At 43.9% G+C, this 106045-nt stretch overlaps 4 protein-coding genes and 1 long non-coding RNA gene across 13 annotated transcripts; 4 read left to right on the top strand and 1 right to left on the bottom strand.

Annotated features, from left to right (window-relative positions):
• Positions 1–2880: 2880 nt before the first annotated feature.
• LOC128765262 (kinase non-catalytic C-lobe domain-containing protein 1) lies at positions 2881–30281 on the top strand. 8 transcript variants are annotated; one of them, XR_008415847.1, is made up of 34 exons: positions 2881–3056; positions 3549–3744; positions 5280–5478; positions 6443–6501; positions 7748–7894; positions 8346–8463; positions 8557–8690; positions 9194–9775; positions 9995–10109; positions 10238–10309; positions 10571–10632; positions 10718–10876; positions 11422–11499; positions 11593–11680; positions 11836–12025; positions 12447–13108; positions 14011–14149; positions 15231–15475; positions 16484–16839; positions 17469–17562; positions 17786–17883; positions 17949–18109; positions 18569–18679; positions 19130–19277; positions 19498–19653; positions 20717–20917; positions 21005–21087; positions 22080–22224; positions 22529–22651; positions 22993–23052; positions 23355–23512; positions 26034–26518; positions 26612–26687; positions 26752–30281. XR_008415847.1 is itself a non-coding variant. In XM_053875858.1 (33 exons), exons 2-33 carry the CDS (start codon positions 3427–3429, stop codon positions 26260–26262), a joined length of 5424 nt encoding a protein of 1807 aa, XP_053731833.1. In that variant the 5' UTR covers positions 2881–3056; positions 3139–3426; the 3' UTR covers positions 26263–30281. The 8 variants fall into 8 exon arrangements, 3 of the variants coding, with proteins under 3 accessions (XP_053731833.1, XP_053731831.1, XP_053731832.1); XR_008415848.1 differs by lacking the exon at positions 26612–26687; XR_008415845.1 differs by having other exon boundaries at positions 26612–30281.
• A 2162-nt stretch (positions 30282–32443) lies between these two features.
• vox (ventral homeobox) lies at positions 32444–33288 on the top strand. The gene is made up of 3 exons (XM_053874529.1): positions 32444–32645; positions 32728–32948; positions 33031–33288. The coding sequence occupies exons 1-3, from the start codon at positions 32444–32446 to the stop codon at positions 33238–33240; spliced, it is 633 nt and encodes a 210-aa protein (XP_053730504.1). The 3' UTR covers positions 33241–33288.
• Positions 33289–34992: 1704 nt separating this feature from the next.
• On the top strand, positions 34993–36181 carry vent (ventral expressed homeobox). Its single transcript, XM_053874528.1, has 3 exons — positions 34993–35128; positions 35213–35412; positions 35927–36181. Exons 1-3 carry the CDS (start codon positions 34993–34995, stop codon positions 36179–36181), a joined length of 591 nt encoding a protein of 196 aa, XP_053730503.1.
• A 1144-nt stretch (positions 36182–37325) lies between these two features.
• Positions 37326–56946, top strand: LOC128765163 (uncharacterized). 2 transcript variants are annotated; one of them, XR_008415830.1, is made up of 5 exons: positions 37326–37633; positions 40567–40665; positions 44541–44584; positions 53232–53305; positions 56691–56946. It is a non-coding gene; the product is annotated as an uncharacterized LOC128765163 (long non-coding RNA). The 2 variants fall into 2 exon arrangements; XR_008415829.1 differs by lacking the exon at positions 56691–56946 and having other exon boundaries at positions 53232–54519.
• Positions 56947–63984: 7038 nt separating this feature from the next.
• hs3st1l1 (heparan sulfate (glucosamine) 3-O-sulfotransferase 1-like1) lies at positions 63985–100916 on the bottom strand. Its single transcript, XM_053875229.1, has 2 exons — positions 100690–100916; positions 63985–65327 (listed from the first exon to the last, which is right to left on the bottom strand). Exon 2 carries the CDS (start codon positions 65141–65143, stop codon positions 64217–64219), a length of 927 nt encoding a protein of 308 aa, XP_053731204.1. The 5' UTR covers positions 65144–65327; positions 100690–100916; the 3' UTR covers positions 63985–64216.
• Between the last annotated feature and the right edge of the window lie 5129 nt (positions 100917–106045).

Raw genomic sequence — 106045 nt, 5'->3', positions numbered from 1 at the left:
ATGTGTAACCTAGCAACGCCTCCCAGCAAAGAATGTTGCATGATTCCAGGTCTTCCTATCTGTGTTTTATACAATGCAATTGCTTTGCATTATTGTGATGATAATAACATTCACCTAGTGGTTGAGGTGGTTTTGTTCGCAGAGCTTTTGCTTGTTGAGGCAGAAAACTCTGCAGCTGCCTCAGTCGCAGGGACGGATGGTGCCAGATGAATTTACTGGTCAGACTGCAGTGACACGAACATCAGCGCAGGTAGGTAAAGACTGTCTGATCGGGTGTCGACATGATCGCCATTCACCATTTTGAGGCATAAGCCATTCAGGACAAGCCGTTTCTTTCAGATTGTGCATTTATTTGGTGCCAGATATGAACACAGCAACTGACCTTTGTTAACATTACAAAAATACTACACAACACAGTTCAGCTATAAAACACCCTGACTAACCTCACCAGACCATAGCAAGTTCATCTTGATGGCTGGGTGAGGTTTCACAACAGAGTATTGAAGGACTGACAAGGTTTCATGAGACAGTGTCCTGATGTTCGAAGGTCACCAGATGGCACTGTCTGCAGTGTAACATTTGGACTTGAACAACAAATTCTATGAAACCAAGAGCGCCATCTTGTGGCCTCTGAAAATTAGGACACTGTTTCACCAACCCCATAGTAGTGTTTCATAGTGATAGGTCGATGAGGTTTCATGACACAGTATTGACAGGTAGATGAGGTTTCATGAAACAGTGACCTGGTTTCAGAGGCCACCAGATGGCACTGTCTGCTGTATGATGTTAGGACTTGAACAACAAATTCAATGAAACCTCACATCATTTCTAAAAAACAGCGCCATCGAGTGGCCTCTGAAAATTAGGACACTGTTACATCAACCCTCCAATACTGTTACCCATCACTATGAAACAGTGCTACAGCTGTCTTAATTTTCAGTGGACACTAGATGGCGCTCTTGGTTCATAAATATTGTGAGGGTTCATTGAATTGGTCCAAACATTTTACAGCAGACAGTGCCACCAGGTGTTCTCTGAAAATCAGGACACTGTTTCATGAAACACCATCAAATCTTCAATACTGTGTCATGAGACCTCATCTACCCATCACTACTGTTTCATGACACCTCATCTACACACCCATTGCCACCTCGGGTCTTCACCTGGCTAACATTTTTCTGCCTTCTCACACCACTCATGACAATTGCTTTGACTGTGTTTGATTATTATTATTATTATTATTATTATTGTTGTTGTTGTTGTTGTTGTTGTTGTTATTATTACTATTTTTATTATTATTGTTATTATTATTATCATCACTATTATTATTTAATAGGTTTATTTGCATTGAAAAACAGATGAAAATCACCAGTAAGAGTTTCCAATTATCATGTAATCCACCTTTTGACCTTGTTTCTCGCACCTTGCAGTTTAATCATCAAACATTTGCATATTTTAATTGCAGACTCTGTTTCTTTCTTTTTCACACACACAAGCTCCGCTCTAATGTAGCACTCAGTGTGCCTGAAACAAGGCGGTTACAATTGCAGCAGTAATTGATGAGAAAAGATGTGAAAAGGTTCGTAGGTGTGTAACCAAAGCGATGCTTTCCAATCCAAACTGATAATTTTAGGTGACAAATCCAAGCTCTTTCCCATGAGAAGCTAATGTTCCACATGATGAAGTAGCTCTTGATGGCATCACTTAGTTGGCTTCTGTACAATGTCAACATGGATCACTTAGAGCCTCTATTGTCTTCTCTAATAAGTCTTCCCAATAACTGGCCACAGAATGTATGATCACATTATCTGCCTGGCTGCTGGAGAAAAAAAAGTGTTTTCCTATTATCTCGACATGCCAGAGGGATGAGCAGTCAACAAATCTAATAGTGACTCTCCTCCCCGCCATGGCCAGACGCTTCTCTATCACTGCTCAGCAGCCCCCGAGCACACACAGAATAAAAGCAATCTCACTCCTCGACACGCTGGGCTCAGCTGGCAGCCAGACAGGTGGCTCATCGACACCAGGAAGCAACAAGAGATCATATTCAAATGGGGTAAAAATGAACAAGTGGTATTGATCCAGAGGAATTCTGCTGCAGTAGACTATCTCTCTCTCTCTCTCTCTCTCTCTCTCTCTCTCTATATATATATATATATATATATATATATATATATATATATATATATATACATATATACATATATATGTGTATATATGTATATATGTATATTACGCCATAATTTAACACGTTACAAAAAATTATGAGTATCAACGGTTCTTCATTTGCTTCATTTAGAGGCGTATTATACTTCTATTATTCATTCCTGAATTGCTATGTTGAGCTTAAGTGCATATTTGAGACAGCCTTATTTTATTTCTGAATGTTATTTATTTAACTGAATCGCTGTATTTGTATTACATTTTTGACAACAGCCTAATTTTATTTATTTAACTGTGTCGCTGTATTTGTTTGACATTTCTGAATAATGCACCTGGCCTCACTGGTTTGCGGATGTGCTTGACCTTTACTTTTGGATTTCATTTATGAAGCACGGTTCACCAAGAAAAAATTGGATTTCAAATCTTCTCTTCTTACTGTATTCAAATGATTAGTCTCGCGTTACAATTTTTTAATATCCTAGAACTCAAATTCTTCATCAGGAGACCTTTAGCAGATATGACATAAAAATAGCGATTAATTCGATTAATTTTTTTTAATCGACTGACAGCATATAATAATCGACATATATATATATATATATATATATATATATATATATATATATATATATATATATATAGTTAACCCTCCTGATCAATAGGGGGCGATGTGCTAAGTCCAACATATATCGTCTACCTTTTTGTGTTCTGTAATTTTCGAAGTCATAGACAAGAAGGTCAATTTAAATGGCGCATTGTGTTTCAAGTCATTCATTTCGACTCCGTTTTGTTGCGGAGTGGCAGCTTTGTCCGCTCGCTAATGTGTTAGCATTTCCTATCAGGTCGGCTAAAACCGGACGAAGTCGAGGACGAGGCGCCGCTTGGATATTTATGTGTGTACTTTTAGTCCAAGTAACTGCTGAAGCGTTACAAACTGGCGTTCGCTACGTTTATATTGCTGTTGTTTTCAAATAGAACCGGCATGAATGTGTGGGCGCTTCAGCGAAACAACCGGCTTCTTGTCCTCCGTTTGTGCTGAACGGCGTCTGAGCGTAAGATGAAGCGTCTCCACGGGGATGTAAAGGAACTCAGCAGTTAGTGGCGGAGGAGCTCGGTAAACTGCAGATGATGAGGGACGCCGGGCGGTAACAAGGAGGACTCGGTAGTGAATGTGTCTGGAGCGTGCGGAGGCGTGCGGCCAACTGTGGCTCCTCTCCCGAGCTGCGGCTCTCTGTCGCCTCCATCTGCGGGGGTGGAGTAGCCATGGCAGCCTCCGACACCGGTGGCCGACAACACCGCCCCTCTTCACGCCGAGGATGGTGGAGTCATGCGCACTGATCCGGTTGATCCTCTGCTCTTTTTTTTATACCTACCGTGTCCCGCAGTGGCCATCGACTGAGCAGGACTGCGGCGATCAGCCATAGGCGAGTGGAATGTCCTTCAGTGGCTGCGAAACAGCCGTCGACTGAAGTTGGTGAAATGGAGAGTCACGTCAGCGATGCCGTTCCCTTCATGGCCAGGACCGAGGAGAGAGACGGGTGTTTGGATCTGGAACACCTGCCTCCACTGCTGGAGGATGAGGTGAGTGTGTCACCTGACTGACCATCACACGATCGCATGCCATTCGTTCGACCCATGTCAACTTGTGGCATCACTTTGGAACTAGATTCAAACTAACCATTCGTTTTATCACTAACTTATCCTCAAATGTAAACGTCTGTGTGAGTAGCATTTGCTGATGTTTGGCTTCTTCATTTTGATTTAAGTCAAGGTAGAGGCAAGTAGGTGTCTCTTACCGCATGAACCTGAATGTATGTGTTGTTAGGATGAGATCAGGGACAGAGTTAAAGAATTGAAGAACTGAAAAATGGCTTTCATATTTCCAAAATATAGTCAGAGAGAAGGCAGCATATTCTGTGGGAAAGTCAGTGACTGTGGATTATCCAATTGCGTGAAGTTTTCAAGGTCTTTCAAAGTGTCAAATGGAACTGTGAGAGATATTCTTGTTCAGTTAGCAGTCAGTTTCCCATGCCTCTGTGATTCACCATTCTGAGATTCACCATCTCCTAACAGAGCCAGTCAGTCCAGCAGCTGGCATCCACAAACCAGTTTCCCCCTGCTGTGGTTTGTATATATGACAGGGGAAGTTTGTTATTCCCTAGTGTTCTGTGGGATATAGTTGTGTAGAACCAATAACCCACCATAAGAGACACATACTGCACCAGCTGTAATATTCATATATTCCACTATTACATTTTTTCTTAATTTATGACTGCGTTTCAACAACTCTCCAACTGAAACAGTATTATCTTTATCAACTAATAAAACTATATTTTTGACTCTTTTTGTGTATATTATAAACAACTTCCTTATCCTTATTATCAATCACATGAACTCCACAACTGTCACAGTGCAGCACCACCCTGTTCCCTCCTGGGAGGCTCATACTTAAATAGGACGGTATATGTAACTTAAGAAGGTGAGGGAGAAGTTTTGTTCCCCCCTGCACCATTTTTGAGGGAAAACTACCTATTTATGGTGCTGCAGCTCCTTTAAGTGGCTCTACTCTGCTCTGTAATTGTGCTCCACCACAGGCAGTATAGTTTGTTTGCAATTTGCTGCAACCTTGGAACTCTAAGAGCAGAACAGTGCAGCATATGTCTCAAAAGGGAACATTCTGGGTACTACCCGCTGTCCGTCTCAGCAGCTGTGGTGAAATTATAGGCGTGAAGCAGGAAGATTTGAGAAGTGAATGTCAGTTTTGACAAAGGTTGGTGTGTCCAGAGTCCACAAGGAGACCTCTGTCTTGGCTAAATACAGCTTTTGAGGGAACAGAAGATCCTCTAAAGATGTGTCGGAAGCAGTATGACAGATGTTGCATGGAGTCTTCATAGACACATCTTCTGTTGTTAAGGAGGATGGAAAGAATCTAAGCTAAATATAGTTGAAGTGACCTGTCTTCAGTGATATCATAAAATTTGAATACATTTTGATAAAAAATATTTTCTACTAAATACCTCTTTGTACATGTTACCATAGTGATGCTGCTGTCATTCAGATGTATATGTCACTATCTCACACATCCTCACACCTTTTTAATTCCCTTGTGATCCCAGGAAAACGTGTCCTTAGCAGACCTCCTGTCGTTGCGGGATCGCTGCCTCTCAGAGGAGGAAGTGTGGGCAGTGTGTGCTGAGTGTGTTCTGGCCCTGCAAAGCATCCGTCCATCCCATCTCTTCCACACCCTGTGTATCACGCCGGACACTCTGGCCTTCAATGCTCATGGGAATGTTTGCTTCATGGAGCAGCTGAGTGGTGAGCCCACCTAGGTCCTGTATGCATGATAGAATAATCGTAGGGGTTTATTACCAGGTAATTATCATGTTAATGTCAGTATTGTCATACGTGTCCTATCTGGAGCTGCATATATAATTATATTTGGCATTCTTAAATGAAATATTCACATAGGCTATGTGAAAACTACATCAAACTAATTCATAATAAAATGAATATTACAATAATATTAAGAATAAGAATAAAAGTAATAATGTTTTCCTCTAGAGAAAATTTGATTTAAGTCAATCTCAAAATGAAAGACCTCCATACGCCGACTACGTCTTTCTCAAATGGAGCTGCATGAGCAAATTTTCTTCCCCCCTCAATCTGGTTCAGTGCTGACAAAACATGGCCATCTGGGATCTGTGAAAATATGATGAGGCCATTTGGAAGGTGTGTTGAATCAGAATCAGATTGCTTGGCTCCCCCTCCTATTGATCTAAAACGCTGTTACACACATGAGTCATCCGATGTGTCATGCGCGCTGGATGCCTGGCTTCGTCCTTTACACTGCCCTTTTGTTTTCCTTATAATATTACATATTTTGATACGGGTCTTTTAGACCGAGCCAAAAAAAAAAAGACTACTGATGGATGCATTGAATGAAATGGTGTTAATGGAGCTGAAAGTGGAAGTCTGCAGCAGCATATTTTCTGCAGCAGCAGGGGACGCAGCACCAATCCTCCATGACTGATCCTCAGATAGTTCCAATCTTGTTTGAAGGGATTATCTCCGACATGCAAATTATGCAAATAAAAGGAAGCAGCTGTACTAACTCGCTAAACTGTTGTGCTTTAGCATGCGGGATTCATATTCCTCTGATTTGCATCTCATTACCGCAGTCGCAATCTCAAAAGTTCCTGCTTAGATTTATGTATGACCCATGACAGAATGCGGCATTTGGCTCCTAGATGAGATCAGTTCTGTCTTCCTGTCCTTGCAGACGATCCTGAGGGCTCCTTTGTGCCTCCCGAGTTTGACAGCACAGGCAGCACTTTTGAGGTGAGGAATTCATTATTATAGAGACTCGCAGAAACAGCAACATCTCTCATTTGGCACATTGTTTTTTGTGTGATGAAGAGGTCTTTGTATAACAAAGGTTGTTTGGAAGGTTGCCGGTTCAATCCCAGCTCAAATTGTGTTTTTGGCGATGTGTCCATGAGCAAGACAGTCAACCCATGGTTGTTCCTTTATGTTTATTGCGAAGCCCTCTGATGCTGAGAGACAATATATAAGAAAGACTCCATACCATATGGTCCTTTCACCTGAACCGGTTTTGTTAAACGTTTTTGCTCAGTATATGATGAAAGCTAGTTTAATAGCCACATTGCTGGGATGAACGTCATTTTCTCATTGAGGTGAAAGGTACATACCTGTACAGATGATCAAGGACCACACAGAGCAGTTCATGTGTTTTTCCTAGTGTCCATTCGATGGAGCTTTGTCGTCTTCATGGCCACTATAGGAAGAGTAATTCAAAGTCTCGTCAACCTCTTGTTGCATTTTCATCTTCCACACTTCCTCTGCCTCCACATCCCTACTCCATTTCCACTATTATGTGTCAATTTGGCAGTTCCAGACCAAGAAAACATTTGGACGTATTCCTGGATGGGATGATTACTCACCTCCATGACTGTTTTTTGACTTGTTTTTCAAATTAGCAACAGCTAAAGAAGATGTACTTTGAAGTTTGCCTCGGATTTGGATGACGTATTTATGAATAAATGGTAGGATGTACTTTCTTTCACTGATAAAAACTGAGTTGGCTTTGAAGCCTTCCCTCTCTGCTGCACAAGCAAAAGTGTTTTTTTTAACATTAAACATTTAATATTTCTGACTCCCATGCGCCGCATGATGTGTAACTTTAAATTGGATTGTGAGGGTATGCGTTTCGAGCCTCTGACTGAACGTTTACTCAGCTATTTTGGGTCCCCACGCTGAGGAGCCTCGCATATTTTGTTTACCACATAAGTATGGGTCTGCTCCACCTCACTCGCAGCCGTTTGTTTTAGAATTTGGGATCTAATCTTAAAAACTCATGCCTTGGCTCTGCTGTTTTTTCATGAATGCAATGTCTAAGTGGTGAACAAAAAAAGTGCAAAAGCAATTAAGATGGCGGGATGTTTTTTTTTTTCCTTTTGTTTCTCGACTTCAGTCCACTGTGGTACTTTTTTGCTGCGGGTACAAAGCACCAGCTGCTCCTTGCTGATGAAGTTGTTTTCCTTGCTCTCTGTTCTCTGGGCTGCAGGGCCATGTTTACTCTCTGGGCTCGACACTTTCTGCGGCACTCAACTTTGTCATTGAGCCAGAGCTGGAAGCTGAGCTGGGAGAAGAAATGCAGAAGCTACTGGAGCAGATGCAGGAGGAAAAACCTGAGGATAGGCCTCTCCTGCAGGTCTGAGCTTCACTCTGTTGATGATGGCTGGTGTGTTGTAAACTGTTGTTAAGAATTATGAAGAACACATAACTGGATGAAAATGAAAAGCAGAATACAAATAATACAACATGGTGGCACTGTATTGACATGAGAAACTAGTTTCAATAGATGAGTTTTGAGCATTCATTTGGCAGTAGTGACTGAAGTAGTCATATATTCCCATAAAAAAACTATAAATGGAAAACGGAAATGATTTTATGTGTGCGGTCTTGGTTTCGGAATTACATGATTTCAGTGAATTAGTTGTTCAAACATCATACAACAGAATCTGTACACTGAATCCTCACCTACCCATCAGTAAAGTTGAGGAGTGAGTGGGTTAGGAAGTTGCTTTGATGGAAGTGTGAGTCATCAGATGAAGGATTGCTGTCAAATATGATGTGTTAAATGTGTTTTTTCCTCTCCTCAGGATGTCCTCTCCCTGGCTCTCACAAGACTGTCTGACACCTCATCTACAGCCGTGTGTCGCAAACTGTCCTCAGTGGGCCGGCGCGTTCTGTCAATCGAATCTGTGTCGACCTTTCAAGGTGCTTTCATCACTATTGTTTACACCTGTCGCCGTTTTTGGGTCACCGCTGTGGTTTGCGCCCTCCACTAATTGCTGGTTTGCATTCCCGCAGATGGACAACAAGGCACCTGGGAGGCGAGATGGCAACACTCCAAGCCCAGATGTCTGCTGAAAAGATTGAGTTCCGATGATGCCACAGATGACTCGGATGAGTTTGTGAGGTCACATTGTCTTTCCAGGCAGCAGGTGTGTGTCAACTTTGAAGTTGGAAATCACAGGGCAGCGGGAACGGTGCTGACTCAAACTCATTTCTGCATAAAAAGCAAATTGGTCATGTAGTTATGTATTTATTTTTCTGTCCATCTAACCTTGTTGGCAACTTGCATTATGTTGCATGTTGTTTCTTTCCTGTTTCGTAGAATACAGCCATTAGTCTCTCAAAATAATGTCAATGCCATTGTCTGTTTTATAGTCCACTGACTTCAATTTTAAATTTGCTGATGCTACTACTGATGGCCTGAGGCTTCATGAAACAGTGCCCTCATTTTCAGAGCTCTGAAGGTGGCACTGTCTTTAAATTTATGTGAGGTGACATTGAAGTGGTTGTTCAAATCCAAAGATTTTAGAGTCACCTGTGGGCTCTGAAAATGAGGACAGTGTTTCGTGAAGCCTCACAAGCCCATCACTAGTAATGGTCAACTTGGTTCAAGGCTTATGGATAGCTGGAGTGATTTTGTGTGTGTTTCAAGGTGTGCGCCGGCTGGGATTCCACTCTGTGGGCTGAGGATTTGGACAGTACCAGTGGTCGCAGCGGAATCATGAATGACAGCTTGGACTGCAGGTCCTTTAACAACTCCCCGGTGAGAAGACGAGTCCAGCAGAAACCCAAAGGAGCCCTCAACCGCTCCTGCTCCGTGCCAGACTCCAACAACCCCCCCTGTCCTTCCCCTCCAACGCCAGGAGACATCAGCATCCCTGTGTGTGACCTCACTGAAATAGGAACAGATGAACACTCGAGTTGTGCCTCAATGTGGAGCAGCAGACTCCAGAGACTCGAGCGAGGATTGTCCTGCGACCCTGACTACCTCAGCAACTCTACTAGTGACACGCAGACATCACAGGAGAACCTGGATGCTACAGAATCTGCATGTCAGGAGGACACAAGCTTTCAAGCAGATTTGAAGATCTCAAATCAGGATTTAACATATTCCTCTTCTTCCTGTCTGGATTGTGATTCGCCTGTGGACCAGAGGTCATTGAACAACCTCTACGATTCAAATAACTTCATGACAAAGAGCATGCTGTGCCTTAATGAAGAATCTCAGGATGAGGTGAGTCACAAACGTCAATAATTTCCTCTTGTTTTGTTCACTGAGTGCTTTTTTATGCTTTCGTGGACTTAAAGATTTTCTCAGGTTTAGCATGTGACCAGTTCAAATGGGCTACAAAACAATCAGAAGCAGGCTACATCAGGGGAACTGGGCTATGGAAAAAGACCTTCAATGGTCTGATGATTTGTTAATAAATGTTAATTCATAATTTCATTCCAGTGGATCTCGCTGCGTGAGCTTCTGACTCGCAGTGGCTTGAGGCTGACGGTTAATGAGCTCTGGGCTCTGTGTTACACCTGCTTGTCCTCTCTGCAGACCTACATCGACTTTCCAGGTGATTGTGATTCTCCAAACGTGAAGCTTCAGTTGCATAAAGTTCAAGACTGTTATTTATATTTTTTCCACATATAAGGTTTGATGTGACCTGTTTTAGCAGCTGATTTTTTTTTACTTGTCTTGCAGCATATTTATGTTTGGACACGGTTTTTGTGGGCTGTGAGGGAGAGATGCTCTTCTTGAGGCCGAAAAATTTGGGTAAGAATATTGTTTTTATGTCGGTGACATCTGGTGCTTCCTGCTTAAATCGCAGGAGGAAAACATGTAAACGGGTGTTCAAAGAGTTAATGCAGTTTGAAGCTTTGTCATTTGGTCCTGTAGCATTCAAATAAATTTCAAATGGGTTTTTGACTTTGACATATTTGTTCTTGTTCATGACTGTACCAGATGCAAGACTCTTATTGCGTTTTTGAAGGTGATCAAATTTACCCCATTGCTCATGCATTTCCGTGTCTGCAGGATCCAGGGATGATTTTTTTCTCGCTCCTGAATATCAAGAGCATGGCATTGTGACTGAGAAGGTTTGTTGGCCTGCGTGTCTGTCATGCATTTCAGAAACTGTCACTGCTCACAAAAGTTGTTTCCCCTCTCGCTGTCCTGGCGCAGGCGTGTGTTTACGGAGTCGCTGCTATTCTGTGGGCCGCAGCCAAGTTCAGTCTCTCACCCTGTCAGAAGCTGGCAATACCTCACAAGCTCAAGAGGCTGCTGCTGGAGATGGCAAAGAGGACTCCCATGGAGAGACCCTCCATCATCACAGCTAAGAAGGTTCAAAACATCTTCATCATTCTTAGCAAGCACTATTAATGTGTCGTCCTTGCTGAAGACTAAGAACCTCGTCCTAGTGGACAATCACTACTTAACCCTTTAACTACTGTACTTGTAACATTTGAATTATATTAAATGTATACATATTTTTTATATTATTGTTTTGTAGTTAAAATTTTCTACTCATTTTTCTTGATATTTAAAAAAATACTTTCGACAACAAACAAGTTAAGCTCTGACCTCCTCGATATGTGACCATTTCATTGAGCTGGTACTGAAGAATTCTTGTGAAAAGATTTGTGGAGGGTTCTATATAACCCAGTTCTAAAGTGAAAATGTTTCTGCTTCTGTACATGCATGTTTAACAAGAACAAACGCAATGAATGTTTGTCCTAGTGACAGCTTTGCTATAATGGGGGCGTTTTAAATAGCTCATGCTTACGATTATCAATCGTTTTTCTCCTCAAGTTTCATTGTAATTCATGGCAGTGATGGATGTATTATGATGGTAAGTGTCCTTAGTGGTCAGCGTTCATATTTTCCAGTGCTGTCGTGACTACTTGACAAACCAGGGAACAAGTGCTGAGGCAGTGTGGAGCGAGCTCATCTGTCGAGTTCACCCGGTAAAGCAGTTATTTTCACCCACGACCGCCGTTGTCGTTTTGAGTTTAGGTGTTCCTTCTGTCTTTAAATGTGGTTGTTTCTTTTTCTTACAGCCCACCTCCAGGGCCATGGATGGGGAGGTACTGACTGCAGTTGGCATTCCTCAGAGCTCAAGTGAGGAGTCTGTGCAGAGCATCAGTGGTATGCCTGATTCAGTTTCATGTGGAGGAGCCTTGTGAAGATTATGAGCTATAGTTCTAAGGTGTCCACGTTACAGTAATGGCTGGTGTATAATCTAAGTGATTCTTGAGACGATAGAGGTGATTTTGTAGTTACGTTACTGTGACTGTGTGTAGGCTTTGTTCCCATGGCCACTGAGAGCCGACTGGCTCCTGTTCCTGGCCCTGTTCCCTACAGCTGTCCAGCCCACGAGGAACTCCGTCTCCCAGAAGCCTTCACTTCCTCAGCCACACACTTCGCCCCCATTATCCTGACCTGCCACGACCAGTCGGGAGAGGACCGAAGCCTTGGAGAAGCCATTGAAGAGTGAGGGCGCGAGTGTGTTCATACAGTGCTGGGCATGAATGGATATGTGCTTCTCTGTCATTTCTGCTGGGGTTAAAATGGTAAAGGAGCATGATAGCATGTGATGCCTTCATCTGTGGTTTATATTTGGTAGGCTGTAACAGAGGCCATATGGATCCAAGCCAATCCTGAAATAATTCCTGTCAAACTGTGTAGTCTCATTTTTTTTCTCCGTTAATCTGTCATTATATTATGAAATCGTCATCATATAATTGATGTATGTAACTTATAGCATGCTGCTCATTGTTGCAGAAACATATTTATATAAAAAAATTGAATACACTTACTTACACCTCTCTGATATTGTTGCTGTCTTTCACACTTGGCTTGTTGTACGTCAATATTTATTTCCTTCAGGTTAACAGTAAACTGACTTTTTCAGGGTTGTGGATGGATTCACTCACAGCTTCAAGCATATGGAAGACGCAAGCCATCATTTTGCCGTGAACACTGAAGCTGATGTACTCACAGAAGTACCTGTTCATCCGCCACTCGTAAATTCAACTTTTATGCCTTCGGATGACAAGGCCTCGTTCATCTCTGCTTCTGCACCTGATATTTCTCGTCTCAGTGTCTCACCGTTATCCTCGAACCTCATCAGCCACAGCGTTTTCAACAACTATCTCTTCTGTCAGCATCCCACCACAGGACGTCTTTCTTTAGTGCCCATCCAGGTCCAGGCTCCTAAATCCTTCCCTGGGTTGGAGATAAATCTCTCCCTGTCTGAGCAGGCTTTGCAGGGACTGATCACAAATCCTGAGGGCACTGATGGGGCTTTCATCGCCTGTCAGAGTGTACTCATGAAGGACGAGCCCCGGATATACGCTCAGCCATCACCTTGTTTTAAAGACTCCTCCAGTATTTTCGACGGCAATACTCCCACAGCCTACGATGAACACACAATTCCAAGATCACAGGATGAGATTACACCTGAGTCAGGATCCTCTGGAGTTCTACCCGCCCTGCAGGAGGTGATCGATCTGCTCAAGGGGGAGTTTTCACTTAATAGCCGGCTGGATAATGAACACCAGGAATCCCCCATGGGTGAGTGAAGTACATCAACATTGACAGACAACTATTCTCGTTTTATATACACCTCTACCAAAAAGACTAAAAGCAGAAGATATACTGAATGTCTATTAGCCTGTTGTATTTATTGCTTGGTTCGTCATAATTCAGATAATTATTAATGTGTTTTTTGGTCATAATTAAAGTGTATTTTTTGTTTGTTTACATAAGATGACAGCAACTAAGCTGACTGTCACAACATTTTGGATTCACTGTTTACTTAGGAAGCCATTGACTTCAAAGGGAATTGTTTTATGGAAATGAACACGTGCATCCTCGACAACGGTAATTATTTAAATATGACAAGCTTTCAAGTGGCACTGAAGGAGGTTTGTTTCTCACATCCTGGATTAGCTATCTCATCATTTTCAAACCAGGATCAGAATTAAAGAGGCACTGACAGCCTGGCTCAGACAGTGATTGGTTTGTTCGAAGCCTAAAGCAGAGTTCTTTAATTACCTTGTGGCGGAAGGTGACTCCCTCCCACCGTCAGTGATGTGAATGAAACATGCAGCTGAGTCTGACCTAATTTATCAAACCCACAATGTCATTGGAGCGGGATCTTTTCATGGAGATCCCCTGATCCGCTTGCACAGATAGAGGTAGACGTATAGAGCTGCTGGTTTACAGGATCCGCAAGCGCACATGATGGCACTGTGGGATAAGTCACGGGTTCACCTTGAAACTCTCAGCCACTTAATCATAATAGGCAGATTCACTGTGGACAAGGAAGACAATCCCATTGAGATAACTGTGGGGTATGCAGCTGTGACTCTTGAGGAAGGAAAAGTTTGAATTTGTTTCCCTCACTGGGACTGAGGACTGTGCTGGTCGGGAGTAAAGCAAAAACACTGATTTTTGTTGTGTTTGTGTCAAAGGGGAGTACATCTTTTCTCTGAAGGACCTCCCGTATCAAGTCTTTGCCAGTGTTGTTAAAGAAAGATTCTGCCATTTGTATTGGGAAGAAGATTTACTGGGAGTGCTGCACTGTCTGGTGAACCACAGCCAAGCCAAACTGTGAGTTGATTTTGTTTTTGTGTACTTTTTATACATGCTGTAGGTGAAATGCGTGTGGAGGTAAGACTTTTCCTCCAGTTCTGTTTGTCCTCATTGCTTGTCAGTCATTTGAGGCTGCAGTCGCCACAATGATGAGTTCAACTCACAGGTGTATGCACCTGTCTAGGAGAGAATCAGAGCTTAAGTGGCTTTTCATCATTCCCATAAGCTTCTGGCTTTGACGTTCAGTATGTTACAGCCGACTGCGTCACACGGTCCAGAGAGATTCCTATCCAGTTTTCAAGTCTCCTCAGGGTCTTTCCTAGCTACCTTTACAACGTCGAACACAGGTCCAAGAAAGTGTATGACGATCGCTACTCTCCACTTTTGAGTTGTATTCCTCTGATAATTAATGGCTCGTGTCGTGATAATCTTATGCTGTATCAGTGTCTAGGTTCAACATTGTTGACCCTTCCAGTACACTTGGGCACATGGTATCCATTCACTGCATTCAAATTCAGATCTTACGTCATGCATTCATGGTGCAGTGCCTTTGAAAGGATAGCTTATTAAAAGCGACAGAAAAAGCCTGGCACAACTCGCTTCATTTGCATGCAAGCTCCAAACTGACGGTCGGTCCAGCCGGACATCTCTCTGTCCAGCCGTTGCCATGCTCCCATTCTCTGAGCACCATGTGGAGAGGTCCTTTAATCACATCTTTGAAGGAGACATCACATCCTTGCTGAACAGGAGACGGGAGGTCTTTATCTCTAGAAGTGAGCTGGTTCGCTGGGCTCAGCTGCAGAGCTCCTCTCTAATAATTTAGTTCTGGAGTGAAGTGAGTGCGGAGACCACCGTTGAGCGCCTTCTTGGATTTCATTTTGTGGTGTTTTTTTTTGTTTTTATCGGCGGCTGAAAACAGAAACTCCTTTATTGGGTCTCAAATCAGTACAACAATGAGCTGATTAACATTTTTATTTGGCTTTCTTAATTGGGATTGCCTTCAGTTCCCGAAATCACAGGCTAATTCGAGTGATGAATGTTATTAGTTCCAATGGTGAGGAGCTTTGAACACAGTATGTCTCCTCTGGGTCTCACGCAGAGACTCTAACAAGCCGCTTCCATCAGAGGCGGAGGAAAGTGCTGAAACCACTCGACCCTCCAGCGCCGCCGTCTGTGAAGGCAACGAAGACGGCTGTTTACATGGTTGTCTGGACCTGAATGGAAACATTCAAACTGTTGGACCTTCAGCTGTTGACACTCGGGAAAGAAGATATGAGCCGACGTCTCATCCGGAGGAGGAGGGTGTGCTTCAGCCGGAGTTGAGATCGCAGCCTTACTATCAAGGTAGGAAACTTTTATCATGTCAGAACTTTGCAGATGAGAAAACAAATGTATTTATTTATTGTAATATTACATTTGTTATCTTCTGATTTCAAATAAAATACAACACAGTTGTGATGTGTAATTGTGATGGACTGTTATATTCTTGTAATAACAATTCTCTCTGACGGTTACAACATATTTTTCCCTTTAGATTTTCAACGTTTAACATCCTCAATAACATCCTTTTCTCCTATGTATTTCATTTCATTGTATTTTGTTTGTTTTAGTTTGTTGTGTTTAATTGTGGAATCACAATAACTACAGTCATGTCAAAATATTGACTGGCCATTTTGATATCAATAGTCTTCCGTTTATAATTTATATTTTACCAAATTAAAATGAAATAAAATGAAATATGAACAGGAACAAAAAGGAGGCAAAAATAGTCTGAATATCTTATATCTCATCTAAATATCCTGTCTGTACTTAATATTTTATTCAGTACTCAGTATTTATTTGCATTAGTATGTAGCGCTACTTATGAATTGATCACTTTTCCTCTAACAAACTTAATGTTAAACTTGACCTGAATCACAGTCCTTCACTTTTTTGTTCTTGAATGTTTTTGCCATTGAATCATTTTGCCCCTGACTCGTCCCATGTGAGCCGTCGTGTTTGGCTGCTCCAGATGACGTCCCATGAGGCTTAAAACTTTTTTGTCTTTGGAAACTCTTTGTCTGGATTAATGGACTACGAACACATTTGCATTGAGATGTGCTGAACATGAGCTTTTGATTGCAAACAGGCTCTTGCATGACACTTGTACTCGCAAGAGGATTTCTGTTTGCCTCCAAGCTCATCAGTTAAACAGTGGATTCATTGAAAGGCAGTGACACAAACGCCCCTTGCTGGTTTTTTTTCTTGGCAAATTTGGCTCACTTTTTTTTTTTCTCCATGTGATACGGTGCGATTCCTCCCCTCGTCCTCTTCTCTGCCCACTCACACCACTGTACTTGTTTTCTGATCAAGGCACCGAGAGGGTCGGTTCAAACGCTGGGGTCATGGAGGCTGGAGAGCACTCTACGGGAGGCAGCGATGAAAGCCCCTCTGAAGCCGAGTATCTGTCAGGCGGAGAGGCAGAGCTGTGCGGATCACAGGACTTGCAGACGAGCCCCGCTTGTTCTGAGGAGATGGAGGACAGCGACTCTCTGGTGTCAGAGAGACTCTTGTCTCCCGGATTCAGAGCCGAAGGACCTGGCCTGAGCTTCAGTCCCGCCTGGGCTTTAGCTCTCTATGGAGAGGACTACTTCGACCAGGATGTGGTCAAGTATGCCGTTAATCTGGGGCAACACACTGGAACACCAGGTCTGGATGTGAAAACACAGGTGAGTTCGTCTCAGAGCTCAAAGCAGCGTGTTCTGAAGTATTTATATTTATGTGCACCAGCACAATGCAATGTTTTAAATGGGGAAAAAATGGTGTGTATATGTTTTGCTTTACGCTTAACTGACCATGAACAGGTCTAAATTCCATATTTCTTTTCTTTCTTAGCTGAAATCGTTCATGGCCTACTTGTTTTTGTGATGGTAGCAAAGCAAACTTACCTTACACTTTACTTTACACTTGAACTATGTATGGTCGCCTAAGCTTGTGACATGACTGAGTTCTGAAGCCGTCACCTCTCCTTCCTCCCTGAATGCTGAGATTACCTGACAAAGACAGAACATGGATGGCAGCTAAACAAGATGAAGGTCCAGGGCTGATGGAGCAGACACTTGATCAAACCACTGTCTTTTCTTTCCCACCGAACTTCCATATCATACACAGGAGCTGATTGTTATCTGTCAATGAACGAAGTGAGGCGTTCATGCAACATGTCTCATTTAAGAGCGCTGTAGCATGGAAGTTGCCATGGCGATCAAGTAAAAATAAGTAAACCAAGGAAAATGTCCAAAGGCGTGTTTCAAACACACATGCTGTTATTTGATGATTGTGTGTGAATTCCTCTGGGCAGGAGCTGCAGCAGCAGCTGATAATCGAAACAAGGAACCTTAAGAGAACAAGAAATTTCTACCAGAAGCTGATCCAACAAGAGCGGAAAAATAAAGGTGCGGCTGACATTTTATAATCCGGTGTTGTACTGAATGTGCTGACGTGGTTTAGATTTTCCTGTGAGATTTCATTAATACATCTGAGATTAATATCAAATATATGTGCTTTCTTTAGTGGAAAAACTGTCAAAAATGTCAAACCAAGAAACTATCTGCTTTTGTGACCACACAGTATTCAAGCCCTTGACAGGATTAACGTTTCAATTTGTCTCTTCTCAAGGTTGTGAGAGCAAAGTCATGCTGTCTAAACTGAAGTCACAGCTTGAAGAACTCCGGTCTAAAGTGGTCTTTCTAGATTCCGTCAAGCGATATCTTGAGGTGATGCCAAATCGCAGCACCCTCTCCGGCAACAAGACGCTGATCTTCGTGTGGTGTTTCTGCAGATCCAACGAATAGACCAGTGTGGACTGGATGTCTCTCTGTTGCCCTCCCTTGTCACCACTCTATCAGAGGAGTCTTTGGCCTTGAGCTTTGGAACCCGAGAAGGAAAAAGTGCCCTGCAAGCAGGAACTCCACTCGGCCTGATGACGTATCTCTACGCCAGGTGCGGTCGCGATAACTCCACTCTGATTTCGGTCTTTTCATCCTCATATTTGCTGAAATAGTGTGCTCATTATACTGAGGTTGTGATGGGCAGATGAGGTATCATGAAACAGTTTTGCACGGTTGATGAAGCGGTGTCCAAATTTCCTTAGGCCACTAGATGCCGCTCTTGGTTTAGAAATGATTACATATACAGCAGACATTGCCACCTTGTGGTTACCAATGGTATTATTTCTTCACCACTGCTGTTATAGGCTCAACATTATGAATGGATATTTTTAGTACTACAATGTCAGTGTTATTTAAGACAATGGAGGAGTAGAAATGAGTTTACTTCTGCGCTGTAGTGATGGGGAAAAAGTCTTTGTTTCAGGTTTTCACTCATGATCAGATGAATGATCCACATGATTTGAAGAGTTTTTGCTTATTCCCTGTGTCTGTCTTCTTTTCTCTTCTACAGAAACGCTGCAGTAGAGGGCTACATCCAGCAGTTCCTTTACAGTTTTCGTTTTTTCTGCACCCCTGATCAGCTGCTGCAGTTCATCGTGGAAACCTATAGCAGTGCTGCAAGGTAACTCACATGAAACACGCAGTTTAACAGGACATTTCATACAGATTTTCAAGTAGCTTCGCCTGGTGAGGACATGGTTGTCACTGGTTGAGCCCACCTTTTCTATGCACAATGTGAGTTTAAATCTGTTCTGTTGGCTGCTGTTCACCTACCAGCCAACACTGACCTCACTGAGAAAGAGACATGTAGTAAGATGGGGAGCCCTCTTGACCACTAGATGGCACTCGTGGATTAAAATTGATATAAGGTTTCATTCAAGTGGTTGCTCAAATCTTTTTTATAGAGTGTTGTCGAGTGGGCTCTGAAAAGGACACTGTTTCATGAAGCCTCATCAGCCCATCACCAGTGTCCATTAGGGACGACTCCACTCCGTATTTGCATTGTTTTCTGTGTGGTTTCATGGTGCCTGTATCCAGAAACTGTATATAGGATATTTGTTTTTAATTCCAGAGATGGACCAGATGTGTCAGACGACAGCTCCAAGATCCTCCACAGAAGCCTGGACCTGCTCCACTTGTGGATAACTGACTGTAAACAAGTGGACTTCCCGGTCAACTCCGCTCTTCGAAACGAATTGGAGGATTTCCTGAACACCGAGGTATCTGCCTTCGATTACATGGTCTCAAAGCTCCTCAAAGGTACAATTTGTCCGTCACAAACCAAGTCAGCCCAGTGGTGTTTCTTATTCAGTTGTTTCAGCAAGTGTGCTGACAGCACTCTGTTTTAGTTGTCAGTGAAACCACAGGCTGCAAGCCAAACCTGCCTGCTATGAATCCATAAAGCCACTGACTTCATCTGCACTTTTTTCCCCACCACAGGTAATTCCCATTGACAGCAGAGGTGAGGTCATTCTCACGGCTCTTCACAGCTCTCCAAGTGACAACTGGAGCAAAGAACAAGATGGTCTCGTCAGATATGAGGAAGATGATGATTCTTTAAAGCTCTACTCATCACCTGAAGAGCTCGGAAGAAGGGTCAGTACATCCCACATGTTGAATTTTGACTTACTTTTGCATATTTCCACTGGTATATCATGTATTTGGTTGAAGATTTTTAACATCTTCCCAAGTTAAATTACTGGTTGGACTAATATATTCAATGCAGTTATCGAAATGATTCTATTTCTGTATTTATTTAGTGGTCAGGGGAAGGCAAAACCAGCAGATTTATGGGGGTGAAGCTTTTGTGTTGATATTTTCAGGTGTTGTGTCGTCAGGCCCAGAAAGGTCTTCTTTTCTGGTATAAACGTAAGAAAAAATATAATTTATTTCAATATGAATTGATTTTTTTATGTTATTAATACATTATTATTTTTCATACTCTGTTATTGTTTCCACCTGTTACGCTGCTGACAGTGATCATGTGACTAACAGGTCTGTAGTCCCCTCGGGGATGATGTATGATGTAACTGAGGGTGTCGCAGAATCACATGCTCAGCCCGTCACTGAATATTTCTAATAAGACTGTTGTTGTACTAAGTGAAGACTCTTATGAGAATAGACTCCATCTTCATATATACGGTTTCCTGGTATTGTTTACATCACAAATGTGGAGACAAGATCTAGACGTCTAGAGGCATTTGCCCGTCCTTATTAGACCCTCTTAAACAAACAATGTGGAGTTCTGTGAACAAGAGCGCCACGTTTGCTGCCATGATCGTCCTAGAAAGGCCATCATCCGATGATCAGTGAACAAAGTTCCTCCTGACCACAAGACATTTTAATTAACTCTTTGTTTTGGTCGTCTACAGAGAAGAATATCTGCAGTGTTCAGTCATTTTCAGTCACATTGAGACTTGTGATTGTTCAGAGACGAAGTTGTGTTTGCCGCCTGCTTGAAGCCCTACAGCAAAATAAAAATTATAAAATGGAACAAGTAACATTTGAACTGAGGGTGAAGCCCCTCTGTTTTCATTTCTGAAAAGATTTAAACTTTTGCTTTAACGTATGATGTGACTTTATTAGCTCTGCCATGTAAATTCAAGCTGCTCTTCATTATTTCCTGTGTTTCTCAATGGCGTCATACTGTCTCCTTCAGTGGAGGTTCTCCAAGGTGGTGGAGCCGTCGACACCTAAAGACAACGCCTTCTCCATCGCTGCAGCATTGCCAGTTCCCTGCTACAGCTCCTTGCTGGACGATCTCTCCAACGTCTGTCTCCCTAGCGATGAGCGAGTCCCCTTCAGTCAGAAGGACTGCAGTGTCCAGCATGTAGCTCAGCAGCTCACCCTCCTGCAGCAGGTATTCTGAACTTGCAGTGTTGGACACAAGAGGGAGACATTTCTCGTATTATCACTGACCTGAGCCTCTTTTGCTTTTGGACTGCAGGAACTTTTCCAAAAATGCCACCCAGTTCATTTCCTCAACTCTCGAACACAAGGAGTGGGAAACAAAGCAGTCAATCCTACCAAGTGAGTCAAAGTTAGCACTACTCTTCTGCATTTTCTCTCCTCCCGTGTGAGGGTGATGGAAATCTGTCTGGTTTGGATCGTGACAGAGAACACTACTAAGTTATCAACATCTAAAAATATTATTGATCACAGACATTACTTCCTCAGTGGAGAGGTGAACCAGAAAGAAACACTGACAATAAATCATGGCACTCATGTTGAGTGAGCTTTTCATGAGTCCCTTAGAAGCTCAGATATTCTTCAGTCAGTCAGTGTAGTAAAATAGCACAAGGTATTTCACAAGAACTTTGAGTAACATGAAAGTTAATATTTTTACTTACTCAATTCAGAAAGTTGTCATGTGGTGTGTCGGCCACTTGAGCAGTGTGATAAAAGCACTGCTTGATTTATCAGTGTTTTTGTGTCTGGTGTCTTCCTCCGCCTTGGTTCAGGTCAGGCCACTCAGCTTTGGCAGAAGCCAGTTCTACTGGAAATGAAATTGAACTTGCCAGCAGAAGACTGCTGCTCAGTCCTCTTTTCAAATGGAAGTCAGTTTTCAGATTTTGTGGTCACTGTGTCCATGATTGAAAATACATCTTGAGAAAGTGCTTGGCCACTTTAACTGACATCTTTGTGTTTCAACCTCTAGACATTTACTTTTGAGTTTCAAGCTTTTCAGATTCGTTCATCGTTGAAGGACACCCTGATGTGTCGACCATTTTATTTTTTGTGTCGTAAACCAGGAGTCCAACTCTTGGGTGTAATGCCTAAAACCATGGTTGTTGCTGGACGCTTCAATGTCCACCTTGTGAAGCGCCGTTTTAATTTGTCTTTTTTTTCATGCGGCAAATTGCTTTGTAGGCAACTTGTCTAGAAACAGGTTTGTGGTCTGCGTTTCAATCAGAAGTTCAGGTGCCACACTGGGTTTCAAAAGATATGTTTTAAGATAACTATTTTATGATAAATGTGTTGGAATTGAGGAACAATCCTGACGTCTGTTCGCTCTCCTCCAGGAATGCGTCTCACCACCTTTCACCAGTAGAGGGAGGCAGTGCACCTCCGTCTGAATCAGACTGTTTCCTCCCGCAGCTGCTCTCCTATGCAGACAAGGTGGCCAACTGGATCTCTGGTGAACTCGTCATCTGTGACTCTGTCAAGGTCAGAGCAGACCCACCAACCACTTTCCTCATTTCAAGTTCTTTTTCCACGTCAACTCTCACCCTAAAATGTGCTCGCCTGCTGTTGTTTTGAGTTCCTCTTAGTATTTTTAGCATCCAGCTTAAACACCCACAAACATATGTACATGGAATTCAATTCTCTGTTCTTCTAGTGCTGGAATGCAAATGTCCAAGAAGGAAAAACACTTGCGTCAGAATACCATTCATTATGCAGTCTGCTCAAGCCCAAAAATTCTGCTTCATTTAGCATCCAGCTTTCATCATCCCCCTGTGCTCCCTCGCAGACACAAGTCGCCCTGCTGTCCAAGTATCTGTGCGTCGGCAAGCACTGCTACGAGTCCAGGAACTTCGCCACTGCCATGCAGGTCCTGCGAGGACTGGAGAACGTGATCGTCAAGCAATTACCAGTAAGACTGTATCTCTCAAATGACTCGGTCGTAAATGAGACGTCCTCCAGCCAGAAACAAGATGTTAGTTCCTTCCTTTTTTTTCCCCCCTCTTTTGCCCAGAAGTTGGATGGTGTAAAATTAGTTTCACAAATGAGAAATTTGCATTAATGCATTCCAATGTTCAAAGCTGGAGCACAGTGAGGAGGAATAATTAAAACTTCACAGTTAAAAGACACGAGTGGTGCGAGAATGCGGCTGCTTTGCATATTCTGATCCATTTTTACCCGCTGTAGTGTTACATTGAGGCCGGAATATAATTACGACTAAACAAGACTTTGCTCTGCCTCTCTCGCCGACAGGCTTGGAAACATCTGTCTGCTAAGGTGCTGGAGATCCTGGAGGAGCTGCAAGCTGTGCAGGTGTGTGTGTGTGTGCGCAAGATAGCAGAAACATTTTGTTAGTAACTGAAGCTTGACTGGTCACATATTGTGAATCTAGGCTGCAGGGCAAACAAATCAATGGGAAAACAGCTTCAAGCGATTTGGCCTGCTCGCTAAGAGTCTCTACAGATGGCTCTGCCTGGGAAAGTTAGCCCCCCGAACGGAGCAGCCGCATCAAATAACGTGTTGCTCGCTTCTCAGCCTACCCATAAGGAGTGGCTCTGTTTTTCCTGGGATATACAGAGCTTCTGTTCACTGGGTGTTTTGATCTCTTTCTGTAGGTGTTTCTGAAAAGTGACGACTTGTGCCTGATGGGGGGAGAGCACAGGAGGAGGAGGCCCACCCTGCCGGCAGCTCACATCCTGGCCATGCACGTCCAGCAGCTGGAGATCGGCGCCTTCGCCCTCACCAGTGGAGCATACAAGTGGACCAAACTCAAGTAAATATCATTATTATAAGTCAGATCACATCCAGGCTGCCGGATGATTCTGTTTTCGTGGCCCCTGAAATGTTATTCATTTGCCTCTTATGGATGATCCTGTTGGTGTTGACCCGATGTAACGTGCAGATTGTAAACTGCCATTGCTCCTCAAAGGGTTTGTCCCAAAATTCATACACCATTGGAACGAAGAGAGCCGGGGCATGTCTGTAGTCCCCAGCACTTCTGCTGTAGGACTCCGCCAAACACAGCGCAGACGTCATTATAGCCTCATGGTTCAAGAGTCATGCAGGCTTCTCGGCTCAGTAAGAGCAAACACACACAACTATTCCACAAAACCTCCTCAACAGTCAAAGTGCACACATAGAACCGCTGTAGGAACTTTTTCGTTCTAGTGTTAGTTTTAGTTTTCGTTGTAGTTTAGTGGAAAGGTGTGAGACAAACACAGGGTGGTGTTTCAGCAAGTTTATTATGTTAAAAAACTGGTCAGAAACCTTTTTTATTTTAGTTAGAGAAGGTGTGTAGGGATTGTTGTGCTGTCATGAGTCTCACTTTAAACCTTGGTGCCACGAACAGTGAGACCACCAGGCTGCTCAGTCCTGCTCAGACCAGCTAAAACAGCATGGGCCTCATGTACAAAGACTTGCGTAGGTTTCATACTGAAACACGTCGTGCGCTCCAGAAAATGGTGCACTGTTGTGCATCCCAATCAATGTTGAATTGAGCGCAGATGTTTGAGGTGCCGCCACCTGCCTTACCATGCCTTTATTTAAACACAAGTCACATGTATGTTAGCCATGCTCTGAAATTCTTTGCTCTTTCGCTGCCAGAAACTACAAATTGACTGGAGAAAACAAATGTAATAGAACACTAAATTACTCACGTCTGACCTTATAAAGGCCTTTATATACTTTATGTATTTATTATTAGATTGTACTTGTTTATTTTAAACCTGTTGTCCGTTCTAACCACATTGGTTCTTGGCATGTTTGGAAGGTGGGTTTGTGCATCACACTTGAGCCGCGTATTGCTCTAAAGAAGATGTTGCCCGTCATTACTTGCATGTTGTGACTTTGGTAGCAGACCTGTCATTGTGTTACAATTTTGTTTGGAATGTGCCGCTGTGAAGCCTCTAAGTGTTGTCAGTGCCCAACACCTGCAGCAAATTTGGGTTCGACAGCTGTGAAGTCAGCATGGAGCTCTGCCCATTTCACGTAATGCTCTTTGTACGTACGGACCTCACCACTGTTTTGTGCGTACACCCTTTGTACATGAGGCAGCCGGACATTGCAGTTATCAAAATGGCAGAGACACAAATAAAAATCCAGCTGTGAACATACGTCGAGGTTTAGATTGATTATATCCACTTGTCTTTTTTCCAGTTTAACTGTTATATTACAGTCCAAAACTCTTTCTATAGCCGAATTACTGACACCAGTTTTATTGCACCACAATTCCAAGTTCACTGCTTAAAAAGCTTCAAGTGGACAATAAAACGAGGCAGTTCAAAGAGCAGTGAAATGGAAGAGTTGTGTTAGTTCTCTCTCCAACCTGCACAACACCATGCGCTTAAGAAGCCATGAAGATTTGCCATTTGAAACTTCATCCTATTTTCTATTTCTGTCCTTGTTTTGAACGTAGTTGTATAGATGTCTCCCAACCAACCTCAATGAGCTGCCCTCTACCTCAGATATAGTGTTAAACAAGTTCACTGTGGTGATAGAAACAAGCTGCTTGGCGGAGGTCTTCACTCTCTGAGTGTTTTTCTAGTTTTAGCGTTGATCTGCTTGTTTCTATGGTTGCCCATCAGTTCAGGTTGGACCTGGGTTAGGTCCTCATGCATTTATGTATTAATATGTTGAGTGGAGCAAAGTTTGGATTGTTGGAGCACAGTCTCTTGTGTCTAGTCAGCGCAGGATCAACTGTAAGTCTGCCTGAAAAACACACAGAAAGGAAGCTATTTTTAGCCCAGAATGGAATCCAAGTCCAGTCTGTTAGAGCTACAGAACATAAATCTCGAGTGGAGAAAACCGCTCTTGTGGAATCTGCACTCTGATGCCATTAGAGGAGTTAATACAGTGGAACGTTACTGTTCATTAGTAAAAGGAGGAATAAGCCCAGCTGCAGTGTCCGTCTGCAGAAAAAAAGTTTGTCAACTTGCTTTCCCCGTGTCCTTCTTCCTCCCTGCAATATGTCCGAGCAGATGCTGAGGTCATGACGAGTGGCGCTTGCATAGTAACAGCACAGCTGTTGAATTTGGGTTGTTGGTCGACGTGTCGCTGTTGCAGCAGATGGCGCCGGTGGGAAGTGGTTTGATTGGAAAAGAGGTTGTGGTCCAGATGCTGAGGACCCTCGGGATGTAGCCAGATGTTGGGGTCAGGACATCTCGCTCAGGAAAGAAGAGGTGCGGCCGGACTTTCTGGTTCGGCTGTTTCGCACAAGTCTTTGTTCTCAAAGTAGGTGAGTGGTTTGTGGAGCATTGACCTCAAGTTCCTCTCTGCTTCCTGTCAATCTCCACTAGGGGCATAGCCAAAGTGGTGAGTCAGGTTCACGCCTTTCAGGAGACGGCGTTCCCCTACAAATCGGACTGGAAGCTGCAGGCGTACCTCCGGCACCGCATCGCACAGCTGGGCAATTCGGATATTCACCTGCTGGCAGCTGGTAACAACGCGAACTTTCAGCAGAGCACGGAGCGACAGACCAAGAAGATCCAGGACACGCTGAGGCGAGTGAAGGCCACCTTCCAATGAGACTCTGACTGGGAGCTGCTCACCAGCTGCAGGTCTACACGTCACTGACATGAGACCTATTTAGATGCCACTTTACATTTCACCTGACTTCCTCCGCTTCTGTTATGAACCAGGGCTTCTCAGGTTTAGTCAGTTAAGATTTAAAGGTCTTAATGATCTTTTGTTTTTAACTTTTTCCACCTTTCATTTAGCTGAGGGTTCAGTCCGAGGTGGGAGACCCCGACTGCCCCGGAACGACCCGGGAGGAGCACTAGGTGTAAGAATTTTAAGTCAGTTTAACAGTGTTTCCGCATCTGCACCTGCTATACTTGGAGCTTTTCTCTCTCCACCGTCTGTGTCTGAGGAACAGCATGACCTTGAGATGTTTGAACTCCTCCCAACCCAGCTTGGACAGGAGAAAAGCAGAGCTCCTGACACGGTTGGAGGTCAGGTGGAGCACGTACTGTATGAGCGACATGATGAGAAGTGTAACCCATTGTTAACCCTCAGAGATCCTACAGTGTGAGGAGCTGGTCCTCTGAACACTTGACACAACACATTAATCTGGAGGAAAATTTGAAGTTCCCCTGGACCAGACTAAACACTCCAGACACGGTATGATGTGTTGGCCCCTACAGCCCTCCATCGATGCCCCTGGTCCACCCTGTCGCCCCAGAACTGATCTGCTCACCATTTTGGGAAGAATGGTAAGGACCACTGTGACAAGTGATGTGAAGCTCCCTCTCATGACATCCAGAATTCACCATCTGCCATTCATAAAGGGTCATAAAAGCTCCTCACCAAACAGGTTATGTAGCACTTCCAGTAAACCAGCTGGCTCGAGTAGTTTTTAATACTCTCAATTATGTACAGCACAGAAAGAAATCGTGTTTATTTATGTACATAGATGAAGGGTACAGCCTGTCGGTCCTTATTGAAATGTCGGTAATAAAACATATTGACCTTCGTGGTCGTGAAAGGTTTTCTTGTTTTAATTATTTGCGTTTTTGTACTTATTATCGATGGAATTTGTTGATGCCGCTTTCTCATTAATGCTATTCAAATGCCTATTTTCTAACAGACTCCCGGATCATCCTCAAATCTGCCGCTAGGAACATTCAGATGTCGACTGGCAAAGTCAGTGTGTCATTTTGTTTTAGTGTTAACGTGTCCGACATCATCATATATTTCCGTAAACAGAAGTCAACATTTGCAGTTGTTGACGTGAAGGTGAAAAAAAAAATGCTCTGCCATATGAACATGTGCCATAACTCATCCCGACACATTGCGGCATACCGTCGTGCCAAACGCTAGTTAAAGATTGAAATGATGCCAGTGTGTTTTTTTTCCTTCCCCCATGCTACACGGCACGCGGATGGAAAGTGACTCGCTGTGAAGATTTGCTTAATTTAGCCAAATAAATGAGATTATGTAACTTCTCCTCTTGCCAAAGCGAATTATTCTCATGCAACATCTGCGCTTAAATGGCAGGTTCCACTCCCGTTCCATCTGTCGGGGAGAGCGGAGGCGCGTGTTTCGGCTCCTGTGGGGATTTATAGTGTAAATGTACACTAACGGTCGCGTTATTATGATTTCTGCTTAGCATATTAGAGGTGTTAAATAGCTGCATGAGTTTGTTATCAGACAGCCTTTCTGTCTCCTTGTTGGATCCCAGCTCACACGCGCATCATTCTTCCTAACAGAATTGATATGGAAATCTTGCTCTAACTTGTTTTCCTGTCCTGTATTCTGTAGTCATTGGGGGACAATTTTCATTTGAGGCACCTCAGCAGAACATTATGCAGATTTGTGAGGAGTGGTGGGAGTGCCACAATTCAGGAATAGATTAGTAGAAATAAATGAGAATAAGTGGGAATATTGAATTCTCTTCACCCATAAAATTCCATCAACTAGAGCAGGCCTGTCCAACCTGCGGCTCTTTCCCCAGTTTCATGCGGCTCTTCACCAAATGAGCCGCCGAACTGGCTGTGACTTTTGGTCAAGTTGCTATTGAGATGATGGTTTATACAGGAAATAAGATGGAAAAGTAAGAGCTATTCCTGCGAAATGTCAAACTATTGTTCAAAGACTTTGACTTGCGTTTAACTTACATAAACAATAAACCTCGCCAGCATTGAATTGACTTGGGGCACATTCAATGCCGATGTGACTCGGGGTCCTGAGACTTGGATCAGACTTGGTCATCAGATCCAAGATCCACACGACTGACATGACTTAGTTCCACAAGATCTGCCATGTGTTTCACCTGTTATTCATTGTTGATGGTGGTGAAGTCTGTTTAATTCAGTGGAGTGAAGATGAGACGCTCCAGTCTGCAGCGTCGCTCACACACACAGTCCGGGGCCACGTTACTGGTGGCATCAGCCACGTAGAAAATATAGAAGTAAAATAAATGGCGCACACATTTCCATCTACGCCGCTTGATATTTTGAGGAGGATCATGGTAAAATGTATGAATTTTAAAAATGCATGCACGTAGACATACGCAAACCAGCAACTTTGTCTTTGTCTCACGTGCACATCTCTGCATAGAGATGTGCTTTAACCGCTATACTGCCGCTAAGTCACATGACCAGCTGTTCAGGTGAAGCCTTACAGCCTGACATGTTTGTAGCATGTGGCTCTTGTCAGCAACACAGTAAAACAATGTGGCTGTGAGCCTCTGACTGGTTGGGCACCACTCGACCAGAGCCATCTATATTGTGTTGAGCGATCATGGAAGTAGACCACAAATCCAGAGAGAGGGTGGAAATAAACTACAGTCTGTTTGACCAAATCACTTTGTTCAAAGTCTGGCTCCGGGGCCATTGATGACCCCCTGATGACGCCCACTACCTCTGACATCATCACCCCCCCACTCCCCCCTCCACAGAACTCAGATGAAACCAATCAGATCTGCAGCCACCCAAACCATCAACTGTCCTTTCATAGAAGTATTTAGGAAACAGGGCGGATTATCATCTGTAATCCCTCTTCAGAGTGGACACGCCTTTCACTTTTAAGTGGCTCAGCGTTTGTCTTTGATTGTCGTCCGTCATGTGACAAGCCGGAGACGACACTGGCTGTGTGCTGATCAATCAGTGCTGGACTTGTACCTTTGACTGTTTAATTGAATTAGTCTTGTGTTTAAAAGGTTCTATAGTCAATGTTTAGGGATTCTTTTTTTATACTAAATCATATTGCTTTGGTTGAAATGGATGGAAAAAATACAAGTCTTAAAAACTGATACATTTTTTTAACATGTCGAAAATATATTTAGGAAAGTTTTTCATGTGTTTTTTGACAACACAATGAGAAAATGACTGGAAAAATGACAGATAAAACAGTAAAATAATGTTAATGCCCAAATAAAAATACTCTCACAATAGTGACCCATGGTTTTGATCGAGACAACACACGTTTGTGAAGCTGTGAAATGTACACAAAAATACATTCATATTGATACAGAAAGTATTTCAGTACGTGATCATAGGTGGTGATGTCAAGCTGAGTGGAGAACTCTGATGTAATTACCGGTGCATTCCAACGATGATGAAGTGCATTGATGCATTCTGGGATTAGCTGAGAAGCCAGGTTTCAATTTCAGGCCAATTTGTATCATTGAAATACAGATGGAAAAAAGTGAACGGGAATCAAATACTCATGTAGAGTGAGTGTAACTTGTGTCAGTGTGAAAGTTACTTTTGTCAATATTTCTGCTGTCGCTCATCAATACATTGGCTGGATGAGAGTCTGTGAACTTGCTTTATGAAGCAACCCTCTACTTTCTGACACAACCGTTTGGACGTGTTGCTCATGAATGAAGCGCAGAAGTCGCTGCAAGAGTCTTTCCTGTTCAGCCAGTTGTTTCATGAGGACGGTTGTTGTTTTGATGGGCTGCTTTGTGCCTGGCGTGTGGTCGTGTGTGCGTTATCAATGTTGTTATGTGAACATATCTGCGAAAACTATATTTGTATTAAAATGGCACAAGCAATTTTATATGTGTCAAAAGTTTTAAGCTCCTGCTAAACAAATTTATTTGACCCCAAATTGTATTTTAATAAAATAAAAGTCCACTGAAAGTCATTTTTACCCCTAGAATTTTATTTCAAAGTGATAACTATTGATCTTGTTTGAGGCTGGGGGCCGTCACAAAAACTATTCATGGTTTTCTTAACCTCACAGCTCAGATATGAATTCATGCGCAATTGTCATGTTCCATCATGTTACGCATCATTTTCCTCGTCTTATTTTCCTATCGTTTCATCCTCCTAACCAAAAATGCTTTTCATCCATTTCACTGTCTGGATCAAACTTTATTAATACCGAAACGCGCCGCCCAAATGATAGACTTATTTAGTGTTATATGAGCTTGGCGACGCTTCTCGTGGTGCGCGTCAGGCTGGACGCAGGAAATCGTCCCAGCGTGTCGGCGACGTCCCGGCAGCTCCTCTTTGTTATCGCGCAGGATCAGGAATCTTCAAAGCTTCTCGAGAATAAATGTTCGCCCCCTAAAACAACCGCGGGGCTCCTGCGATAAAGAAGAGAAGCGTCTTATCTCCACTGTCGCAACAAAACGGTCGTTTAGCCCCATTGTAGCTGCGCCAGCTCCAGCGGAGGAACTTTTACGCACCGCCGTTGCGCGCCACACAGTCTCTGACCCCTCTGGATTTCAATCCAACTGATATAAACATATCATTTTATCAATCATCCTGTCGCTCGGATCGTCTCTGGTGTCGCTGTTTTGACGATGACGCGCTCTTTGTTTGCGCTTCCAGCTTCCTCACAGCTTGTTTTACCGTATTACCATATGAAAGGCGCAACAATCAGCAGTAATTGTGTTGCTACTGTAATTCCTTTGATCGGCGATGTTTGAAGCGCCTGCGCCAAATGTTGCTTGTTGGGTCGGTGGCGCCGGAGCCCACCAGGCCATCAAACACATGGCAACAGCCAACTTTTGAGCAAACGCCTGTCTGCTCCATTTGTGGCCACCTCACGCACACGCGCGCAGAGGCGATGGGAGTGTGGGAAACCAGTGTTCACTCATTTTTATTCCTCATTTTGGGTGGTATTTGTATAAAATACATGAAATAAGTCATGTTAACAAGATGTTGACGTGTTATTTTTATTCGGTTAACAAGTGGGAAGTAACTCATATCTGTTCCATTACGAATTTTTCAAAATCAATTAATGTAATTTAAAGGTTTCTACTAGTAAAATGATGTGTCTATCAACTTTTATTTTTACATTTCACTTTATTTATTTTGGGAAAAATCTAAGGTATATATTCTGCTTTTATTCATTTGAGTGTTCATTTTGTTTCTTGTGGTTTCTACACTGTGCAGAATTCAATCTGCTCATATTTATGTTTCATGTGTTCGTCCCTGATTTGTCCTTATACAAAAACTTTCACACTCAAAAACTCAGATTTCTCTTTTGAAATGTAGAGAAATATTAGATTAGACTTCAAAATCTAACTTTAGACTCTCTGGAGAACACTTTGGCATTTTATTTTCCTATTTGTATAAATAAAAGCAAATAAATAAAATTCAGATATTATTAATTTCATACTCTTAAGTGGATCAGTTTTCTTTATAAAATGAACACCCATAAGAAAATGTACTGAATTCTGAGTCTTAATAATTTAGAAATCTTAATGTGATTCAGAACTATATGTTTGGCGTAAGGCGTTATTTACCTGTTTGTAGCAACTTTCTTTTTTCAATTATTTAAAATTGAATTCCGGCAAAATGTATTACAGGCATGTTTAGGCCTGTTTCTTGTATTTCAAATGAAGCTCTGCTGCTCTTTGGTATTCAGAGTCGCTCCTCCGTGATACCGAGATGTGACGACCCTGATAACTTCGGGGACTCCGCCACTTTCCCTCCGGTGCTCACTGTATGCGTCATGAAAGGAATGCGTCGGACCCCCGGTTTCAGCCTCCCAGGACAAATGTATGAGCTCAGGCGCTTTCTCACAGACTCGGTGGCGCCAGCTCTTCACACACTCACAGGATATGTAAAGACTTCAATAACGAGTCGTTTAGCCCAAATCATCGGGATCGATCAGGCGTTAACAAGAGCCTCTACATGTGCTAATGAAGCGGGGAGGGCGCCCAGGTGCTATAAAAGCCGGGCTGAGGGCAGGGGCTCAGACGCACTCTGACCTTTGCTGGATTTACGCACACACTCATCCGCGCATCATGAAGTTCTTCTCCGTGGAATGGATGGCCCAGAGCCACCACGACGAGGTGGCGGCCCCCACCAAGCCCCACATCCCCTGCTTGGTCCAGCCTCGACAGCCCACCTACGGTAAAGGATACCTGCAGCCAAAACCCAAACCGTCCAAAGCTTCTCTGGAACCGGCGAGCCACGACCTTGACGCACCAAAATGCGCATCACCCAGTAAGTTTCCAGCCGCCGCGCCAAGTGCATGAGTGTGTGTGAGGGGACGTGAGTCTAACCGATGTTTATTTTTTTGGTGCAGTTTCAGACGTGAGCGGCTACTCATCCGGGTATGAGAGCGAGGCGACCTCCTCCGACTGTCCCTCCGTGGATGAGAAGGAGGAGAGCCCGCAGCGGCGGGTGCGCACCAAGTTCACCCCGGAGCAGATCAGAAAGTTGGAGAAGATCTTCAACAAGCACAAATATCTGGACGCCGCGGAGAGAGAGAAGACGGCGATGAAGCTGGAGCTCTCAGAAACTCAGGTAAGAGAGAAGCCAACGCCAAATGTCACTATTGCGCCTCTCGCTGTGCCAAACTTGGGACGCTAACCGCCTCTCTCTTTAGGTCAGAACCTGGTTCCAAAACAGAAGAATGAAGCTCAAGCGTGAAGTTCAGGACATGAACGCGCAAATTCCCTCCGTCCTCTTCCACCATCAGCTGACGCCGGCGCAGTTCCACGACGTCAGAGCCCACTACTCCCCCGGATACTTCCCGCTCCCCCAGATGGCCCTGCAGCAGCAGCACGCTCCGCTCATGATCCCTCACTTCTACTGAAGACTCCCACAGACTCCCACTTGTGTCACTTAACAGAAAGACGTGCAATCGAACGAGAGAATTATTGTATATATTTAAATATTAATATTTATGTTTAAATAAAGTTTTATATTCAAGCTATAAGTATGACGTCATTGTGCTTCTGTGGATCCTCTCCATACTGGCTCAGAGATTTCCTTTCAAAAACCCGAATTCATCACACTTTAAGTAATGTGAGATGCCTTCAAATGTTATATTTACCTTCAAATATAGTTTTGTTTTTAGGCTATTCACTGAGGAGCAGTTTATCTTAAAGGATTAAAGCCAACACATTTTAAAGAAGTACACTTTATTGAGTGTTTTAGGAGATTTGCTTTAAAACAGACTACAGACCAACAAATCTACAGTTGTTCTGTTAAGTCTCAAGAGTTTTTAAGGGATTAAAACAAACACAGTTTCTATAAAGACAAATAAAATACCAAACCAAACATTAGAGGGTCTTACTTGCTGTTTTTTTCATGTAAGATAAATAAATGATTTACATATGAGTTCCATGGTTCAAGAGACGTTTTAGTTTGAAGCTTCAACTCTATATTTTTGTTTTCTCTGTAGGAACTCATTTTCAATATGTATAATTTTGTGTTGTATTACTGACTGATTTTAAGATCTGGTTCTTAACCAGATTTATTTTTGCTTTACTTCTGCTTTTCTGAGGTAAAAAAAAAAGTTTATTGTATAGTGTATTTCATATTTTCAAATATCTGTAACTTTGTTCCAAAGAAAAGCCGTGAATATGAATTCACTTTTCACAGTGCAGGACAGTTCTGTTTACACTTTTTCACAAAGAAACGCTTCGGATCCGCCACCAAATAAACCGCTGTTTAAACGCCGCGGATCGTCCACTTATCTCCCCCGCAGGGCGCATGATATGATCATATATTGGCGTGGATTAGTCCGACATGAATATATTATCCCCCTCTTTATCTGCAGATGAGAGAAATACGAGGGAGCCGATCCAAATGCGGATCTTATCTGCGCCTCTTTTGTGTGGATCTGATGTGATCCTCCTCGAACAGAGTCGGCCGATAAGGCAGCAAACACGCCGGAGTGAATGTAATAGAGAGGAGATCACTCAGATGTTAAAGTCAATGAGCGGAGCGGGGCGCAGATATTGACCGTGTCAACAAAGAGCGGGGGGCTTTCAAATGCGCCACTTTCTTGCACTTCAAACGGCCAGGTAACGGGGAGATCATGGCCAACAATTAGTCGTAATTACGCGGCTCATTGATGAGTTTACACGGACCCCAGGGGCCCCTCCGTCCTGGCTCCTGAGAGTCTGGGCTTTTGTGTACCAGCCAGTTTAATCGGAGGGGTTTGAAGTGCGAGGCCACAAACCCGATCCACCAAAACTCCACACGCCGAAGAAACGCGTCTCTCCATCTGAGGCGGTTTTTTCAGCGCAGATCAAACGCTGCGTCCTCCTCCGTCGTCGCGGATGCAGACGTGGATCACTTCATGCAGAGAGATGTCAGGTACCTGACACTCAGACTTGCTGGCGCCGGATGGTCCCCCCGAGCCGGGGACGTGAGAAAAGCCACAGCGCCACCCTCTATTAACCTCAATTACAACCACCATCAGGTTTCTATCGTTCCGCTGAGAACCTCTTTGCATATGCAAATAGAGGCGCGCGTCACTCCTATATAGGAGGTCAGGAGTCACCCGAGGGCCACTGTCAGCGACCCTCTGGATCAGCGCAGCGCACTTGGACTAAGCATGGCCAACTTTTCCGTGGAGTGGCTCTCTCAAAGTTACTACAAGGAGCAGACGCCGGAGAAGACGCCTCACTCGGAGCTCCAGGATTATGAGGGGAGTCAGTCAGCACGCGATTGTCGCGCGTCTTCGCCCAACAGTGAGTTATCTGACTCTTCTCCTTTTCATTCAAGAGTTTGATTGTGCTCAAGTCGGTTAAGTGTCTCCGTCTGTCCTCCGTCAGACAGTTGCGGCTACACCTCGGGGTCCGAGAGCGAGGTGGGTGACGACAGCGAAGGGGAAAGCGGCCAGCAAAGGCGAGTCCGGACCAAGTTCACCTCGGAACAAGTGAGGAAACTGGAGAACACGTTCAACAAGCACAAGTATCTGGGAGCCACGCAGAGGAGGAGGATTGCGGAGAAGCTGAGCCTCTCGGAAACTCAGGTGTGTCTCGAATCAACTTCTGGAACCCTCTGTTCTGTTCTGTTCTGTTCTCTTCTGTTCTGTTCTCTTCTGTTCTCTTCACTTCTCCCTTTTCTCTTCTCTTCTCTTCTCTTCTCTTCTCTTCTCTTCTCCCCTCTTCCCTCCTTTCCTCTTCCCTCCTCTCCTCTGCTCTCCTCTCCTCTCCTCTTCTCTCCTCTTCCCTCCTCTCCTCTCCTCTCATCTCCTCTGCTCTCCTCTGCTCTCCTCTCCTCTCCTCTCCTCTCCTCTTCCCTCCTCTCCTCTCCTCTTCCCTCCTCTCCTCTCCTCTGCTCTCCTCTCCTCTCCTCTCCTCTTCCCTCCTCTCCTCTTCCCTCCTCTCCTCTCCTCTCCTCTGCTCTCCTCTGCTCTCCTCTCCTCTGCTCTCCTCTCCTCTCCTCTCCTCTCCTCTCCTCTCCTCTCCTCTCCTCTGCTCTCCTCTCCTCTCCTCTCCTCTCCTCTTCAACTTCAAGTTTCTAATGATTTCTCGCGCTCGCAGGTGAAGACGTGGTTCCAGAACAGGAGGATGAAGCTGAAGCGGGAGGTGCAGGAGGTGCGGCCGGAGTTTTTGTCGGTGCCTGCTGCTTTGCTGCCGCCGGTTCTGTTTCAGCACCACGTCCTGGGAGGACAGCTCCACGATCCAAGCGCCTACTACGCGCATGCGCAGCAGCCACTCCACCGGCCGGTCCTTCCCGCCCCTCTGCACCATCACCACCGCGCGCTCCCTGTCATCCTCCCTCCAGCCTACTACTGACCAGCTGGGGCCAGTTATTCTTGTCTAGAATCTAGATGTGTTGCTCTCTCTCTCTCGTTTTTGGAGAGTGTCTCTAATATGAAAGCACTGAAGCTACTGTAACTTATAATATCACTCGTTTTAATGTTATTTCTACGCAAAATAATGTGTTTAATGATTAAATAAACAATGTAAAACACGTTCAATGTATTGTTTCATTCATGAGCCTGATCTCGAAACTTCAAAGACATGTATTTAATATTCTTCAGTTAAAACTGACACGCAAACAAATGCAAACTACTCAAAATACCAGCAAAGACGGTCTTATTAACCTTGAATATATTTCTTAGAATCAAGTGAATAAAACTAAATACAGACAAAACACGTGTCAAAGGTTTCGGAAGTGAATTTTACACGACAATGCACAACTTTTTTTTGATTCGTTGAATTCGTCGCTCATGATCATGTAAAGACATTCTTCATTCAAAAAGTGACATTTCTTCATTCTTCTTCTAGAACTGCTCTTCTCAGAATCAAAGTGCAATGGTCAGTGGGGATCCCACCAAGTAGGAAAGTGTTTTGGAGTAAAGTGCTGACAGGAAATATAAAATAAAAACTGTGCTAAAGTACGCCACCTTTTCATTCACCCTGGTTTTAATATGTTTGTATTTGAAGCTACAACTTAAGCATCTTGTCCTTGTCCTGTTATAAATGTTTCCTGAAATTGTCATTTAAATAAGTTCACAGCTTGGAATGATTCTAGCAAGCAAAGACACTGACGGTCACATGACCCCCTTGACATGGCAGTAATATTAGGTGTCATTCCTGAGTGGAGTGGAGGGAAGAGGAAACGTCTGTTTATGGATTATATAACTACCAGTTGCTTTCAAATGTAAAATAAAATAAAATAAAATAAAATAGAGGTTTATCTTCGTTGTCATTCGTTGTCAGTCATACTACAATATTGATATATATATCCATAAATAAAACCCATATTCATCCTCCGTTTACGCGACAGGCAGCGCTGGTTTTGAAGTCGTCACGTGATTTGAAAATCCGTCGAGGAAGAGCTTGACCAACCAGGTGACAGGAGACTTGCGCGTCATATTACGTCACGTGCTAGCGCCTTCTCCGGTGTCTTTTAGCGGTAAAATTAAAGTGTAAAACCGCTGGAACGCGGAAGCGGCCATTTTATTTCCAGCTCGTTTGTACCCAGAAAGTTTACGTGGACAAAAATATGTATAAATTTGGCTTGAAGGAAGCGTCCTCCGTCTGCTGCAGGCAAATGTTTTCCTTCGGCGTCCGGTGGCCTCGTGGCTCCCAGCTGTGTTGCAGATGTCCCGCTTCAAAAGGGACTTCAAAGCAGAGGTGAACTGCCAGATCATCGGGATCCATCAGCTCTTTTGTCTCCGACGGAACGATTCGCACCTACTTGAAAGACCGGTCGGGCCGGCGCCCTCCAGTCTGCCGAAGGTGTGTATTGCTTCACCTTAGCGTCATTAGGTGGCACCAGCTAAGTAGGAGGCTGATTGAGTCAGAGCGTCATAAAACAGACTCGTCATTCACATTTACAAAGGGAAATACGTGCTGGCGCGGTGGAGACGCTCCCTCTCACCGTTACCTTCATTGAAGTCCGGGCATTTTTTCACCTTTTTTATTTGAGTTTCTTCTACATATAATAATAAAAGAGCATTATACAGATGGAAATATCCAGAAACTTTAAATTCAAATGGGAAAAAAACTTGTTTTTCTCCCCTAAAAAAAAAAAAAACATTAACAAAATGAACAAGTACAATGATAATAGAAAAAGAAGAATACAATGTACGGAGTATGACTTGTTCACATGAAAAAAATAAACAATCCAAAAAAAATCCTCAAACAAACAAAAAGAGACACAAAACTAAATCAATGACAACCAAAAATACATCAATTTGTATTAATAATAATAATAATAAGTTATCAGCAACTAGAATTTTAAACTTATTTAGTTAAGGAGAGTCTTTCCAACAGGTCAAAAAACAGCCCTGAACCTTCTCCAATTTATTCAATGCATTTCCGTTATATAGTCAAATCTTCTCCAATTTTAGGAAAAACAAAACATCTCTCACGCAGTGAATAAAGGTAGGGAGGGTGGCGCTCTTCCATTTCAGTAGAATTATTCTCCTGGCAAGTTGGGTCACAAAGGCTGTGACGTCTTTCACAGACGAAGGCAGGGAAGGTGAATTTGACATTCCGAACAATGCAGATATGGGTGGCACATTGTCACCAGCAACCTGAGATATAGTGGTAAAGATCTCCTCTCAAAAGGTTCCGAGGGCACTTTTGCCACAAGTCGATATTTGAATAAAAAAACACAAGCAGTACATGAGAGCAAACAAACCTTTCTGTCTAACTATAATGCATTTTTTTTTCATCGACAGTGTTGTCTTCTGCACTGTGATAAATGCCTTTCTTCATTTTTCTTTGAAAAAAACAATTCCACATTTCCCCCATTCCAATGAAATTATTATATGTGTCGATACTACATAAATATGAATTGTACTCTTCAATATTGAAACACGGTTTAGTTATACTCAAATCACAAGTTTGTGTTCTTGTGTGAAACTATTTTTGTAATGATTAATCCATTTTATTATAAACATTATTTGCCTGCAATTGATTCCCAGAATATCTTAGTGTAGTGTAATATGTGTGCTACTCTAAACAACTTTACTTCAGGTAAAAATTGTGCTGTCTTTATTTATTATATTTATTATTTTATTATATTTGTTGAGGCATTACTGCCTTACTGTTCCACTCATTTTTACTCTGTACCTCTCAGTTGCACTGCGTCTGACTTGAGATGGGGCGACCGTTTCTGGTGCTTTTGTTTGTTTGTTGTCTTTTGTGGCCAGTTGAACACCCTCGATTCAAGGCTGTGTGGAGTTCTTTGGAACTGATAACAGGTCTACACCGTCAGTTGCGGATCAGATGGAAGACAGCACAAAGAAGCCCACCTTATGAGACGATAAGGCAGGGGGTACGTGCTGCTGGCAGGTTTACCCTGGCTCCTTTGTGTGGTCCTCATTCTGCAAGTACATTTCAAAGGAAACACAGAAGGTTTTATTAAAGCGCCTGGCCGCAAATATGAATCATTGAAAGAGTTATTGCATCCTGAGTTCATTTCCCACACCTCCATTCAGGCCGTCAGGCCCTCATTCTGGAGCATTAGCCCAGATCGTTCCCTGCCGTAATGGCTACATGAGCATCAATAAATGATCCATTGTCAGACGGTAAACAACTGCTGACTGGAATGACAATGACGCCGTCACTGATCCCTTTGAATCCGGCGAGGTGGAGATGAGGAGGTGTTAATGGTGGCAGCAGACGGGCTGGAGCCTCGGATCTTAGGGATTTCTGAAGTGGTTTGATTTCTGCGTGAGTCGCGGGTCGCTGGTCACTTGCAACAAAGGGTCATGCTGCTGCCAAAGCAACACGTGTTGACGGCTACAGCTCCATAAACTCGGAGGTTATTTTCATTTCTATTGAATATGGAACAGGAGTAAGACGTGCTGGGAGTTGCGTGACTCATCATCTGTCACGTGGATGTGAGGGGTCAAATACTGAATAGGTATGTTCAGAGGGAGACGCCCGGTGGGGGGTCGTCTATACCAGTGATTCTGAATGGTTGGGCCGCGAGCGCCTCCTAGAGGGCCCCTAGAACTTTTTATGTGTTACACCTCAGGGCCGCGAGACGCTCGGTTCTAATACATAAGCCACGTATGGTGGCAGTAGTGAGTCACTGAACTGACTTGACAGCTGCAAATCTGTGATAGTTACCAACTATGGAGAAGTTCTTGAAAAGAAAAAATGATAAAGAAAGTGATGCTGCGCCCCCAAAAGTAAAAACTGTTCACGAAAGCACCAGATGAAGCAGTTTTGAAAATGAATGAAAGCATTTTATGGTGATACTTTCATTTCTATCGTCTTTGGAGTTTAAATAAAATACATTATTTTTATTTTATGATATTTAGACATGTTTTTATTATATTTTATACAGAATCTTATTCAGTTTTCCAATTTTCTCAACAGTTTGCATCAAGTGTATTTTTCCCCCTTTTTTCTTTAGTAAATTTGCTGAATATGGCTTTCACTGGTTCTGGTTCTGCTGCTGGTTGGGCTTTTCCATGACAAATATCTTTGCGATGATCACATGGTTTCATGTCATTTCACAAGGTTTTGGTTTGTTTACGTGTAAGTAGACTAAATATGGTTGTTGATCACAAATGATATAAGAGGAACGAATCAGTTCTATCACTTGAATGGGCCCTGGGCCCGTTTGTTCTGGGGAAGTTGGGCCCTGACATCAAAAAGGTTCAGAGCCTCTGGTCTATACTGCTGTTATACAGAACTTCTTCTCCCATCAGGGGCTGCCACAGCAAGTCAGCTTCCTCCAGCTTGACCTGTATTCATCCGTCTCCTGCTGACGCCTGCTCAAAAGTGGGATCCTCCACTGTCCATTTCAGGTACATCTATTCACTCCAGTCAGTTAAGCAACTGTAGCTTGTATTGTCAGCGTGTTCACATGACCAACGCTGGGCTGCAGCGCAGAATGTTCCACAGTGGGTCCAAACATTTAGGCTCTACTCCTGAGTGGGTGTCTGTCTTTGTGTCCTGCGGTGTTTACAGTTGTGCAACTGAAGATTTTAAGATCTTTACTATACACCTATGTTTGTTGATGATGCAATACTTCTTTGTGAACACTAGGAGGAGGTGAGAACGTCTTCATAAATGTCTGGGAAATATCGACCTGTAACATTTTAGTCCTCACCTCGGTCACGTTTGATTATTTTTTTAAAATTCCATTTTAAGTCACCATATTCTTTTGTTACACATTTGATAACAAGTCAAACAAAGCTCCATATTGGCACCTAAAACAACAGAACTATGGTCCTGTGAGAAACAGTTGCAGTTCAATGACATGTGTGAAGTGAATTTGTTGCCCTCAAGATGGCAGTCAAGATGAACTATAGTTTGAGGTCATGACCTCAAGGTATGCATGAGCTCATTTTCCTTCCTTCATCCTGCTTTTTCTAACATTTAGGCATTTTATTTATTTTATTTTAATAGTCAGCTTTGTGTAAGTTTGCTTGATTCTGGTGAATACAAAGTTAAAATAATATGTATTGATTTATTTAAAAGTAAATCTGCATTTGTGATGAATTTTTGTATCAATTGCTCATATATTTGATTGTTTTTATGTAGTTTCCTTCGAGATTTTATTTTTTTTATTTGAGTAAAAATGGCATTTACGTTTATAGAATATTTTACTGAATATAGCAGTAGTACTAAGACTAAAATGGCACAAGTAATAATTCATAGTTTGCAGGTTAAAGATATATTTCTATTTGTTGCGTTTCTTTTTATGCTTTACCACTTTCTTGGTATCAACTAAATTTATGATCAACATATTTCTTTGAAATATCAGTGTTTTAAACCCAACAATGTATTGTAAAAACAGAGTAAAATGTGACATTAAATCATGACCATCGAAGCACACAAATATGAAAGACACCCCATAGTGATCAGAATCACTTTATTGTGGTTAAAGCAGAAATACAGAGGCAATTCTTTGGGCACTGTTGCTCTTCAGAGATGCACAAAAAACTGCCTAGTGTACCACCACCTTAAATGACCTGCTAACACTCAGTAAATACAGCATCACAGTTTTTCTTGAGGGGTCAAGGACTGGATTTTCCCCCCCACCCACTCTCACTATGACCGATAATGAGTCAGGTTTCCTCACATGGAAGTGAAGTCAGTGGAAAAGCAGCTTCCGTCTGAAGAGAAATCACCTGCAGCAAGTGTGAGTGAGGGAGCACAGGGTCATCGCTGCAGCAGGGCTCCGACGCCGTGTGAGCTCTGATGTCAGCCGGCCAACACCGAGGCGGAAAACCTCTGCAGCCCCATTTTCCCATGCCCTATGCCTCTTTAAAGTTACTTTCCAAAGAGGTATATGCATAGGAAAAAGAAACCGCGAGTGAAAAGAGTCTTGCTGACGCCTCCACTTGATTCCTGGTGGGGAAGGAGAGCATCAGATCATTGGTGACAGAAGTCAAGTCTGAAGAGCACTTACCACGAGAAGCTCCGGACCCGTCTCCCCGGAGCAACGCCTGCTGCTGCTCATTTATCCCTCCACTGGGACCTTGAAGATGTTTGAAGACAAAGTATCTGTTCTCTGTGCTCCGTCAGCACTTATCCAACCCTCCTCGCTTTCCAGTCATTGCTCCACGCACCTGTGGAGACCGCAGACGCATGACAAACACACACACTCACACGCATTATCTCTGCGCATAGTTCTTTGTGTGTTATGTCCAAGTCATCCTGGTGGAAGAGTTTCTTATCTGCTCAGGGTTCCTGTCTCCCAGAAGAGCTCCCCCACCTCCCTCCCTCAAAATGTTTAACACTCAAGGTTTCAGGACAAGGACTCTCATGGTTCACTGAAGTGAGGCACGCGCACAAGCTCGCACTCTCTGTAGCGAGAGGTGGACGGTGGGAGTGTTTCGGTATGTCAAGGCCAAAGCAGCCAGCCGGAGTAAACTGCTTTTCTCCCTTCAATTCCTACTTTCCAACCATGTTACTCACACATTGTCTGCTGCTGTTTGGGGGTGCAAGATCATAACTGCACCGTGTCAAGTGAAAGAAATACTTGGAAGCTGGTGGTGAAGTCTTTACTATGTGTTCCGTTTTTGGTCTAAACATGTGCATGGTCTCACCTGCAAAAATAAAAGTACCGTACTGAAAACATGGTCCCATATCAAAGCTCTTCAAATGTGTTACCTGACCAACATTCATCTGCGGTTCATCTGAACCTGAACTGAAGAAACAACAGTCTTTCTGTTTGACTAAAACATTGACTCTCTTTTCCTCTCCTGAAGATTCCCATATTTGCATTCTCCAACCACTCAAAATGCCTCTATTTTAGTGCGCACCTCAGCTCAAACTGAATTTATTGCATCCCCCCTAGAAATGTGTTTTGATGCTTTACTCCCACACAGGAAGTGAGATGCGAGTGTTTGCTTTTTATTTTTAGTCTAGTGAGTTTTTTTGTCCCTCCAGACTCCTCCATTCATAGTTGTAGTGCTGTTGTAATCCATCAATGATGGAAATGTACTTCACTTTCTCCTTGCCTTTCAAAAAACTAAGAGTAATCAGAGTTCTGTGAGCCACACATACAACACACACATTTGTGTCTTTCTCTTTGTGGGCACCACTTATTGCCATGACCCTTTCCCCAGCCTCTCACCCTAAACCTAACTATCCAAAACACATGACTAACCTTAACCAGGACTCTGAACTCAAACTGAAATTCTATCATAAGTTATTTTGACAGTTTAATCCTCAAATAACAAGAGTAACCTCATGGGGACCAGCAGAAGGTCTCCACAAGTTGGTGTTTTTCCCAAGTTTTAGTCGCTGTCTTTTGCCCAGCCTCTCACCCTAAACCTAACCATCCAAAACAAATGGCTAACTGTAACCAGGACTCTAAACTTAAACTTAAAATTATAATGACCTTGTTATTTTGATGTTTTCATCCTCAAATTAAGGACTTGCGGGACCATAAAAAATGTCCCCACAAAGCAAAATGTCCTGACAAGGATAGCTATACAAGTACACCCACACAGGAGGTGAAGTTCTCTGATGTTGTGATCCATAATATAAAGCCGTACACTCTCTCTCACTATGAGCTATTGAGTCTGAACACGACATACAGTCGTTCATTTCCTCCCGGCGATGACGTGTCTCCAGTGGTTGAGATTAGGTGTGGATTATTGCGGATTATTTCATGGCCCTGGGTGACGAGTATCTGAAACTCATTCATGGAGAGTGGGGGAGCGAAAGTGTGAGTCAACCCTGCGTCAGTCGAGCATGGCAGAGGACAGATGTCGAGTAGAGCGTGCGCGCACATCACTGACAGGTCCAGCCTGTAGGAAGTGTCATGGCTGCCCGAAAACTGTCCCGATGTGTGTTGTTGCTGGGTACCAACGTTGGCATGGACGTTGGCATCCTTCCTTCCTCACTGTAACTACACTTCGGGAAGTTTTGTTTAAACATAGTAAATGTTGATCGACCTGGGAAGCCGTTGCTAAAACACTTCAGTACCTCACTGTCATTACTCTGAATGATGTTTTTGTGTTGTTAATCCCTTTTAGGGCGGGGATTTTAAACCTCACATCCTGATTTATCCTCAAATTTTCAGTCATGTATCAGAAGGACCATTTCAAAGTTTGAAAATGTGCTTTTTTTGTCAATTATTTCTTGATAATTTCCACTTTCAACTGGTAAACTTTGATATGATTTTCATTATTTCCTGATATTTTTCCATCTGCTGGTTTTGTAGGTATTGGACATCCACATATCAGCAATGGATCACCCCCTGCTGTGGTGAGTTTTCTGTAAAATTGTGTTTTTTTTCTGGTAAAGGTGAATGAGAACAAGTGTTCACTGTAGTCGTAGTATCCATAAATGATCAGGAAACACAAAACACACCCAAAAAATGAATTTGCGTTTGACTTAGCTCAGCAGTCGAGAGGTTGTCTGTGGCGCAAGACAGATCCTGAATGGAATTTGAATTGAAATCTCAATGGATTTAAGTGAAAGGTTGCTACATGGTTTCAGTGTTTGGCTCGCATCTTTTCATTTTGACCACTGCCATGGAGACTGTGTTGTTGTTGTGTACAGGAATATAACACCTGTGGGAGTCTTTTAAGACGCCAACATTCTCAACAGCCCCTTGAACAATCGTACACGATGTCCACTGCTCGCGATGCCCAGAATAAAACACAGCCTCCCCATGATTCCGGTTTAATGATGGCTTTTCAAACAATGAGAAGTCTGCAGACTCAGCAGACGTGTTTGACTTCACCAGCCACAGTGCAGGAGGGCGAGTGTACTGTATGTTGCAGCACAGACCATTTCAAAGCACAGTAATGGTGCAAAACCTTTCAGACATAATATGATAGTACCTGATGTGCAACTCAATATTCAACTGGGGAGGTTGGCCTGGATGCAAACAGGATGTATCGTGCAATTTTGTGTAAAAAAAAAAAAAAAAGATCAATTGCGACCGACTAGACGGAACAACTGTGAAATAAGTCACAGTACTTCCACATGGCGGCTTCCTGCCCAATGTAAGAGCCAGACGCTCCAAACTTTACAGGGCTCGAGGGATTGCAGTAGATTTAAAGGTCAGTTCAACACACATTTAAAATGCATATCTCACCGGCGTTTATATGAATTTGAAGTCTCTGTATTAGCATCAACCTCAACACCATTTATATGAATTTGTGTTCAGCATTCTGGTCCAGAGTAAAGCGTGGTTTATCAGTTTAGAATCACTGACTATTTCGTATAACAGCCCTGTTAATATCTCAAATCTGGCCGCTGTGATTCATTGAATAATGGATAAAAATGCTCCCATTATCTGATCATTCTCTGCAGTTGATGACTTATTTGCTGTGGGAAATAGATTGTTTCCTGCCGCAGCACAATTAAGCGGCTTAATAAAGAAGGATTCCTGCTCTGTCTCCGCCAGCGCCACCTGGGGTTCAAGGTTGTTTCCATACACAGCCGAGCGTGCTGCGGTCTTGATAACATTGTCTGCAAATGTTGCCGTGGATTCCAGTGTCACCGTGGTTGGTGGGTCCTCACTTCCCCTCCCTTCAATTCTGCTGCTGTGTGGAGTCTGGCACAGAGTCCCGAAGACGCAGTGAAACAGATGGAGGCCGGGAGGAGCGGGAGGGGGGGGGACTCCGTGGACCCCTTGTGTAAAGGCCAATCTGCATTCAGAGAAGGGGCTGACAGAATAAGGCCATCGGGTGGTGGGAGCAGAACCTTATACAGGTCCTCTGGAGAGAGACGGGCCACTGTGACTCCTCTCGGCTTCTCCTCAGAGGAGAGCTGGGTTCAAACATTCATAAGCTAAAAGTTCATCACTGTTAAATGTACTTTCATCTGGTATATGGGAGGGGTCTTCCCAGGGGGGTCAGTATCTGAAACTGGGCCTGTTGTGGAGGGAGAGTCTTAAATTAATACCACAAGAAGTGGCATTAAACATTCCTTGAGATGCATCATTTAGAGTAACAAAGTCTTAAGAATGACATATTTTACAGTGATGGCAAAGGTAATGTGTAGTAAAGCATCAAAGCGTGTCAGTGTTTTGAGAGAAAACGTCATTTTCTGAAGAAAATAATTCATCTTTAATATAAAAAATGTGATATTAAATGTTCTGGAATAATTTGAGAATAATTATATAATAGTTGAAGTAAATTTTATGCTGTCATTTTTAATATAATTTATAATTAATATAATGTAATATAATTTATTTTGAGATAAATCAAAGAAAACTTGAAATAAATCAAATTTACTCAAAATTATGCTTAACGCTTAAATGCATGAACTTTTATAGCACCAGAAATCTTATAAAATGTGTTTGTTAAAAGGCAAAATACATTTTAATAAAAGCCAATTTCAAAAAAATATTTCCATCTGTTATTTGAAGATGACCCGTCCGATATCACTGACAGTAATTCACAAGAACTCATTTATAATGATTTTTAAAAACGTAGAGGATGGATGAAAGTAAACAAGTTATACTTCATGTGTTAAATGACAAACAAAGTCAATGAAGTGAGGTATAAAATTGCTAAGTTTCATCAACTTAGCAAGTGGCCCAAATGATGCACACCCGAGAAACCTTGTCCAGAGAGTCCTTGGTCTGCCCCGGGGCCTCCTCCCAGTTAGTTGTGGCCACAACCTTCTGCCAAGGTGGTGACCAAGAGTCGTCCCTGCAAGATGCCAGAGCCGCCTCAACCTCTTCTTTCAATGTGGAACAGCACATGTTGTATTTCGCATGGATCACCTCTTCATCCGGAACTGTCCCTTTTGGCTCAGCTCTTTTTTTTCCCGTACCTGATCGAGTCCTCTCAACAGCTCAACTCCATCCTTCCCTCAGTCGTGAACATGGCTTTGAAATACCGTCACTCATCTCCTCCATAATGGCTAAATGAATTCTGTTTTCAAAACTATTTTGTCCTGCGTGTTGTCTCAAAATGTACAGAAAACTAGCTTCAGGAATCATCAGCTTCCGGCCATATAATCAAATCTGGCTCATGCATGACAAGAGCGCCCCCTTATTTGACCTCCACATGAAACCCAGAGTCACTATTTTGCAGTTTGATGCTTTTAAAATCACATCCCTGCTTTGTGTCGAAGAAGCTGACCCATCATTAGTTGTCTGCAGTGGAGCCGGGCCAGTGTTTGACCTCCAGCTTTTTCTCTTTCTCACGCTGCTGTCGAGCACACGCCTTTAACTTCGCTTCTGCTGCCGGAGCCTTGGGCTCTCAGCCAAAAGATAAACTCTCCACCCATATCTGATAGAAATGTTCTTCACCGGTTTGCTAAATACTTTGCTCAATAACCTTCAATAGTTTTGAAGCTCAGAACTTATTGTGAACTTTTGAACGTTGGCGCATCCATCTGCTCCTGGACCAGAACCCTGGACAAGTCTTAGTGCTTGGAGTAAAACATTCAGCCCTCACTTGGCGTAATACTTTATGGATGTGAGTAGCTGGTGCTTTTCTTCCTCGTGTGTTTGACATTAAAATATTCTTCCTTATGCGAGCACATTCAAATGTGCTGTTTGCTCTCTGGAGCTGATGAAATCTCCCCTCAGTGGCACCTGTCACCAAACAATACAACTTTTAAAAGCCAGACGTGAGTGAAACTTCCATTTTCACCCTGGCTCCTGTCACCCCCCCTCAGCCCCCCAGCCCTCCGCTGGTATTCCTGCGGGTGACTCAATCAGACCACAACACTGTCTGTCTGATGTTGTCAGAAGACATCTCAATTGAGAGACCCTCCGTAGAGTCTGAGAAAATTACCACTTCAAAAGAGGGCGAGTCCCCAGGTCGCTCCCTCAGGGGTGGGCACGGGGACGCTCGCTCTGGTTGTCCCCTCCTGCTCATCATGCTGAGGAGCCAATGTCTTCATAATGAACAAAGCTCTGCTGCAGAGCGACCTCTCTTCTCAATGGCGCTTCGATTCGGGAAGGTCGGACAAAGTGAGGAGAAAGAGGTGAACGAATGAGGAAGGCTCTGCTGTCTCATGATCTAGTGTCCTGTGTGATCATTACGTCATCTTATCACGATTGACGTATCATGTTCTCCTACCAGGGTTAGTGCTCCTCCCACTGAAGCATTAAGACGGATAGAAGGAATTTTCGACTTCGCTTTTCATCTGTCCATATCTTGGCATTGAGATCAATAAAGTGTCTTACTGGTGTATAGTTGCTCTCACAGGCCATAGAGATTTGCTTTTACCGTATGAGCCACCTCAGCGACTCACTTTTGAATCGTTCACAGCACCGATTCTGGTTCATAACTGCAGACCTGGGCCAGATAAGCTTTTCTTAATACAGTAGTACCTTGGTTCTCGACCACAATCCGTTCCAGACGGCCGTTCAAGAAGCGATTTGTTCGAAATCTGAATCGATTTTTCCCATTACAATGAATGGAAAAAGAAATGATGCGTTCCAAGCCTTAAAATAGTCTTTTGTAGGAGTGAATGTAGAGCGTCTGCTGCAGGTGGCTGTTCCTCTATGTGTGTGGCCGCTGCATGTGGGAGGGGTTGCCGAGTGAGTGACGTCTCTCCAGAAGTGAAGAGGTGCCCGGTGCGTGTCCAGCTCTGAATGTGCGCTTCTGTGCAGTTTGGCTGTGACAAAGTCATAAACCAAGTCACGCTCTGTCCCAGACTGGCCTCATCCCTGTCCCAGCTCCAGCCCACAACAGGACATCAAACCCTGGAGTGAGCGCTCCAGCAAAAAATCTCGAAATTTTTGTTCGAATTCCAGGACGTTCGAAAACCGAGGTGCCACTGTATATTATGAAATGATATTTAGTTGTCTGTTATGCAACATATAAGGCCTCTAAAACTCTATCGTCGCCACCACACTTACCACGCAAATCTCCTTCTTTAATCTTAGGAACTAATGTATAGGTTGAACTGATTTTTATATTTTGTTTTCCGGAAAGTTGAAGAAAATGGGTCAGAATCAATGGATTCTGTTTATTACATCTGACAGAACAGCTGCAAATGTTTGTCTAACAAGAAGAAAGTTACCACTTTGTTTCATATTTCAGTAACAACAAATGGCATTAAGTCCATAAAACTTGTTTTTGTCTTTTGTTCATGTCTTCTAATTGTGAGTGTTTTTGTTTTGGTCTCCAAATGTGTGGCTTTGTCAGAACCACGGTCGCCACAAGGGCTTCTCACTGAAGTGACTGTTCTTAAAAAGAAACAATATTATTAGAAGTTATAATGAGAAATATCAAATTGCCAATTGAGTTAAAGAGAAAATAAATAAAGCTTTCACAGTAATACTGATTATTGTCAACTTTAATCTGAGTCCTCACCACGATATCTTTTATAAATAATAGTCTTCGTTCCTGAAGGGAACTCAGTTCAAACAAAACGTGTGAGCAGCTGAAGACGAGCACCATGTGATCACTCAACACATTTAATGAGGAATTCACCATTTCTCATTACGGTCAGCAACATTGTATGAGCGCTTAAATCAACCCGCCGTCTTCCACCAGAAAACAGAAAACCATGGCTGATTTTTCTCTCCACTTGTGGCGTCTTATTTTGCAGATGAAAAGGATGTTTTTGCTTGTGGATCTGCAGCGAAAATTCTGTCCATTGTGAGGGAAGTCACAGTTGCTATGGTGATATTTATAGATGAGGACACATGATGTGTGAGGATGTAGGTTTTGAAGTGTCTCAGAAAGAGTCGTATCTCCGCCTGAATGATCTTGATGTCTACTTTTCTGCCTTGTGAAAAAGCGGCTTTTCTCACTGAAGTTTTCATCCAGACTATGCTATCATCACAGAAAGGCTGGCAGAGGGCAGTGACAAGCTGGGATTGTCAGTGTAGGTTCTGCTACCACTATGGATCAGTAGGACACGTGCAGAGGAGAGGCGATGTTTGGAGATCACAGGAGAAGGGAGAGGAGAAAGACAGCCACGGTTGTGGAGAATGAAGGCATGAAGAGGAGAAGTGTGTCCCGGGAGAATGATCAAGACACTGTACGCTAAGGAGGAGGACTTGCAGATGGGAAGTGCTCTTTAGCATGAACGGCTCTCCTGACCCATCATTGGAACCGCAGTGACTCCCGTCCACTGCTATTCCCATGCAAAAGGTGGAGTCAAACAGTTGTGTGTCCTAGGGTCAGTTTTAGCACGTGGCTTTCAGTCTTACTCTGTGAATTATTGACAGATTTATGCGGGCGTAATGTTTTGGCCTCCGTAGCTAGCGTCACCGAAGCCGTCTAAAAGGCACGACATGCAAATTCTTCCTGCTCCCTCCGGTTAAACTTTCATGAAGCGCCCCTTCAGTCAAATTATCTTCAGCATCAGTTCAGACTGCCGTCTCTCCAAAGTCTCCTTCACCTCTCCCTCCTGCTGACTCATCCGTCAAACGCTTTAAAACATCCGCCGTTGTCAGGTCGGAGCTTTCCTCCTTCCTGCCAAATCCGAACCGTTTTCATCCGCCCTGATTCGCCGCGCTCGCTGCGCCGAGGTCACGTGAGTGGAGATCTGAAGGTCATCAAGCTGTTTTTGTGTTTTTGACATTCCTGCTGTTTTGTCTCTCAGACTGGGAATCTTTCGCGCTTGATCAAGGTGAGATTCCTGTCTGGTCCGATCAAACGTGGGCATGAGAAAGTCAGGCCGTTGTGGCAAGGGAGTGAAAAGCCTTCCTTTGCTACAATATTGTCGAGAACTGTGAGATAAGGGTTGCAGTGAGGGGGCTGCTGGGCCTCCTCCAAAGAACAGCGAGTCCTCAGGCGCCTGATACTGATGCTCAGAAGGGCATGAATCCGTGCCTCGGCCCGATTATCAGATCCTGGGGAAACTTCCCAACCAACTGTATCCCTGAAGTTTGTATGAACACACAAAGAGAAATGTGTGAGAAAAGTCTGAGTCCGAGTGCTGTGGCCTTGACTCGCTGCTTCACCGGTTTTGTTTTGCTAAAAGGCTGACGCCACACAAGTCATGAGAGTGTCTCGCCTGAATGTTGTCCACTCAACCTGAGCAAGTCCGACTCTTATATTTGGTCACTGGTGATGTTAATCTGAAAGGAGTTTTGACAAAGCAGTTGAATAAATCATTGATCCAGATGGAAATCTCTCAATCTGGCGAGTGAAGGTGAAGCTGAAAAGGTAGGGCCTTGTTCACAACGGAGGTCAAAATGGAGAGTGAGATTTAAAGATGGATCAGTGCGGAGTCCTGGGTCTTGAGGTGAAGGAAGAGCTGATCCAGAAGGCAAGGCTACATTCATGTCAACAAGCTTTAGGTGGGATACAACCAGGCAGATGGATGTCTCTCCTGAAGGTGGCAGGACAGATTCCAAGTGCTTTTCCACGACAGAAGAAGCCTCTTGAGGTGCCATCTTTTTCAGGGTGTGTCCCTGGTGGGATACGCCAGGCATGTCCAACTTGGAGGAGGCCCTGGGTCGACCCAGCACACAATGAAGCGACTGTATCTCTTGGCTGACCTTGGATCACTGGCCTCACCAACACCAACCCGCTGGAGTGACCTACATTTCCTCCCTTCACACTTAATATTTCCTCCCTTCCGATTCTCAGGAAGATAAGTTGAGGAAAGTATCTCCTTCAGTTTTCAGATTCGCCAGTGTCTGTCGCAAAAAAGGGTGAAGAAAGCGAGATACAAAACGGAAACCATGGTATTAACTCATTTTATTCATTATATTCTTTATTGTTTCATGACATTTACTTTTATTTTATGATCTTTTATCAATCTTCTTCTTCTGAACACCTCTTTTGCGTAATGCTGCCCCCCACAGTCTGGGCACATTTAAGTCACACACAGACCTTAACACTTGGTTTTGAGGGCTGAGGTTAAGGGTTGAGGATGAAGGGAGGAATTGGAACTCGCCCCTGGAATCGGTTCATGGGGAGAGGGAAGTCTTGGCCTTTTATGCAGCTGCCTTAGCAAAGCAACCTCAGATAAGCAGTGGATGAAAATGGATGGATGAACTTCCTAAACCTTTAGATTTCCACTCTTTTAAAACGAAGTATCTCTATTGGTGTCTGTGCTTCACTTTGCGGGCGTATTAATTCAAAATTAACTGCAGTCTCTCGGCATTAACGTCACTTCTTCAAGGTTGCCGTCCGCTCTAAGAGGGCGGTAATAACATGTCAATCAACTGACCAGTCTTTGAGACCCAGCTCCGGGGGGACGGAGTCATTACGGTGAAACCTGAGCACCGTCGACAGCTGACGCCGGCAGAAAAAGAAACAAACTGGCACATTTGCATGGCTGTGTTCTTTTTTAGCGCTGCCATCACCTCCTCAGTTTGACAGAAAATGTGATTATCACTCCCCCTCAAGTGCGTTAGAGTGGGAGGAGGATGACAGGAAGTGTGAATGCGTGTGTGTCTGGGAGGTACCTGGACAATGCTGGCCTCTGTGCTCCCGTCTCAGGATGCACCTTGTGTCCCTGACACCTTCTCTCATTATTAGCTACACACGGACTTCCTGCTGGGCAGAGCAGGTGCTGCTGCTGCTGCTGTCAGACACAACCAAGACACACACACACACACACACACCCGAACTCACCCCCAATGAAAGAACCAAAGTTGCTCCGCCGTGCAGAGATACACCCCACCATGTGTGGCAGCCCACGACTTTACTCTGACTCCAAGAAGATTCTGTTAATAGCTTTGATCCTCTCGGTGTGAAGATGTTAAACCAGCACTGGAGATTTCATTATGACATCCACCTTCCAAAACTGGATCCATTTACAGCGTAGGATTACTTCAAACCGCCCAGTTGGCCCGGTGGGACAGCAACATAGTTGCAGTTACTGTTCCTACTCCAGAGACTCACATGTGTTTCAATGGAAATGCTCAACTCCAACTCCTTCTCTTCCTTGTTCTATTTCTGTCTAGTATTTTCATGGTGAAATGTTGATGCGTTGTGGTATTGACATTAGTCTTTTGTCACTCCTGCAGCGCTGTGTCTCGGCTGTGGGCTCTGAACCGTGACACCAGCCGCCAGACTGACTTATCAGGGAGAACGCTGAGAGGTATGGTGACGGCCTGCCATCAGAATCTTGGAAGTTTAACACTTAGTTTCACCAAGTTTTAACTGGCCTGACCAGTTTGAAGGTTAGTACCATGTAACATAAGGATTTCAGCTATTTTTACCAGCAGGAAAGGGCACTGGGAAAGGTTCCCACACCAGTGGACCGGCAATAAACATTTAAGTAGCTTTTAACATGCCATTCCACATTTTGTAGTTGTGGTCCATGTCATTGTACTATAATTTAAACCTGCGTACCTCCAAACGGAATTCAGACACAGAGTTTTCCTCCCTGTTTTAGCTGTGATGTCACCCCAAGTCAATTGCTAAAACTTATCCAATATGAATAGTGAGCTTCAAACCTGTTGTTCTGAATTTCAAAGACATGAAACTGCATTGTACGGCAAAGGAGAGTGTGAGGAAGAGGTGAAGAAGCGGGTGCAGGCAGGGTGGAATCATTGGAGAAAAGTGTCAGGTGTGATGTGTGACAAAAGGGTGTCGGCAAGGATGAAAGGGGAGGTGTCCAAAAGGGTGGTGAGGCCAGCAATGTTGTATGGTTTGGAAACAGTGGCACTGAGGGAAAGACAGGAGGCAGAGCTGTAGGTAGCAGAGATGAAGATGCTGAGCTTCTCTCTGGGAGTGAGAGCAGGATGGATAGGATCAGAGGGACAGCACATGTGCTCAGGTGTTTAGGAGACCAAGTCAGAGAGGCTAGATGGAGATGGTTTGGACATGTACAGAGGAGAGAGAGACAGTCCATTGGTAGATGAAGATGTTGAGGTTGGAACTGCCAGTCAGAAGGTGGAGAGGAAGGCCAAAGAGGAGATGGATGGAGGTGGTGAAGGAGGACATGAGGTTTGTAGCTTTGAGAGAAGAGGAAGCAGAGGACAGGGTGAGATGGAGGAAGATGATCTGCTGTGGCCACCCCTGAAGGGAGAAGCCGAAAGAAGAAGAAGAAAAAGAAGAAGAAGAAAAAGAAGAAGAAGCAGAAGGACATTGGAACTGTCAGGCAGAAGGTGGAGAGGAAGGCCAAAGAGGAGATTGATGGAGGTGGTGAAGGAGAACATGAGGTTTGTAGCTTTGAGAGAAGAGGAAGCAGAGGACAGGGTTAGATGGAGGAGGATGATCCGCTGTGTCCACCCCTGAAAGGAGAAGCCGGAAGAGAAAGGAGAGCTACTTTGTTCTGATGGGACCTTCTTTTGATGTTATCACATGGCCAGTAGATGGTCAGTCTCCTTTATAAATTTGACAGTATTTCAGCCTGCCATTGTCTGCGACTTGCTGATGTCAAAATTAGGTCAAGTCCGAGAGCGCCCCCTCCTTTTCATCAAACATCAAAGTGGAAAAACTGGGAGGCTTTCGTGTGAGGACGGGGCAAACGGAGAGATCAGCGACAAACAAACGTGGCCTGCCGGTGCCCTCCTCGCTCACAAAAAACGTGGCGCAGCAGCCGCTGAGAGCTCACCCACGGGCAGGCAATTAGAGCTGCTGATATCTGCACGTTTTTGCTGAGGTGCTGGAGATCAGAGGGGAGGCGAGGGGCAGAGCAACCAAGGAAGAGCTTGGAAGCTTTTACTTTCCTTGCTGTCATAAGGGGAATGTAACTTTGAAGTTCAAGTATCGCTTTTCTTTACTGTAAAACTCACCAGTAGATTTCAGGCAACAAGTCTGATGAGTCTGCAGACAGCCTTTTTGTTACAGTGCTATAGCATGAAGGAGGTGGAAGGAAGCTGAGTCCTGACCCTGGGGTGATTCATCTCAGACTCCATCAGCCACAGTTCTTCTTAAAAGGAGTGTGAGATGTTGGGCATGAATCTCTCCGAGCTGCCTCTAGTTCTCCTCTGCTCAATGTAAGAGCAACACTATTGAGGTTTAAAAAATAAATACACACATAAAATTCATATTTTAAGATGATAAAACACGTTAACTATAGTAAGTATTAACGCCACTAATATTTTTGACGTGCTATCAATGCAGGCACATTTTGAATGACCCTCTGTACCTGGCGTAGTAGATCTGGAAGCAGAGCAGTGGTGATGTTAGCTGAAAGGTGGACCTTCTTTTGAATGATGAATGTCGTTGTAGCCCTGGTGAACACACGGGGTCAAATTTGTCTGCTGGTAATGGTTGCTACCCAGAGTGGCTCTTGGGTTCTCCAGAGTTAAAGTCATGCCAGAAGGCTCTTTGGGTGAGAGTCAGCTATTTGCAGTCACTGTCAATGTGAACGGGTTCGTGACAATAGCACCATCGCATCGCTGGACGCCATTTAAAAAAGCTGTCGCATTGAAACAGCCCCAATGCTCCTGGTTCTGCCAAACCGGGTGCCGGCATTGTGCCAAAAAGTGATGCTGGTTATCACAGGAAATACAGAGGTCTGGTGCAGGTGAGAAACTTCACTAAACAGGCAGATATAAGAGGCAACAAAACAATGCACAAGTTCTGCATTCTTTATGTGAAAGCAGTGCATGAAATCACGAGCAACACAGAACGATAGTACGTCTCTGACCTGTCATTTCGTTTCATTACTACTGACAAATGTAACTGCGACATTGTTTTTGGTATTTATTGGTAAAGAAATGAAGCTGTCACTTTTTGGCACAACAACTTTTGTCCGGTCCAGAATCGTCTCTGCGCAGATCACGCTTGTCAGCTCCATTCATCCAAGCTGCTCAGCATTCATGCTCAAACGTTAAGCAATAAAACTGTGCTGAAGTACTGTAACAGCGATAAACTGGATCCTTCCCATCACCACCTCAGCTATTAAGGACTCTTTTTCATTCACCCTGGTTTTAATACATTCATATTCGATGCGAAAACATAAGAACCATGTCCTTGTCCTGTTATAAATGTTTGCTGAAATTGTCATTTAAGTAAGTTCACAGCTTGGAATGATTCTAGCAAGCAAAGACACTGACGGTCACATGACCCCCTTGACATGGCAGTAACATTAGGTGTCATTCCTGACGGAGTGGAGGGAAGAGGAAACATCTGTTTATGGAATATATAGCTAACAGCTGCTATAAAATGTATCACAGTTAAGTGGCAAAAAAACTGAACCACCCACCCATAAGATGTTGCTCGACAAAGTAAAAGAGATCCATCAGGTGGAACAAATCACTGAGTCAGTAAAGCTTCAAAAATAAATTTTCACTAAGAGATGGAGGCTCTTTATTGAGAAACCGAGGAATTTCATTCCCTGACAACGCACCACAGCTTCTATCTAACATAGAATGATTCTTACGCCTTTTCCGCTTGTTGTTTTCTTTTACTGGACACTACAACAATATGTGACTACTCTTTGATGTGTATATTAATGCATATGTAAACGTCCCTCACCTGTAGGCAGAAGAAAATCGTAGAATTGTAAAATTGTATATTGTGAATTGCAGATGAAAAAACACAAGAAACAGCCATGGAGTTTTTCCCGCCCATCTGTCTGTGTGCGTCGCACACCTCTGCTGTCTTGTCCAGCACCAACTCTGTTCTGGAACGCTACTGCCAGCTGCTGTCCTACTGAGCTCATTTGAATTCCACTGAACGATATTTCCAACTCAAAAAATAAACGTAGGAAAAGCATTTCAAATCAAAATATAGGTCGGAATAAGCAGATTTTATAGCTTAGTTTTATCATTAGTTTTGCAACTTTCTGTGACGTCTATTGTGGGTTGCTTGTTAAATAAACAACATCAATAGTATGATTCTCATCTCCATGTATTTTTCCCTGAAATGCTTCGGCATGTCAATCAAAAGGCAACACAGGAAAGTCATACAGCTCCATCCAGGACTAAACCCTCCCCTGTGGCGTGATAGAGATAAACCTGTTTTGGTTTTTAATGGCTTATGTCTGGACCATGTCTGCACTGCTGTACGTGGACGCTGTCGATACTGCCCACAGTCACATGCTTCAATTTGCCACTCTGTAGTTTCAGAGTCCTCGCCGACTTAAAGTGTGAAATTTAAGAATTTTAGCGACCGATTTGATGTTGCGTTCGACATGAAAAAGACAGTCACTCTTTCCCCAAACATAATCCACGTTCTCTTCCTCGCAGTCTCCGTGCAGAACGGCTTTAAGGAGAAACAATTCTTTCCCCTTTCATTCTTTGTTTGCCTTTAATTGAGTTTTTAACAAGCCAGCGTTCGAGTTGACCAGCTACACCCTATTATTCCCAACCACACACACACTTGTCTGCTGAGGAAGGAAACTCATTAAAATAGTCTGTGTATGTGTGTGTGAGAACGTAACCCATTTAAAAATCAATGAGCTCTTTGTAGACGCGCATAAATGCACAACATGTATATGATAATGGCGACCTCCTGGTTTCAGAGGGGGTCAAACTGAAGTTTTCTCAGTGCCAGGAAAACACACCTGAAGGACCAAGAGACAGAGGCATGGCGTGTTTCTCTTGAGTCTAAACAAAACCTAACCTTGGGATTGACTTCCAGTTGAGTCACAGGCTGCAGTTCGACACTAGAGTCACCTGCATCTTCTCTGCTGGTGAGTCCAGAAACGGTTGCTCTCTACTTCACAATGTGGGGATTCGTAACAGAGAAGCAATTCATGACTCATGGGTTAATGGTGAAGATGTGTTATACAGATCAAAGGAATAAGGTCCGAGTCGCCTGGATTCACCTGAGGATTCCATCACTCCCAACCTCAGGATTATTTCTTGAAGCTCCATGACTCTCTTTCTCTTCCAGTCGAGCTTTGGTTCATCGCTGCGTGACAACTGAGGAGTCTTTAATATCCAAGACTCCATTTCACAAGCATTCTAGCTATACAGTGCACCAGTTAGCTGAGCTTAAAGACAAAGCTCACCATTTCTCGGCTTAGCTACGCTCCTACTCTCACCTGTGCTCATGATCTTTGGGTATTCGATTCCTGAAGATCATGCACTAGAAGCTCATTGCAAGAATTTAAATTCGAATCAAGTGGCACCCTAAGACTTCATGCAAATCTCGGGTGACATCAGGACCTGTGTTCATGACTTTCCAAACACCACTTGACAGTCTGAAACCACTAACATAATGAAGTAAAAAGGTCCCGTCCCGAGGAGAAGTCTTATTAAAATGGCTGGACTTCAAATGGAGCTATTAGATGAGATCATTACGTAGGCACACATTCAGCATCGCAACACACATTTCCTTCCCGGAGCTTTACTAACTATACGCTGTGTTATCGTCCTAAACTTTGTTCTTGCTGAACTGAACCAATGCAGCCAAAGTGATCACTATCTTTTCCAAGCTCCAAATTTTAAATTAAAGCTGCAAGAAGTGGAGATTCCCAAAGGTGATACTCCAAGGCAGCGGGGAGATGCTGAAAAGTAGTGAAGCATGAGAGAGGAAAATAAGCCAGTGGGCTGGCGAGAGCTGCGCATGTTCCGCCTGCAGTCATTTTGTCTGCACAAGACACAGAGAAAACACGACCCAAGTTTCAGTTTCAATACAATTTAATAATATATATAATTCACATATGAAATCTATCTGACTTACCTTTTGCTTTTATGGCCTGGTATGGAGGTTTTGTTGATGTTGTCATTCGTGCCAGCAGGGGTCCTCATGTGGCTCTGTGATACTGTCTGTGTGTGTGTGTGCGCACGTGTGTGTGCGTGCATGTATATGTGACTGTGATAGGACTTTGGTTGCTCCATGGAAAGCGCTTCATAAGGACGAGCCATGGATGTATTTATACATTCTGCTCTGTATCTTGAACTCCAGAGACCATGAACCCTGCAGCTTTCGCCTGCTCACATGAAGTAAGAGGAAATGATCATAATAAACTGGATGAGATGCAGAAATAGCATTTTCATAAGCGATGAAGGAGATGCGTGGTGAAGCACTGACCTCTCCACCCTGACGCCGTAACCCTCATCACATACTGATCTTCTCCATTTGTTTGTTTTTTTTCCCTGCATGTCCAAAGTGGTTTTGATTGAAAACTAGTTCTCGTACTCCTCCAGAAGCTGCATGGAGCTATTTACTTCCAAGCATAAACTAATAAAAGTGAAGGCTGAGAAGTGAATTGTCAAGCTGTCACCTTCCACCTTGAAGCAAAGACGAAAGCAGGCATTAAAGAGCGTTCAGCTCCAGCTGAGATGATAAGCAGGAGCGAATAACAAAGCAGGCGAAGAGACTGACACAGTCTCTGTGGCTGGCTCCCTCTTGCCCCGTTCATTTAGAGCTGGAAATAGCAACAGAGTGACACTTGGTTCCTGTGGGCCGGAGCTGCTACGAAAACCAGCGGCGCGCTCCGTCTCTGGATGTTGTTGTTGTTTGGCTGCGGAGGAATCGGTCGGGGGACTCGACAGTAAAGCCAGCCGAGAGCGGATTTCAATTTCCAAAGTGAAATGCCTTCTGGCACACTTCCGCCAGCCCTTGATTTGAATAGACAGGAGCTGCTGGCGAGGATTGAGGGATGAAAGCGGCTGAGGGAGACGAGCGAGTTGAACCTTCAAGAACAGACACAGTCTCCATGCTAAATCAGCACTTACACATATGGAGCGAGTGATTCGGGTTCGGAGGAGGTGACACACTCTAAACGTCTGTGGCCCTGCCAGCGGCGCTGGTTTGGAGCTGCAGCCGCTTCCTGCGTGCTTACGTGATGGGTGGTGCTCACATGAAGCAAGGTCACAGCCGGGTTCAGGGCGAGGCTCCGGGGATGAGTTAAGTCGTCCTGACGTCTTGTTTATAATCCCAATGAGCCGACGCTTCTCTGGAGAATGTTTTTTATCTTCTCTCTACGTGCTCCAGCACCGTCTTCTGAGGCCTCTCCAGCGGAGTCAGTCAACTTCCCCAGCGACACTGTGATGTGGCCATTTATTCAGATCAAGGACAGGCGCTAATAGACGGGTCCAAATACACCGTCTGTCTGCTCGCAGCGGCAGAGCGGCCCGTGCTTTGATTCGCTCTTAAGTGCTTCATCAATCACAACCAGAGGCTGATCATTAGAGGCGTCTGGGATGACGGGAGCAGCCAAAACATCTCTGGACCCCCCTTCAAACCCGAGTCAGGCGCTTGTCAGAGACACGCGGTGACAAGCGAGTCCCTCGATCACGGGCATTAGCGGGCTTGTGGTCGACTAACATGGCAACATGGGTTCAGGCAGGACGTTGGATGGGTTTGACATCCGACCTCTGGCTACTGAACTCAAGTCATGTTGCAGCGTGAGCACCAGATTTGACTGCTAAAACACCGGCCAGTCCATTCAAGGTCTACAGAATTTAACTGCCATCGAATAGTTGCATATCGTCTCATGAAGCGTGAAGCTTGCAGAGACCTACCTTCATCATCTCACCTGCAGCCATAAGCTTTGGATCCTGACACAATGAACAAGCTGGTAGATGAAGGCTAAAGAATTTCAGTTCTCTGCAGGGAGTCTCCTCTCGTCAACAGGTGAGGAGTTTAGTCATCAGGGAGAGACTCAAAGTAGAACCTCCGCTCCTCCTTGAGATGCAGAAAATCCATCTCAAGGTGGTGAGGTACTTTGGGCATGTCTAAATTGGAGGTGGCCCCGAGGTGGCCCCAGGATATGTTGTTGAGAGAGTAGTCTGGTGGAGGATGGATGGATGATGCATCAAAAAAGAGCTTTTAGTAGATGGTGTTGTTTTGTTGGATGGCCTTAGCTGAAGCAGAATGCATCATGGGGTCTTGTTCATGAGTCAGTTAAGGCTGCAGATTCACATACGTGACGTGGAGGAAGTGCTGAAGTACGGCAGAAATGAGTTTTCTTGTCTGAACTTCCCCTTAAAGGTGAGCAGCTCGGTTTTCCAGGAAAGGCTCCCAGCAGAAGTGTAGCTTCTCCACAAAGGAGAGGCGCTGGTTAAGGTGGCTCAGGCATCTTGTCATGATGTGTCCCAGGTGCTTCCCTGCTGTCTAACAGGGAGGAGACCTCGGGACAGACCCAGGAAATCAGAAAACAGAAGAATATGAATAAAATAATCTTGGAGGAAATAATGGTCTTCCCACCAGTCGGAGCTTTGCAGAACGTTTAAGTCTTGTTCTCTCTATTGTGGACTCACACAATTCCAGTGGTTGTGATCAAGACATCTAGACGTTTGTTTTGTTTTTTTCCATGGTCGGTTTTGGAACAGTTGACTGGGACTTTTGGGAGTTTCCTAAAACTAATTCTGTCCTGGTTAAAATGTTAATATTAATATTCCTCTTTCATATTCAACAAAGGCAGTTTAATAACAGGGGCGAGTGTCACATTTTAAAGTTGTAGTAGTTCAAATAAGACTTTTATTATGTGTGTGACCAGTGTGATTTTGATAGGAAGTGCTATAGAAAATGAAAGGCTTGGTGAGTTTGCTCCTCCAGCAAAGGAAGGCTTGACCTGTGATCTTCCCAACAATGGAGCCCCCTGGTGGACGCCTGAGTCATCACGGTTCTCAAATAGCGATGCGGTGACTCATGAGTTAAGGTACCTACTCATGGTTTCTAGGAGAATCTCTTCTAGCTGGTCAAGACTCACTTCCTGTTGAGTCAGTTGCCATCACAGATTCACCAGGATATGACTCATTTTCTGGTTCAGCCCAATACACCAAGGAGTTGTTGGGTGATCACTTGTGGCACAGCGCCCTCTGCTGGTCCCCGTTGCCATCACAAATACAAACCTGCGCAAACAATGATTCATTCAACGAATCTGAACTTGAATATTTCGTGCAAAGATCATTGATACATTTCTTTGTTTTCCTAAATCCTTCTCCAAAAAAATGCATAACCCCTCACCAATATATTTTCTGGAGCATGTTGAGCAACTGAATGATGTTTTTCAGTCTCAAAAGAAGTGAGTCAGTAGAAGAAGCAGCTCATGGATGGATGGATGGATCCTTCCGTTTGGATCTTGAGCAGAGAATCTCTCATCACTCAGACTGGCGTCCTAGCAACCGTGTGAAATGCAGATTTCTGGACAAACTTTGTATTTTCGTATGATGACGCTTTTACAGAACAATAATTGTTGAGCCAGAGACACAGAAAATTGTGAAATCTCTCCCGAAGAGCACTTGTTTCGTTCGAGGAAAAGAATATTGTTCTTTTTTGGAATTACGTTTGCACAATAAGCTGTTCATAATGGTCTTCAGAAATCTTTGTTCTTCCGCCCACCGCTCGCTTAATGGACGCGTGTACTTCTGTGTAGCCTGCAGTGTGTCATATCTCACAATGCTTGTGAGACACCGCTCTGTTTACTCTGCTGTTTCTGTTGACGTTCTCCCCGCGAAGCCGAGGCTTCAATTCCCACTGCGTTGTGGGGGCGGATGTCTTTATCTCCGTCTCCAAAAAGTATTTGTCTTGCGTTTTGAAACTTTTTCATCATACGTGCCGTGTCACTTCTTTTTTCATCCGAAAACATATTCACAGATCTGAAGTAGCATGAACAGCACCAATACATTGATGTTTCAAAATGAGAGAAAACACCGTTTTTTTGAGATCATTGATGTGACTGTTCATGCTGCGTGAATGCGAGTGCCGTCGCTACACAAGTGATGAAGGCTTCTGCGTTTTTTATTGTTTCTCAAAAAGAAAATATCTCTAAAAAAGCTTGTTAGCTTTAGATTGTTCGCCTTACCGTCTATTGTGGTGACAAAGAGCTGAGCCAAAAGGCAACACTCGGCTAACTCATCGCAGAGGTTTATTTCTTTGAATGATTTCCACGTGTTGTTTTCATTTCACAAGGGCTTCTCTAAAAAGCACCTGAATTGTGGTCTCATTCCCAAACGTTGTGTGTGACCAGGTGCGACATACCTGAAGTCCTGTTTGACTCATGAATTGATCATTGAAGAACGTCACCTGCCTGCACAGACAGACATCCCTAGAAAGAATGTGTCTAGATAAATATCCTTCTTCACTCTGAGCTATTTTAGGGTTCAGGTCCCCTACGGCAAGTGCGGGGGAGGACGACTCGTGCGCTGAATAATCTCACAAGGCACCGACTCTTGCCATCAAGGAATATAAATGCTTCCCTTTAACACCCAATGACCAGACACACACGTGTTGAAGACGCTTCCTCCAGCTCCCCCTGTCATGTATGTAACGCTTCGTCTTTGGTGACTGATAGAGATTGTTTCCCACAGACAGAGCAGTGGGATCACATGAACCTCACGTCCCAGTGGGGCTGTAGCTTTGCCTCCTTTTTAAAGCCCGATCAATGAAGGAAAGGCGAAGCCGGTGTTTCTGCAGAGTACAGGACAACAGGATGTTTCTGGGAAGCTGCACACTCCAGGGAGGAATTCAAGGCAAGAAAACCACACATTATTTTAAATATTTTACAGCGTGGCTCGATGTAACACCTGAGCAAAACGGTTGAAAGTGCAGATCTCGAGTAAAAAGTGAGCTCTGTAGACTTGCGGCTGCTGACGGTGGAGATTCGACTGATTTAGCTGTGGGCTGCCTTCAATGTCCAAAGCCATTAGTTATTCCTTTAGTGCTAAAGCTGTGCTCCAGGGTACCCATTTGCTTTCATTAATGTCTACCTTCCAACATAGCGATTCAAAGGTTTACTCTAATGCCTTGCTGGGTAGGTTTCTAAAGTGAAATGAGTCAGAGAGCTGAGGTCATTTAAAGGAAAAAAAAAAAAAAACACGCCGGGAAAAGATCATTTTCTCTAGTAAAACATTTCAAAGTCAAACAATTTATTGTTAAGAAGAACAATATCAAAGAAGAAAGAGAGAAAAACAGCTTCATGAACGTGTTTCCACTGCAACTCGATCACTTTAAGAACAGAGAGAATGACTTATTAAGCTCGAGGAGTCTTGTTTGTAATCTAGCAACGGTTGTCATTCGTGTAAATAAGGATCTGGTCTGTTGGTGACCCCAAGTTCCCAACAGTCTTTTGAAAGAGTTCAGTAAAGTGCTTCGTGACCCCCTCTTTTTAAAAAAAAAAAAAGTGAGTAGGGCCGTGGCTCTTTTCAGTCCAGTCGTTTTATTGCCAGTCAAACGTGCGCTTCACCAGCCTGAAGAAGGTTCGGTTGTGCTCCTGCAGGAAGGAGCGGAGCTGCTGGAGAACGGTGCTGTTGACGGCGGGGTGGGGTCGTCCCTTTGACTCGTGCAGACAGCGCTCTCGACCGTCACTGCGGATACAGTAGAAGCCTTTTGTCTGGTTGAAGTAGAAGTTGGAGGATACTATCCTGGGAGGCAGGTTGAGAAATCGCTCCACCTTCTGAAGCTCTGGCAGTGGGTCACGAATGAGGGCGTCCCCGTCCACGATATGTATTTGCTCCAGCGGGAAGTGCCGCAGCCAGTTGCGCATGTGGACGTCGTAAAGGCTCCTCTGGATGGCCTTGTAGCGGGTGTTCAGGGCTCCGTTGCGCACTAGAAGGTTCTCGATGGCTTGAACCGGCTTGTGGTTCTCCAGGCGGTTGAAGTAGACCTGGGTGTAGTCAGAAATGACCCGCTCTGCCGGGTCACGCAATATGAGCAACAGTTTTATGGATGAGTTCATGGCACAGATGCGTTCCGGGGCAAGAGCGGATGTGAAGTAGCCGGGCGTTTTCTCAATCGTGATCTGGTGAGGGTACGAGTAGGGCATCAAGTCCCGGTACCACTCGAAGCCCTTGGCGTAATTCTCATCCCAGTCAAAGAAGTGGACCTCAGTGGCAGCAGCGGCGACCTCGGGGTGAATGTCCAACATTTCCAACAACGCTCTAGTGCCACCTTTACGGACCCCAATAATGATACTGTGCGGCTCTCTCTTACTCGTCCCAGGAGGTGGAGATGAAGCGTTGATGGGTATTTCAGAATCAAGGTCCAAAGGCTCGAGTGTCAAGTCAAAGTCAGCCTGGATAAGCTCTGATGAGACAGCCAGCGTCTGGAGCACTAACAGAAAGGCAGACACCAGGTAGCAGGTCATGGTGATAAAAAAGCAGGCAGCAGATTTATAAGATAAAAAGGAAGCGAGACCAGGAGATTGAGATTCAGCCCTGGACGGGTTCAGCCTTTCTCAGCTCAGCGATAACAGGGATGCTGGAGAGTGCAGCTTTTGTCTGCCATTGAACCGGAGGTGGAGAAGGAACCAGCGGCAGTCCACAGCACATCTGCAGGCACGAACAAAGACCAAAAAAAAAACAGAAGAAGAAAGACAGTCAGGCATATGAAGCAGGATGAATGTCTGAATAAAACTAAAACGGTACTTTCCTCATTTCCATGAAAAAGCTATTCAGCCCTAAACACAATCCTTGTCTGTTAAAAGTGTATCATTTCAAAAAGAGAATCTCGATTCATCTTTCTTTGAGTCTCTTTTCAAGTGGCCATCTGCTTTCTCCTCTCACTCTATGAAAATCACTTTCATTCCGTTGTGTCATTTCTTCGGTGAGACAGCTTGTTGGAAATTTCGCCGGCGATATGAGAGCGGGCAGCCAGCCAGGAAACAAGGCCAGAGAGATTTGTCTTTACCTACTTTGCTAGTAACAATAAACGCAACACCCACCGCTCGGCACCAAAATCAAAGCATAAAGACATATTAATTTTTTAGGAAATCTGATGAGTTCCCACTCGATAAACACCTAGAAAGTCGATATAACAGCTACCAAAACAAAGCAGAGTTTAACTGGACACGTACAGTTTAAGAAGACTTAAACAATAGGGCAATTTTGTCAAGCATTTTCCTTTTCCATTATTGAATTCTTTAATACATTTATTCCCTTTTGAAAGCAAAAACAGCTTTGCTTTTATGCATCCTGACGATGAATGGCTCTCGGGCAAGCACCTATGTTTCCATGAGGAAACGCAGCTGCACGACTGTTTGACTCTAACTGTGGAAGACGAAAGAGCAGATTCTGGCAATGCAAGCCTCCATTCTTAAAGGTCAGGGTGAGGAGTTGTACACAAATGAAGAAAAAGGTTACTGCGTCATGAAAAAAATGTTATTGTTGTTTGGCTTTGGACAAGCAAGTTAACTGAAAAAAATACCTTATATTACTTCAAACTTCTTCTTAAAACAGGAAATTACAGTCTCATCCCTAATGTGACACCATTTGACAACAACACATCCTCACTTCTAACATGTCAAATATCGACTGGGAAGTGGTCTTTTGCATCCAATGTTGATGTGGAACTTGCGTGGTGCATGTTGACTCATCAGGCGTTTTATTCCTGTGGCATTTCTTGGCTTTCCAAAAGAGTGTTTTGCGCTAGGATGCGGATGCATTGGGGGTGACGATCATAAACTTTATTCCATCTTGTGCAATGTTTCTTGGTATATATAGTACCTTTTGCAACCATGAGCTTGCATCCGCTGCGGCACCGCGGCGCACATTCAATGCACACACTTCCACTGGAAAATGGCTGTCACTTCTGTCCTGCTCTATCTGATCATAAAACAGGAGTGACCCCCGCAAGGTTTCTGCCTCATCCTATGAACTGGAGCTGGGAACAAGTAGCCTGATGTAAAATAGCAGGACACGCAATGATGATGAACTGAAACACCTCAACATGATGCCGTTCTCTCACCCTGATAAAGGCTGCAACAGGCTGATCTGTTAGTTTGAACTGGGCCTGAGAGTCCGACGCCGCAGAGGTATCCTGCCCTACAGGCTACGGTGCACCGAGGACCTTATGTGATGTGACAGCCGCTCCTGCCTGTCAGCGATTCCCTCTCAGAGAGCTGCCAGATCCGATCCGAGCAGCCAGGCAGCTCGACGAGATTTCTGTCTCATCCAATTCCCACCCCTGGTTTCACAGCAAACCGCCACCTGGAAAGAGTCATTGTTTCGCTTTCAAGTGCGCCGTATTGCTTCATTCGGCACCTGATGCATATCTTTACAGCCCTCACACTCTTGGCAGTTACACCATGGGGCAGATAGCTCAATCTTGACTGCGGCCCGGCTGATCATTTGCAGTCACTCTTTCATGTAATTACAACCTTGTTCATATTTCACAGTCATATCTGTCACGCGACATGACGCTTTCACCTTCTATTGTCATATGCTGCAGGCATGTGTCATGGCTGGCGGATCGAGATGATGGAGACCATTTTATAAATGGCTCTCTTGGCCATGTGGATGTGGAGTTGAGGTTATTCCGAAACAAAAATGAGATAATGGTTTCTGCAGCGATTCTATTGAATGAGTGGGCAATGGTACATTGAAAATTCAGATGGTTCTAAACAGAACTAGACAAGCACCCAGGGAGTTCAGACCTCTGCCAAGCTGCTCATCCACCACTCTCAACATTATTGTCCGAGCTGTATATATATATATATATATATATATATATATATATATATAATTCATCCGCACAACGCACAGAATTGCGCTAAAAATGTTGCCGCTTTTACCACTGATGGTAACAAGTCCTTCAAAAGACTCCTTATGTGAAATCCGTTCATCTGCCTTCTTTCTCAGTCATTCTGCCGACAGTCATCCTTGAAAACAGTTCAGTAGCAATAATTTTAATTAAAACCGTATATCGTCTCCAGCGGCCACAGAATTCAGCTTCAGGGTTCCTGAGGAGAAAGAGGGACCACACTCATGTTTAAGAGTTTGCTGTGGCTTCCCGTGTGTTTTAGAGTTTTCAGGCTCTTTGACTGGTTTGAGAAACTCCGAATGGCTTAAAATATGAGCGACTCTTCTGTCGTCAGGTCGTCGTCATGTAATTACCAGTTAATTACTAGAGTCAGAGGGAAGCTTTTTGAAGCTTCTCTGTTTCCCTGTGAAACCAACTCACGCAGCTCCATGAAGCTGTACTCAGGTGCCGGTTACACGCAGATGGTAACACTAGAATCTTATCAGAGGCGGTGTTTCTTTAGACCAGGGGTGGGTGAACCGGTCCTCACAAGGCATATCCTTCCAACCTATCAAGCACACGCAGTTCGGCCAGTGAGGTGTCAGTGAAACACACCAGAGAGGGTTGGAACCTGTACCACCCTGGTGCTTTGAGAAGCGGTTTGCAAAGCCCTGTCCCAGATGGCCCAGAGTGGATGCACTCAGCAAGGACTCACTGGGAGAACTTCATATTTTGGTGGTTGAGTTACCCCAGTTTCATTCACCCACCATGCCATGCCTTATCCTAAGCAAAGATGAACTGACCCTCTGAAAAAGCATGGGACTCACGCACCAGCGTGGCAAACTGTACAGCCCGTTTCATTCCATTGTCCTTTCCTTCACCTCCAGCAGAGTCGCAAAAAAAAGTACAATATATTTCACACCCACACAAGTCCAACTGTAGCTCTGCAACTGTTCTCCCACATGCCGCACCGGGCTCTCCATTATGACTCACAGCAGGACTCCCGGACCATTCATTTATTTCTTTTTTAACTTAAAGCCTCCGCCAGAAGCTCATCCGAAGACACTTTTGTTCATTAAACAAGCTACCATTCGTCCTCAAATGTAACCCAACGCCGCCTTGACTGCTCAAGAGGAGAAACGGTTCTATAGCTGGTGTGAAGAATATTTGCTATCTAAATAAGGTGCGAGCAGGGAAGTAGAGTTTTGAGCGACAGGTTGCTCAACACACTGCACAGCTAATTCACATTGACTGACAGGCAACTGTTGCTCTATTTCTGAGCTTTTTAGAGATTCTACCTTGGAGCATTCGCAGCCTTATGTCTTGTGGTGCTGAGGCCAAAGCAATAGCATGAACGGAGGGCAGGTCTGAGTCCAAAGCCATTGATATCGATGGAGATACTCACTGCTCAGCACACAGCGGCACTGAAGGTACTTTCTGCAGCGTTTCCTTGGTGAGCTACGGTCGGGTTTTGGACTGTTCGAATCGTTCCGATCGTGAAAAACATTTGGAATTTTATCGACTTCCAAAAGTTATGACAAATCATCAAGGAGAACAATGCCAGAAGTTGTCGGAAGAAAGGAGGCGTGGTTCGCGTAGCTGAAGCAGGAACTTCGTGGCAAAACTGTGGGTAACATCCGAATATTGCGCTCATTAAAAAAAGAGAACGTACAGCCTGAATGACTGTTAATTTACATTGTATTCCCGTGGAAGACAATACACCAAACTTTTATCAGAACATGTTTTTTGATGCCAACTCACACAGTTTTCAGAACGTTTCCTTAAAAAGCGATATCGCTCTGTCTCTCACTCACATCTCAACTCACTCAAAATTAAACATCAAAATATTGAAATCACATTCTCATATAAGCTGCAAATGTTGGCGATGACTCGGTATAACAGTTCTCTGACCCATCCTCACACCATCTGGTGAGACGCCTCCGATCTCCGTGGACATTTCAGGTCCTCGGCGGTGGATGGAATAGGCGTAAAAACAGGTAATTGACAATATCATGATGGGTCACTGAGGGCAGAGTGTTTCGTACGGCTCTGCACCACCAATAAAGCTCAACTCTTCCAAGTGTCGCGCATCATTACGTCCCTCTCTGTATGTCCTGTCACTCCCAACGTTTTTCCACCGCACTCCATTCACAGCCAATGGGGGTGTTTACAAAGAGCATCTCCAACATGGCGGCTTCCGGGTCGGATGACACGGTGATGACGCGCCGTGAAAACCCTCTATATCGATTCCAGATTAGCTGCTGCTGTTCATAATTTCACTTCAAGACAGCCTGTTGAAGGGCAGAGCTTTTATCATCGTGCATGCCCTGCATGTGCTCTAGTTTTTGGCGCAGTTTAATTTAGCATTGAATCCGTTTCCAAGCAAACTAAGTTTACATCCAGCTCTCGAGGTCGAATAAAAGGTCACCACGGCCTCCCGGACTTCAGTTTTCCTCACATCTTTAAGCAAACAAGATTGCTTCTGTTCTGCATCCACATACAACACCCGGCAGCTCCCTCACTATCATTTTATTTATATTTATTTTTATTCTTTTTTACTACTACTATTACAATGTTTTTGACTGCGTGTTTTCCAAAGCACTTTCCTAGTTGGTGGGATCCCAACTGACCATGGCAATAAATCTGATTCTGAACCTGAACTTAACAGCGCACAATAACCAGTTGTGAATGGATCCACTCTGTTTCTCTTTATTTAAACAAGAGCACATGAATGAAACCGAGCTTGAACTGTGTCTACTACCATCCTAACACTCGTGCAGCATATTGTTAGTTTGTGCCGTGTCTGAGACGTTGCAGCTCCATCTGAGGGTATGAAATCCAGGCCACACCTTTGAACCAATAAACTTCTCTGCTAGGGCCCCCTTGTGGACAAGAGCTCTCTTGTATTATCCTTTAATGTAGCCATCCATCCAACCTGCGCGTGCCATCTTTGGAGGACTGCAAGGTCTATAGCACCGAGAATGGGCTGCACAAATCACTGGAATCCAATTTCCTGTTGATGTTTCAAGCTCTGAAGACCAAAACGTGAAATTCCAGCTTCTTCATCAGCATTTCCTTCCTCTGCTCCACGTCTCCTTCCTCTCCATGTCCTTGCTTGGATGACTGATAAGAAGGAATGTCAAGTATTTGTCATTCTTCTCGCGGTAAATAATCAGAGTAAGACAAACGCGTTTCGAAACGTCTCTCTTTTTCCTGCAAATTGAACGTGTTGGAATTAATATTTGTCACCAAACAGATGCTTCCTGCTTATGTGGGTGATTTTTTTATGACTCTGCGTGCGTCACTTTATCTCCCCCTGTGATGGCAGCGATTCATTTCACCTGTTTGCTGTCAGCCCTTCATTCTCTCCCCTGCTGTGGATCACTCGTCATTCTGCGTCCGTTCCACCGCGCTCTCCGAGGCACCGTCTTGGATCCTTCATCTGTGTTAAATCAATTTGCTGGGGCTCATTTCAGGTTTAAGTTATTTGGCTGCCAGTTTCCGCAGAACAAACATGGATCGGTATTGACGCCACGTACGGAGTAGGCAAGTGTCGGAACCTTCCAGTGAAACGTGGCGAGCCGCGGGCGGCATGATGTGTCACCTGTCTTGCTTTAACTTGAATAACATGCTCCAGCTGTGATTTCACGTCGATCCATTCATACAAACTGCATCATCTGCATAGTTGTCTCAACTACAGCATTAATAATGGGAGGGGAAAATTGCTGAGTAAGCCCTCAAGGTTGGAATATATCAGTTACGGTCTTATTTGTTGTGAAGATTTACTCTACATTATTCATTTATGCACTAACTGTACATGAAGAGCAGGTCACAAGTCATGTGTAATTGACGTCCCAGTGGAGGACAGAGACGTTTCTACACGTACATGTCATGTGGAACGTTCTTCCTGAAACTAGAGGAAGTTTGGTTCCAGAGCTGGAGGAGGATAAATAAATATATAGACATATTTGGACTGTTCTTTTTTGAGACAGATATGTTCTTGAGGCTTGAAACAACTTGGACTACATTTAGCTAGATAGTAGTGATGCGTAAATGAGGCAAAATAAAGTGTTTCGACACAATGACACATTGTGTTGATACTGTGTCACTGTATACCGACAACTGCTGGACATTAAAAATCCCTGCAGGCAACCGAACTGACACTGATTTGATGACCTACTATATATAATAAAATTATTTAAGTCTTTGCATTCACATTGTATTATTCCATATCTTTAAATAATGTGAGCATGTATCATAATGTGAAAATCGAAGTGACAATGATGTGAATGTGAGTGCTTTTGGACTTCACAATTTTTTTTTATAAAAAAAAAAAAATGGAAAAAAAAAGGAAAAAAAAATTCTCAATAAAGTCTGTCGTGTTTCTTGCAAAATAATAGTGAAGTAAGAGTTACCTTTGAATTAGAATGGAACAACACAAGAAAACTTGGTAGAACAAGGAGATTTAAATGAATACATTATTCTCCGGTAAGAGATCAAAATGGTCCCACACGGCAGATAACTTGCGTTTCCAGTGGAGCTGCTGCTGACAGATGTTGGCAGATTCACTAGAAACACAGTTCGGCGTGCCGGTGCGGGGATTACCCTGTGAGCTCGGCATGTGCGCCAGCGCATCGCTGTTGCGGGACCCATCACTACGAGATAGCACTGCAGAGTTAATGGCTACATTTTGTCTGCTTCCACTAAAAGGTTTTTCACTATTTTCTCAAGTCTTCGGATTTTTCTGTCCATGTTTTTCAGTGTTGCATCGGAATTATGAAGCAGCAATGTCTTTTTTTATGCTCGATGGCCACATGACTTTCTTATAATCATGTGTCAGATGAAGATACTGAGGTTGGTTTGGAGTGTAACAAGAGAGATAATATCAGAGGATATCAAATTTACATGCTCAATGTCTGGCCTGTGGTCTGTGTACGGCCCGCCATCAGCTTGGATAAGGAATTACGACATGTTGAACATTTGAAACCAACCTGCTACTTGTTCGATATCATTATTCAATAAAAGAAATTGTATACAAAACCAGTGTTAAATGATAAGAGACACCATCATTTATCATGGCTGCTGTTCTCTCAAGTGCAAACAAGCACGATCTCAAGTTGCCTTCCATTCAGGACAGCTTCCTTTGACTAAACAAACAAACAACCACATCGAGCACTTTTGTTGTTGACGTGCTCATGATGCCCTCAGGTACGTCACACTTCCAACATGCCACATTCAAATAAGGAATGCAGTTCAAATCCAGGTTCAAAGTTGCTAGGTTCAATGTGAACTGCTACAGGAAGTTTTCCAATGTTAACTGGATATGATGACTCTTAGGGTTAAGCTCCTATGCAAATATTTAAACTGTAATAAGCGCTTAATAACTAAAGGTTCATTCTCAGTTTTATGAAAGTTCCTTTTTCCTTCAAATACAAAAAGCGGATTGACACACCCCTGTCAGAAGAGTTCAAGCAGCCTGGTTGTCAGTCAAAGCCATGAGATTCTCTCTTTGAATCTCACATGAAGAGGAACATGTGGAGAAGTTTGGAGGCAAAGTTCGGGGGGAGATGAGGAAGAAGAACCGATGAGGTTCATGGATGAATGAAGACATAAAGAGAATGGAAGTGAGTTGAGGATGAGCAAGATGGGTGGCGGTGGCACAATAATAATAATAATAACAGTAATTATTATGCCACCAGTTTAGGTTATAATAATGATAATAGTCACCTAAACTGGAAGTATGTATCGTGTTAATTCTGCTGACTTCATCTCCATTTGTCCGTTCAGCAGCTCAACTTTGGGAACATCAGACATGTCAGAGAAGCCCAGACTCATTCTGCCTCATCTCGCTTCCTCTCGGACGATAAGTGGTGCGTTTACAGCAGTTAATTAACTGAGCTCTTTCTTTTCACTTCGCTCAGCCGATTTAGATGTGCGTCCGCTTAAGCACAGGCGCGGTACACATGCGGCCCCCTCAGCTCATTGTTCTGACTTCTTTAAAAGCTCAGCATATTTTACTTTAAAGGGCAGGTGCTTTGGGAAAAAGAAAACTGCTGTAAAAGGGAGGCAGGATTGGACTGAGGAGAGATGGAGGAGAAAGCCAAAATCGAGATGGTCTGGGTGATGTGAAAATATGAGGACGAACACTTGCAGACACCCCTTCTTTTCCCCAAATGACTCTTGATATGTATTGAATATCAACATCTACTTGTCATGTAATTCTCTACTCTCCCCCTCATGGGGTTAAAGAGTTTAAGCTTCAGGTGTAGCCTCCTCAATGTAGCTTTCCAGCCACATCGGGGAGGGGACACCCTGGACAGGACTCCAGTCCTTCACATTTTAGACAGACTGCGACAACTAACAACTACATTTCTGCATATTTTTGGACTGTGGGAGGAAACCAGAGTGTCTCAATGTGTGAATGGACGAGATACCTTCACCTTCACCGTCACCTTTACCTTCTTCTGCCGCTTATCCGGGGTCAGGTCGCAGAGGCATCATTCGGAGCAAGGAAGCCCAAACTTCCCGATCCGCACAAACCTCCTCCAGCTCCTCCCGGGGATCCCCAGGCGTTCCCAGGCCAGACCGGAGACATAATCTCTCCAGCGAGTCCTGGGTCTTCCTCGGGGTCTCCTCCAGGTAGGACATGCCCGGAACACCTCCCCAGGGAGGCGTCCAGGGGGCATCCGGATCAGATGCCCGAGCCACCTCAGCTGGTTCCTCTTGATGTGGAGGAGCAGCAAAAGTACTTCGGAATATTATGAGTATATATTATCAGAATACACAAAATATTCGGTCATACTGCCATATATTCAGTGTTTTTTCTCTCCATGTAGCTCTGAGTGTAAGCAATGCTTTCGGCATCGGGGTCAATGATCTGATCCGCACCACACGTCAGCAGGAAGCTTCATTACTGACTTGAAAAGAGGGGTGTCAGCGCACAGAACCCCCCATGCTTAATTACAGTGCTCAGCACAGGGACCTTCTGTATGTGGCGTCGAGCCTTCACTACATGGCACATGATGCTTTCTCCTGCCATTACTAATCGTTCTGCCCACGACCATCTGTGCACAAGCGCAACACCAACTCCACCAAGGCCCCTGGCTCACAAACAAATATGCTTATGATACGATGACGGAGACTTCGTACTTGAGCGAGAGCTGTAAACAGAACCTCCAAATCTCACCTCCTGGAAGAGCGACGAACAAATATTGTTTATTTTCTCCTGCATTATTTATTTTGTATTTATTGATTTAAATAAGAAAAAAAAAAATTCCATGTAACTGCAAAGCTTTCGTGACCGGTGTCCAAAAGAATACAGCTAAAGAATTTACAACTGAAACATGAGTCAAAGTTTGGGGTAAAAATAGATATTTATTGACCAAGAAATGTCATGGAGAAAAATAATAAATATATATATATATATATAAAATGTCATTGTAATATTGCTATTTGTAAAGCCAATGTTGTTGCCTAATTTATTTTATTATTTGTAAAAATATCTTTCAGAAAATAGAGAGCTGCAAAAATTATTCCATTTTGCTGGCAGAATTTTACATGCTCAATGTCTGGCCTGTGGTCTGTGTACGGCCCGCCATCAGCTTGGATAAGGCCCGCAGTCTAACTCATAAACTATATTGCTGCTGGATCTTGGGATTCAAATGGACTGTTTAAAAAGAAGCTACTAGAATTACGACATGTTGAACATTTGAAACCAACCTGCTATTTGTTCGATATCATCTTTAGATAAAATAAAGTATATATAAAACCAGTGTTAAATAAGCTGTGACATCATCTTATCATGGCTGCTGTTCTCTCAAGTGCAAACAAGCACGATCTCAAGTTGCCTTCCATTCGGGACAACTTCCTTTGACTAAACAAACAAACAACCACATTGAGCACTTTTGTTGTTGACGTGCTCATGATGCCCTCAGGTACGTCACACTTCCAACATGCCACATTCAAATAAGGAATGTAGTTCAAATCCAGGTTCAAAGTTGCTAGGTTCAACGTGAACTGCTACAGGAAGTTTTCCAATGTTAACTGGATATGATGACTCTTAGTGTTAAGCTCCTATGCAAATATTTAAACTGTAATAAGCGCTTAATAACTAAAGGTTCATTCTCAGTTTTATGAAAGTTCCTTTTTCCTTCAAATACAAAAAGCAGATTGACACACCCCTGTCAGAAGAGTTCAAGCAGCCTGGTTGTCAGTCAAAGCCATGAGATTCTCTCTTTGAATCTCACATAAAAAGACCTAACTACTAAAACCACACATTGATTTTAAAAAGAATTCTGCCCTGAAAAAGGTCTTAGCTAAGGAACAGTGTCCTTACTGTCAGGGACAGTTCCTAAAGGGCGGCTAGTGAAAAGGAGACAAAGTGAATCTGCGAAAAGTGTTTTGCATCAAAACAATATACGCACAAGCCACAGATGACTTTGCTGCATGACAAGCACCTCTCCACCGTAGATGCAGCGTGTCTGAAGAATCATTCACTTGCAAAACTTTTTTTTTTTTTGAGTGACTTTTCCACACAGCACAGAAGTGTGTGTTCTTGTATCAGTTGTACAGCTTGTAAACAACATGAAATGAATCAGAGGGTGTGAACTTTCTTTGATTCGCTCACTCGTTGTCTGCTGTGCAAACTGTTCCCCTGTGCAAAGACTGAAACATAAAATGTGGATCTGAGCTTTCCAAATATACGTATAGCGCGCTATGCGTGTGTGTAGTCTTGTGTTGTGATATAGTCTGCTGCAGCTGCTGTGTGCCTTTCCTCCATAAAACCTTGTTCACTCTGGCACAGTAGCTTTGTATTGGAAGGCAGCAACACAAACAGTAGCGCCGGGCCAGCGTTTCCTCGCCATTACAAATATGTATTCAGCAGCACAGGCCCACGAGGCTTCTGCCGCGCGCCTTCGGCTGTCGACTTCTGAAGTGATTCAATACCAGGTTGCGATGGGTGCGACTTGATCATGAGGAAGCTGCTTCCCGAAGGAGCCGACGTCTGCACGTAATGACGGTTTCCTGCCACACGTTATGGCAAACAAGGAGTCAGTTCACAAAAGGAAGCAGGCACCGCAGTCAAAATGGATTCACTCCATCATGTTGAATCATCTGGACGTGTTATTATGTTGACGCGTAGAGAGCGACTCTCTCATGAAAGATGAGTCGTCGGCCAGCTCTTTAAAGCGATCGACCATCGGAGCTGAGGAGTCTTTCGTACATAAGTACTGCATCGACACGGCGACCCCCGTCGACCAGCCGCCACTATTATTGAGGAGTCTTTAAAAGAATGACTCGGCAATTTCCAATTTCCTGCATTGATAAATAACTTATCGACTCGAAAGCCGCAACGTCTGATCTCTGCGCTCGTGTTGCAAATCAATGACCCGCATGCGAATGTGATCGCTCGGATTACTTATGCAGATGAGGCAGCTTGATACTCGGGGAGTTCAAGGTGATTCTCTGTGCGTCTGTCAGTGTCGCTCTGATATTCCCACCGTCCATCTGATCCGTGTGTCTCTGCGCTACGCTCGACTGACTTGTCATTCACACACTCGGGCAAACAAACAAAGCTAACCCGAGAAGGATGTGGCGGTCTGACTCCGCCTGTGCTGCGCTCCCGCACACGCTTTTTTCACTTTTCAATTCTATTAAGATGAATAATTTCTGAACGTGTTCTCTTTTTTAACATGAATAGGATTCCCAGAGCGACTTGGTAAATTCGGTGTACCACAGAGCCTGAAAAGACTTGGGAAAACTAGGTAGTTGGAGAGAGTTTGTCGTCGGAAATAACATTCCACAATAAGCCTGGTGGACAAGGAAGTCCATGAACTAGAGAGTGAGACATAGATTTGGCAACAAAGTGGCGTATAACAGAAGATCATAGCTAACAACACCTAAGTGAATTGGGCAGAAATGTCCATCATGCTAAAGGAAGTCCAATGAAGACCCAAGATAACTTGGTAGCTAGAAAGGTCTAAACCTGAAGTGCTTATAGCGACACTAAGGTCCAAAATGAATTAGTAACCAAAAGTTTAGCAAGCAGTCCAAAACAAGCTGGGAAAACTCGGAAGTCAAAGAGCAACGCAAAATGGACCTCCAAACAAAAAAAGTCCTACATGCACTAAGAAAGACGTGAAAAACAGGCTTGGTGAACTCATAACTTGAAACAATTCTGGCGAAGTCCCAAACCGACGTGGTGACTTAGGACTTCAAACAGGCTCAGACTTGGTAAACATGGTGATCTGGGAAATGAAAAACATGCTCCGAAAACAAATGAAGTCCAGAACGAAAACACTCATCCAATACTGAAAATACTGGGTCGACTTTTTCCAACACACTACCACACACATGTGGACGCAGTCAAACTCTACTGAAAGTAGCCTTCACTGCGACTGTTTGAGATGTTTCAACAACACATATTTCACTTGCTGACGCCAGCACAGTGTTTGAGAAGCCTCCGCTGTAATGTCTGTCTTGACTGGGTCCAAGCAGAAGAGCTTGTTCCTACGTGTGTTTTACTGCAGGTTCCAAGTGAACATAGTTTTCACTGTTGGATTCTTGTTGCCACCAAACCACACACACACAGACACAGTCAGGCCCAAGCTCAGCAACTTGGACAAACTCTGTACACGTCAGGCACGTATAAGGCCAACATCAGGTGGTGACAGTTGAAGCCAATGCGGATCAATGCCGTCATAAATTGCCTGGTTTAACCCACTTTCTTGTTTCATGTGAGCGCAGTGTATGATACAATGTCGGAGTCTTTGTACTTGAGCGAGAGCTGTAAACAGAACCTCCAAATCTCACCTTCTGCGAGATCGACGAACAAATAATTTATTTTCTCTTGCATTATTTAATTTGTATTTATTGATTTAAAACAGAAAAAAAGAAACATGTTACTTTATTTTCCATGTAACTGCAAAGCTGGTGGAAATCTGTTGTATTTTTACAACTAAAACAGGAGTCAAAATTGTGCATTCAGGTTTGAGGCAATGTGGATGAATGCCACAATAACCTGGTTCACCTACTTTCTTCTTTCATGTGAGCGCAGTGTAAAGGGGCTTTAGAAAAACAAACTTAGTTCTGAAAGACACTTGATCCAGTCGAGTCCAGGGTAAGCTATCGTCTGTTGTGAAAAAGTATATAGTACCCTCTGTTTGTTGAACACATTGCCTCCTGCTCTGCCTCTCGTACGAATGCTGAGTTACCAATAACCCTTCCCTGGCTTGTGAACTGACTCCTCTGTATTGCTCACTCAGCAACTGGCATTACAGTCAAATAAAATCCGCTGCCTCGAAGCACCAACTTTGCGAAACATCCTTGTAATTTTCTTCTCTCGGGGCAAAGTAGATCTCAGTGCTTATCTATAATAACAATCGCAGCTGCATTTCCCGGTGCCTCGTGACCGTGACTCCGGCAGGGGAAGAGTCAGAGGTCTTGCTGGGCGGCGATGAGAAAGGATGGTGAGCCATCTCCGTAGCGGCCGGCCCCCCCGTCATTACTTTGCTGTCAACGTTTCGCTCCACACAGATGCAGATGAAGCAGCAATCTGCAGTTCAGCTTCACCTCGGCGCAGCGATTTTTCAGCGCTCGAGCAGCGCGAGGGAGTCGTGTGCCAGCTGGGCGCTACATCTGCTTTCATTCCACCGACCCGAACGGCTCTGTTTCAAGGAAGGATAAACACGAGTGCTGGCCGATGTCTCATCCTGCTTTTTCTGGTGCATGTAACACCGGCTGCGGACGTTTCAATCGCTTGGCAAAACAAACAGAAAAGTTCAGCTACAGAGCGGATGCTGCAGGGATTGTAGTCTGACAGTCTGCTGTTTGACTGTGAGTCAATTCAACCATGAACCTTGAACCTTAACTTGGAGATTAAATGTTTATACACCAGTAAGTGCTTAAAATTACAGTATGAACCAGTTGACTATTTCAGACAATTTTAAATAATTTTTTTTTTTCACTGAAATGAGGAAATATTTTCCTAAGTAAGCTCTAGATTTTCAGTCTTTAACATTTAGAACAGTATATTTTGCTGACTCAGAACCACCTTAATCCAGTGCTTCTCAATTATTTTCTGTTGCGCCTCCCCTCAGCAGGAAGTACATGTTTCCCACGCATAAATAGCATGCAAAAATAGCATAACATTGTATCCTTGTTAACATCAAAGAGAAGAAAATGGAAAGTAATATAGATCAACTTCCAATAAAGAATAACTTCATCAACATTGTTGTTGTCCGAGACAGAAAAGACTAAAGGTGCATCAGTTTGCCTGAAATAAAAAAAAAAATTGGATGTGCAATTTTACTTTACTCTAGTACGACAAGAGTATTTTCCCCCGAGGCCCACCCAACTATTTGAGAAGCACTGCCTTAATCCTTGCTTATTTTCACTTTCCACCGCTGTTTTCCTGTGCTCTTCACATCCTCTCTGCGCACCAGAAAATGGCTTCTGAAGCATTTCTCATGTGCGGAGTTGCTTGCTGATCTAGGGGTCTAGATAAGACTAGCAATTGCTGTCACACTGAGCAGTGACTTTGGGATCAGATGACGGTTACAAGACCTTGTTTATGAGGTGACACCTCCGACAGGCGTTTGAGGATTCTGTTCCCAGAAGTTGTTGACCTGATTCAACATGTCTGACCGCCGTTTTCTGTGGAACAATATTTGTATTTGTATCAAATTTCTGGTCATTTTTACACCACCAGTGGGGAAACATTGTGGTCCAGCTGAACTCTTAAAGTGGTCTGGCCTTTGTCTTTAAATGGATCACCACACTGCACACAGGCCTGTCCTGTCTCTCCACAGCACTGGGTTCTATGTAATTTTGTTATTTGATCGTCGACTAGTCACTGACTACCTTAACTTGTCAGTACATGACGTGTACAGATTGACAAACCTCTGACTATAGTGTTGTAAACAGTCATTTAAAAAAGAAATATAATAAATGTTTTAAAGACTTGGAAACTTTATATTTGAATTTTAAACACTCACAACGTACTGTGACAGGTACGTTTGGCAGATCTTCCATTTCACTTAAAATCGTTGATGTTCATGATGCAATGTTGCCATGCTTTCAACGTTTCGACGTTGCAGCCCTCGTTCTAACTCAAGTGGCTTACAGCGCCAATAAAATTGAACAAAGTTATACTGTTCTTAACTCCACAGCAGGGTCGTAATAAAAGTAACAGCACCAAAGTACACGCTAAAACCGATCCAAACTGGATGTATGAAGCAGGTAAGAAGTGCGGGAGCTGGAAAAGCAGGCTCATTCAAATTGCTGACTGGATTTGTTTTGCAAATCTGTGGGCTTGTAATGTGACAGAATCAGGTTGAGAAGATAGAAGGAATAAATACCACATCATATCAGCAGGGGGACTTTGTCAGCGGCGTGAGTCCTATAACTACCAGCTGAAGCGGAAGGAAAATAGGACAATAATTACGCTACATCCAGCAGAGCAGCTTCATCAACCGGCAGCGACACAACTACTTTAAGTGCGAGGTCTTCTCGCTGTCAATTTCAGCGTGGCCCTCTTGTTGCGGGCTTGTTCATGAATAAATCATCAGCCTCTCGCCATTCCCCTTCGGATTATTGCCCCTGCCGCCTCCTCCGTGGCCCTGTAAAACCAACCGAAGTGTTTATTAGAGATAAGAGGCAAAGGAGGTCGCAGGCCCAATAACTGCTTTTATCACCTCCTGTTCCGAGGCTAGATCCATTTTATGGGCGAATCTGCTGTGGAGGAATTCTTAATTAGAGAACTTTGTGGACCCGGCTCCGGGGGCCTAATAGGGGGATAAAAAAGAAGGAGCTTGTTGGCCTGTTTTGTGGGTTACGGCTTGTTTAGGGGCTGAGAGGAATGGCCTCGGTGTGTCCTCTCCGCCACTTGTAAAACACCTGGCGAGGTTGTTTCATTAGGGTTGGACTGTGTTTGTCTTGTCTTCCATTTAGGGCGGGTCGGAGATTGTGCTGGCGTGGAGCTGGAGGCTTGTTTTATTAAAGTGGATGTAAATGGGATTACAGCTTTTTATTAAGGTGAGGTGATTCTGTTTCGCTCTACTGCAGAGTCTTGGTCGGAGTGACCTCAAATATCAACACAAAAACAAGGCACTGGCGTGGAAATCCTAGCGATTCGCTCAGGATAAGATTTACTTGGGGACCCGATGTGGTGGGCTTTACTTTAGGTTTGGCTACTATAAAAGTGTTAGCCTTATTACATGTGTTGACCTTGCCTCTGGTGTATCATGAGAGGCTGGACTTTCATGACTTTAGAAAAGGGCTCGATTGCTTCTCCCTAGTTGCCGAATTTTGAATATTTACATTTTTTTAATACAAATCTATTTTTTTAAAACTGAAATTTTGGTACCGCCGGTGGTATTGCAATCCCTTTGTCGCACTGTTGTCCATAAGAGAGAGCTGAGCCAGAAGGCAAAGCTATATACCGATCAATCTTCGTCCCGACCCTCGCCTACGGTCATGAGCTTTGGGTCCGACAGACCAAGGTCCCGGATACAAGCGGCTGAAATGGGTTTTCTCCGAAGGGTGGCAGGCGTCTCCCTTCGAGATAGGGTGAGAAGTTCTGCCACTCGGGAGAGGCTCGGCGTAGAGCCGCTGCTTCTCCACATTGAGAGGAGTCAGCTGAGGTGGTTTGGGCATCTCATCAGGACGCCCTCTGCACGCCTCCCTTTGGAGGTGTTCCAGACACGTCCAGCTGGGAGGAGGCCGAGGGGTCGACCCAGGACCAGGAGCGTCTCGGGATCCCCCAGTTGGAGCTGGTGGATGTTGCTCGGGAGAAGGGCGTTTGGCAGGACCTCCAGAAGCTGCTGCCCCCGCGACTCAAGTGCCAAGGTAAGGCATGGGCACGTGTGGATGTTACATTCAGAAGAGTGTGAATTTTGTATACTATAGAAAATAACCGCACACAAATCCTGCGACTTTGTGTGCGGTGGGGACATCCTCCACCCCTCGACCCCTAAACCGACGCCTGCACGTCTGACCTCCCCACCCTACCAGACAACTCTAAAGTCATCAAGGACACATTCGAGAACGTAACCAAATAAACAAACCTCGCTGGCTTCACATAACCACCAGAGAATGAGTGATAAGGAACATCTTTCACCACCTTTTTGCTAGATCCTTTAATTCCAAACATCTAAAAATCATTCACATCAACGTTATTAATGGAGAAAAGAGAAAATCCTCTCATGTTTTCTGAAGTTTACGCCGCCCAGAACTTTCGCTAAAGAATTAGCCGCGGGGTGCGCCCGGCCTCTGCTTCTTTTTTTTTGCTAGGATTTCTTTAGGGATTGCTTGATTCTATCCGTCCTGCGCTCACGCCACGCTTCTGTTGGTATTTAACCGAGATTAGCTTTAAATTGACGATTAACCTTTGTAATCCACGGCGCATATTGAGAACGGCTCGCTTGTCTTAACCCGAGCGGCACAATACAGAAGGCGCATTAACTTTCTGGTAAAACGGCGGCTGGGAAAGCAAATGAGGCGGCGCTATCTGTCTGCCGCGCGGCTGGATAATGAAGATGAATCCTGAGACGCCTTTTCATAATGAATTTGAACAGATGATATATAAACTTCTCGGGCACCGAGACAAGCAGTGGCTGTTATCTCCCAAATAGAAAGATTGTGTTTGCTGGAACGAGAGGTGGCCATTTTTAAGATTACCATATTAGTGTGGAATCAAACATTAAACGAGTCATTTCTCCGTATCTGAATCCAACTGGGGAGGTAACGGTTTAATTTGCCGGGCAATGTGTTTTTCCCCTGCGAAGCCTTTCTTGCACTAAATCACAGTCCAGTGCAGCTGCAGCTGTTGCTCTGTACAGACACACAACTTCTCTGAACCACGCACTGCTTTTATTTTGTAATCTGCCGCGTGCAGCGTTCGCCTACGAGACGAAACTGACATAAAAGTGTTTCTAAATGACACAAATACTTTGACAAGTTGCGCGCATTGGTTTGCAGCGCTGTCCCTCAGCGCCCCATGAGGGTCAAAACTGAAAAAATAATGTTCCCCAATAACCTCGTCCTGGCGAAAGTGACCTTGGAATATCCAATGGATTTTCTGATCTGATCATAAAAAATGAAATAATTTTACATTTAATTTGATGAAGTATTTTATTAAATCACTTTTCACACCAACCACGAAGGTGTCTTTTGTATGTAGCCATTAGCGCAATCATGCTTTCTACCACAATTTGGTGCTTAACTCCAGATCTTTTTTGCAAACTAGATGTTGCACGAGCAACATGGAGGTCCATATTCACCCCAGACCAGACACAAGGCTGCGTATTGGACCACCAAAGTATCCTCAGAATGTGCTGTACAAACAGCAATACAGTGAGAGCAAAGCTAACCCAAGGTTCAGTGCGAGTTACCATACACAGATGCTGAATTGCTCTGAGTGTGTTTAGTATTCCACAGTTAGGAACGTTCTCTGAACACTGCTGTGTTTACACTGTGAAGCAGCAGCTCAACTTGAACGGATGCCTCCAACTGAACACGTTATTCGGAACACCGGCCGATCTATACTGCAATGATTTCAGATCTTTCAATACCAGTCCGGCGTCGGAGCTTAGGACTTAACTCACAACTCCGTCCGACACGTACTCACTTCTGTAAGTCTTTCGCTAAGACATTGAAAACCTGGAAAGCCGACTTCAAGTGCCAGACTTAATCCCCGCTGTGGTCCGGAGCTCTGTGGAGGATCTCGGCCCACACCTTGTAATCCCATCTCACTTCAGTAAGCAGCTATGATGTAAAGCAGACAGCAAGTGCTGGGAGTCAAATCCCATCACTTTGGTGGTAATATTCATCCGTCTAATGTACACCCTTGTGCTATTTAATGGATAAGGATTTAGAGGAGCCTCAATAAACACTTTAATTAAGTGGGATTTAGGGCTGCAAATAATGTTGCACTCGACCAGTCAACTAGTCGGCATATGACGTAAATAGTAATTGTTTAATAAATTAGGAAAAGTTGTTGTATATATGTTAAATGCATATTTGAAAGGTTCATTTTAATTGCATAAACAATAGTTTGAAAGGTTTCATCTCACTTCAGCCATTGATGTGTCGATAGTAAAATGTTGCTATACTTTCATTGTTTCGAGTCGGAACAGTGTCTGGGCCATTTCTCCTCTTACGCACTTGCGTAAAAGAGCAATGACATCACGATGATGCAACACAAGAATCATATTTTTCTGACTGTAAGTCGTAGCAGTCAAACAACTGTAACACAAAGCAGTAAAATATATAAGTTGCGCCGCGTTTTCAGCTGAAATGTATTTTACAAAATCTGTTGCATGAAGCGGAAACGCTAAGAAACGTCGTTCGGCAAGTTATTTTTATTCATCGCACCCGATGTGACATATGTAACACTAAATAGAAGCAAGTTAAAGCACAGGAGGGAAAGTTTGACATTTATCACATTGATGACATTGGAAAATACAGTCTTTCAGTGATGAGAAGTGAATAAATATCACTCATCTACAGTCACTCTCGCCCTGTCCGTCTCTTCAGCCAAGCAAACTTTAGTTCCGCAAGTGTTCTTGTCTCTTTTTTACTATGGCGTTACTGGATTTTCTTTCCCATTTACAGACACCAAAAACCACCACAATCCATTACCATGATTCATGTTGTGCTTTCCTTTCCTTTCTGGCAGGGAGCGCGACCATGTCGAACGGCGGTGTTGCAGAAGATTATAGGGGCATATTACTGCCATATCTTTTGTGTACTCCTTGGTCATGTCGGTCAGAGTGAAGTAACATGTAAGAACATGTGAAATTATATGTTTAAATATTTATAAGTAGCACCTGAACAAAAGTCGCAGGACCAGCAAAACTTTGTGTTACTTACAGTACAAAAAACACAGTAATTCAATACTGAAATATGTCGACTAGTCATCGCAGCCCTAGCTATAAAGATGAAAATGAAATAAAGTCTGAGGGCTTTAACAACTTATATTTAGGTTGAACTGGTTATGAATTGGAGAAAAAAGTAGTCAATAAAAGGGTAACTTTCATGATCAAAGTTGCAGTTTTACTTTAACCTCATGAAGACTACATGTCGCTCCAGGGCCAAGCGTCGCCCAGGTCTGTTATTCGGGGTAACTCAGGGTCAAGTTGAATATGATTTCACTACTGTAATTTTCCTTTTTTGGGCGCTCACACACTCATGTACCCATAAACCCTCGTCGGTTCAGAGCTGCCTGGAAGCTAAAACACTCCAGCGATCTAAAGACCGGACAGTTGGATAATTCATGGTTCAATTTCAAGTTGAAGATGAGGAGCAATTCTCTGTGAGGTGGAGCGGCGCTCCTCTGGGCTGTCTCTATTCCGAAATCTCACAGAAGACGAAGAGACTTCTTCAGCTCCAGGGACGCCTGACTGCGCATGGCGAATGATGCTCCGCTCCTTTTCCAATAAATGGGTGGTGAGACATGGCGAACGCGGGTCCACAATCTCTCTCCTGAGGAGAGCGATGCAGCTTTCAATCTTCGCACGGAATCCTTCTGAGTGAATCCGTAATGAGGGTCAAGGAGACTCTCTGACTGGGTCAATATGGAGCTCAGCTTCTTCACTCAACCTCTGAAGCTTTGCTTCTCCACACCTTTTGTTATTTGTCTTTAGTTTAGCTGCAAAAACATTGCTATCAAATATGTATAAAGAAAGTACTGCTAACCAGTGGGGCAAGATCAATTCGCTACATTTACATACAAAATGTGGCGAAACACGGAAGTCATCTGTCCCGTTTGAATATGGCATTGTCTTGTATTTGCAAGTGCAAATGAAGCAAGACAAAACCTGATTTGGTTAGGTGTCTTCTTCTCATTGAATTCTTTACATGTCGCCTGGTTTTTGTGTACTGTTTTGTTCACTTTGTTCATTCGTAATTTTGCCCTTTTTTACTGGAATTACGACAAATACATGACTTTAACGCTGATGAAATGATAAGTTAAAGTGCAAAAACCTATGGAAAATAAAATAAAATACGTTTAAAAAAAAACAATCCACTCTCAATTTGAAATCTTAAATCTCAAATCTTAAATAAAAAGGACATGTCCTACTACTGCAGCACAAGAAGAGGCTCATCGTCGAAGAGCCAATTCAACATCTCCGTGGAAAGTCTTGGAAGTTCCACTTATTGGAGCCATTCACACTTGAGCTACAGACACCGGTAATCCAATCAGATGTGTGATGCTCCGACACCTCGGTTGCTGACACTTGCGTATCGTGACCATTGTGGTAAAAGCACTGTTCCTGGGCCTCTGATGTCCTCTCATCTACCGTCTCTGATCCGTGACATCTAGTCGTCCTTATATACATGTATCTCATCTCAAAGAAAACAAGGGACACACAGCTGCCAAAGTTGTTATAGGTGTAGACTGCAGCTGTGTAAATCACAATGTATTTGCAGCACTGTATCCAAACATTGGGACTTTATCCGCATGTGTCCAGAGCAGCGGTGGGCAGTTGAATTTCCAAAGGACAAAAGACGAAGTCTTGCATTTTACTTTGTTACTGATATCTAAAACTGGGTGAAAATTGGGCTTTTATTATTCATAAATATCGGACAATCTTTTTGAGAGGTGACTATCTTGGTAACATCACAATGGACAGCACATTCAAAGTATTTTTTTCAATATATTTAACTACTTTAATAGCTATCCATTTATTTGCTTTTTTTGCTTTGACCTCAATAAGCGCCAGATATCAAAAATCATGTGGACCTCGCGCTGCACTGTGCCCACCTCTGGTCCAGAAGGCTCTCCACCCCTGACATGTTCTTAACAGTGTTCCTACCTGACCTTTTGGTCATTGGCTTTGACAACTGCTTAAGCTTCACAGGGAATAATGCGCTCCAGCTGAAGGTCAAAACCAGGGTGTCAGTTTCTCTCCTAAGTGCTTACAGTGGAAGCGTGTGAGCCCCGAGATGCATCTGGTGGTGTCGACCACGATAACCTATAATCGATGTGTTGAAAGATTAACTTTCATTTTTGGACTGAAAAGGTTCGACACGGCGAGTGGCGTCCATCGCAGCAGCCCAGAGGTCAGCTGACGCGCGACACTATGTTTACACCCAGTTTAACATAGTGTCACCAGATAGTCTTGTTTCTTGTTTAGAGCCAGGAAAATGAAAAAAAATATATGTCAACTCGTCCTTGAGATGCAGAATTACATATTTTGTTGTTGTCGTTTTATCATCATCAATGTGTTCTGTTGCCAACCAATAAGGTTTTGTGACGCAGAGTCAATTCTCTCAATGCAATAACGTTACTAACACTGACTGACATTCAAACCAATGGTGTCACGCTGCCAAACAATGACCTTGTTTGAGTCGCACCATTGAGCCAAACACCGCTGCCAAATAGTGTGGCTGCTTGCGTTCCAAGCAATGCTTTCACCGAGGTGACAAAGCTGAGCAATGACAGCGCCTCTCTTGCTGTGGCACCCGCCAATGTTTTGCCTCTGTACTGAATTAATGGAGCAAACTCACGACACTGCTCAGGTTTCGTCTCCAGACAATGATGTCCCCATCGATAAAGATACTCACATTGCAGGTTTATTCAGTGACAATGGTCATGTGTAACCTCCGATGGTATTGATTCTCAAAACACCACTCGCATCATGCTACTACTCAGTTTCACCTGCGGTAGATGATAATAATTCAATCCGATCAATGACACTAACAATAGCTAAGCGGCAAATTGCTGCGCTCTAAAGCAGCAATAAGACGCCTGCGTCCAAGTTCCGACATCGCTAGTGTTAGGAAATCAAGCAAGCAGTTAGAGAACGCATTTGGAGCCACTGGGGTTTATTCTCCAGTACTCCAAGACATGCTAAACCAGGCTGTTAGCTAGCAGGGCGTCAGGGCGTCTGCAAAACATGAAAAAATGGACGCTCGATTCTCGACCCAAGATACGGTCGAGAATGTTTTTGCAGACGCCCAGATGCCCTCCTAGCTAAAAGCCTGTGCTAAACACATGTGTAACATTTACAATATCAGTGAGCGTAAATATATGACAAAATAAAAATAAAAAATCTGGCATAAACGCAACATTTCTTTCTGTTCAAGGGAATGGTCGTCCTATCACAATGCTCATCCTATGCTAGCAAGCACTGACGTTACTGAATTAAACCCTTAAGCGATGACATTTTACGCTTCCTCTGCTTCCGACCAATGACTCCTCTCACCTTCTCCTGCCCTTAAGGTTGCTGCATACGTTAAGCTTCCAAGCAACGACGTCATGTATATTACGCCTTCACGCAATGACATCATGAACTTGAAGCCTCCAAGCCTTGACTTACATGACACCACCAAGTGGAAAGGCGCCTTAGATAACGCCCCCTTTTTTTGTTACACTTTTACCAAGCATATAATACTAGACGCTATTATTTAAAAAAAATATATATATACTGTTGTCAGTTTGTCCGTTTATTTGTTTATTTCTACATCTTCCTGATGAGTATTTATCTTATATTTATTTATTTTTGGACATATAGTTTGTGTTTGGAAACCGGAGGCCACAGACCGAAATTTTGTTGCCTAATATAGTGATATGTTTTTGTGCAAACACAAGCGTTCAAACATATCGCTTGACACGGAGGAAGGTGTGATTCAAACTTGAAATCACCTCCACAGGAAGGGTCACAGCTCGACTCTATAGATATCATTCACCTGCCAAATATAACACGAGCCATATAGAAAGAAAAAAAAAAAAAGATCGGCTGACGCACAATCACCGATAATGAGAAACACGTCCGCTCATCCGAAGCCGGCCCAGAACAAAGGTAATGAATAAATAACTCGGCCGTCTTCACTTGAAATGACAAATCTACTTCATGACACTCGGTGATGATGGCGGTGTCAGGCTTCCTTGAACCTCTTGATGAAATAGCGGCAGATGAAACGTGTGGAGAAGGAGTCATTGTCTCTCGCTGCATCGGCACTTCAGCATGTTCCTCATGTATTGTGTTGTTGGGAGAGGGAGCGCGCCGTGATCATGTTTCTGCTTAGACCACTTCTGCATGTGGTCTAAAGCATGATCTCGGTCGCTTTTGTTGTTAGATAAAGGGATCTGAAGAGAAGCGATCCTCTCTTCGCGACTCAACAAATGAAGAGAACATGCCTCATCTGCAAATCTGTAACATCCTGTTTCACTAACACATACACAAGCGCGCCAACAAGACGCTCACATTTAACAGCCTCTCCTCACATTGGCACGTGCAGCGGTACCTCTGTGAACAATAGGAGATAATGGGAAGTGTAGGGACCAGATTGTTTGTGGTAAGATAACTGAAGGGAACAGAGTAGGGAAAGTGGATGAGCCTGTCTGAATGATTGGAGATAGTAGAGTAGAGGTCATGATGTGTTGAGCTAAGAAGCTAGAGACTGCAGAAGCACCACCAAGCCACACAGCCAACGTGACAAAACGTTTTAGACAGTGAAAAACATGAACATTAAAACTCTCAACTGGACCGATTTAAGGCGCTACGACAAGCTACTACTACAAATTTGATATTGATACTCGGGGAAAGTTTTCTAAACCATTTTCAATACCAAGGGGGTAAAAAAAAAAAAAATCTTAAAAGCCACAAAAACAGTTTTTATTTACATTTTCACTCAGAAAGGAACGAGCTAATGGCATCTACGGATTCCAACCTGTCAGAAGCTGACAGGATGACCGCAGCTGTACTCTGCTGAGGGCGCGCAGCGAGGCTGCGTGTACACACACAGTACCAATACCCTTGAAATTTGTATCAGAGCTTGATATTTTATAGCATTTTATGATTGATATGGATATTTTTGTCATCCCCAATGATGAGGAAGGGCCTCTGGTAGAGTTGTGACTCAGATGCGTGTACTCCAGTTCAGACCCACAGATCTCAACTACACTGTACACGCAGCTGAACATCAGCCACAGTAGTAGCTGTCTCAGGCAGAAAGATTGTTCCAGTATAAGTACATAAGTTAGCAGCTTTCTTTATTACATCTGTAGATTGGTGTATTTCTTGGATAAATAAACTGTACCCTTTGGTTTTTCCAGGATTTTTTGTAACTGTGGCAGTGAAACAATGAAGTAAAAAGAAAAGTTTTGACAAATAAAACTAGTTTTTAACCATGAGAAGTAAATCTGTTATCCATTTTTTGTGATGTTTCCACTTCATTTGAATACATTTGCTCATGTGATATTTCATCTTTAAAAAGACATCACTTTTCGGAAGGTGTAGCAGCTCTTATTTAAGCCTGTCCTTCAAAATAAAAGCAGTTTAGTTTTGCACAGGCTTGTGACCCACTTTTGGGCTGTGACCCACCACTGAGAATCAGACACACAGAACACAAGAACCTCGATGATGAAGCAGCGTGGTGATAATAAGGGAGATTACCAGCACGGCCACCACACTGGACCCTTCCCACCTCCTTCTTCTTTTAAGTTCCAAAGCATCTTGTTCCCGGACAGATTGTGGCAGCATTCCCCGGGGTGTAGCTCAGGGGTTCCTGAATGGAAATGGAGCTGTCAAGTGTCTCCCAATAATGGGGAACGGTGGCCATCCGTATGATCCAGGGTGTCTTTTCAGTTAAACCCAACAACTGCCTGTGCTGCTCTCATGAATTATGGAATTCGGCACAAATATGCAAATCTAAGCACTAGCCTAGTTATGCCTCGGCACTGTAAAAATACAGAGCGGTATCTATTATTTATGAAGGAGGAACTGGAGTGAAGAGGTCCCGGTCTTCTCTCGGCTGTTTAGTACCACATCATGAAAGATGAATGGTGGAGGAGGTGGAATCCAAAAGCCCTCTGATACACGCGCACTACAGTGAGCAGGAATGGGAGTGAGCCTGAAGTTGCTGCTGCACCTCTAACTTCCCCCCCCCACCAGGCCGATTCGGGAGCGCAGTGTGAAGGGGGCGTCGGAAGAGGAGCCGAGTCTCCGGGGCAAGTCTGGATGACATGAGCGTCACAATGCAAGATGAGTGATCATATTTGGGTGTAAATACCTCAAAATGAAGGAAGCCAACCGGATTAAGTGCTGGGCTCGGATTGTGACGGGTTCCGCGCGGCGCTGGGAGCATAATGAAGTGAGTCACGCAGCGTTGAGACGGACAGGGCGATCATTAGCTCTGATCAAAGTCAATCATGGCGCGCATGATAGCTGACAGCTTTTATTTCACCAGAGGTCTGCGGAGGCAGGGCCTGATGAGGCAGGTTGTCACGGCAACAAGACAGAGTCATACTTTATGGTAGGAGTCCAGCTCAGTTCAGTCAGAGTGAAATCGGCCTCATAAGTTGCCGGCTGGAAGCGGACAACAGGAGCACGGCATCTGCTGTGACTGGTCAGAGTCAAGGTCCGACACAAACGCCTGAATGACGTGGTGAAAATGAGCAACACAGTCCATGACAACAATTCAGCAGATCACACCCAACGGTCACAGAAAGTCCCTTTCCAGTCATGACTATTGACCCTCTTTCTCAATAAAAGACTCGCAGGCTGCTTGGACACTCCGCCCCTCCTTGGCCACCGGAGGTTGCTGTGTTCTGAATCTGACTGTTGATGTTGAAAAGGGAAAATGTGTTGGTTGGAGATGAAGTAAGGGCATTCTGTCTCGGGAGCGAGCTCTGATACCGTGACAGAAATCAAAATTGAGTACAAGTATCGCACTAATGTGTATAATGGGTCATTCAGTGGTGTTTCTGGAACATTGGCTGAGAATTGCTGAGTCAGCTCGTCCATTTCGCCACCAAGCCCGCCCATCCCAACATGGCATGATGCGACTTGAGGTCAGTGCACTGAGACGACATTTTTTTTTTACTTTTGTTGAGTGGTAACTGTTTTTGTCTTCTTTTAATGACACTCTAATTTTGAATAAAATAATTTTTCTTTTTTTTTAATGTCAGTTAACCGTTTAAATAATGAGTAGTTTCTGTTGTTTTCATGACAGCTGCTTCAAGATGCTTCAAAACCTAACATTAAAATGTACATAGACATGACATGTGTATTTATTTATTATTGGTATTTATTTATTTATTTATTTTTCATTTGACTATTTGCAGACCCCAACAACACAGCTGACACCCTGACTTCTGAGTCCTTGCAAACCACGTCAAGTTTTATATTTGTAGTAGCACTGGGGCTCAGCAGAGGGCTCCAAACTTCCACGACACATTCGTCTTAAGACTCCAAATTGACTCAAGGAGATTGTGTCGAGACAAAACAACTTCAGCAACTCGACATTTAGCCTTGTCTCTCACAACGTAAGTTTGAATCTACATCAAGCACACATTCACCGGTCCATTTGACTGGGCAGGAATCAATTCTGACTAAGTAATGTTGATGAATCTCTGGAGTCTGTCATATCTGTCATATCATAGAGGTGAACAGTATGCTACATATAGTCGACCGTAGAACCATCAATAGGCTTTTGACAACAATGTCATTTCACAATATCAAGCATCTATCAAACAACAAAGGTGCACATATGGTAAATGAGTCAGAGCAAAGCTGGAACCATGGCGAGTAAAAGAAGCCCGGCTTGACCAACTTTGTTCCCCAGAATAACAAAATATGATCGAAACACACCAGTCACGGCTGCAACAAAGAAACATGGAGCGTGTTTCAGCATAAATGGTGGCACAACACAAGTCAACACCGCTGGCAGGAGGAGGTGTGCATTTGACTGGATGTACATCTGGAGACAACAAATCTTTTTCTTTCGGCTTCTCCCTTCAGGGGTCACAACAGCGGATCATCTTCCTCCATCTCCCCCTGTCCTCTGCTTCCTCTTCTCTCAAACCTACAAACCTCATGTCCTCCTTCAGCACCTCCATCCATCTCCTCTTTGGCCTTCCTCTCCACCTTCTGCCTGGCAGTTCCAAAGTCCTTCTACTTCTTGCTTCTTTTTCTTCTTTTCCTTTTCCTTTGGCCACAGTGGATCATCTTCCTCCGTCTCTCCCTGTCCTCTGCTTCCTCTTCTCTCAAACCTACAGACCTCATGTCCTCCTTCACCACCTCCATCAATCTCCTCTTTGGCCTTCCTCTCCACCTTCTGCCTGGCAGTTCCAACCTCAACATCTTCATCTACCAATGTACTGACTCTCTCTCCTCTGTACATGTCCAAACCATCTCCATCTAGCCTCTCTGACTTGGTCTCCTGAACACCTGAGCACATGTGCTGTAGCTCGGATACAAACACAGTAAGAAAATCGTCAGAATATTGCTATTAAAAAAGTATTTATTCCCCTCAATAGTTGCACAGCACAGTCTTCAAAAGACTGGAGTTGAAACTCTTCCTGCAGTAGCCTGTGTTTAATCCAACTTCCTTTTGTCATTAGAAAAGAATACAACACTCCTGGACAAGAACTCGTCTAATTAAGAAGAACTCCATTGGCTGGTTGGATCCTTCCTCGCTTTTGTGCGCAGAAACGCAGAGCTGCGCTGATTATTATTTAAACACACGGAAGACTCGGAAGGAGCCGATATCATGAGAGCAAAATCCAAGATTCATGACTCCAGCTCCACAACACTGCAGTCTGAAAATAAAGGCACTTTGCCGAGCCGTCAGCTTTTATCGCTCATGTTTGGCTTTATCAAAGAGAAATGACGAATAGATGAACAGAGCCGGGCGGATCTGGATCCCCCACTTTCTTCCTTGTTTTGCCGGGATCCGGCTAATTATTAGCTTACGAATCACGAAATGTGTTGCAGACAGACGCGGCGTGATTGAAGGCAGGAGTTATTCTGTTCAATGAACTGATCTGCTCTCCACTTATTGGCTTCCTCTGTGCCAAATGAAAACAGAGAGACCTCAAAAGAAACCGTCTCGACAGATGAACTCCCCGTGGTCAGTCGCATTTACGAGTCAGTACGGTCACAAAGAGTTTAATTAACTGCTGTCATGAACTTGTTGTGTGTTGCTGCCATCGGGGCCAAAGGATGTTGCGATAAAATCCCTCGGCTCAAATGCTTTCAAGTTGTTCAACGTGGAAACATCGAAACAAACGGATAACACACAACACATCATGGAGGTGGACATGACGGTTTTTGGCGAGTCTTTCACGGAAGAATCCCGAAAGAAACATCACAATGACTGATTTTGGCGGACAAATGAAGAGACGGGTCGCGTGAGGACAGCTGCAGATTGGAGAGAGATTTACTTGTCATGCTTAAAGACTAGTGTTTTTATTGACACCAATTCAGTCAATGTCAAAACTGTCCCCTTTGCTTCATTGTTTTTCTACCACTCCTTGTTTGGATGCATTCCGTTCTGCTTTTCTTTGTTGTAGTTGTTTTTTTGGGGGTGGGGACCCTCCTAGTTTACCACCCTTATGTTGTGAGTTTACCAAGTCTTCCCTGACTCTTGGTTTTGACAGAGTCTGCCTGGACTTCCCAGGTTCACCCAGTCTGTCTCAGGACTTCCTGGCTGACCCATTTCATTCGGAACTTTCTCATTTGCCAAGTCTATTTTGACCGTCCTTAAACTCAGTCTATTTTGGAGTTTCCAAGTTTAGGTGTTTTCTGAACTTTATGGTTTGCTGGATATATTTCAAACTCCCTTGTTTACCAGGTCAGTTTGGGTCTTCCTAGTTCATGAAATCTATTTTGTCTATATTTGAGTTTTTCTAGTTTCTCACCTCCCATTTTTGGGTTTCCGAGTTACCCAAGTCAATTTTAAATTCCTTGTTTACAAGTCTATTTTGGACTTCCTAGTTTACCAAGTGCACTTCTAGTGTACCAAGTCGATTTTGCATCTTATTGTGGCTCTGAAAGCAGCAGACCCAGAGAACCAAGTTCTGCTCAGAGCTGAAGCTCTTGCCCCCAGTCTTGCATTGTGCAAACAAGTCATTTTGAAAGAGTGGGAGAAGTTATCAGTGGAGCCCAAAGGGAGATTTGAACCCGGGACCTTATTGTTTTGCTCACTAACTTTACTGTTGTTAATTCAGTAAATCAGAATTTTGAAGACGATAACTCCCCCAGTGTTAAATATATGTCCAGAGAACATTCATATATATATAAGCGAAAGAGTCAGAACAGACTGCAACAAGCTGTATATACTTGACCCCGAGGTTTGCCGATCAAGATTCTGCTCACTGCTCCTAAAGCCACTCTTCCCCCCCTTTTGATCAAAGCAGACGATAACAAACGCAAATTCCTATTTCGCTGGAAAAAAAATATTTTCATCAGCAGTAAAAAGAAAATCATGACCGTGAGATTGTATCAAGTGGAGAAACTCTGGTCCTTTCATGATAGCGCTCCACGGGGGGAGACGCTAACAAACACCCGAATCAAAACCAGGAAATAAATATCTATTTGCATCTTTAATGAGGTGTCTCATGAGCGCAGCTTTTTAATGTTCACAAATAAAACTTCATCAAATATTAACGCCGCTCTTTTGTTAGTTCCCAAACCCGAATTAGGACTGAATGAAGAAAGGAGGAGGTGCTTTTGTTCTCGCCTTCAAATCTACTCGCAAGAGTGACTTGAAGTTACTGTGAATGACTACATTTGTAGTGAGTCATGGATACAAAAGTGAGATTTTTCCACAATTTCTTTCTCAGCCAGTGAAGTCTTACTCTGCTTTGAACAGTGGAGTAATTAATCTATTGTCTAGTGAGGGGTGTAATATATGAGTTCTCGAGTTTTTTTTTTTTTTTTTTTTGCAGAAACACGAGGAAACAAAAGAGGCACTCAGCTGTTGCTCTCACTTTATCTTAGCGCAACATTTTCCAAAATCTCAAGGCGGAGGAGCAGCACTTTGTGGCTGTTTTGGACGGAGAGAGAAGCCAGACGCCCTGCAGAGAAAACTCATCCCTGAAGGCTGTATATCTGTGATCTTGTTGGGTCAGTCACTAACCACAGCTGGTTACATAGAGGAGGTAAACCTTGGTCTTTACTGATGGAGACACTGTGCTGATCCACCTGTTTCCCTCACACGTGAACAAGACCGCCAAAAGTTCAGCTGTAGAACTGTCTTTACAAATGTAGCTCCTACTTTTCAGACACTAATGATTCCACTGGTGCTGGGAGCTTTTACGTAGACGTCTGAAACTTGAGTCACCAGGGTGAAAAAGCAGCGAAGACTTAGACTGGAGGAGGGAGGGATCTCTCTGGGTTTTTCCATCACCTCATTTCTCTTATTTTCCCCATCTTCAATACATAATTGTTGTCTGTATTATAGTACATTGGCTACGTGTCATCACAGCAGACTTTACATGAATGTGTTTTTCTGCAGTTTAATAATGATAAAGCGTTAGTCGATTGAGTCGGCCTGCGTGAGACACCATCGTTTCGCTTCAGGCGGAAAACAGAACAGCATGGCTGACGGCGGAGTGGAAGCAGTGGAGCGGGGAAGGATCACTGCGGTCCAGTGTTTGGAAACGTTTGGATTTTTTGCAAGAACGGTGGTGTTCTAAATAGGTCGCGGTTTGCTGGATTGGTAAAGGAGAATAAAATACAACACACAAATCTCACCAACCGACCGTCAAGGCTCAAGCATCAGCCCTTTGCCCTGCAAGAGGAAAGTGTCCCCTGTCCAACATTTTTATTTTTCATTCATAAATTCTTGTGTAAAAAAAAATGACTATCTCATCAATTCCACCTAAATCTCGTGTGATGTCTTTTGGGGTACTTATTTCATGCCACCTTCATGTCTTCCCCCTCGCCAGCATCGCACGATTTATTGGCATCTGCTTGGCTTTTTTTAGTTTGAACCTTTAAACTGGCTCATGCTAAGATATGTTGAACTTTCCTGCAGCCTTATGTTGAATGGGACATGCTCTGGGACCATTATTCCAACACATGAGAGGGATCTATAAATTTGGAGTTTAACTGACCAACCCAGCAACAACATTATCAACAATAACAACTTTTGCGCTAGCTGCCCTTTTTTTCTGGCTTGAGCACCTGCCCCCCAAATGTCTGTGCACGTGCCATCTAAGCATCCAAGCAGCCTAACCCATGCTGAAATTGGGTATCCAGCGGTGGGCCGTTGACGTGCATCCTAAGGACCACGAATGGCCCACGGGCCGCAGGTTTGGGCCCCAACTCTCTAGCTATCCAGTCTGTCAACCACTTTCACCACTTTGATTTAAATATTTTTAAGTTTCTTTTCATTAACATACATTATTTGGGTTGGACAGGACCGGGAGAAGAGTGTACGTAAACCTCTATAGAGTCGGTGAGGGAACTGAAAAGTCACTGTGTATGAAGAGAGAAGCAGCTAACATTGGCTCCGTCACATGAAAAGTGAATCACACAACACATCTTTTTCTTCGTTGTAACAAGTCACCTTGGGGAACTGGACTGTATTGATTTGCTTGCCAACTTTATTGTTGTCAACTCAGTATATCGGAATAAGTGTTGAACATACAAGTATACGAGTAAGAGTCAGAGTAGACGGCTACATGCTCTATGTACCAAAGGTGGGAAATTAAATTTCCTAAAGGGCCACATGAGAAACTGTAAGGGTTGTGAGGGGCCATCATCAAAAGAAAGACAGCAATGACGGCAAAACATGACGGAAAAATATACAAAATATATACTTAAGTAACTAGGACAAAACATAAGAAGATTAAATGTAAGTAAGGATATTAAGAAATGTAAATATGCCATGATACCACTTGAAATATTTCATATTATATGCACTTATATTTAATATAAATCAACTATGGAACAGACAATTAATTTCAAATATATATATATATTTTTTTTTTTTCAGTATTCTTTCAATGTATTTTGAGGAAGAAGAAAAACACAAAATGGCCAATGAAAAGAAGAAAATTTTAGTCTTAAAACAAGAACATGCTATCAGGCCACGTAAACACAGGCATCGGGCCGCATATGGCCCTCGCGCCACACTTTGCCCAGGTCTGCAATATGCAGTACTAAAAAAAGTATCTTGTCTTTTGGAGGAGACTCACTGTCATTTCTGGAAAAAGCGATGCAGTGCACCTGCCAGGCCTGTGTGTGGCGCTGTAAAAAAACACAAGCATGTCTCGCAAACTCAAAGACATTGACGTACACTGACGAGAAGGTTGAGGTTGATTCTCATGGGTCAGTTTTGATGTGCGTGTTTCGTAAGATATGGAGACGGAGGGCGTTGACATCATCTGGGGTCAACAGTTTTTAAATCTGTCCATACTGGGTGGTTTTTGATGCCTAAAACCGCCTGTTTGTCGTGGACGTGGAGGCCAACTGAGACCTTGCGTGGCTAAGGTAAATCTTCAGATGGCGGGGAAAACGTTCTGGAACTCTTGCTTAGATTAGAGCGGAGTAGCAGGGCACAGTCAGATCGATATCCAGGGGCTACATTAAATAAACATTTATTTGATACAGTAATCTGTTTATTTTCTCAGCGCGTTTCCTGTGGTGACTTCTGACGTGAAAATCCAACACTGATAAAACCTTGCATCTCAATTTGTGAAACAGTGACCAGCAGGATGTATTTGACCGCGGGCGCCGCCGTGACATCGTGCTGTATTCCCTCCAGCAGAAGAAGCCAGGATGTAGTCCAGCAGAGAGGAACCCTGGTTCTCAGCTCCTCATAACAAGAGCATTCCCTGCGACCCCACATCTGCCCGCAGCCTGACATCACCTCGCACCCCCGAACATAACATCGCCGTCGTCTGAACCAGCAGAATCTCAAACGCCAGCTGCACTTTTCTTTCCAGGACAAACAAGCGTCCCCGTCCTAGTTCAGCCTCCGATAAACACCATTCACCGGGACCACTGGGGTATGAAAATAACGAGACTCCAGCGCTGAACCGTTGCCCTTTTGTCGTCACATTGTTTTTCCATTTTCCCCAAAAGTTCACACTTAACGACTCTTTCGACGCTTTGCAAATGAATGCTGATTGCTAAAACTCCCTCGGATTTTCATTAAGAGCGAGTCCTTCGCTTGATCGTTCGGAGTCATGGAGAGTGAGAGACTCAACCTTTCAGCAGGTCCTGTGAGTCAGTTTAGACAGGGAAATCGCAACAATTCGACACGATACAACTTCCACGGATCGTGGGGGCAGCAGCCGACAAACACCAGTCCGCGCTTTTATACACCTCTGGGAGGAAAACGGAGGTTTTACCAGCTGATCTCTGCAGATTTAACACCCTGACAAAGATGCCTGAGCCGCCTCAAGAGAAGGAGCACTGGTTGTACCCACTCATGAATAAAGCCCTGGTACTCCACCTGAGGAGGAGTCAAATCTCCATCCATCCATCCATCATTTTTCACATAAAAAAGATGAAGGATCTCAGCAGCACAGGGTGAGAGCCAATAGTAAAATTCAAGATATTTTTGTGTGAAAAAAAAACATCCTAGCCGGATTGTTTTTCAACATCTGAACTTCTATCACTCTACAAAGGCCATAAAAACATGATTTTTTTTAGACAGATCTGAACACAAAGCCCAGGTTAAGTGATATGCTGCAGCTATTTCTGCACTTTTTTGCACATGCAAGGTCATTTGAGAAGAGGCTACAGGGCACCGGAGGAGTTCCCTGCCTAAGCAGCTAACACCAAGGTTATGAGAGATGTTTTTCCATGATCTACCTGAGCTTTGCAGTCACCAACTTCTGAGGGGAAACTTTTTTACCTCAAAATTTTCCGACAATTTTTTTTATTAAATATGTATTAAAACACCATCTAAAAATACAAACATGAGTGAAGTTACGTTTTTTTTGTTTTTTTTTTTTCTTGTGGCAGCAGTTACACAACTCCTGACTGGTGTTAGTAATAATATCCGGTAAATCGTTTTGTCGACGCTCTCCTTGTTTTCATGGGAAGCAGCAGCTCACACACGCTTGACTATAATTAAAGGTGAGGAACACACACCCTGTGGCAATTTGCATCCTCTGATGCTCATTCAGGGATGTTGCAATTTCACCTAGAAGGTCTGGGGGGGCGGGTAAAAAAGGATGTGGTGTTGAGGGAATAACAATCCAGCATCAGCCCTGTCATTTTCATATCCAACTTTGAATATTCCAGAGATGCTGACTGACCTGAGTCTGCCTCAATAATAGGAAACTTCACTAAAGGTTAAAGGATAGTGAAGTTATTTTTGCATTGTTTATCCGGTTCTTAGTGGAGGGGATTCGCTGAGGATGAAGGTCTGATCCTGTCAGACGCTGGAGACGCGCGTGAGATAAGAGTGGGGAACGTGGGTTACCTCGTTCTCGGGGAAGAGTCCGCACCAGCGTGTTTATCTCCGGAGCTCCAGATGCGGCTGGCGACGATGGTGATGATGATGGTGGTGGTGGTGAGCGCACTTGTGCCCGCCGCTGCTCCTCACAGATGAAGCCAAGCGTCCGTCCCTCCTCTCGTCCAGCCTCATCACGGATTCATCTGAAAGCAGACACCGGCGTCCTGGTTTATTCAAAACTCCTGCTGGCACGGAGCGAGCGCCGCGAGCGGAGACTGCGCGCAGACTCCGAGGAGAGCGAGGGGGGAGCGGCGGCGGAGGGAGACGGCGAGGGAGGAGTCTGCTGTCAGACGATCGGGACGAGGTGCTCCTCTCCTCAATGATGCTCCGCGGACCTCAGGCCACAGGCCCCGCCCACATCTGAACCGCCGCTCCTCACCTGATGTCGGCGTCTCCAGCGCAGCGTCATTGAAGAAAAGCGTGTCAACAAGAACTTTTGCAATTTTGTCTTCGACTTCAGCGGAGTTGTGTCTTTCTTACGTGACTTTTTAAACGGTTTTGTTTCCATTGTTTTTCTTCACGCTTCACTTGACTGTCAAGACAACAGGAAAAATAAGTGGAAAAAAATCGATGACAAAAGAAGCAACACTATAGAGCAAGACATTTAAACAATGAATACCAATACACCAAACTGTCTGCTGAAAACTTGGAGAATCAGCTGACAATATATATATATATATATATATATATATATATATATATATATATATATATATATATATATATATATATATATATATATATATATATATATACACACACACACACACACGCAGTGGCACCTCGGTTTTCGAACGTCCCGGACAAATCCAATGTCGAGACTGTTTTGCTTCAGATTTCAAACGAAAATCCAGAACTCGAACGCCCCCAAAAAACTTAACGTGCACAGACCGATCAGCTGACCCACAACGCGCTTTGTTATTGTGTATAACGCAGCCTCTGTATGCAGACGTGTCCCGTTAGCTACATTTACTGACTGTTTTTTCTTCATATTGAGGTGTAAAACCTTTCCTGTCTCCGCACTGGACCGTGGTAGAGTGTCACAGGGGAGGTGCTGGAGCGCTCACTCCAGGGTTTGATGTCCTGTTGTGGGCTGGAGCTGGGACAGGGATGAGGCGAGTCTGGGACAGAGCGTGACTTGGTTTATGACTTTGTCACAGCCAAACTGCACAGAAGCGCACATTCAGAGCTGGACACGCACCGGGCACCTCTTCACTTCTGGAGAGACCTCACTCACTCGGCAACCCCTCCCACATGCAGCGTCCACACACATAGAGGAACAGCGCACCTGCAGCACACACTCTACATTCACTCCTACAGAAGCCTGTTTTAAGGCTTGGAACACATTGTTTCTTTTTCCATTCATTGTAATGGGAAAAATCGATTCAGATTTCAAACAAATCGCTTCTCGAACGGCCGTCTGGAACGGATTGTGGTCGAGAACCGAGGTACCGCTGTATATATATATATATATATATATATATATATATATATATATATATATATACAAATCTGAGAACAGTGTAAAAGTTGGCATCTTGTTCCGTCACATTTTGATTCTAATGTTCTCAGACTCTCAATGAAAACTGGTTGCACACCCTTCATCAGTGAACAGCAGCACCAAATCAGCTTCAATAGCTACCACTGCTCCTCCGACATTATCAGTCTGACTAGCTGTTGTTAGCTTGAACTGCGACGCCACTTTCAAGGGTAATTATTGTTCTAATACACGTCCTTGAGTTCTGACAGTCTCAGCTATCAAGCATGCTCCTGCACACATGTATTCACATGAAAAGAAGTCAAGTTGGACTGAAGCAGCACCGAACTATGGGCCTTATTTTTGATGAAATAAAGAGGAGAACAGTTTTGTCATCTTCAATCTAAATATTTCCGAACGACACAGTTGAGAGATGCAAGTTCCCAGTCTCATTGCCTTCAGGCTTTGTATTTGCCCCCTCTCTCCAAAATCACTTTGCCTTTCCTTAACTTCATTTTTCACGGTTTGAATTTCCTGCTAACTTGACTTAATGTTTCAACCGAAATCCGCATTTGTTGTGCATCATTTATTCCGCACGGCTCTGCTTGTGTCAACATATGCTGTGAGTCTTACGTGCCTCACAGCGACACGAGAATCCAAAAATCCAAATTTTTCATGAAAGCGGCTGCTTGTGTCATCTACACGGACTGAAGCCTGCAGGAGAGAACGTCTTCGAAGGCTGGAAGCAGCCGCCAGATGTTTAAAATAAGAGCTGAAGAGAGGGCGACGGAAGGCTGCATTCATATTTCAGCAGCTCGCTCCACCTTCAGCGAAAGCTGCGATCTTGTTTGATCGCTTCAAAATGGATAGTGTTTGTGGATCTTTACGCTGAAAAATTGGGACAATGGAGTCCAGCCGTGTGACACTCAAGAGTGAGGCCAACGCCAAAGCAAGCCTTCACATTAAATGACAGGACGGTGCGGCGGATTGGAAATCCCAGCAGTCTGGGGGTCTCTGACCCCACATTAAGGTTGGTTGCCGTCTTCTTGAGGGTCTTTGATAATTCATCAGGTTTTCCTTGTCGCTGCTTGTGAGTCCAGCTCAAAATTAACTTTTAATGCTGCTGTGATGATATTTTTGGAGGTAGAAGAAATCAAATCCTGGCGGAGTGGTCTGAAGACCATTCGCAGGGAGGACGTTGGAGATGACCGCCTTCGCCAGGTGGAGGAGCTCAAGTGCTCAAAGGCCTGACGTAACAGTCCAGCATGAAGGTTTGTCAGGAGAGCAACGTTTCCATGACAGAGAGCTGGAAGAAGGTGGATGGATCAATGAGCAAGGTGGAGATTTAAGGGTCATTTGTTTCCCGCCTGCTCCCTTGTAAGGCCAGTTTACATATTCACATGTTCCTCAGTATCTTCCCTCTGTGGATGATCATTGCTTTAGATCATGTCTGACACCCTCCTCCAGACACTGCGGACCCTCCCATGTGGACAACATGTCTTTATTTTGAAGGCTAATTTTCTTCTTCATGTTTGTGTCTGCCTGAAACGTCCGTCCAGCTGAGCCGTTCACCCCCACGTGGCGTCGACTAATGGCATTTTCGTTGCACAGATGAAGCGTTCCTCGATTCACTGGTGAGTTGCAGCAGCGTGTTCTGATCATAAGCCTCTGAGTACAGTAGACATGAAGAGACAGTTGTGTTTCTGATGGCTTCCGCTCAGGTATGTTTGGCCTTGAATACACACAAGGTGGCTCTTTCAAACAAACATCTTCTGACTAAAACCATTCACTTTTCCCCAGATAAAAGCTTGAGATGGCTGGACGCGCATGATTCTCTGTCAAAATGATGCTCCAGAAACCACTTTGCGAGGCCTGTAATGCTGAGTCAGGCGCATTTAGATGTCCTGGTTTCACACCATATTCTTAGAGAATCCTAGCATCCTCGTCCTCGCCTTGAGTTTGGACTGTTGTTTTATGTGGGAGTGGAACAATAGTTCCCCTTGCTTCTGGCATCGCACTCCTTGCCAAATCGCTGCAAATGTGGCATATGCTTCATGTTTATTTAAACTTGTGCAAATGAGCAGCGGATCTTCGTTAACTCTGACTCTTTCTGACTTCTTTCAAGAGCAGATCAGGCCTCGTGTGCGCCTGCGGCAGGTCGATTTCTCTAACATGATTTGTGAAGGCACAGCTGTTCTTAGTTGACAAACCCCCCCTTCAAGTTATCTGTAGTAGCCCCACATCGGTAGTAGCCTCCTCAGGTCAACGTGCACTGGTGAAGTAATCCGTGAGGGTTTGTGAGTCTGTCTGTCTGTCTGTCTGTCTGTCTACCCCTGGATGGACAGGTGACCCAAAAAGGCAGAGAAATAAAATCCCCACTAGCTCAGTCCATGTGTTGTGGAAAGATGAGCTGAAAAACCATGTGCAAAATGCATCCCACGATACTGAATGTGTACAGCCTGAACGGTTTTTGAGGTATAGTCCACAGACCAGGAGGTTTCAAATGTAGACAGCAGTAAAGCAAAAGAAAGTGCCCAAAAATAATGTTTGTGGTGTTTTATTTCTTAACTTATTTCACCTTTAGTTTACTTTATCAGGTAGGTGAACAGTATTGAAGAGTAGATAAGGTTTCATGAAACGGTGTACTGATGTTTTGAGGCCACCAGATGGTGCTGTCTGCTGTATAATGTTTGGATTTAAACAACTAAGTCAATGAAACCTCTAAACCTCTTCTAAACCAAGAGCACCATCTACATCTAGTCACCTCAGAAACTTACGATCATGTTTCCTCAACCACACAATGCTGTTGCATGATACCGAATCTACCCCATCACTAGCAAACAGGATCCCATTCACAGTGACGCGCTGATCAAGCCATTCTCACTCCCAGCCCATCAAATAGGGACTTTTTTCAAGTGTACTTTTATACTCCATGTTGGCGACAACAGCCATAATCCACGCTACTTGCTGATGCTGGAGTGTTCCAATAGAGTAAAATGACGACGTTTCAATAGGCGAGGGGTTGGTAAACGGAGCTGTCCTTAGTTATTCAGTGTAGACATCACTTGGTATATACACTGCTCCCTTTGCTCTATTGTGGTTCACCTTCCACGGACGAAGTGAATTGTGGGTTTTTACGGGGCTGCCAACTCTCACGCAAATGAGGCTTGTCAGAAGCTCTAAAGCCGCACTTGACTTTCTCATGTGATACAGTAAATATACACCACAATGTGTGGCACAGAGGCAGACCTCCGCTCTGCTCAGCTTCTGGTAGAAAGCGTGACTCTGCCTCCACCCCACGATCCATGGATATCTGAGGTTCCATTACGGTGCTGCTTGTTCGTGGATTTCAACTATCAAGGGTCCTGGATCATCGCGATAAATGAGGTAACTCTGTATATTTTGTGGCTCCCCTACTTACTGACTGTGCCGTACAAGTCAGTGTGGCTGAAACATGTGGTTCTTTGAGGCCTTTAAATACCAAGCGATACAATGAAATATACATAGTGAAAGGAGTGCTTTCCCATGGTGTCAGGATATGTCGCAGAAGGCACAAACACGTGCTTCAATGGAAGGCCGACTTCACCTTGAACAGAAAGAATCCTAAACATCAAAGCGAATTACATGATTTGAGTGCAGAGAATGCAATAAACACAAAATACGCAGCAACGTGATTAAGTGCTGAAAGCAGCTACACGTGAGAGCGACGTTTGAAGAGAGGAGAGACAGCTTTGGAGTCCGATGCTAAGAGGCTTTGGGAATGACCAGGTAGATAAACCTGCCAGACTGTCCGAGCTGTGACTATGGAGAGGTCTCTCCAGCAAAGACTCAACAGAGCGATGGAGT

Source organism: Synchiropus splendidus, chromosome 9 (genome assembly GCF_027744825.2).
Source record: "Synchiropus splendidus isolate RoL2022-P1 chromosome 9, RoL_Sspl_1.0, whole genome shotgun sequence".
Taxonomy (NCBI): domain Eukaryota; kingdom Metazoa; phylum Chordata; class Actinopteri; order Syngnathiformes; family Callionymidae; genus Synchiropus; species Synchiropus splendidus.
The sequence above is the reverse complement of the archived record's forward strand: the minus strand, read 5'-3'. Positions and strand labels throughout refer to the sequence as shown.

Excerpts from the sequence above, each read along its gene's own strand:
- vox (XM_053874529.1), top strand. The coding sequence starts at position 32,444 with ATGAAGTTCTTCTCCGTGGAATGGATGGCCCAGAGCCACCACGACGAG. Across the intron at positions 32,646-32,727 it reads ACCAAAATGCGCATCACCCA|TTTCAGACGTGAGCGGCTAC; the intron begins GTAAGTTTCCAG and ends TTTTTGGTGCAG. Across the intron at positions 32,949-33,030 it reads TGGAGCTCTCAGAAACTCAG|GTCAGAACCTGGTTCCAAAA; the intron begins GTAAGAGAGAAG and ends CTCTCTCTTTAG.
- hs3st1l1 (XM_053875229.1), bottom strand. The coding sequence starts at position 65,143 with ATGACCTGCTACCTGGTGTCTGCCTTTCTGTTAGTGCTCCAGACGCTG.
- LOC128765262 (XM_053875856.1), top strand. The coding sequence starts at position 2,911 with ATGGCGCATTGTGTTTCAAGTCATTCATTTCGACTCCGTTTTGTTGCG. Across the intron at positions 11,500-11,592 it reads TCATCTGTCGAGTTCACCCG|CCCACCTCCAGGGCCATGGA; the intron begins GTAAAGCAGTTA and ends TTTTTCTTACAG. Across the intron at positions 21,088-22,079 it reads AAAGCAGTCAATCCTACCAA|GAATGCGTCTCACCACCTTT; the intron begins GTGAGTCAAAGT and ends GCTCTCCTCCAG.
- vent (XM_053874528.1), top strand. The coding sequence starts at position 34,993 with ATGGCCAACTTTTCCGTGGAGTGGCTCTCTCAAAGTTACTACAAGGAG. Across the intron at positions 35,129-35,212 it reads TCGCGCGTCTTCGCCCAACA|ACAGTTGCGGCTACACCTCG; the intron begins GTGAGTTATCTG and ends GTCCTCCGTCAG. Across the intron at positions 35,413-35,926 it reads TGAGCCTCTCGGAAACTCAG|GTGAAGACGTGGTTCCAGAA; the intron begins GTGTGTCTCGAA and ends TCGCGCTCGCAG.